Raw genomic sequence first — 127,649 nt, 5'->3', positions numbered from 1 at the left:
CCCACCAAGGATAAAGCCTTTCTTTCTCTTATCATGGAAGATGGCTCCCTATGTAAGACAAAAAACATCTGATTAGTATCACTTGTGAGCATGATTGAGTAATGTACCTGAGCCAAGTCCTCCAATGTGATACCCCAAAGGCAGAGCTGATACAGACAGAGATAAAAAGAACGTGATCAGTGAGATTAAGACAAGTGAAGGGGTAGAGACTCTAATTGGAGATGGTGGAAATAAGCAGGAGCCATAACTAAAGAGCAGCAAAGGACACAGTAGTAATACGGAAAAGAAAACCCAGACCTTGCTCTACTGACACTGTATGTTATGAAGATTGTGCATGTCTAAGAGAAGGGGGGTCACCACCTGGGAAATCCCTGGGTCTTTTTCCTATTGGAAAGCCTTCAGTCAGAGTAGTCAATGGTAGTGTATAAGACACCAGACACTCTAAAAACCGAGTGGGTCCTAAAATAGGTGGAGCTCACTAAGGTTCTCCCCTGGGAGTATGTTGCAATTCCATCACATTTTTAGGTGGAGAGATTTTTTTCCACTTCATTAATAGTATTATTATATTATTTCCAACTTTATGTAAAGATAATTTTCAACATTCATTTTTGTAAAATTTTGCATTTCAACTTTTTCTCTCTCCCTCCCTTCTCCTCCTCTCCCCAACACAGCAAGCATAGATGACATATGTATAATCATGTTAAACATATTTCCACATTAGTCACGTTGCAAAAGAAGAATCAGAACAAAAGGAAAAAGCCACGAGAAAGAAAAAACAAAAAACAAAGTAGAAATAGTATTCTTGGATCTGCACTCAGACTCCATAGTTCTTTCTCTGGGTGTGGTTAGCATTTTCTATCCTGTCTTTTGGATATTGGTCTTTTGGAATTGTCTTGGTTCATTGCATTGCTGAGAAGAGCTAAGTCTCTTATAGTTAATCATCACACAATGCTGCTATTGCTATATACAATGTTCTCCTAGTTCTGTTCACTTCACTCTGCATCAGTTCATGTAAGTCTTTGCAGGTTTTTCTGAAATCTGCCTGCTCGTCATTTCTTGTAACACAATAGTATTCCATATACCACAATTTGATCAGCTATTCCCCAATTGATGGGCATCTCTTCAATTTTCAATTCTTTGCTACCACAAAAAGAGATGCTATACATATTTTTGTACATATGGGTCCTTTTCCATTTTTATGACCTCTTTGGGATACAAGTAATATTGCTGGATCAAAGGGTATGCAGAGTTTTATCGCCCTTTGGGCACAGTTCCCAATTGCTCTCCAGAGGTGGAAGGATTAAAAAAAATTTCACTCTGTTTGCTTAAAAAATGCATACATTTTATGCTTTACTTCCTAAACTATCCTGCCCACCCATTCTTCCTTCTAAACTTCCTTCTGTTCTTGTCCATGATTTTTAAAAGATGTAACAATGTCCCCTTTTTATTTTTGGCATTATTATTGCTAACCCTGCCCCCTCCCCCCACCTTGAATTAAAAACTTAGAGGAAAAAAATACCCTTTTAAGAAATAAGCATAGTCAGGGGTGGCCAGGTGGCTCAGCGAGTAAGAGCACCGGCTCCAGTGTCGGGATGACCTAGATCAAATCCGGGCTCAGATACTCAGCACCACACCCAGAAATAACTGGCCGTGTAACCTTGAGCAAGTTACTTAACCCCGATTGCTTATTAATAAAAAATTTAAAAAAAGAAAAAAAAAGAAATAAGCATAGTCAAGCAAAATGAATCCACACAATGGCCCATGTCAAAAATCTAAGTCTGCACCACATATCCATCATCTCTTTATCAGAAGGAGCTTAACACGCTTCACCCTTTGTTCTTTGAAGACATGGTTGGCCATTCCCATTGATCAAAATTCAAGTTTTTTCTTTATGTTGCTGCTGACCATGCAAAAATTGTTCTCCCAGTTCTGCTTAGTTTGTTGGATCATTTCACGCTATTCAAGATTCTCTAAGATTATTTGTCATTTCATCCAGCACAATAACCATCCACCACATTCATACAGCCCTTCTCCAGTTTTGGAAAGATATAATGTAAGGCATCCCTGTGAATTCTGGTTCTTTGACTTCCTTCCTCTTAATCCCCCATTCAGGACCAGGAAGATTGTTTTGTTTGAGATTATTACCTCCTGGTATCATCCTCCCTCTGAATTTGTCTCTGTATTTTCAGCTCTCCTTTGTCCATTTCAACTCTCCTTTGACCAGTGTGAGGTTCATCTGAATGCCACTCTCTAGCCTTTCCCCCATATTTACATGTTCTTCTCACACACCCAGATTATGAGATAGCAAATTCTACACCCCTCCTCCTTCTTTATACACTAGTGTATTTCTCCTTTTGCCTTCCTTTCTCTTTCCTCACTTCAAACCTCAGAATAGAAGTAAGCTACCCTTAGGACTTCAGCCAAATTCCAAAATGGTACAATACTGTGGGATAAAAATGAGGAGTTAACACTATGTAGAGACACTATGTAGATTCTGAAGAGCTAGTCTCACTTTGGAATCCCATGCACCTAACTCGACAAGTTTTTCCCTGCAAGGAAAATTCTTTTCCTCCCTACTCAGCGAAGTCCAAAAAAACTGCCTGAATCATTTTCTCTCTCGCTTGGGATGGTCAGGTATACTTATCCAGTCCAGAACTGTTTAATGTACTTGGGATACCACAGGACACACGAAGCACCAGTTCCTTTATCTAAGTTCACTTTCTCAAGCCACCTCTGTGGTTTCAAGACAAACACAGCTTCTTCTCCCCATTCTCCAATCCATTGACCCAGAAACCCAGAGGTGGTTGTCTGAAGACAGAATCACTTCTTGTTACACCTCTTGTCCTCTTAACAGATGCCATGTTAGCCTCTCCTTGTAGAAGCTAATGAACAGCTGGAACCATTTGATATTGGCATCCTTGGCAGGAACACCACTTATTTCTTCTCCCTCACTGGAATGTTCACATGGCATCACCACACAGCTCCTTCCAATTGCTCAAATACACTTACCTTTTTAGATTTCTCTAGGCTCTCACTTTTGCATTTCAAAGTTCCTACTTAGCACTAGTCTTTTCATGAGAAATGATTGAAGTCTTCCTTCATTAAAGATCCAGTTCCTTTATGGGATTAATCCAACTTTTCAGAGCAAGTGATGCTTTCCAATACTGCATTCCAATATCTCCTCTCATTTGTAACAGACTCTGCCAAATCTTGTGATACTTTGATTGTAGTTCTTTGATACCTGAACTGTTTTTCCCCCCCCCAGATGCCTGCATTATCATTTTTTTGATATGGGAACTCCTATTTTGGGTATGGCTATAACAATCCTTGGACTTTTCTTTGTGAAGATCTTTTTAGGTGGTCATCAGTAGATTCTTGCACCTTTAATTTATTCTCTGGTTCTCAGGTCTGAGTAGTTTTCTTTTGTGACTGTGTGACAAAGATAGCATAAAGATCTTTGTAAGATGTTGTAGGAAAAGCTAGGCAAATTATATCTATACTATTACCCTGATGTATCAGTCTAGTAATCCTATCAAAAATAAAAAAAGAAATAAATTTAGTTTGGCATGAACTGTTCTTTATTAAAAGATATTAAATAAAAGTTTATTACTGAAGCTCACAGATAACTAAACTTACTTAGTAACTATTTACTTCAAAATTAATTAATTTAAATGCATCAAGTATTATGACAACTCTTCATTCACTTTCTCTAAGTTCCCATCAAGATTTTTTTTGTCTATTCATTCTTCAGTTTTCTTCTTATATGGTCATAATTAGGGCTATTACTTTCAACTGACACTGCTTTTTTTCATTTCTCATTACTTCATAATGGTCTTTTCATATTTCTTTATATTTCACATACTTGTTGATCTCAATGGCATTCTAGTACTTCATTAGATCAGTGTGCCTCAATTTATTTCATGCTAACTCATGTGATCATGAAGATATAGCCTTTTCTAGGTATAGCTGCTACCTCAGGTCAAAATGCCTCTTCCTTGGAGTCATTACTATGTAGACTTGGTGGGATGGAATTGTCTGCCTGTAGGTGGTCAGGAATTTCCAAGTGTTTGTGGCTTTTGACCTAGAAGGAACTTCTGTAGAGAAGTGGCAGCCACAAAGGCAAACATAAGTCAGGCAGGACTAATGTAGGGTCAGTACAGAGTACTGTCTGTAAGTTCTGAACTGTCTAAATGGAGAGCTCAGTAATGGCATGGAGGGTGCAACTGAAGAACAATGGGGGCCAAGAACAAGGCAGTGGAGATGTCCAGGTGTAGAAGGCTTTGGTAGGACTGGAGCAAGGGCCTAAGAGCAGAGATGATTGATATGGGATCGGGTGAGATGCATGAACTCAGTCCAAACACCTTCTATCCCAGGAGTAGGGGAGCTGTTTTGATCACTTCCCATTCTCTCCCTCTCTGAGTGTTGTAGGCAAGAGGTGAAAGCTATCTGCTCCCTTTTGACTGAAGGAATTCTTCCTTCAATAATCGTGTTTCATTTCTATGCTGTTTGAAATGGTTATATATTTAAAACAAAACAAAACAAAACCTAGATGGACATCTAACATAGTTTGTCTGACTACAAATTAGTAAAGTCCGTGTGACCTTGAGCAAGTTACTTAAACCCAACTGCCCTCCAAAAAGCAAAAAAAAAAAAAAAACAAAAACAAAAACAAATGAGTAAAGCAAGTTTATGAAAAGCCAAATATAACACGAGAGGAAATTTTTCCTAGTCTAGGCTGGGTGAGGGACAGAGTCATCAAGAGAGCATTTGTTATTAATATTAATTTTCCAGAATGCATTAATACATGTGCAGCTCACAAGCCAAATCTTTTGCTTTTGAACTTGGAGAGACAGAAAGACTTAAAAGAAAACTAAAAAGCCATGTAGTGGGGGGGGGGGATGGTGAAGTTTTTGCCTGAAGGCATCTTGGCACTGATCTGGCCCTGGCTGTTGTTAGCAACCCTCAGTGTTGACCTCTGGTACATACACTTATAATGTGGCCCCCTTCTTCCAAGTCTTAACCCATTCAAGGCACTCTCTACCTGAACCTAGGACTGAAGGAGGCATTCAGTAGTCATCCGTTTAATAATAGGTACTAGAATATTGCAAAGATCTAAAGTCAAGCTAACTGGCCTGTAGTTTATAGTTTACCCTTTGCAATGAGGAAACTGAGGATGTATAATGCTAGCCTACTCTTTAGCTTTTCTGTTCTTTCCCAGGCAGTTTTCATTCTCTTACTCCATGAACGCTTGTACGTTTGATATTCATCTGCCTTTGCCTGATTCATTTTCTGAGAACCTGTCTTAACTTTCTTTATTTTGGATATTCTCAGTGCTTCTGCTTCTAAGTAAGCTTTGAATTTTGCCCTTCTTAAAAAAAAAATGACTTTCCTGGAGCCTTTCCTTTGATTGTCTTTCAAGTTTACATTTTTCCTGTTTCTTTCAAGTTTTACAGCACTTGCATGTTGCTCATTCTTTAACTTTTTGGATAGTGTCCAATCCTAGGTTTGCAATAAAATTGGAAAAGAATGCAATAAATATTTTATTAATAAAAGGAGAACTACTCACCAAATGTGTTGCTTTTTTAAGAAAAAAAATCATATGGGACATAATGATAAAGTCACATTTTGCAAACCCAAGTCATATAGCAAATAACTAATAAAGCTGAAATATATAATTGTACATACTATCTTGAACCAAGAGCCTTAAATTCTTGAAGATCATGTCAGTGAAGCAGAAACTCTTACAGGTTTTATCTAGCTGGAAAGGTTGCACATTCTTATTATAAACTAGAGAATCATAAGCAAATGTGAACATTTGTATATACAGACAAGGTTAGAAACAGAGGCTTGTATATGCAACTGATTTCTTGAATATAGCTTGTTTTTATACATATATGTCTATATAGGCATCTATATACGTGTACATTACCTGTACAAAGTTACATTTAACTTGATAAAACCAACATTACCTTACTTATCTCTGTTCCGTTCTGAACTTCCTTCTGCTTTCTTGTATATTTTTAAAATGTCTCACTGATAAGAATTTTATTTCTTCCCTTGCCTTTTTTTTTTGCATGTCCCTACCTTCTCACCTCTCCCATAAGTATCTTCTAAGTCAAATAAAAACCTTCTCTAATAACAAAAAAGTATAGTTAAGTAAAACCATTTTGTTTTGTATTGATCTCATTTGAAGAAATACTTCACATGCTGCACGGAGAGTATGGTATCCTTCCAGAGAGGTGGAGTCTAGACTTGGCATGGGGAGCTATTTCAATTTCTTGAAGGGTGCAACTTAGTCAAAGTGCTTGCTCCTTTAGGAAGATTAATCTGATGAACATGGTTATTAATTAACATGATTAATTAGTAATCATCATAATCATAGCTCACATCTATACAGCAGCCCTTTCTAGTTTATAAAATATTTTTCTCGCAATAATCTTTTGAGGCAAGCGGCCCGCAAACACCATTCTACAAACAAGGAACCTTGGTATGAGAGAGGCCATACAAATCTACTCACTTATAAAGAATTTTTAGGTCCTTGTATAAGTAAGAGGTGAGGAAAGGTGACAATTTGACCATAGTTCTAGAACGCTGTAGAATTTTTTCTTTCATGATGGAGTTCTAGACTCTGGACAAGTAACCTAACCCTGGTTTACTTCAGTTCATCTGTAGAATGTAAAATTATTATATAGCACCTAGCTCCCAAGGTTGTTGTAAAGATCAAATGAGATCATAATTGTAAAGTACTTAGTACGGTACTAGTGCTTGGCACAAAGTCAGTGCTTTTATATAAATGTTAGCTATTATTATTACTTCACAGGTGAGGTAATTAAGTCCCAGAGAATGACCTGTTAATGGTCATACAGATAGCAACTGATCGTTTGAAGCAGTATTAGATCCCAAGTGTCTGGATTCCAAGCCCTGTTATCCATCATCATTATGTCATAATTGAAGCTTATGTCCCAGCAGATGATGTAGAGAAATTCTATAGAGAATTTGCTAAAGTAATAATTGCTGACATTTATATAGTGCAAATTTGGCCGATACAAGGAAAAATTTCCCAACAATTAGAGATATCCCTAAGTGGAATGGCTGGCTAGGGAGGTGGTAGGTTTTCCCTCTCTAAAGGTCTTCAGACAAAGGCTTGAAGCTTACCACTTGTTAGGCATGTTATAGAAGGACTTATTTAGGACGAGGTCAGCCCTATCCTCTGTAGTCCTTCCCAACCTTGAGATTCACAGGATTCTTTGAAAGGCCTTTTGAAGAGGAATATAAAACTCTCTCTCTATGTACATACACATATATGTAATACACACACAGAGTCCTTATCTTATAACGTAGCTCCAGGCACAATGCTCAATACATGTTGGTTGGCTAATTGGTTGAGCCCAGGATAAAACTCACATGAGTGTGGTATGTAAAATGATATATCACTGGATACTTTCTCAATCTGAGCCCTCAAGATCCAATCTATAGTCCCTGTAGAGAAATCTCTTTATATTTAATTCATTAGTATACAAACTTGTGTTAGTCTGTCCATCCATTCATATAGACAGTCAAGTATCTCATAAGAAGAACAGTTAATTTGAGTGAAGCAACAGGGTCATAATGGAAACTGAAGGGAATTCATATAGACAGAAAATCTCAGAGAATTCTCTTCTCATGGGAACTATGACTCTTGGTTTGACTCATGAAAGAGCTAAAATAACAGGTTATGGAACAGGTTCCCCAAAAAGCCTATCAACATTCTCATGTGGAGAAGAGGAAAAAGAACATAATCAGTTATTTGGAAAGCCAGGAGATGGAAATAGCAGTTCAGTGGAGAAGAGGGAAAGGGCAAAGCAGCAGAGGCAGCAACCCAGTCAATGGCTTCAGCAGGGGACGGCAGGAGACCTGCAGATGACATCAGCGGCTAGGCAGAGTATTAGGAAGCAGCAGCTTTGAAGTAAGAGATATTCCAAATGGGACTTGGTCCTAAGACAGAGAGTTGCTCCGGCTCTGTGTTTCCCTCTCAGTGGTAGAATGGGAATGTGTATGGGGATTTTCCTTATGTGAAACAGTGGAAAGAATGCAGAGCCTGAAGTTTGAGGATCTGCGTTTAAATCTTCCAAATCTGTCTGCCTGATCTTGGGCAAATTACTTAATTCACGTTGGTCTCAGTTTCCTCATCTGTAAAAGGAGGGTTGGACTAGATGACCTCTCAGGTCCCTTACAACATGATCTGTGAACTTATGAATTTATTCTACAATTCCATGCTTGGAACACACTCCTTCCTCACCTTTGCTTTAGAATTAATTTCCTTCTCAAACAACTTTCTATAGGGAACCTTTCCTAATCCTCTTAGCTGCTAGTGACCTTTTCCTCTCCAAATGCCTACTTGCATATGCTTTGTTTTCTCCACTAGAATGTTTGCCCCTTGAAGGCAGGGGTGATTTCACTTTTGTTTGTATCTCCAGGCTCCTGCCTGGCTCAAGAAGTTCCTTATGCTAAAGGAATCCCAATCCCTAGCTACCCACATTTTTGGGTTTATTTTAAGTTTGTAGATGAATTAATTTGTTATGTTGCTAGAAAGAAAATATCTTCATTCATAAGCAAACATTTCCCCTTGTATTTAAATACTGCTCTTGTATAAGTAGGCAAATAACAGTAACTTACATTTTATAGAAGGCTTTACCAAGAACTTTCTAATAAGCCTATGTAATAGGCTAGGCAAAAACAAGACTAAAACAGGCAGGGCTTTGTCCCAGTCACTGAAATTTAGACACAGAAATTCAAAATAAGGATTTTAAAAGATGGTACAATTTAAAAATGCGTCACATTTATGTTTTGACACCATTTGCACTCTTTTAGCAGTGGATAAACAAGTGAGCTTAGCACCCAGTCAGCAAAAATAATTAAAGTCGGAAGCTAGCCCACTGTGTGATTCTCTCTGGTCACTGGTATCCTAGGTGAGTTCCTTCCCACTGGCTCAGCCCTGCCTTCCCCACTCCTCCACCCCCGACCTTGGGCATCAGCCATATGATCTAAAGCCTGTGACCACAGCAATTCTATCCCGAGGTCTCTGTCTGCCACCACCCCCTCCCCTTACTCTATGGGCCAGCTTCCCAGGGTCATCCCCTACAGGAGGCCTTCTCTCAGGGTTTTTCCCCATGCCCGAAGTTCTCCCCTTCTGCTCCAGTGAATCTGTCTTAAGGCCTTTTTTTCGGTATTATTTTCACCTCATGAATTACAAAGTTGACGTGAGGGTGCCTTTCATGCCGCTTTCCTCAGGAGCCAAGATTGATAGTTACGGTCTTGTAGATAGGTAGTGAAATGGGTCTTTATATCCATTTTTGCAAATGTTGAAACTGAGGCTCAGGTTAAAGGACCAGTAAAGTCAGAGCAAGGATTTGAATCCAGGTTGACTCCAAATCCAGGGCTATTCCTACTAACACTAAATTGCCTAAAAAATCTTCTCAAAAGAGAGGCCCCCAAAATAACCTGGTAGCAAAAACTAGAAAAATATATTTTGTAAGAGAAAATAAAAATCTCACCAAAATCATAGGATTTGAAAGTTGAGAGTGATTTTAGAAATCATTTGGTCCAAAATCCCTTCATTATTTTATAGATAAGAAAACCGAGAGCCTAGAGAAACAGACAATATTTGTCAAGTCTTTAGCACACTGCTGGCAAACACTAGGTGTTTAATCTATGTTTATTTCTTTCCTTCTAGTTTGAGCTCTTCTACTCTATGACGTTGGGACTTTGGGGACACCCTCCACAGCCAGTAGCAAAGAAGAAAATACTATCGACAACAATAACAAAAATGTGCTTTAAAGCTTACAAAGTATTTCATAAGCAGCTCATTTTGTTAATGGAACCCTCTGCTATAGTGCTTGGTATGGTACTTACAGAAAACGCAACAAAAAAATATGTGGTTTGCTTGTCATCTTTTTTACTGCACAATTAAGGAAGTCAGAACCTATTTGGTGTGCAGAAGACGTGGGCCTGGTCTCAACTTTACTGCTAACCATGTCTCCTTGGGCAAATTACTCAACCTCTGGGGAACTCGGTTTCCTCATCTGTAAAGAGGGGGGAATGATCTCTACCTTTCTTCTTGTTCTAAAATATTAATTTAGTTATAGTAGAAGATGAAAAGGATATTCTTGAAAAAGAAAACAAAAGAGGATGACATTTACCTTATCCTTCCCCTTACTTCCCACTTCCTCTTCCCTGTGACCGCTGGTCTCCCTTATACAAATACTTCAAGTATATGCAGGAGGACTTAATATGATTGGAAAATGGCCCATTTTCGATGCTTCGCCATCGAAGTAGTCCATCCCATGGGCCATCCCTAGAAGCTTGGTAAGAACAACAAAGGAGTCAGGTGTAGTTCTAGCCCGAGTGATGCCGTTAACTACCTACAGAATCTTGGACAAGGCACGGAATCCCTGCGTCTTTTTTTTTTTTTTTACATGGGTAGTAGCCATTGCCAAGGAGGAAATTTTCTTGAGTGGGGGAAGATTCCAAAACCACAGCAGGAAGTGATAAGGCACACCTGCTGTCTCCGGCCAGGTCATTGGCACACCAAGCATATGGGGGGCTCAGAGTTGCCTTATAAACAGCAAGTGCAGATATTCTCTGGTCACGTGGAACTTTAGGGGCCTACTCTGACCACTTAGGACTAAAGCATTTGTTGTTCTGCCTCAGTAACCCTGAGATGTCAGTTCTTCACCCTCAGAGTGCGATTAGAAGGCATTTTTTATCACACAACACAAGATGTGTGTGTGTGTGTGTGTGTGTGTGTGTGTGTGTGTGTACATACACATATATACAAGGGGAAGTCAGCCAGTCCATAAACTGTGAGTGGCATTCGGGATACAAAGAAGGATAAAAGGCAGTTCTTGCCCTCAAGGAGTTCACAGTCAGAGGAGATTACATACAAACAATTGAGTACAAACTAGCTACATATAGGACAAAGTGGAAATAATTGACAGAGGCCTGTTCTTCACTCTCTTCCTCCCTTTGTAGCTGAGTGAGGAAGGTCTCCTCCTCGACAGGTGGGAGAAGGGATGCTGGCTGGTATTTACCAAGGCATGGCAGTGGTGGGTACAGGGCCATCTCCCCCATCACACTGGACTTGTTCTTTCTGTTCTGAGTTCCTCTTTGTGAATGACATTATCATGATTTCTTCAAGCCCTAGAATACTGCAGAGCGTTTCCACTAAGACCCAGGATCTTTTGTAAAGGATCAAAGTAAACAAATCAATTCCCGATAGTTCAGAATACCTAAAAAGTTAGTCTGTCAGCAGGCATATTTTGGGTAGTTTTTCAGATGAACTATGAGTGATTCTATCCATCTTCTCAGGGAAGCCTTCCTGGACTTCCTTAATTGTCCCTTTAAAATCACTTTGTAATTACTTTTATAACATTTGAATGCCAGGAGGGGCGGCCTAAAGGACAGACCCACAATGCAAGGAGTGACTTCTGAATGGCTGAGAGACCTCCGAACCCACGACATTGCACATAGCATGCATGAAGGAGATGTGGCTCCTGATTTGTGGAGCGACTTTGGATTCAGAGGAGAGACAAATGGAGTTTGAGTCCCTGTTCCCAGGGAAGAATGTAATGGATGTTTGCATTTGCAGCTGGGCAGGGACAGAAGAAATCTTAACTACTGGGATAATCAACTTAACAACAATCTCCATGATAGCCTGCCAGTTCACAGGGTCAGGTGGGCTAGAAAATGCTGGCCTTGAAAAGACGTTACTGGATGAGTTTATTAACTATTGTAGCTATTGCTTGGGAGTTCCTATTTCAGCTGATAATAAACAATTACAGGGCTTAAGAGTGAAAAGCAATTAGTCACAGCCTGGTTTTTCTGTCAGATGACAGAAATGAAAAATCGGATGAGAATAAACAAAATCTGATATGTAGCTTTCAGGTAAGTGTATTTTGTTTTGTTTTTAACACGGTGCTCTACTTTTGGGGTTAAGCTAAGGAGAAGTGTGGCAATGTTTGAGAGAACAGAGGAAATTCAGTTCTCCAGTTCTGAAGCAATTGGTTTAAATCTGCTGTCTGCAGATCCAAACAGTGATGTTTCTTAGTCTTTCAAACGAGATTGTTGGGGATTGGAGCGTTAATTTTCCTGGATCAACCCTACTATCATCTGGTAGCTCCAAGAAATCTAAAAGATGAATCCTCAAGCTCAGTATTGGGGAAAAAGTGTCTGTTCCTTTCTCTGTCCTGAGGGCTCTTTCCATCACTCTAATAATAAGCACACTTCCTTGAAAGAAAGCAAAATATGGAGCAGTTGGGCCTGGGCAATGATGGACATGATATTCCCTTAGCTCTGGTTAATGATTTGCACCTGCAAAGCATGTTTTATTAACGGAGGGAGGTGAATGCATTTTATACCCAATAATAAAGTTGAAGATTAACTGAAAGGAACAGGAGACCAGTGTGCTAAATAACATCACGATCATAATTGTGCATTAATCTTCCCAAGCTGACGTCCAAAATGAGCACCGAGAAAGGGGCTTAATTTCAGATCTGAATGGAATAGTAGTATTATGCCCCTAAAGTGATATACTATGGAGGGGCACTGCCTGAAAGAGCTGAGCAGTCAAAAACTGGAACCAAGGAAAAGATTGCCTTGGAACTTGAGGCATCCAAATCACAAAGGAGTGAAAATGAATTAAAATTGTTTTAATTGGGTCACTCACATCATCTAGCATACAGCTTGTTTGCAGAGAGTGGCAGCTATAGTGTGTAAGCTCTTTGGGTGGACAGTGCCTGGCATGCAGTAGGCGCTCAATAATTGCTTCTTGCCTTTAAGGGATGCCAGCAGCACCTTCCCTCCCAGATGATCTGGCTTTTACCCTGCCTGCACCATCTGCATGTCCACAGCTATTTGCAGGCCGGCGCCCCTGCGAGCTTGGGAGCAGACACTGTCCCTGGCCTGTCTCTGCACCCTCAGTGCTTCCCACCGGCATGCAGCAGGCGCTCAATAATTGCTTCTTGACTAGGTGTGGTGATCGGGGCCGCTGCAGCCGCTGAATGGGATCAAAGGAAGGATGGCTGCCACGGGGGCAGGTCACATGGGGGCTGCGCATTGACTTTCCCTGGCGGCTGGGGAGGGAGGGGAAGAAGAAGATGCGGGCTCTCTGTCAGGTAAGACGACACTTCCCACGGCCCATCGCAGCCGCGGCAGCATCTCTGGGCTGTGACCCATCCCGGGCTGGTGGGGAGGCCGAGGAGCCGGCCCCCAGCACGGCCCTTGCACCCCAGGCTCGCCTCGGAAGGGACTGCGGTAAACAGTTCGCAGTAAAAATGGATGGCGGGGTGATCTCAGCCCCGCCGCCCCCCTCCCTCCCCGGGCGCGCGTACACCCCGCAATGCTTGCAAACAACCGGAAGGTCGGCGTGTGTGCCAGTGTGTGTGGGGTTGGGGGGCGGGGGAACGCGCGGGGAGGCGGGGCCGGCCCTCTCCCCGGCGCGCAGGCGCCGCCCCGCCCCCCAGCAGCGCGCAGGCGCCGCCCCGCCCCCCGCCGAGTCGCGGGGGCGTGCCCGCTTCCCGCCAGCCCCTCCACGTCAATCAGCCCTCCTTCTCCCACACTCGGCACCTTGTTGTTAATCTCCATCCGCAGCTCGCGCGGGGTCGCCTGCTCTCTCCCCCCCTCCCCCCCCTCCCCCGGTCTGAGGGCTCGGAACGTGGGCGGCGTGTGAGCGAGTGGAAGGACCGGAAGGCAGCGGGAGCGAGCGGGCGAAGCTCAGCGCCGCCGGGCCCAGACCGGAGCCGCGGAGCCGCCTCCGCCAGCCTCTGGGAAGCGGGGCCGCCCCGCCGCGGCCTCCGCCTCGGTCCTCCCCACGGCCCGGCCCGGCCCGGCCCGGCCCCCCCGCGCCCCCCCCGGCCGGTGCCTGTCCCCGCCGGCGGGCTGCCTGCATGTCTTGGCTGCCCTCAGCCCCGCCGCCCCCGCCGTCCCCGCCGCCGCCGCCGCGCCGCCTCCCCCGCTTGCCCCGCCGCCGCCGCCGCTGCCGCCGCCCGGAGCCCGGCGCGCTGAATGCAGGTGAGGCGGGGGCGAGGGCGAGGGCGGTGCGGGGCTCGGGCTCCCGGCGGCGGCGGGTGGCGCGGGGCGCGGGAGGTGTGCGTGTGTGCGGGGGGGAGGGGCGGCCTGGGCCCGGCGGGGGCGTGTGCGTGTGGGAGGAGGGGGGGCCGAGGCTCCGCGAGTGTGCGTGGGTGTGTAAGGGAGGCGGTGGCTTGCCGTCTATTTACAGCCCCCTCCCCCCGCGTGCGTGCGGCCGAGTGTGTGGCGCGGGTGCGCAGGTACCTCTTGTCTCAGGTGCGGGCCGCGTCCGTCGTGGGGACTGTGCGCGCGTGTCTGTGGCCCCCGCGCGGGGGGCCCGGCGAGCAGGCCGGACCCCCCGCCCGCGGCGCGGCCTAACCGCCCGGGACCGCGCAGCGCGGCCCGCCGGGCGTGGGGGTCCCCTCCCGAAGGGGGGGGGGGGGGGGGGGGGGGGCTCCTCCGGGCGGAGCGCGGCGGGCGGGGGGTCGGGCCGCTCCCGGGCCTAGCGGCCTCCCTGGCCCCCTGCGGACCCCCCACGGGGGATGGGGAGGGTAGAGGAGCGTTCCTGTGCGCCGCCCCCTGGGTCCTCCCAGCAGCCCCTCCAGGGGGTCCTCCTGGTGCAGCTGGAAGTGTGGGGGAACTGAGGGGGCGCAAGGCTAAGGGACTTGGCCAGGGTCACCTAGCTCTGGCCAGTGCGCTCCCAGCCTCTCTTGCATTCTTAGATCATGGTGTTAAAACCTTCTGTCAGTTTTCATTTATCTGGTTGTGAAGTGGTAGAAATTTGGGGGGAAAACCCTCGTTCTCATGATTTAGTTGTAAAGTCATATTTGGCTTATCATGTATTTTTCTGTGATCGTAATTTTTTTTTAGAAGGCTTAGTGCGAATTCTTTAAGTATTGTTTTTAGTCTGTTTTAACGCTTTTTCCAGACAAACAACAAACATCTATGTTGAACATTTTATACTTTTGGAGCCCCAAAGTGGAAAAAATGTTGGCTACAGCTTAAAGCTATTGACTTTAAGACTCAGGGGTCCTTGAGACTCTTTCAAGACGTTTCACAATAACACTGAGGTGTTTATTAATACAAATAACCCACATAAACAATAGTGTTTTGTGGACAAGTTCCTTAATATTTAAGAGAGTAAAGAGGTCTTAAGAGAAAAACATTGGAAAACCGCTACCCTTCAGGTATTGGGCCTGAACCTGTGATTTCACCCACGTTGAAAATTCCCAGGGGAGGAAATTCCCTTTTACCAGTGCAGACCTCAGCACCTTATCTGCCGCTTATCCTTGGACTCCAGGGTCACAGATGTTCCCCTGGACAATGCTGCCTGATTCTGTTTTTACATGCCCATAACGTAAAAATGCAACAAGAAGGACCTTCGTGGTCATTGAGTCAGGAAGTCCTTCAGAGTTTTGGTTTGTATTGTATACCATCATTCAGTTGGGGAGGGCATGGATCGGACCAGGAATCACAAGACATGAGTTCAGATGTGGCCTCAGACACTTAGCAGCCCAGTGACCCTGGGAGAGGTCTCCTAAGCTGCTTTTGCCTCAGTTTCCTCACTTTAATGGGGATGACAGCAGGGTAGTTGCGGGGAGCTGCAAGGTGGCAGAGTAGATGGAGCACACTGGGCCTGGAGTCCAGAAGACTGATTTAACTGTATGACTAGCTTGTGTGCAAGTCACTACCCTGTTTGCCTCAGTTTCCTCATGTGTAAAATGAGCTGGATAAGGAAACGGCAAACCTCTCCAGTATCTTTGCCAAGAATACCCTAAATGGGGTCACGAAGAGTTGGACGAGACTGAAAAACAACCATACAACCCCAAAAGTTGGGTGATGCAAGTGAGATAACATTTGTAAAAAGTGCTTAGCACAGTCCCTGGCACAGTAACTAATAGATGCTTGTTCCTTTTCTCTTTCCTGCTCCCTTTTCCTCCCTAATCAGGAAGGCTCAAAGGGACTTGTACTTTTTGCTTATGTATACCATAAGGAATGATACGAACATTAATAGTTTTCTGTAAATTGTTAGAAGGGCTCAGTTGAATTAGCTGAATTTCAGGGATCTAATTATTTATTTGAGGTTTATTTTTTTTGAAGGGGGAAGTTTATCAATGTAGAGGGACTGTAAAGATATTATTGTATAAGTTGGAATTGACGGTGATTTCACAAGCCTAGGCCTTAGTAACATTAACATTGATATTTTTGTTAATCCAGTAACCATTGAAGTTTCAGCATACCATTTATGTATGCACATTCTGACAAGAGTACTGAAATGGCTTTGTTCATTATAAAATGCAACAGGCTTCTGTTAGTCTATGTAATTAAAAAAAAGCTGGAATACAGGGGTTAGATTCTGAATTGGGAATCCTTACTCAAAACCATTAATGACAAAGGTCTAACAATCATTAAATGAACAATTTTTTTTCATCTTATAATGAATTGCATATTAATACCAGTTATTAAGTAAGCTGTTTTCTGTAAACTTTTCCCCCTTCTATTTTTGGGTAGTACATTTCATTATATAGTCAATGTGAATCTGGAAGACAAATATTTAAATTTTGGGAAAGGGAAATTGCCTAAACTTTTGATGTTAGTGTTACTGAAGAACTTGGGGGCAACACAAAAAAGCAGCTATATGAGAAAGTTGTCTTACACTTTTGTTAAAAATAGGAGGCAGGGTGGTGTCGCAGAATGAGCACTGGATCAGTCCCTTAGAAAACTGGAATGCACTAGTTCTGAATTTTGCCATTGAACCAGCTGGGTCACCCTAGACAATCATTTAATCTCTCTGAGCTTTAGTTTCCTTTCCTAGAGAATGGGTATCCGCTTTATCTACCTCTCAGGGTTATTGTAAGGGTCAAATGGAGTCTCTCTAAAAATCATGTGGTTCAGCAGTTCTTATAGCACGATGAGGGGGGGTCCCCAAATATCTTACAAGGGGGTCTGAGGTCAAAACTATTCATAATGATACTAAAATATTTTAATTTGGAATATGTGTAACCCACATAAACAAAAGCTCTCCCAATATTTAAGAGGGTGAAGTGATTCTGAGACTGAAAAGTTTGAGAACTGCTGATCTAGACTAACCACTTTATTTTGTAGATGATGAAACAGGCCTAGAGAAGGTAAGTAACCAGGGTCCCAATAAGAGTGAGATTTGCACACTAGGCCCTCTGACTTCAAATCTTATTTTTCACTATGTCTTGTTTTTGAAGATACAGATACATTTGTAAAACAAAACAAAACCCCCCAATATTTAGTACTAGTCTTACTTACTTTACTTAGAATTGTTTTTCTGTGGCATTTTGCTCTCCAAAAAAATGAGTTTCTTTAGTTCTGAGAGTTTTCAAAGACATGGAGTGAAGTTCTTCCTTAGACATGTAAGTTATACTGAATTTTCAGTTGTATGTGCTGTCGGCTGTTTATTTTCTTGTAACAGAACCTAGGTAAGAGTATTCTTTGCAGTGTCCTGGACCCTGTCATCAGTTAAGAGTTTGAATTAAGGAAATTTAGAATTTCAAATGTAAGGGTCAAGAGTTATGTTGTGTGGTTTTTTTTTTTTCAGAGATCCTAAAGCTTACATTCTTTTTTTTCCTTTTTTTAATAATAGCATGAATCTTTTGAGAGTACAGTGTAAGGCCTCTCATGTTGGGTTGGCCTTTTCACTGTTGCTGTATGCTGCTGCTGCTCTAAAACAGAAACCTGTGGGCCTCATACTAGAAAGAATGATTTTTTAAAATTAGATAAAATATCACAAATAAACATTACTTTGACTTCTGTCTCTAGTCTCTCACTATCTCCTTCACCTCCTCTTCATTTACCAGATAGTATTTATATATAGCATTCTAGGATGGAAGACCAGGAGACTGCTAAAGTCTTGATAATAGTAATAAGGTGATGGCAGTACAGTTAGAAAAAGGGGAACAGATGGGAGAGAATTGAATCAGTTGGAATCTAGAGCTGGGAGCTTAGAAACTTGGTTGGGTTTTGCCCAGGGTCCCACAGCCAGATCTCAAGGCCAGTGCTTTCCTTTTTCATTTTCACCATACTGGCTTATAGCTTGAGTATTTCCGTAGTCTGTAGAATGGCACATATACATACACATGTATGGGCAGGAAGAGTATAGACTAAGATGAATCCCTAACTTCTCCAAGCACAACTCAGGGTGCCATGTTCTACACAAGGCCTTTTCTCATACCAATGCCATCTCTCTTCAGTGCTGGCTCCCTTGTGAATTTATTTAGTATAATTTTGTGTATACTTAAATTTGTCTGCATGCATGCTGTATTTCCCTTTCCCTTAGTCGAATGTAAGTTCTGAGGACAGTCTGGTACAGAATCAGAGGACCTGGGTTCATATACCAGTCAGTAAGCATTTTTTAAAATGCTTCCTATATGCCATGCACTGTGCCAAGTGCAGGGGAATTCAAAGAAAGCTAGAAGACAGTCCCTGCCTTCACGGAGCTCACAAACTAACAAAGCAGAAGAAACATAAAAACAACTGTGTACAAACGTGCTATATACAGGGTAAATAGAAAAAGAATGAAGTGGGGGAAGGTGCTAGAGGGGAGAGGAGTTGGTAGAAGCTTCCTGTAGAAGGTGGCATTTTAGCTGGGACTTGAAGGAAGCCAGGAAAGCCGGGAGGTGAAGATGAGGAAGGAAAGCAGCACTCCAGGCATGGGAGACAGCCAAAGAAAATGTCTAGAGCCAAGAGTCCATGTCTTAAGTAGTTAGGGTGATCTTTGACTTAGGAAAATAACTTTGGGCGAATCAAGGATGTCCTGGAGTGGGCCTGGGTTGGACTTGGGGCAGTTAGACCAAGCAGCTGGCTGTTGCAGCGGTCCATTTGTGAGGAGATGGGTCTGCACCAGAGTGGTGGCAGCAACAGGACAGAATGGGGCATATTCCAGAGGTATTGCAAAGGTGAAATCCATCGGTTTTGGCAAGCGATCAGACGGGGAGGGGGTGGGGAGAAATGAGAGAATGAGAAGTTGAGGATGGCGTTTAGGGTGTGAGCCTGAGTGACTGAGAGTAGTAGTTCTCTCTACAGTAATAGGGAAGTTTGGAAGGGGACAGATAACGGGTTCAGTTTTGGACATATATACAGGACCTCCAGTTGGAGATAACCAGTAGGTGGTGGGAGGTGTGAACCTGTGGGTCGGGAAATGAGGCTTCATAGATCTGGGAATCCTCACCATTAATGCTTGTGTGAGTCCATGGAAGCCAGTGAGATCACCAAATATAGTAGGATGGAAAGAGAAGAGAATAGGGTCTGGGACAAAAACTGTAATTAGTAGGCATAACCTGAACTGGTTCAGGAAGCCTGAACATAAGTGGTCAAGAGAACCAGGAGAGATTAGTATCCTCAAAAGAAGGGAATAGGTGGTGCCAGGCCCGAAATCAGGGAAGACATGTCTTTGAATTCAAATCTGGCCTTAGACACTTCCTACCTCTGTGATGCTGGGCAAGTCACTTAACCCTGCTTGTATCAGTTTCCTCATCTGTAAAATGAAGTGGAGAAGAAAATGGCAAACCACTCCAGTATCTTTGCCAAGAAAACATGGAATAGGGTCACAAAGAGTCAGATGCGACTGAACAACAACAGAAACTAGAAGAGGGTGATTTGACAGGTGTCAGACTGCAGAGAGTTCAAGAAGGAAGGATGAGGATTGAGAAAAGGCAATGTATTTGGCATTTATCACCTTACTCCTCTCAGCCTCCACTCCCTCAACTATTAGGAATTAACTAAATGATGAGTTCTTTTTGTAGTTCTAAATCTAAGGTTCTGTGATTTTTTTTTTTTTGTTCCTGCTTTTGAATCTCTGGCCCCTAGTACAGTGTGTTGCTTATGTAGGCATTTAAAAGATGTTTGTTCAGTTGAGCATTGTTGAAGAAGAAGATTGGTATAATCTGACAACTGTGTTTAATTATCATAGTTCAGTGACCTTTAATTAGGAAGTATAGAAGGTGAGAAAAGAAAACACATGGGAGGTAGTAATAAGTTCAAAATAACATAAGCTACTTACATAAATACAGAGGAGAAAACTAAAGGAGTGATTAGAGTGGGGATTGGGTTAGGCAAGGAAGGACTTATAAAGATGAGCTTTTAAGTCATGGTCATGAGTTGGACAGGAAAGGCAGAGGGCATGGAAGAAACATGGATGTATGGATGAAAAAAATTAGCTTGTTGCTGCAGAGGGCTAAATTAATATGGAGTAATTTAGGATGGTGAGCGGGGAGAACCTTTGCTGATGAATTTGATCAAACTTTTAGCTTCTTATGCTGGGGAAATCAATGAAAATGATCATTGAGGAACATCTGATTATAGATGAACTAGACACATAGAGAACTAGACAAGTTGTTAAAGCAATCCAGGTGAGGGGAGGTTGGTCCTAAGGATTTCGTTTTTGTTCTTTTAAAAAATTTTACCTAACCTATTCAATGCCATCCCAGTTAAATTGCTAAAAAATTATCTGAGTTAGAAAAGATCATAACAAAGCTCATTTGAAAGAACAAAAGGAAAAGAATTTTCAAAGAAACCAGGAAATTGAACAGTATCAGATCTTAAAGTGTATTATAAGGTGCGAGAGCATTGTTGAAGTATAAAAAGGATAATTTCAATTTTTTTTTTTTTGCTTTTTTGGAGGGCAATTGGGGTTAAGTAATTTGCCCAAGGTTACACGGCTAGTTTTTTTTTTGTGTGTGTGTGTGGGTGTTAAGTGTCTGAGGCTGGAACTGAACTCGAGTTCTCCTGCCTCTGGGGCCAGAGCTTTACTCACTGCGCCACCTAGCCGCCCTGATTTCAATTATTTGAAATGAAAAATTTGTTGTACACATCAGTGTAGCAAAGAATAGAAGGGATACAGAAAATTTGGAAAAAAACTTTCATGGACAATTGCATATAGGATGTGAATGTGTTGGAATACTTCTGTGATGGAGGAAATGTTGAGCTGGTAGATTTAGGAAAACATGGAAAGACTTGGACTTAATGAAGGAAGATGCCATCCACCTTCAGAGAAACAGGTCAGAAGTGGAAATGCATTGTACAGTCTTAGATATATGTGTGAGTGTATGTGTGTGTAGATATCTGTGTGTGTGTGTGTGTGTGTGTGTGTGTGTAGCCTTCTGGGGAGGAGGAGGAAGGGAAAAAATAAAGAACACAGCAGAGAAAAGAGAAGCTACAAGGAAGCAAAGAAAAACTGGGTAGATGAGAAAAAAACGTGTAGTATTATAACAGGTTTTTTTTTTTAATGGAAATTTTTTGTTTTATATTGAGTCCTCACGCTCTGCTGAGTACATGGAAACATCCTTTTTCTCATTTTGTATTTCAGTTTAAAATGAATAAAGATTTACTCCAACGAGAACAACAACAAATTCCTCTGCCTGCCCTACGGCCTCTCCATGTTAAAGCCTCAGTTCATTCCTGATGGGGAGCTAGGTGGTCTAGTGGACCGTTGTACTTTGAATCGGGAAAACCAGAGTTTAAACTCTTCTCATGTTAGTAGCCCATTGTGACTCTTGACAAATCATTTACACTCTCATGGTTTCAGGTTTTTCAATAGGGATAATAAAAGCACCTCATGGTAGATTTTGAGAATTAAATGATGATAAACATGCAAATCACATTGCAAACCTTAAAAATGCTACATTTTAGCTGTTATTACTGCGGGATGATATTCCTTGTGGGATGGCCTTTATTGAAAGCCCTCCATTGAAACAAAGAAGAGAAGGAATGGAGGAAACAAATATTTATTAAGTGCCTGCAGTATGCCAGGTAGCTGAGCATTACAGAAACATTTTCTCATTTGATCTTCACAGCAGTCAGACGGCTCTCCTGTTTTACAACCAAACAGGCTAAGTGACTTGTCCTGGGTTGCACTAGAGTCTCAGGCCTTATTTGAACTCAGGTCTTCTGAAGTCCAGACCTCTCCCCCCCCACTTTGTCCACTGGACCACATATTAGCCTCTAAAAAAAACTGTTGATAAAGCAACCATGTTTGATAATGTCACTAACATTCTGTACCTGTAGTCTCCAACTTTGCTATAGATGTAGGAGGAACATTTGTTTAGTGACTTTCTACTTCTCAGCCAGTACTGTATATGACTAGTTTAACCCTTTTAGTGGTGTTTTCATTTACTTTACTGAAGTCGCTTTTGGTCTTTATATTTCTAGTGCCTGGCTTTTTTTTTTTTTTAACTTCTGTAGTCACTTAGCAGATGTTTGTTGATTGATAAGATTGTTCTTTTGGTACTTCTTTACTATTTATCATAGCATAGATTTAGAGAAGAAAGCGACTTAGAGATACATAGGGTGGGTGGGTAGCCCCCTCATTTTACAGCTGAAGGATATCTCGGCATGTTTCTCAGCATTTTGTTACATATATAATATATATGGATATGGGTGTGTGTATGTATACACACAAAATCTTGTTGATGACCTCTGAGAAATACATCTTACAGAGGGATCACAAGGTCAGATATACAACAGTTTAGTGACTTGATTGGAATAATTTGAAATTTTTCAGAAAATTTGGATCAGTTCACAGATCTGCCAAAAATGCTCTTGATTTCTTACAGCCTCTCCAGATTTCATCTTTTAACATCTTTGCTGATTTGAGTGTGAGAGGAAACTTTAATCTTGATTTGCATTTTTAGTAATTTGGAGAACTTTCCATATGCTTGTGGATCATTCCCATGTTTTCTTTTGAAAATTCATCTCCTCTGACCACTCATCTGTTGGCAAAACGTTAGCTATAGAATTGGAGAGAAAGGAGCAATGCTATGGGAAAAATTAGTCATAGTGGGGAATTCTGTATTAAATTTAACATTTCAGAGTATTTCAGAGGACTATTTTCTCCTAATGTTCAAAGCTGTTTTTTATAAATTTTCTTAAGGCTTCTAACAATAAAATTTTCTTTGAATATCATTCTGCTAGCCAAGCTTAGGAAAGGAGATGCCAGTCTTTGTTTTTGTAAATTTTGTTTGAGACTTTAATTGTGTTTTGGAACTACACATTTATGTTCTGATTTCTAATGAATATTTTTTGATTTAGTTTCTTCTGACCATCGGGACAGAAGGTTCAGAGGCCAAAATAAATTTCTGATCAGTTAAGAATAGACTCGTTCAAGGCAAATTTGGAAAATGGGAGTGGGGTTCTTGGCATGATATGCACTTTCATAACCTTTTAGAATCATGGCTGCTTGAGGATTTCTTTCTTCTTTTTTTGCTTTTTGGAGGGGGGAATGCAGGGCAATTGGGGTGAATGAAGTGACTTGCCCAAGGTCGCACAGCTAGTAAGTGTTAAATGTTGGAGGCTGGATTTGAACTCAGATCCTCCTAATTGCAGGGCTGGTGCTCTATTCACCAAGCCACCTAGCCGCCCTGAGGATTTTTGTACAGATACTTATTTTGTTTGAAGGAGCTTAAATCAATTATTTAATTTGTATAAGCTTCACCCATCCTTCAGTAAAAAGAGAAAACTGATTGTTTTGTTTATACTAGCATAATTTTTTAGTTATATGAAGTTGGTGAAACATTATGGCCCTTTATTTTTCCTTCCTTAGAAAGATGGATGTTCACACTATTTTCTTTTTCCCAGGCACTGTGCTGAGTTTAGTCACCTCATTGCTTAAGTAAATAGTGTTTTATATATTACTTCTAAAAGAAGTAAGAAATCTTAGGTTAAAGACCAGTTTTGCTCATTTATATGAGAAGTGCTTGGGTTTAGTCATATATAATCAAAGTTAATCTCATCATATTATGACAGTTTAAAAAATTCATATGTTATCATGGACTACTAGAGACTTAGCTCTAATAGGACCTTCCTTTCTTCTACGTTTATTGAATGAGAGACACACTAGTATAAAAAAACAATAGTGAGCAACTATTAAGGGTGAGGCCCTAAGCTAGGTTGTCTGGGAGGGTTGAAGAATAAAAATTCAGTGCCTGTTGGTATAGTTGGAAGGAGTAAGATTATAGACCCAGTAGAAGACAGCTTTTATCACACAAATGTTAAATGAGTCAACAGTTGACTCAAGAATTCTGAGTTAGGAAGAGATTAATTTTCTACATTTTGGGGTCATTCCTTCTTGGGAGAAATGGTGGAAATTCAGTTGCTCGAGGAGATTTCCTTTTATTTATATCTCCTGTGCTAGGCATAGCAGAGATGCAGTAACTGCTTAATATATGATTCCTCAGGACTGAACATAAGTAGAATGGGGGTAGTGAGTTCTGTTGGAAGGGAATTGTTGTTAGGTGGAAGTTGGAGTAGATTTCCTTTGACCATTCTGGTTCTCAGATTTGTCATACATACATTCAAATCAGAGTGTTGTCTGATATTATGTCAAGACTTTATGGAAGAGGTAGGACTTGAGTTGCATTATGAAACACAGTGGTACAGTGTTAATATGATATTGCTCCTGCTTGCTCATCTTTCCTATTTCTTCTTATTGAGGCCCAAGGCAATCAGTGTGTTTTCTGATATCTGATTAGTAAGATATCTACATTAACCATAAATATCAATTAGCTCTGAGCCCCCAGTTTGTTAAATAAAAACCTTTTCCAATAAGTTTCCACTCATCTATACCAAATCCCTAGTTTCTTAAGCATTGAGGTTCTTGACTATACAATTTATCAGTGTAACAAACAATAAAACATACATAATTATAATACATCATCAACTATGAGAAAGATTTACAGCCAGACGACACCACTATCACTATTACTGTTGACTTTTCAATTCTGGATACACAGGTCCAGCTCTCTGGGGATGCCAATTAAAGTCAGTTCAATAAATTTCTTCATATTTCTTTGCAAAATAAGAGTTTCATGAAAGAACTTTTCATTCTTTCTGCCCTCTGTCTTCAAGCCAACATTGTTAAGTGTCTCTGGAAAGAAATTGCTAGTTTCTCAAGATTTTGTTCCCTTTTTAAAGATTCAGTAATAATATCTATTGCCTGTCTGAGATACTCTTGAAGGTGGTGTTACATTTTCTAATTATAGCCAAACATTTTAAGCTTCCTAAAAATGACTTGAGGTACATTAAATCAGCTTTAATATCATTTACAATAAACATTGCAATGTAAAGCATCATTTCACAGGATGCTTCAAGCAAAAAGAAAAACATCTTTGACAATGAAGATGGTGATAAGAATAATAATCCTGTAAGATTGAAACCGCCTTGGTACTCAGTTCTCCATCACTACCCTTTGCCCCTTCTAGTTGGAGGGTGGAGCCATGAACTCTGAAACTTTTCATTTAAGAAGGAGGCTCAGGGCTGGCACCTCCTTGTTTTCTAACTGGCTTCTCCACTTTGGACTTTCTCTGACTTGATGGCCCTGCATTGGGTGCTATCTGCCCTTTTCCGGCTTCCTTTGGTGTGTTGTCTTTAGATTGTAAGTGCCTGGAAGATAATTGGGACAGACTTTCTTTTTCATATTTGAATCCCTAGCACTTAGTACAGCGCCTAGCACACAGTAGGCACTTAATAATTGTTTATTGACTGTTGACTAAAATACACAAAGTATGAAGCAACATGTATCAGTAACCACTTTTCCTACATCATCATAATTTAGCCTAGTTATAGGTTGGTTGGTTGCACTTTTCTTTGATTCCTGTTGATTTTTTAAAACGAATACTTGGTTGGTTGGTATATATCAGTATTCTTTTAAAAGACATGTTATTTATTAAAAAGAAAATGGAAAATTCTTTCCTTCTTACCCTCTCCCTACCCATTGTGAAAGCAAAAAATGTGATATTATACATGTGAAATCATGCAAAACATTTCCATATTATCTATATTACCAAAAAAGGAAGAAAAAATAAAGTAAAAAAAATTATGCTTCCAGCTGCATTCAGACCCTGTCAATTCTTTCTCTGGAGGTGGATAGCATTTTTCATCATAAGTTTTTTGGATTTGTCTTGTAACGTATTGATGAGAATGCTTAAGTCATTCACAGTTGATCATCTTACAATATTGCTGGTACCGTGTACAATGTTTTCTGGTTTTGCTCACTCATTTTATATCGGTTCATATGTCTTCTCAGGTTTTTCTGAAACCATCTTGCTCATCATTTCCAGTAGCACAATATAGTATTCCATCACAATCATACACCGCAACTTGTTCAGCTATTCCTTAGTTGATGTACATCCTCTCAGTTGATCAGTGTCAGTATTTCTGAAATGAATAGCTTGTCTTCTTTTACCCTTGAGATACTACAAATGAAGTTTTACATGAAAGGTACTGCTTCAAGGTTCATCTTTCTCCTTTAATCTGAATTGGAGTTCTTAGAAAGGCCTAGACAGAATTATTAGGTCTCTACATATATATATATATATATGTATATGTTTATATATACACATATACATGTATGTGTGTGTGTCACACACACACAAGCAAATTGGACCCTAGCACCTTTGAACTGTAACGGTTTACTTTTGAACATGTCTTAATATTTCTTTGAGATTTAAATGACAGTGCATATCCCTCCCCTCCCCTTTTTATCTAACCATATGAATGTCTTGATTTCTAATATACCTTTGCAATTTCTTCACTTTTTAAAAAATTGTCATCAAATGTCTTAGTTTCTGTGTAAGTATTAAGTCATGTGAAAGGAAAAAAAACCACCCCAAAATGTAAAAAACAGTATTCTTTTATCTGCATTCAGACTCCATCAGTTCTTTGTCTGGATGTGGATAGCTTTTTTCATCCTGAGTCTTTTGGAATTGTCTTGAATCTTAGTATTGCTAAGAGCTAAGTCTATCATCACACCATGTCGTTACTGTGTCCAATATTTTCCTGGTTCTGTTTACTTTACTTTGTATTAATTCATATGTCTTTATGGGTTTTTCTGAAATCATTCCGCTCATCATTTCTTTTTTTTCTTTTTTTTGCCTTTTGGAGTGCAGTTGGGGTTAAGTAACTTGCCCAAGGTTACACGGCTAGTTTTTTTGTGTGGGTGTTAAGTGTCTGAGGCCGGAAACGAACTTGGGTCCTCCTGACTCCAGGCTGGCACTTTACTAACTGTGTCACCTAGCCACCCCCCCACCCCCCATCATTTCTTAAAGCACAATAGTATAGTATTCTTTACATTCATATGCCACAGCTTGTTCAACCATACCCCAATTGATGGGCGTCGTCTTGGTTTCTAATTCTTTGTCACTACAAAAAGAGCTGCTATAGATATTTTTGTACAAGTAGGTCCTTTTCCCTTTTTTAATGATCTCTTTTGAATACAGATCCAGTAGTGGTATTAACTGGATCAAAGGGGACACTTTGCTTTTTGGACATAGTTCCAAATTGCTCTCCAGAATGATTGGATCACTTCACAACTCAACCAACAGTGTATGGGTATCCCAGTTTTCCCACATTTTCTCCAACATTATTTTTCCCATCTGTCATATTTGCCATCCTCAGAGTTTTAATTTGCATTTCTCTAATCAGTAGTGATTTAGAGTATTTTTTCATATAATTATAGAGAGCTTTGGTTTCTTCATGTGAAAACTGCCTGTTCATATCCTTGGACCATTAATCAATTGGGAAATGATTTGTATTTTTATAAATTTGACTCGGTTCTTTATATATTTGAGAAATGAGACACTTCATGTAAAAATCGTTTCCCAATTTGCTGCTTTCCTTTTATTCTTGGTTGCACTGGTTTTGGAAAACATTTTTCAGTAAAATTCTGTCATTGTGCTTCAATTCTTGATAACTTGATCTTATACTTTTTTTTTCTTGATACTGGTTTCTTAGATGTATAAATTTCCTCTGGCTCACATTTCTAAACAGAAAATAGTTCTGCTTTGATTGAGTCTTGATGGTGGTCTTGTTAGTATATGGTCATCTGATTGTGTTTTTGTTTAATGTTTTAGGGGTCAGGGATGACATCCTGAGGAACCAGGGAATCTGTCCTGAGATTTCCAGGTTCCTTTTGTGATGCAGTAAGTTTATACTTGGTCCTTCTTACATGTGGTGGAATCTTATAATTTAAGCATATTTCTAAATTTTTCTACTAGTAATCCTACATACTAAATCTTCCACTTAAAAATGAATTCTCTCTAGGGAATGTTATTGTAGCTGTGTGAGCAAAAGAATGGTCAACCAGATCTGGGGATTGACAGAATCCTAATGGAATAGTTGATCTTAATCTGGTAGAGTCTTTTAATAGTCTTGTAAAGTCTTTGTCCTTAGAATCAGAATTTATTACCTTTTTTTCTTCTTCTTTGGCATTTTTATGCTTTTGATGATTTTTTTTTTCCTATTTGTCAATCCACTACCTTTATGACTTCTTCCCCCAAGTAGACGCCATCCCTTAATATACAGATTACAGTCAAATATACAGATTTCTGTAGAAATAAGGAAAAGAAATCAGACTACAGGCCACATCTGAGAATCCATATCCTGATTCTGTAGCTCAAGTTTATTACTTCTTTACTTAGTGGGGCAAAAATGCTTCACTCTCCATCATTGTTTAGCTACTGCTTATGTCAAAGTTCTGAGCTATGCTTTTTGTTTTTACCAAGTACTGGAAACAAAACTTGGGGAAAAATCCATGGAGAATTAGCTGAACAAATTGTGGCACATGAACACAATGCGATTGTATTTCTTTTTTTTTTTTTTCATTAACTGTATTTGATTTTATTATTTTTTAAATTTTCTTTTAAAATTAATTTGTTTGTTTCCTTTTAGTTTACAAGATTCAATTCCACAATTCCTTGAGTTTCACATTTTGTCCCCCTCCCTCCCCTTCCCCCCATGGCGACATATAGTCAAGTATAGGATCTGTAAATACCTTCACATTATACATTAGTCAGGTTATAGAGACGGATTGTATCAGATGGAATGAAAAATGGTAAAGAGGACATAAAACCAAACAAGAAAGGGAAAAAGATCAGTATTTTGCTTCCACCTCTATATAAACTCAGTTCTTTCTAGTTCTTTCTCTGGATGCACACAGTTCTCTCCATCATGAGTCTTTTGGGATTGACTCATATCACTACATTGCTGAGAAGAGTCCAGTCTATCAAAGCTGGTCATCACACATACATTGTGTCTGTAATTGTGTACAAATTTCTCCTGGTTCTGCTCTTCTCACTCAGCATCAGTTCGTATAAGCCTCTCCAGGTAAATATGAAGACCGTCTGCTCCTTGTTTCTTATAGCACAATAGTATTCCATAACACGCATATACCACAACTTGTTCAGCCATTCCCCAATTGATGGGCACCCCCTTAATTTCCAGTTCTTTGGCACCACAAAAAGAGCTGCTATAAACATTTTTGTACATATGGGTCTTCCTCCCACTTCTATGATCTCTTTGGGATATAACCCTAGGAGTGGTATTGCTGGGTTAAAGGATATGAGATTATTTTATAGCCCTTTGGGCATAATTCCAGATTGCTCTCCAGAAAGGCTGGATCAGTTTACAACTCCACCAGCAATGCATTAGTGCTACAATTTGCCCGCATCCTCTCCAGCATTTGTCATTTTCCTGTTTTGTCATCTTAGCCAATCTGACTGGTAAGATGTGGTACCTCAGGGTTGTTTTGATTTGCATTTCTCTAATCAGTAGTGATTTAGAGAATTTCTTCATGTGCTTAAAGATATCTTTAATTTCTTTCTCTGAAAGTTGCCTGTTCATATCCTTTGACCATTTATCAATTGGGGAATGATTTGTATTCTTTTTTTTTTTTTAAGCAATCGGGGTTAAGTAACTTGCTCAAGGTTACATGGCCAGGTGTTTCTGGGTGGGTGCTAAGTGTCTGAGCTCTAGATTCGATCCCCAGGTCATCCCAACACTGGAGCCGGTGCTCTTACTCACTGTGCCACTTGGCCGCCCCGAATGATTTGTATTCTTATAAATTTGACTCAATTCTCTGTATATTTTAGAAATGAGTCCTTTGTCAGAGACATAGCTTGTAAAAGATTTTTTCCCAATTTCCCACCTCCCTCTTAATCTTGGTTACATTGGCTTTGTTTGTACAGAAGCTTTTCAATTTCATGTAGTCAAAATTACCCATTTTACATTTTATAATGTTCTCTAATTCTTGTTTAGTCATAAAGTCTTTCCCTCTCCACAAATCTGACAGGTAAACTATTCCTTGTTTTCCGAGACTGCTTACGGTATCAGCCTTTATACCTAGATCATGCATCCATTTAGACTTGATTTTGGTATATAGTGTTAGATAGTGGTCTATGCCCAGTTTCTGCCATACTATATTCCAGTTTTCCCAGCAGTTTTTGTCAAATAGTGAGTTCTTATCCCAAAAACTAGGGTCTTGGGGTTTATCAAACAATAGATTACTATAGTCGTTGACTTCTGAATTTCCTGTGCCTAATCTATTCCATTGATCGACTCTTTTATTCCTCAGCCAGTACCAAGTAGTTTTGATGACTGTTGCTTTATAATACAGATTGAAATCTGGTATAGCTAGTCTACCTTCCCTAGCATTTCTTTTGATTAATTCCCTTGATATTCTGGACTGTTTATTCTTCCAAATAAATTTTGTTACTATTTTTTTCTACTTCTATAAAGTAGTTTTTTGGTAAATTAATTGGTATGGCACTAAATATATAATTTAATTTAGGTAAAATTGTCATTTTTATTATATTAGCTCAACCCAGCCACGAGCATTTGATATTTTTCCACTTTGTTAGATCTGACTTTATTTGTGTGAAAAGTGTTTTGTAGTTGTGGTCATATAGGTCCTGGGTTTGTTTTGGCAGGGAGATTCCCAAATATGTTATAATGTCTACAGTAACTTTAAATGGGATTCCTCTTTCTATCTCTTGCTGTTGAATTTCATTGGAAATATATAGGAACGCTGAGGATTTATGTGGGTTTATCTTATATCCTGCAACTTTGCCAAATTTATTTATTGTCTCAAGTAGTTTTTTACTTGATTCTCTAGGATTCTCTAAGTATATCATCATGTCATCTGCAAAGAGGGATAGCTTGGTCTCTTTTTTGCCTAATTTGATTCCTTTGATTTCTTTTTCTTCTCTAATTGAAACTGCTAACATTTCTAGTACCAGATTGAATAAGAGAGTATGTGATAGTGGACACCCTTGTTTCACCCCTGATCTTATGGGAAATGCTTCTAGCTTCTCCCCATTACATATAATACTTGCTTATGGCTTTAAATAGATGCTACCTTTTATTTTAAGGAAGGCTCCATTTATTCCTATACTTTCTAATGTTTTTAATGGGAGTGGATGTTGTATTTTGTCAAAAGCCTTTTCTGCATCTATTGAGATGATCATGTGGGTTCTGCTAGTTTTATTGTTGAGATGATCAATTATACTGATGGTTTTCCTAATATTAAACCATCCTTGCATTCCTGGAATAAATCCTGATCAAAGTGTATTTTTCTTGAGATAAGTTGCTGTAGTCTTTTTGCTAATATTTTATTTAGAATTTTTGCGTCTATATTCATGAGGGAGATTGGTCTATAATTTTCTTTCTCTTTTTTAAGTTTTATCTCTTCCTCATTTAGGTATCAGTACCATATTTGTGTCATGAAAAGAATTTGGTAGGACTCCTTCTTCACTAATTTTCCCAAATAGTTTGTAGAGTATTGGAATCAGTTGTTCTTTAAATATTTGATAGAATTCGCTAGTAAATCCATCTGGCCCTGGAGATTTTTTTCCTAGGGAGATGACTGATGGCTTGTTCGATTTCTTTTTCTGAGATGGGGTTATTTAAGTAATTAACTTCCTCTTTAGTTAATCTGGGCAACTTGTATTTTTGTAAATATTCATCCATTTTCCTAAGATTGTCAAATTTATGTGTATACAATTGGGAAAAATAATTCCTAATTATTGTTTTGATTTCCTCTTCATTGGAGGTAGATTCACCCTTTTCATTTTTGATACTCATAATTTGGTATTCTTTTTTTTTATCATATTGACTAAGGGTCTATCAGTTAATGTGATTGTATTTCACCAAAAGAAATGAGCAATGTAACAGTAGATTCAGAGAAATATGGAAAGGCTTACATGAACTGATACAGAGCGAAGTGAATAGAACCAGTACATGTCTGACTCTTTATATACAGGTCTATCCTATGTTCCTGACCTTTCAGATGAAAGGGTATATATAGTTTTAATTGACCTGACCTTTGGTATAGTTTTAAAATAGTTTTTTTAGAACCCTTGAAACCAATTCTTAGTGCTTTAAATAGTAAACTCATGCACCTATCCTCCACCAACTGCTCTAATTTTTTTTTTCCTTTTTTTTGAAGGGAAGAAGGTAGGGCAATTGGGGTTGTGACTTGCCCAAGGTCACACGGCTAGTTTTGTCTAAGTGTCTGAGGCCACTTTTGAACTCAGGTCCTCCTGACTCTAGGGCTGGTGCTCTATTCACTGTGCCACTTAGCTGCCCCGTGATTATTATTTCATCTTTTGTCATCTTTGCTAATAGGAGGAGTGTAAAATGGAACCCCAGAGTTTTTTTTTTTTTTTGATCTAATATGAAGCATTTTGGTTGATCAGTAATCTATTGAGGAATGACTCATCAATTTTTTGTGTATGACTCAGCTATTAGACCTTTGTTAGAAGCTTGTGGAAGATTTTTTTCTAAATGGTTTCCCTTGTAATTCTAATTGAATTTAATTTTCTTGAGCAGAAGCTTTTAAATTGTAATCTAAGTAGTTCATCTTGTCTTTTGATCATTTTTAATTCCCTATTTAGGTAAGGATTCTCCTCCTTCCTGCCATAGTTGTGCAAGATAGTGCTTTCTTTTACTTTTTAAGTGCTAAACACTTAGCTCATTTGACCCTTGGAGGTAGGTGCTATTCCATTTTACAGTTGAAGAAACCAAGGCAATCAGAGGTTAAGTGACTTGTCCAGCTCACACATCTAGAAAGTATTTAAGACAATAAATGTTTATTGATTGAAGTCCAAATTTGAACTGACTAATTCCAGGCCCAGATCTCTACTTCCTCAGTAGCTAGCTGCCATTGGTGCTTACATGGCACCAAGTCTTTGAGGCAAGAAGTCTATGACTTTTTATGAGTTAAACTTTCACTTTTTAGTTGACTGTCTCGGGTTCCATAGGTTAACCATTATATCATGTCTAAAGAGTGGTATTTTTTTGTTTCCTCTTTGACTATTTGTATTCCCTGGATTTCTTTTTATTTATTTAATGTGATAGCTTGTATTTCCAGAACTATTTAGTAATAGTGGTGAGTATGCAGTTTTTCAAACTCCGATCTTTTTGGATAGGCCTAGCATTTCTCCATTACAGATAATTCTGATTCTTGTTTTTTGATTAATAGGGGTTACCATTTTGAGGAAAGTTTGCTAGTGGCTTTTAGTTTATTTTAGAGACATTATCCTTATCTTGTCCAGGTTGCAAGTACAGTATAGGCCCTATTCTAGTCCTAATTGGCACAGAGAAGTTTTGACCACCGCTTTTTCAGCATTGCACCAATTGGCTACTGCAATTTTTAATGCCCAACTCAAGCAAAACATCAGCTTTAGTTTCTCCAGTAGCTGGGATCACAAGCATAAGCTACATGCCTTTTTTTTTTTAAAACATAAATGAGTGTTAAATATGTTTTTGTAGCCTCTTGGCTAATATAATTCAATATTTTTCCATTAATATTTATTAGATTTCTGTAGTTTTTTTTTTCTTCCTTATTTCTCCCTGTGGTTTATATGTCAGAACTGTATTTCAAGAATGTGTAAAGATCTTTCTGTATTTTTGCAAATCATTTTTGTATTATAAAAATTTGTTTTCATATTGTCTTGGTTTTAGTTTCACTCATCAACTCAGTAATTTTTAATAAATTTTAATGTATCTGTATATATTCCAAATCTCCTAGACTTAAACTCATCAATTTCTTACTATATAATTTATTAACAATATAACAAATACTAAACAAAGACATAAATAATAATTTACAGTACCCTATGAGAAAGGTCAGTGTCAGAGTTACTTGCAACCAGCACAGCTACTGCTTACTTTTCAATTCTGAAAATTGGGCCCACCATTCAGCTGTCTCAGGATTCAAATTAAAGCCTGCTTCTCTAGAATTTTCTTAATGTTTCTTTGTAATATGAGTTAAAACAGTTCTCTTAGGAAAGATGTTCTCTTTTTAACCACCACAGTGACAGTAGGGGCGGCCAGGTAGCACAGCAAGTAAGAGCACCGGTCCCAGTGTCGGGATGACCTGGGGATTGAATCCGGGCTCAGACACTTAGCACCCACCCAGAAACACCTGGCCGTGTAACCTTGAGCAAGTTACTTAACCCCGATTGCTTTTAAAAAAAAAAAAAGAATGACAGTATAAAAACAGCCAGTTTTTAAAGATTCTGTTCCTTCTTAAAGGTACATTAATAGCATCTCTGTTCAGCAGAGGCTATTAATAGAAAGAGGAAGTCGTTATTAAGTGCTTATTATGTACCCAAGTACTGTGCTAAGCTCTAGGTATAAAAATAAAAGAGGCACTGTCCAATCTCTGCCTTCTCTAATGTGAGAAGACCATCCATAAAGGGGAACTGGACTGGGAGGGGGGGTCACTGAAGGCAGAAGGTAGTAGTGTAGTAGGGGCCTGGAATCAAGGGATGGTATCGTGTCAGGGGGTTTGTAGGAATGAAATCCATGGAGTTAAATGGAGACTGAATCATGTGTGGAGATGTCTGGGAAGTATTGAAGCTTGTGTTTTTATCTTTTTTTAGATCTTCTGCCCCTGGCTTGGTTAAGGAATCTTTCTCCTATTCTTGGCAACCCTCCCTTATTTGTTTTCCTATTTAATGATTCCTATATGATGTAACCTTCGTACAATGTTTTTTAGAATTTATGGTGGCATATGGTGTAAGATGATGATCTATGCCTGCCTTTTGCCAAAATGACTTCCAGAGTCCCTAGAATTTATTGTGAAATAGGGAGTCCTTTACCAAGTAGTTTTATGTTCTGGGCTTGAATATTAGCTTCTTACTAAGCTATTGAGTTTGGTTATTTCTGATTTTTATTTAGTGTGTTCCAGTAATGAAGTTTTACATTTTAACCAGTACCAAATTATTTCTGATTATTGCTGTATAATATGGTTTGGTGCCTGGATATTTTATAGTACCACTTTATTTTTACTTCCCTTTCCCCCCCCTTCTGAGCCTAGAATTTTTGTTTCTCTGAATAAGTTTTCTTAAACTAACTATAAAAATAATATGGTTATTAGGATAGCATCAGATCTATAAATCAATCTGTTACATTAGCATTTTCATTTTAGTGTAATTTGTAGGTAATAGAAGCATTTGAGAAGACCTTAAAGAAGTTCAGTATTGGCTAATTAGTTGGGGAGAAAGAGAGAGAAGAGAGAGAAAGGGAGAGGGAGAGAGAGAGGGCATAATTTATAATAAAAATTTAAGATAAATGGTGTCCTGTTGCTGTATCAGAGGGTCCTGAAAAAATACTGGTGATGAGAGAGCATTGCATTTTCTTCTCATTTCTTGGCTGTCTGCTTAAAAGTCATTTGGTGGGTTCTTAAAGAAGATGTAGACTCCATTCCTTAAAATTGGGGCAGCAGTTACTATCAGCTCGGAATGAGAAGAAGCACATGTGGCTGTTGGCTTGAGACGTTGAGGGGTTCAAGTTTACAAAACAGGAAATTTGCTCCTCTGTGGACTCACAGTTGTTTGGTTGGCAGTTTGGTTAAGGATTGAAATCCAGAAAGAGCACATTAGTTTGCTTTGTTACTTTGGCTGGATGTCTAATTGTCAAAAAACTTGAGAATCCCTAATTAAAGATTTTTCCTGCCTCAGATAATGTTATTTCTTTTGGTAGTTAAACTGGGCAGCTATATTTCACAATTACTATTTTATGCCTTCAAATGAACTGAAACATCCTTTTGCTGTGGGCCAAACTTAGTTTATAGCTTTTTAAATTTCTTACATCTTTTCGTGCAATTATTGACCCTGTTTTTAGGAGGACAAATTTTTTTTTCCTATTTTTGGAGCAGGAAGGCAACCAATTGTCCAAGCTCACACAGCTAGTTAAGTGTCAAGTATCTGAGGTCTGATTTGAACTGAGGTCCTCCTGACTCCAGGACCAGTGCTCTGTTCACTGAGCCACCCAAGGACAAATTTTCTGCTCAACATATAGCATACCTTGTTTTTGGTAATTGAATGCATGTGTACAATGGTTAGTGTTTCAAGGTCTAATTCATACCTAAAAGTTAGTCAACTGAGTGTGATCAGCATTGGCTAATGCCCTTTTTTTTGAATTCATTTATAATTCGGTTTTTGGAACTCTCCAACCTTTTCTTGGATGGAGCTTTTCTCTGCTACTTTTCAGGTTTTAGTCTCTGCTCATTTACTAATGTTTATCTGGTATCCTTGTGTATTTTACTGAAATGGGAAAGCTTCTAGTTAGCATTTATATAACCCTTAAAGGTTTACAAAGCACTTTACATGCATTATGCCATTTGATCCTCACAAGCCTGTGAGTACAGATGAAACACCGAGGCTGAAAGAGGTTCACACAACTGAGGTCTTCCCAATCCCAAGTTAAACCTGCTATTCATAAACTGCCCATGTATGTTCCTAAGCACAGTAAATTCTGAGCTCTAGTTCTTTCACTTGATCTCAGTTCCCATTGATTCAATTCTCACCTCTGTGCAGATTCTCAAATAGATTTATACCTCCCCAACCTCTCTGCTGACCACCCATACTCTTGGATGTTTCCCATAGACATCTTAAACTCATCTTTCCCTGAGAGACACTTTGTCCTTCCTAACTTCTTGTTACTGTTGAACATACTGCCATCTTCCCAGTTATCCATTCTCATAACCTAGGTATGCCACCCTCAATTCTTTGCCTTACCTCATCCTTCCCACATATCTAATATTTTGCCAAGGGCTGCTATTTTATTTTTGTAGCATCACTTGCATAAACCCCTTTGTCTCCTGACATAGTCATCACCCTGGTGTAGGCTCTGATCACCTAATGTTTGGACTGCTGCAATGATCTGGTGGATTTGCAGCCACAAGTCTGCCCCTGTTTCAGTTCATTCACCATCTTCACTTTCCTTTTCACTTAACTCCAGTGGCTCTAGTATCAAATATGAAACCCTCTTTTTAGTGTTCAAAACCCTTCATGACCTACCTCTCTCCTCCTCCTCACCGTCCCAGTCTTCTGTATGTTATACCCCATATACCCCAGGCCTCCTTGCTGTTTCATGAACAAGAAGACTCTTCCCAACTTCTGGTCTCACTGGCTATTTCCCCTTACACTCCAATTAAGTGCTTCGTTATCTCCACCTCCTGGTTTTCTTCAAGTCACAGATAAAATCTACCTTCTATAGGAAGTCTTTCCTGATCCCTCTTAATTTGAGGTCTTTCCATCTGTTATTTCCCATTTATCCTGTATATAACTTGTTTGTACATAACTTCCTGCATGTTGTCTAACACTACTAGACTGAACTCTTTGAGGGCGGGGACTGTCTTTATATCCCTGGCACATAGTGATTGCTTAATAAATATTTATCAGTTGATTAAAACTAGTTTACAAAAATTCATTTTATTTACAGTTTATTTCATGTGTTTCTCTCTGGTCTGGGGCTTTTGTTTTTGGCAGTTTGATTTTGTTTTAGGCTAAAGGAAAGTATTTATGGCTATTTTAAGATTATTTGACCTCAGAATTGGTGTTCCTCAGCATAGCACTACAGGGTTAGGTTATTCTGGAGGTCTTAGATATAGAAAGTTCTTTGTATTTAGTATTTTTATTAATTTATTCATCAAGGAATAGGATTGTTGAATTTGTCACATTCGTTGTGATTTTTTTTAAAGTGTTAGTATTATATAATACATAGAAGAGGAACCAAGCAATGTTTGGAACCTTGTTTATGTGTTAAAATGGTTAAAATTCATTCTTAGACTTCCATACATGTGATAGTTCTACTTTTATAAGCAGAGTATAAAAATTGTATCTCAGTCTTTTTCTCCAAATTATATACAGCAAAGTTTTGAAGTTTAAAGGAGAGAAAAGAATTTAGAATGGTTATGGGAAATAGTTTTTCTCCCACTTAATATTTTACTTTTTCCAATTACATGTAAAGATCATATTCAACATCCATTTCTATGTGATTTTGAGTTTCAAATTTTTCTCCCTTCCCCCTCCCCAAGACAGCAAGCAATCTGATACAGGTTATACATGTGCAGTCATGTTAAACATATTTCCACATTAGTCATGTTGTGAAGGAAAAATCAGAACAAAAGGGGAAAATTATGAGAAAGAAAAAAAGGTGAAGATAGTATGCTTTGATTTGCATTCAGATGCCATACTTCTTTCTTCTTTTGGAATTGCTTTGAATCATTGCATTGCTGAGAAGGGCTAAATCTCTTATAGTTGAATCATCACAAAATGTTGCTGTCACGGTGTGCGGGGTTTTCTTGGTTCTGCTTATTACTTCACTCAGAGTCAGTTCATGAAAGTCTTTGCAGGTTTTTCTGAAATCTGCTTGCTCATCATTTCTTAAAACAAAGTAGTATTCCATATACTACGACTTGTTCAGCTATTCCTCAATTGATGGGCAACCCCTCAATTTCCAATTCTTTGCTACTACAAAAAGAGCTGCTATATTTTTGTACATGTGGGTCTTTTCCCCTTTTTTATGATCTCTTTGGGATACAGACCCTAGTAGTGGTATTACTGAATCAAAGGGTATGCACAATTTTATAGCCCTTTGGACATAGTTGCAGATTAGTCCCTAGAATGGTTGGATCAGTTCACAACTCCACCAACAATGCTTTCATGTTCGAATTCAGGGTATGTTTTTAAAAAGCACCTTAGTTTTCTCACAATTAAATTTTAATGCCTATTCCAGTTTTTCTAGTGGGTTTTATTTTTTACTGTCAATTAACTTTCATCCGTTGATTTTTGCACTAAACAATGACTTTTGCTCTTATGATCTGCGTTAATTCTACAGTTATTCTTGCAACTTGTCCCAGTGAGCTTTGAAAACATTTACTCTTGATTTAGTTTAGCGCAACAAAGATGTTTTCATTTCTGCTTGGTTGTAAGAAAATGGTTGTACTATAGTTTTTTGTTTTTTCTTTTTTGGAGGGGGGAATGCAGGGCAATTGGGGTTAAGTGACTTGCCCAAGTCTAGTAAGTGTTAAGGGTCTGAGGCTGGATTTGAACTCAGGTCCTCCTGACTCCAGTGCTCTAGTCACTGTGCCACCTAGCTGCCCCCTGTACTATAGGTTCTTGTTTGCTCACCATTAATACATACTATTTTCAGTTGGGGGAGAAAAGGTACCATTTGTCTAAAGTCTGTTCACTTGGCGGCAGTTGAGATGTTTGAGGAGGAAAATTTCATAAGATTTTGAATATCTTATTAGATTATGGTAAACACGAGAATAATTTTAACGTCCTTGCTCTAGTTTTTTCCACTTGAGCTGAGGCCTCTGTTTCTGTTACTGGATATACTACAAAGGGGGGGAGAAAGGCAGAATTTGAAAATGGAATTTATTTGAGCAGTCAGATGTGGCTGTGATTAGTGTTTTAGGATAAGTCATACGAAGATTTGCTTCCTCTTTTTTCCTATAAAAGTATTTTAACTCTTAGAAGTTTGTCTCAAAGACATGCCTACTTTTTGGGCAGCTCCATAAAAGCAATAGAAGTATAGAAAGAAAGAGAAACTGGCCTTGTGGTCTCCTGTCTGCTGGAAATGCTCGCTAGCATTCATTGCTGCTCTGAATTAGGCTTGAGTTGAACCAAGGTTCTTCACCTGCAGGAGATGCGTATCTTCTGTTTTCTATATGGCACCGTTTTTACCTTTTGGAACTTTTCCGAGTCCTCTTTAATCTTGGTGCCTTCCCATTAAGATTTTCTATTATGCATATTGTTGTATATATCTTGTTTGTACAAAGTAGTTACGTTCATGCCTTTCCTTCCATTCCTTGTGTTATGCACACTGGAGGCATTTATTCTAGCCTGTTGACTACTCTGATGGATTTCCTGGAAACTCCTACTGTCTCTCTTTGTGATTTCTAGCCTTGAAAAGTTCCTGGCTTACCACATTACCTTTGTAATGGGTTCATAATTTTGTAGGCTGTATATTTAATAATGTCAGGCAGAGATTCCCTCCCCTCCACCTTTAAAGTCAAGTTTATCAATATTCAAAAGGTATTTTTTCCAGGTTGTGAATCATGAATGTAAATCATGTAAACATCATCTTTTTCCCCCATTAGCTTTTTTTCTTTGTAGTACTTTTAATCACAGGTTTAGAAATGGAATTAAAGTTAGATTGCTATGTTTAGTCTGGAAAAGTGAAATTTAAAGGAATAGTTGGGAGGAATCAGCAAGTTATATATACTTGTTTCCTCTGCCAAGAAGGTCCCTGAGTCAGTGTTCTTGTGGACTGGAAGTGATAGAGGAAAAATCTTTATTCAGACTAAGGGGGAATTTTCACGCCCAAGGCGAAGATTTAGGGATACTCAGAAACAATGTCACTGCTCTGGTCGAATTCAGGAATGAGAGCTACATTTTTAGTAATGATTGAAAGACTATGGAGAAGGGGAAACACTGCAGGACTTGTGAAAAGCAAGGAAAGAAGGAAAGAAAATAATAGATTTAGTACCTTACAACTGACTAATAAACATTTAAGGAAAGGTAGCTGTGGTAAGTGGCTTTTGGTTTATTTCTGTAAAGTAGAAGGTGATATCTGCTTAGAGGGAAGAGGTGGTGGTGTCTTGAGGTGATTAGCAGTTGTTTCTAATTACTGATTTGTCCTTATAGTGAGTGTAATATCAGGGTTTAATAAACAAGTTATATTGCAGTGAGGGTCCATTTGTGTTTAGAATTAAAAAATTTGAAGCAAAATCTGTGGGTATAGTTTTATGTCTTTTTTTTAGAAACGCACCAAGAATAGGAACCAGAAGGTGGGTGTAATCTTGGTTTGGTGTTTAGCAAAACATGAGTCAAGAAATTCTTTGCAATGTAGAGTGTGGGGTTAAATGAAATAGGAAATAATATTTGATTTAAAAAAAAATCAACTTGTACAAGTGGTGGAGAGGCATTTGTTAGCTCATTGAGGGGAAAAGCCTGGAAGTTATAGGCATCTGTAATCAGCGTGACATGGCAACCACAAAAAATGAATATAACCTTGAATTGCATTGGAAGGGGAATAGCTTATTTATAGTCATGAAAAAATCATAAGTCACTAGTAATTGTTGTTCAGTCTGTTGTCGTGTTTGACTCTTCTGTGTCCCCATTTGTAGTTTTCTTGACAAAGATACTGGAGTGGTTTGCCATTTCCTTCTCCAAATTTCACAAATGAGGAAATTGAGGCCAACAAGGTCAAGTGACTTGCCCATGGTCACACAGCTCATAATGTGTCTGAGGGTGTGTTTGAATGCAGGAAGATGAGTCCTGATCCTATCCATTGTGCCACCCTAGATGTCCTATCACTAATAATTAGAGAAATGCAGATTTAAACAGTTTTCTAAGATACCACCTCACACCAATCATGATGACTAATATGACAGAAAAAGGAAATGAACATGCTTGAGGAAATTGGAAAGATTGGGGCACTACATTGTTGGTGTCCAGCTGTTCTGGAGAACAGTTTGGAACTATGCTCAAAGGGCTATAAAATTGTGCATGCCCTTTGACCCAGTAATACTACCACTAGGTCTGTACCCTAAAGAAAGTGAAGAAAAAGGAAAAGAACCTGTATCTACAAAAATACTTCTAGCAGCTCATTTTGCGATGACACAGAATTAATTGAGGGGATGCCATCAATTGGGGAATAGTTGAACAAGTTGTGATATAAGATTGTGATGAAATACTATTGTTATAAGAAATAACAGGGGGCCTGGTTTCAGGGAAAAAAAAAACCTGAAAGATTTATGTGAACTGATGCAAAGCAAAGTGGGTACAACAAGGAAAACATGGTTTAGTGTTCTGTTTAAATGCTATGATCCAAGATAATTCTGAAGGACTAATGCTGAAAAATGCTGTCTACTTCTAGAGAGAGAACTGAGGAACTCTGAGTGCAGATTAAAATATGTTTTCACTTTGTGTTTCATCATGCCGAATAAGGAAATCTTGTTTGCATGATTCCATATGTATAATTGATATATTGCTTACACTCTCAATGGAAGGGGGGTGGGGTGGGCCGGTGGGAGAGAATTCTGAACTCAAAATTAAAAAAAAAAAAGCTAAAAATTAACTTTAAAAAGAAAGGGAATAACTTTTCATAATAAGAAAATGATTAGTACTTATGTACTCTGTACTGGTCAACTTTTGTTCTGTTTTGAATAAATTCAGGCAGTTTTCATTTAATATATTTTTGAAATAGTGTCTCAGTCTTTTTTTGTAATCATTGTTTTTAGGGAGTCCAAGTAAGTAATCCTTAAATTTATCTCTCCTTGACTTGATTCCTGGTCCATTTCTCATTATAGCAAATATTTTCCATTTTCCGACCTCAGCCTTTGTGTTTTGTACTAGTATTTCTTGCTGTCTCATGGATGATTGATTTCTGTTTGGTCTATTCTAGTTTTGGGGATTCTATTATCTGGGTCAAGTTGACCACTTTCTAAATGACTTTTCCTTCCAATTCTTCTCTGTTTTAATTCCACTTTTAATCTTTTTTCTCCCAGTTATTTATATAGCTCCTGTGGAAAATACATGTTTTCCTTGAGTCTCTCCTGGCAGTTGTTATGAAATTAACATAACAAAATGAAATTTTGTTTATATATGACCAGATTTTCTCTGTGTCTCTCTTCCCTCTGCACCCCAGAGAGCCATTTCATATAACAAAGAATACTTTTAAGAGAAAAGAAAGGAAATAATTGACAGAACTGATTGATACATTGAAAATGTATGCAATATTCTACCTATTTGGAACTTTGAGGTGTCTTTTCACCTTTGCTATCATGCTTGCTCTTTGTAATTTGTTGACATTCACATATTTTGTACGTGTTTTTCATTATAGTGTTGTAATCATCTCTTCATGCTTCTGTATTGGTCTTATTCACTAGTTATATAGCACAGTAATCTTCTGGGGGAATTACTAGATTTACAGTAATTTTCAGTAGTGGTTGGTTTATTCACCTCTCCATCTTTAATTCCTGAATTGAAGCTTTCTTTGCACTAGGGGTGAGCCTGCTGTGCCCATTTGCTGGGCTGGGTGGAGGTGTTCTGCTTTTCTTAGTCTTGCCCAGGCTCACTTCATTTCCTGTACTGACCTATTTCCTGGGGTTAGGCCCCCTGAATATTTGAATTTTAGAGTGTTGTTACATTTTCTCTATGATTCACTGGTTCTTTTAGCAAATTTTGTTAATGAATTACAGCATAATACTAAAAAATAATTTAAAACCGGATTCTTTTAGGAACGCAGGTCTTACCGGAAAAGATTTAGGATTGGTTGTTAAAAAGACACAGTTCATCTTAGCTATTAACCCCAAACACCACAAACCAGCCAAAGGCTTTCTTGTCCAAGGGCTGTTACCTTTTCTAAGTTAGGAATGTGTGAAGATAGTGTCTGTTTGTAAGCTATAAGAACTGCATCGTATAGTGCTTAGCATGTGCCAGACACTGTTAAGAGGTAGACAGTTTAAGAATCTTAATGTCTTCAGGAGGGACAGGTAAATAAAACAAAACACCTCATTTAATTTTGTGAAAATTTAACATTATATAAATGTGGTGTGTAAGAAGAAGGGTATGCAGGTGTGGCAGAGGGAAGTGTGGTTGGAATGAACATCTTATGACTGCGCTGTTATATGTAATTCTCAGAAACACTCTATGTAAACTTGGCATTGCCTTTTTAAAACAAGCAATAAAATCTTATTGGATACAAAGGAAAGCAAATAACTGATGTAGAAATGAAAATATTTTGTCCAATTATATGCCAGTAAAAAAAATTAAATGAATTTTTGCAAATATAAAACAACTCAGGTTATCAGAACAGAATCTCAGAAAAAGACATTTAGAACAACCTAGGACTAGATGGGTTTGCAATTAAGTCCAATTTCATTAAAAATTTTGTAAAACCAAGGAAAGATAACATCCTGCTAATGTCCTTTGAGACAAATATGGCCCTAATACTTGAATCAGGGAGAGAGAAGCAAATGAATAGGTTTTTAAATGAATGTTGATAGAGGTTAATATTTACTAGTATAAATAAATAAAAATGACAATTATATTGATGAATTTTTAAAAAAAGCTTTTGTGAAAATTGGAATCTTAAAAGAACAAATGGACAAATGTATATATGTGGTGAGCAGTAATCTAGAAATCTACAGTGTGAAGCTTTCTAGTAAAATGTGGGTATTGTTATGTACAATAATTAGGAAGAATTCTAGAATATAAAATTGAGAATATTTTGCATAAACAGTGCAGTTAATTTGGAAGAGTTACATTAACCAGGGGGAAAATATTAGCAATAAATTTCTTTAATAAAGTCTTGATAACCAAGATAAAGGAAGTGAACCAGATATATAAGAACAAAAGCCATTTCCCAGTAGATAAATTTTATCATTTACCACAAGAAAAAGATGTCCAAAATTACTAATTGTAAGATAAATTAAAATAGCCCTTAGTTCCCATTCTGTTAAATTTGCAAAGATTAAAAAAAAAAGACAGTTACGGAATTTCTCAGTGGCCTAAAGGCCCACTGATGCAGAATAATTATTCTGAGAAAAGCAGTGAGTCTATCTCTTGAAGTTAACAAACTCCCCAACACTCTTTGGTCCAATGACAGCACCATTCCTAGATTTGTAGGGATCTATGTTAGATCACAAGTAGGGAAAAGGCCTTCTTGTATGGACTAAAAATTGCAGCAGCACTGTTTTTGTTGGGGGGAAAATACCTCATCAGCACAAGAGAGAAAACGGATCAAGGCAGATACTGGGCAGGGCACTAAACAAGCCTAGAAAACTAGCAGGTCATAATACCCTAATGAGCACAAAGGAATTGGAAAAATGGTGTGGAAGCTTATCAGTCAGGGAGGAGTTCAAGAAATTAATGGCATAAAGATGCTATTGAATAGTGTGGCACATTTATGATAGAAAGGATGTCAGAACCTGTGGCGAAGGGCACTGAAGACACTGAGCATGTTTAGCCTTAGGAAGGGAGATCGAAGGGTTATCTAACAATAACTATCCTTACCAGTTGTTTAGGCTGGAGGTCTGAGTGAGTAACAGTGGGGGGATGTTGCAGAGAGAAGAAATTAGTTTTGATTTTGGGGGGGAAAACTTCTGAATTTAGACATCTTGGGCTGTCCAGAGGTCAGAAAGGGTCTCCTTTCTTGGAGATCTTTAAGAAGAGACTGAATAACCATTGTTGGTTATGAGTTGAGGTGTTTCTTTTGTGTGAGGGCTGGAATAGATGACCTGAGAGCTTTCTTCCATATCTCTTTCTTTGATTCTGTGATGAGGAGGCAGTATGAAGCCTTTGAACCACGAGAAGAGTTCATAAACTTAAGACACTAGCACATCTTAACAGAAAACTACTCAAAAAGATTGGAGAACTCAGTCATGGCTGGATTATACTTATTACAAAGTAAATCTTGATTATTTGGGAGGAGAGTGGGATTATAGTAATAGTTCCCAGGTAAAAAGCACCAATGGAACACTGAAAATACAAAAAAGAAAAGAAAAGGAACTTCCAAAGGGGACCTAGACAATACTATTAGCAGTGCTGTGATACGGTTTTAAATAAAAACAAGCTATATGCAACACAGTTATATATGCGGTTCTTTTTCTGGTCTTTTTGAATAAGGAAATTTTCATTGGTATTATTGGTGGTTTTGATGAAATGGTACTGATTTTAAAATTTATAATAAAAACATGTAAAGCCTAGTGCATGAGTGTGGCTACCCTTTTACAGTTCCATCATTGCTAATCTAAGGAGTATGAAGTGTTTGACCTTAGAGGGATTTTCCTTTTCTTCTTTTTCACCTTACTGTGAAGAATTTTTTTTCCATATGGTTGATGAGTTTCCATATTTTTGGACCTTTTACTTATCAGGAGAGTGACTCATGTCACTGTGTATTTCAGGTGGCAGATTTGCTACACAGATTTTTACCTAATTGTTTTTTTTTTATATAGTACGTATAATTCTACATAATATTTATCTTATGGTGCATTTAAGCCTAATCTCTTCCAGGTGACTTTGCAACTTCCCCTTCCTCTTCCTCTTTTTTCAGATAGTAAATCCTCACCCTAGTCCTTGGTTTTATTAACACTATGCTATTGTTCTCAATGGCTTCTATGTCTGCTCCACTTACTAACAGTTCTACTTTTTTGTTGTTGTTGAGTCTTTTCAGTTGTGTCTGACTCTTTGACTCCATTTGGGGTTTCTTGGCAGACACTGGGTGGTTTCCCATTTTCTTCTCCAGCTCGTTTTACAGATGAGGAAACTGAGGCAAACAAGGTTAATTGACTTGCCCAGGGTAGGTAGTCAGTGTGTGAGGCTGAATTTGGGAAAGATGAGTCTCACGCCGTTAGACCCTGCCCTCTGTCCACTGCAGTGCTAGCTAGCTGCCCATATTCTTTTTTTTTTTTTTTAAACCAGTATCAAATCATTAGTAATACAATTTGAGATCTGGTGCTAATCCTTTCCTTTCTACCTTTCCCTATTATTTCCTTTGAGATTCACATATCTTCAAATAGTCCAGACTTGCTTTATAGGAACCAAGGGCAGAAGATGTGAAGTGACTTGCTGCAAGAAAGCAAGTGTGCAGCCCCAGAACCAGGACTCCTTGACTCTCGGGTCCTTTGGCTCTTGATGGCCAGGCCAGTGTACTTTATAACAGACCCTGCCGTGCTGTGCTCCTGCAAGCCTCATGTGGAAAGAGTAATGTTTGCAGTCGTGTTTTCACATAGTCATTGTGAGAAAAAAACATATTAAAGTCTTAAGCTGCTTCATGTTTGTTGCTTTTAGGATAAAATACATTTTCTTTTTAAAATCCATTACACTTGGGCTCTACTGTCCTTTTCCCCACTTTTCCCATTGTTCTTCTCAATACAGTCTGCTTTCTCACCAAGTGGGGCTACTTGCTGTCTCCAAAACTAGAGAGGATCCTGTGTTACTGGAAATTTATTATAATTAATCTGTTTTGTTGGTGCTGCTTTCTCACCCTGCTTTTTACTTGTATGTATGTTAAAACGTGTCCAGAGAAGACAAGCAACTTGAAGGGAGTGGCTGTTTTTACATTCTCATCCTTGAATCCCCACCAGGGTATAAGGTGTAGCTGCACCTTGCTTTATGGTACTACCGTGCATTTTGTCAGTTTAGCAAACAGCAAATGTTTGAAATCTGTGTTGCCATAGGTACTGGAATTGGTGTGTCTTTGAAAATAGATCTCTTTAATTTGGTGATGCTTATGTAGAATTTAGTATGCAAAACACTCAAAAGAGCTATGTGCTTTTATACTTCACAAAACATCTGAAAATTTTATCAATAACAACATTTAAAAAAATGTGGGGGTGGAAAATGAGTTTTCTTTACATGAAAAAGGTGGGTGGGTGGGGAAGTGAACAAGCTTTTTATGTGGCCCCTGGGATGCCAGCCAGGTATTATGCTTTACAGAGAGGCTGCAGCTGGTACACTGATGGCAGGTACAACTTGGTTTGGCATTTATCTATATTGGATGATGGGTTATAGTTGGAATAAGAGTTATAAGCCTACAAACAGATTGCTGTGAAACAAGATATGGGTCTGGAAAACTACCTCATTGGCCCTTTAAGAAAAAGGAAGGAAACTACTTTTTTACCTTGACTATTTCCAGGTTCCATTTTGACTGGATTACTACTGTTTGTTTTGATTAGTTGATAATATACAGGGGTTAATTCTGTTCCTGATAATTATGTCATTCCTACGGTCATTTTAGAGCAATTTAAAATTTACCAGTTCTAATACTACCATGTGGGATACTCTTTGTGAGCAGTTGCAGATTAGTGTTTTGTGTGTGTGTGTGTGTGTGTGTGTGTGTGTGTGTGTGTGTGTGTGTGTGTGTGTGAAAGAGAGAGAGATTTGTCTTCTGTTACATGTCTTTTGATGTGTTGGCTTTTCATTAGGACTGGGACTTTCAGGGGATTCATCTTCTTTGCCATTTTACCTGAAGCCTCTTTTTAAGTATTCATTCAATTTAGTTCATCAAATACTTGTACCAACTGTATTCAAGGCACTGCATTCGGTAGAAAATTAATAGAATGAAATACTTGCTTCCTTTAAGGAACTGCTTATGTTCTTTGTCTTGGAATTCGTGTGTAGCTGTTCATAAAGGTGGGGTTAGGAGATAGGTATTCCAGAAGGCTTCCAAATAGCAGGTGGCACATGATAGGAACATTGAGGAAAGGTAGAGCTTCTAAAAGGTGGAAATGTGTGAGGTTCCAAGGATGCACTCTGTAGGAGACAGAAAGGAGGGAGATGGAATGCCAGGGTTAGATGTTAAGCTCCAATCTGCCTGGAACAGAAAGTGTGTATAGGGGGAAGTAGTGTGAAGGAAGTCAGGAAAAATGATCTGGTGCCAGATTGTGGAATATAGGAAGACCTGGCAGTGCTTATGGCACCAGCATAAAACTGTCACCTCTGTGGTGGAACACTAGGGTTTTTTCTTTCTGATCCAGTTTCTGATTGATAGCTGCTGTCATCCCTTGGGATAGAGACTATCTTCCCTCCCGCTGTGAGTTTTTTGGTAAGCCTTTCACTCATTGGGTGAATTTTTGTTTTTTTGGGAACTAAATGTGTCCTCTGGCAGACCATTGTCAGTATCTCCTAAAATTCCTGGCTCTGTACCAGTAAAATTCTAGGGTAGCAAAGGCGTTGCACATGTCCTTGTATTTGAACTAATGGCATATCAAATGCATATATTCCTTTAAGGTTTTCCAAATGTTTGACATGTGATTTTTCTTCTAATTCTTTTTTTTGATAGGATATAAAAATCACTTCAGACAAAGAAGTTTCATTTCCTTTTTCTTTTGTTGGTACTTTGAGAAGAAAACCGTTTGTTTTATAGAATACATTGTAATAATTCCTTACCATCTTTCAGACTAACAGGGATGCCAAAAGAAAAATATGATCCCCCAGATCCTCGCAGAATTTATACCATCATGTCAGCAGAGGAGGTAGCCAACGGAAAGAAATCTCACTGGACAGAATTAGAAATCTCTGGTGAGTCAAATCTAAAGAATTAAAAAGCTCCCAAACATTGGCAATCAAAGAAATAACCGTATGTATTTATTCTCACATATTTGACCAGAGGGACTATTCAGTAGAAGTTTAACTCTGAAATGCATCTATTTTGCCTGGAATTGTCAGTCTCTACTTTATAATAAATAGCTTATCTGGCCATTTTTTGGAGTTGAAGTAAAAAATCTGAGCTAGAGCTGGCTATCTGGAATACTAGGGTGCCCAAGTACTGCTTTTTCATAGAACTTTTGAAATATTTTCGATTTTTATGAAAGAATTACTTGGATTTGTTCCTAAACCAAACTGTCTCACCCCTCTAGTAACTCAGTGTTAATATATGAAGTTGTAAAACGTACCACGAGCAGCTCTAGATCCTCAGGATCTAAGTAGTATAGTGAACTCTTTGTTTATTCAGCAATAAACCAAAACATAACATTTAATATCCTTAAGGGGTAGCAGAGAGTAAGTACAAATACCAGCCACCCATAGGTCACAGTTAAGTCACAATCTTATCAGTCCATACAGAGTACCCAAGTAAGGTTCTCTTTCATCTTGACTGGAGACTGGCTTCCAGACCCCATTGCTGACCGTTCCCAACTCTTGCTTGGATTCACGTGTAGACAGCTCTCTGCCCCAGTTCTGTGTCTCAGTCTGTGGGGACTTCTCCACTCCAAGCCCTTTGCAGTTTCTGTTTCTAGGAAGGCTAAACTTAACAGAGCTACAACAATATTTACATACATTTTCGGCAGGATCATCTCAATTCGCTTTCTGTCAGACAAAATAACACAAATAAGACAAGGTTTCTGTCTGAGAAATCAAACAAAAATCAGCATTAAAGGCCCGGGGCTTCTGTAACAGCAGTAAGAACAACAGAGGGTGCTTCTGTCTGACAAAGTAACACAAATCAAAAGTGCAAACTAATGTCAGCAACAACAGAGTGCTGACATCACAAACATTATCTCTTTTAGCTCTTAGAAAGTAACACAGGTTAATAAAGTGCCAAAGTCGTAAGCATTCCCCCTCTCAGTTCTGCTTGGTTACAGCTCTTTTCCTTCCTGTTGCACCCTTCCTGCAAGCTCTTCCCACCCTGGGCTCCACGTACTGGTGATAGGCCTGTTGAGGCCAGGGAAGGTCTCCATACTTCCTTAGGCCTATTAAGGACAACACAATACTGTTTCCAGTGAAGACATTTGATAAAGTCAAAGGCAAGGCCCAAAGGCACTTGAATAGCTAAAACAAGCAGCAAAGTGCTACTTTGCTTCCTAGTGCATTCACACTTTTTCACAAGTCTCCTGTCCCCTTCCTGCTGTTGCCACCAGCTGTGGCCTGGAGCACTACAGCAAGAAAAACGTTGGGCACCATCCCCAGGACGCCTTCTTTCAAAGTCTCTGTCTCTCAGAGACTTCTCTACCTATGAAAAATCATTGTGTAGCTTGTGTTTCCATTAATTATTTTGGGTTTTAAGTAGTCTGAAGTACATAGTATTAGCATCTTATTGCTTAGTGTGCCATGTTTTGGCACTGTAGGGTGATCAACCTTGTTCTCTGCATGTAGTCTCCATTTTGCCCTTCCAAGCATCTTTCCTGGTTTCCTTTTGTATTTCCCACTACTGTATCATCCAGCTTCAGCTTCCCTTTACATCCATTAAAATCTTACCCCATTCCTACCTTTTCCCTCAGTCATTTGCATTTTAACCAGAGATAAAAGCCTTAAAAAATGCCTTTCTAGTTTTCCTGAAATTCTAACAGAAAACTATGATTCACTCAAAATTGCACCAAAATCCGTTTTGACCAGAAAAAAGTTCAGACTTATCTCTTGCTCTGGAAATGAAAAAGTTAGATTTCAAAAATGTCCTGCACACCCTTTGCCATGAGGATTGTGTTGTAAGTAAAGTGGTGTATTGTGCCAGAGTCATTTAGGACAGTTCTGTCTCCTTACTTGTCAATTGTATGTTTCATTGCATGGTTAAATAGACTAGTGTGTTTAAGGGGGTTCAGAGTTTTTATAGTTCTGCAATCCACTGTGTGTCTCCACAACCTCACTTCCAAACATACATATTGGTCGTTTGGATGTTGTACCTAAAAATTTATTTATCTTTGAACATTTTGCTTTTTAGGTAGAGTGCGGAGCCTAAGTCCATCACTTTGGTCATTGACACACTTGACAGCTCTGCACCTAAATGACAATTACCTTACTCGCATTCCACCTGATATTGCCAAGCTTCATAATCTGGTTTACTTGGACCTGTCATCCAATAAACTCAGAAGTTTACCAGCAGAACTAGGAAACATGGTGTCTCTCAGGTGAGTAAACATACAGATATGATCTACTGGCTAAAAATGGGAATTCGTAAAATGGTAGGGGTATTATTCGTGAAAGAATAGCAAGAGGAAATATTGGATTTATTTTATAGTTAAATACATCTTTATTACATGGCCTGAATGCCTTATTGTATCTTAATCCAATATTCCAATTAAGTTTTGTTTCCACTGCTTCTTGCTTATTGGTGTGCGCACACACACACACACACACACACACATACACACACATACACACCCACACACCAATAAGCAAGAAGCAGTGGAACATATATATATATATATTTTGGAGGACAGGGCAATTGGGGTTAAGTGACTTGCCCGAGGTCACACGGCTAGTAAGTGTGTCAAGTGTCTGAGGCCACATTTGAACTCAGGTCCTCCTGACTCCAGGGCAGGTGCTCTATTTGCTGCACCACCTAGCTGCCCCCTTATTGGTGTACTTTTAAGATTTTCCTCATCTAAGAAAATTCTGCAAATAATTTTGATTCTAAGACACAATATATAAATCAACCCTGTGTGGAGACGTAAGAATTGAATTACTGATTTTAACTTTTTCAGTTATACTTGGGAAACAATAGAGTTTAAATGTTTAAAATTTTATTTGTTTGAAATGTGAAAAAATTACTCACTTTTAGAAAACCATGCTGTTACTGTTAAAAATTTTTGTTTGTCTCAAATTCTATAATAGGAATCCATAATTTCATTTTTCTTCTTTGAGATCTTATTTTATTTCTTATAATATAGAATTAAGTTGTTTATTTTGTTTCCTTAAAAGTCACAAATACTGTTTGTTTCTGTTAACAGGGAATTGCTTTTAAATAACAATCTGTTACGGGTTTTGCCTTATGAACTTGGTCGGCTCTTCCAGCTACAAACGTTAGGTTTGAAAGGTGAGTAGTTTCCGTTTTCCTTTTGAGTATTGGGGTTTTGTGTGTGTGGTGGGGGGAGCAGGTGTGGGGACTGGAAGATTGATGCTCTTGTGGTCAGGGCAAGCTTTTGGGTATGAAGTTGAGAATTTGTTTAGTTTCTCCTGTGGGATAAGTGGATTGTGCAGAGAGACTGATGGTTTTATCATGGGACCATTATTAATGTGTCTCACAACTTGTTTGAAAAATTTTCAGTTTTCTTTTCTAATTTCCTAATAGGATTATAAAATTTCCCTAGGTGATAAGTTCTTCATCGTGTCCAGTTTTTAAAGTTATTCACATTATAAATATTGCTTTTGTTGATAAAACTCAAAAGCTTTAATGAAAACACTCACATCAGATTTTGACAGAGTAGACAGATTGCACTAATTATGTGGTTGCAAGGGACAGACACATGAAGCTAAACTATACATGGGTTAGGCAGAGTTCCTAAGTAGATGATGCCTCATGCACGATTCACTAAGAACTCATTAGTTTGAAAAAATGTTTTTTAAAATTAGTTTTTCAAAATCATTAGGTCACTCTAAGGAGTAGAGTTTCATTAGATTTTTATATAAATCCTGTAATCTGGCTATTTTATAATAACCTAAATTAAATGACTAAGTTAAAAATGACTCTGGGAGAATAATTTTTCTCTTGCTTTGGAGCTAAATATTTCAAATGTCATTGTGAAAGAATAAAATTCAGTGCCTCTGAGGATTGAGATGATATGAATATTAGACCTGTCCTTGTAAATTTCCTTTTGGTTCAAAGACTGTTTTAGTCTCCAAGAGACAGTCCCATTAACTAATGATGTGAAATGAAGAAAAGCCCTCACAATGAAATAAAGTTGTTTGATGAGTGATATTGATGAATGCTTTGAAAATTGGCTAAAAGCAAGAATTACACAAGTCAATTATTTCTATGTGGTAAACTTTAGTCGGTAGCCATGTGGGGGCCCAGGTTCCAGTCTTATTGAAGCACTCTATACACCTGAGTATATTTCAGAAAAAGAAACACTTTTGAATGGCGAGAGCAATGTGTTGAAATTGAAACATCGGAATCTGAACCATGGCATTTGAAATGTAGATCTTGTACTATTATATATACTACTTTTAATAAAAATATAGTTCATTTCACTGAAGCACCTTGCTAGATTTTTGTTTAAAAACAAAACCCACACAAGTTTAATCATTCTTAAAATCTTCATTAAATATTAAGATTGGTATTTTAAAAATTCTGTTACACCTATCTCTCCCCTTGCCCAACTTACTTAGACCCTAAATTGTTTCTTCTTGAGTGTCAAACAAGGTGGCTGATAAATTACCCTTTGTGTCACTGCTAGGCATTATGATTGAGAATGAGTTTTTTGATCTCTAACACAGCATAATTCTGGAGTGCTATGCAAGGCCAAGTTAGGTTGTAAGTTCCTTAAATATAGATATACCTTTTTAAAGTTTTAAATACACGTTAACACTCCTTTTTAAAAATTTCCAAATTCCAAGTTTCAGGTCCTCTACTTCCTGTCCCTTCTCATTGAGAAGGCAAGCAATATAGCAATTATACAACATACCTAACTTGGTATGTTGTCTTTTGTGGGAAACATCTAAAGTCACTAAAAGTTCTCAGTTTTGGGGTCTGAAGAAAGATACCTAGAGTTTAAGGTAGGCAGATCAGAACCAGTTCTGTACCATTTATTCATTAACTCATGTTCACATATTGACCTTTATTAGTTCACCGAAGAAAGGATGGACATTGTTCAAAGCAGTAAATATGCAAACACATCTACTTCCCTCTTGTGGAGTGATGCCGGTAGGCTATCTAGGCTACGGGTATCACTAGGATACTTTCATGGAGGGTTTGACCAAGGCCATCCACAGAGAGGCAAGATTTGACCAATACTAGTAAGTTAGATAGAGGCCTGGTTGGAGTCTTAAGTCCAGTAATGGCATTTCTGGGTCACAGGGCTCTTCCCACTGATTCTCTTCTTTATCTTCAGATTTATCTCTTGTTCATTTTGTAGGAAAAGTGAATAATTACACCAGTGAATGATTTTTGTAATCTGCAGCCTGTTTCAGATTTCTCTTGTTGAATTTAAGCCATTTTGCCATGTTTTCAACTAACTTTTTAAATGTTAGAATTTTTAAGGGCAAATTTTCATTTTGTGACCCTCTTTTTTTTGGAGGGGGCAGGTGAGGCAATTAGAGTTAAGTGACTTGCCCAAGTGTAGCAGCAAGCACCCTGACATACCCAGGGTAGCTGCCAACACAGGTTCTTAGATCTGCAATTGGGGTTAAGTAACTTGCTCAAGGTTACACGGCCAGTTATTTTGTGTGGGTGTTAAGTATCTGAGGCCGAAACCAATCCTGGGTCTCCTGACTCTGGGGCTGGCGCTCTTACTCACTGCGCCACCTGGCCACTCCTTTAGATCTGCTTTTCTAAAGAAAAGCAACTCAAAATGGGTTAATAATCTTGCTTTAATTAATCAAACATATCATTTACCTAGTTCAGGGGAAAAAGTTAGCACCCTGAACTTCAGCGTATACAGACAAAAGCTACAAGCAGAAGTTATAGGAAGACAGAGAAACAGATCAGCAGACAGGCTTCCAACTGTCTTGACCATTACATCCATATCTAGTCAGTTACCTACCAACATCTGGGTTTTCAAAGCTGGGGGCCTCAACGGTTGCCTGGAGTCACGTCTGGTCAAATCACACAACACTTCTCAAAGTGAGCCCCAAAGCAAAGCCTCATATCAGGGATTATATAGCCTTCTCCTGGGTCAGAGAATGTCACAACCCTCTTGACTCATTTCCCAATCACAGAGCACCAAGGTTGGGCATTCCTGAAAACCAAGCCTCCTGCCACAGGCTCCAGGTGCACTTAAGCCTATCAAAGGGCCTAGGGGCAGGGAAGACCTTAAATTCCCATTCCTATAACACCAAGGTCACCAAGCTAGTGTCGAGTGGTTCCAGCACAAGTGGGCCATTCACTGCATCACCTAGCTGCCCCATAACCTTTTTTTAAACATGAGTTTTTATTGATATTTTTAGTTTTCCTACATCATCATAGTTATCAGTTATCCCCTTACCTCCCTTAGAGCCCTCCTACATGACAAACACCTTTTAGAGAGGGAGTCATCAGTACAACTGATAATACATTGAAAAACGTAGAAAAAAATGTAAAATTTTAGTAGGTATTGAATCAAAATGGGAAAAATTTTAAGCTTTTATTTGTGACCATTTTAATGAAATATTTTTCCTTTTGTTTTTACATGCTGATTATAAAGGATGTATAATGCAAAGGAATAAAGTTTAGACAATTGTTATTTGGCATTCTGTTGTTTAGCTTTCTCTTCTGTCTTTTCCAAGTTTTTATAAGTCATGCCATTATGTTCTTGCTCATTTGTTTCAGGCAATCCTTTATCACAGGATATTCTCAGCTTATACCAGGACCCAGATGGAACCCGAAAGCTCCTGAACTACATGCTTGACAATCTAGCAGGTGACTGAACCCTGTCTTTTCTGCCTATTCTTGGGTTTTATGAAGGTGCGGCCCTCTGGTTCTCTGCTGCATGTTCCTTTAACCTTTAAATCAAAGCATTCCATAAGCTTCTGTTCTTTAGTTCATTTATACCTCCTGCCATGGTCTCCCTCTTGAAGCAGCAGAACTGTTCCATCTCTCCAGCTAGAGGTCCTCTTGATGTGCAAGGCCGTGTTCAGCTTGGGGGCATGACAAAGTTGACGAGTGCTGATTCAGAGTCAGGAAGTCTTGGGTTCATATCCTCACTAACGGCAGCTCTTGTTGCCACCAGGCATCTATTCCGCCTTCATATCTACCCCTTGTCTGTGAACCTGTGATTCCTTGATCTTTTCAAGTTCTTCTGACACCTTGGCTATGGCATCAGTATTCTCTTATTCAGACCTGGAAGGCAAGCATATACGAATTCACTTATTAAGCTCTTAGTGTGTGCTGGGTATGGAACTCAGAACCAGGGGCATTAATGTATTTCCTGGCACAGCTCTCCCCCCCATGAGGTGATTTTGGTCATTTTCCAAATGGATTCCACATCAGTGCTATCTCACATTCGTTTCTCCTTCTCTGTTCACATGTTACCCACCTTAATTTTTTTTTTTGAAGCAATTGGGCTTAAATAACTTGTTCAAGGTTACACGGCCAGTTATTTCTGGGTGTGGTGCTAAATATCTGAGCCCGGATTCGATCCCCAGGTCATCCCGACATTGGGGCTGGTGCTCTTACTCGTTGTGCTACCTGGCCACCCCTAAGCAATTGGGGTTGAGTAATTTGTTCAAGGTTCCACGGTCAGGTGTTTCTGGGTGGGTGCTAAGTGTTTGAGCCCGGATTTGATCCCAGGTCATCCCGGCACTGGGGCCGGTGCTCTTACTTGCTGTGCTTCCTGGCCGCCCCCACCCATCTTAATTTTTGCATTAGTCTCATAACCAGTCATTTGCCTTTATGTTGTCCCCAATTCAGTTTTTTACTATTGTTGGTTCTGCTGTGACATGACAAATGTATTTTAAAGATGTAAATGTTAAAATGTAAGATTTTATCACAGCACTAGTCAAAGGAGAAATGGTGTTGGGGCACAACACTCAAATAAAAAGCAGTGACACAAAAAAAGATAGGCACATAATGAAAGCAGTAGGCAGTTTTATGTCTGCTAAATGGTATATAAATAAATATAAATACAGAAATATAGATAGAAATACAAAAACAGGTTTACTTAAAATGGAATGTGGAAAATCCCGTCGTGAGGGGGTGTATATGTGAATACAAAAGAGTTACATTTGGAGGCACATGACACAGGGAGTATAAAGCTTTTTAGTTAGTGATGGATTTAAATGAGTAGAACTAATAAAGCAGAGTTTTGCAATATGTGAATCTGTAGAAATAAAATCTGTTATGTCATGTATCAGTGTGGCCAGCTCTGGGCAGAGAACCAGTGGTTTTCCCCATACTTAACATATTGCTGCTTATTTTATTCCTGTGATGCTTTTATTTTTCTGCTGTGCGTGTGTGTGTGTGTGTGCGCGCACGCATGGACCAAGAAGCGTCTTGATTAAGTTAGTTTTGGTGAAGTGACTTGCTCAGGGTCACATAGCTAGTACATGTCTGAGACCAGATTTGAACTCTGGTCTTCCTGCCACCAGGCCTTGCAGTTTATCCACTACAGCACCTAGCTGCCCTGAATAGCAAATTAGAACATCACTACTGAGAAGGATGCCAAGGCTGCCAAAGTGTTATCCTTTAGGTCCTTAGCAGGTGCCTTCATCTTTGAAGAATTAATTGCCAAGCTTTTGTTCTTATAGTACCTTAGTTTTTGAATATTTTTCTCCCTCTACTGGACTGTGAATCAGGTATCTCTTGTATCTAGGAGAAGGACAAACAGTTTAGCAAAACTAAGCAGTTTATACGCTTTAACTGCCATTATATGTAGCATTTTATGCCTATGGTCCCTCACCTCTGCATCCCACTTATATTATGGTGTTATTTTTGTATATTCCCGGTAATTCTTTTCACTCTGTAGTCATACATGTCCAACTATATTTCTGAATTATTCACATTCATAATTTATTATGGTCCTGCAAAATATTATATTGTATTAGAATAGAGAAACCTAGAATGTTGGACTCTACAGTTAAATTGAATAGGAATAAATACAAAGTTTTATAGTTAAAAAAAAAATGACCTCCTGAGTGAGGATAAGGAGAGTGAAGCATTGGAGGTGGACTTTTAATCTAGTTCTTCACATAAACTCCTGTGATAGTGAACGTCTTCAAGTAGGACTTGGGGGTCCACATAGCTGGTATGTGGTAGTGCTGCAGAATCTTGTTCAGGCTTGGGTGTGCCAGAGGGCCTGTCCCTTTGAACTTTGATTCTCATCTTTTCATCTGGTTTGTGGCTTGTTGGAAACAGCCCTTTCCTGGAATCTTTTGGCTTTTTTTTCCTATCTTGTAGCCTTTTCTTCAAAATCTTTTATTCAGAAGATTGAACAAATCCTGTGTCCTCACTCTGTTTAGAGCACTGTAATTTTTAGATTAGTAGACTTAATTCTTAAAATTAGTTCCCTGAATTTCTCTAGTTATAAATTACATTTCACTTGCTGTTTGCTAGTGAATACCAGTGTGTTGGAATTCACTACATTAAAAATATTTTAAAGATGCCTTACAAGTTGTAAGGGCAAATATACTGTAGAGTCAATATGTGCTTTGTTGTATGAAGTTATCTTCATTGATGCCTCAAGTTCAAATGAGAAGATACAAAATATCTTTAAATGTTAGAAGGTATGTAAGGAAGTAATTATATGAATTTTAAAATACTCTTAGTATGTTAAAAGTCTCTGGGAAAAAAGTCATGATTCTTGGCAGTGAGGTGATGGATTCAGTGAAGGTGTTCAATTTAATGAATAGTTCTTGAAGACCTGTTACAAGGATGTGGTTCTCCCTTAGATTTGCCTCTTTTTAAAACCTCATTGTGTTTTGACGCCTAAACTTCAAAGTTACGTCTCTTCTATGGAAGTTGTGTTCAAGTAGGAAATGAGAATTGATTTGATCCTAAAGCTGTAATCGCATTAAAATGTGTGATATTAAAAATATCTCTATGTCCATCTATCTTTCAGTCCATCCAGAGCAGCTTCCTCCGAGGCCATGGATCACACTAAAAGAACGAGACCAAATTCTGCCCTCAGGTAAGGATTCTTATGTCTCTCTTCACCTTCTAGAAACACATGGAATTCTGCCTGGTCTCTGTGCCTTTTCTTTTTCTCTGGGCCTTTCATCAGCAGTCATACCTCAACTTCACTAACTTCGGCTTCTCATAACCAATGAATTCTCAAAAGAAAACGTCTTACTTTGTGCAGTTACCTTATCATGACTACCCACTTAGATAACTAGTGCAGAAATAATGCCAGTTAGATCGATAATAGAGATTGCACTGGTTTTTAAGAAAGTATTAGGGCAGCGAGGTGGCTCAGTAGATAAAGTGCTGGGCCTTTATTCAGGAAGACCTAGGTTCAAACCCTGCCTCAAACCCTGTGTGATGCTGTGTGAGTCATTTCCCCCTGTTTCCTCATCTATAAAATGAGCTAGAGAAGGAAATGGCAAACCATTCCAGTATCTTTGCCAGGAAAACCTCAAGAGGGGTCATGAAGAGTTGGACACAACTGAGAAAGGCCTGAAGAACAATTTTTTGGTATTTTCCTCAAAATATGAATTTGATTGTGAGCTGATGATTTGGCAGTAAAGCACTAGTTGGCTAAGCAACTTGAGGTTATGTTTTAATTTCTCTCTTTCTTGAGGTATTTTTGAGAGCATTGTAATTCCTAGCAACCACTTATCCTGGAGGTTGGGACTGATTTGATAATTGTGCTGCTTGCAATTAATTACCATTTTAAAGAAAAGCTTTAATAAGTACCATTTTTCCAAAGCTGTGGTGATTAGGACATAATTTTTGGTCTCGATGAGTACTTATGAGACATCTCATGCTACTATTTCAATGAATTATCTTTGTGGTATAGAGGACAGAGAGCAGGATTTGGAGTCAGGAAGACCTGAAATCACATTCTTTCTCAGACTTTTGCTGACTGTGTGACTCTACATGAGTAATAATTTTTCCTAGCCCTAAATTCCTTATCTACAAAATTGTATTAGCAGTAGCATCTATTTTTGAGGATTGAATGACCAAGGACTTGTATTTTAGTCCTATGTAGTGTTAGGTAGTATTAGTTTTATGTGTAGTTATTATGTAATCTTTTCTTATCAAAAGTTGGCTTTGTATGTAAGAGTGAAAGCATTCTCAGAAATGAGTAAATTTGGTAGGTGTTCTGAGGATGGAAACTTGATCATCCATTTAACCTTTTGCTCATTTCAGAAATGTTTTGCTTCTTAAAAACATAGCTGTGCCTTAACCTCGGGTATTAACACGGATTTACGTGTACGGTATTGTTAAAATTGATCATCAATGGGATTGTGTCAGTGTGAGCCCTGTATTATGGGGAGGGCAATTCCCAAAAATGCAGGTGCAGTAATGCTCTGGACCAAACACAGGGTCTGATGGTTTCCTAAAAAGCGCTTACATATTCTGAATTTAATGTATTTAACTTAGTATAGAAGCAAGTTCTTCCCTTCTTGTTTCTTCTTTTTTTTTTAAACATTGGAGGGAAACTTTTCTATTCCAAGGAGCTCTTTTTTGAGGTATTAGAATATTATGCACTGCAGGTTTCTTGGCCTGTGGAGGTCTTGAGCCACCTCTTTTTCATTAAGAATTAGAGCAGCGGTTACGACAATACTTGTTGACTTCAGAAATAATTATGTTCTTGATATTCCTGTTGAAGTGCTTGTAATAATTTGTTTTTATTCTGTGGCCATGTTCCTTAGTTAGACATAGACTTTTTGGATAAAGAATGAATGTGAATGTGTTCTATGAATGTGAAGAGTTTATTTATTGACACGAGATAGGTAAAGATTACCATTTGTTAATTGTTCCCTTTGTGTTGTACAATACACAATATGATATGCAATAAATAGTTATGGCTGAAGTTTAGGGCATTATGTATAACCATGGAATGGGGCTAAAAAGCCAACTGACCTTCTGAAGGATAAAATCCATCGTTGTCAAATGAGAGAGGTAGTCATCTAAGTGGTCTCTAAATCAGGAAGGTCAAGGGGTTTGGGTTTGCCAGCTAAAAGTCTAGTTAGACTTGAACTTGAATCAAGAACAGTGAAGTATGCCTTGTGTGAGTTGGCCTTGAGATATTCCTTTGATTTGGAATTAAGAACACGCTCCATCCTGGGAAACTGTAGGCATGCACCAGGATCTATGGTGGCTTTAAGATTAACCTGGTCAGTGGCTGATGCCTTTTCCTCTTCTACCTTGAACCACCACAGCTTCCAGGCCTAGAGTGGGGAAGACAGAGGTAAAAACTGAATTTGCCCGACTCCCATGAGTATCACATAAATAGTTGATTTTTAGTGTCATAGGTTTGGCTATAGTCCTTTTACTTTTCATGGAAATTAGAGTTTAACTTAGCAACCAGTCTTAGGAAATTAGTCTCAAGATTAGATCTTGTGTATTGAATAGTTTATATCCTGATTTCAGACCTCTAAAAGTTTATGGACTTACTCTTTAGTGTCTTCTACTGAAAGGGAGAGGGGAGAATTTGTGACTTTTGGATGAGAAAAAGACTTGTGAATTTCTGCAAAATTCATGCTTAAATTTACATGGGAAACTTTTGATAAGGAAATGAGTCATGGAAATACAATTTTATGGGGAATATTTAAACTACTTAAGCTTACAGAAATTTGATTATTCTGCCAAAAATAAAACGTGTTTTATTTAAGAAACGGCTGTAGTCTGAGCTTTGTTAGTCTAGTTCTAGAATAGTAGTAAAACAGGAGAATTCCAAAATTCCAGAATTCCAAACTTCTATAATTCAAGACTTTTTACAAAATCACCGCGTCCCATTAGTTTGCACAGTTAGGTTTTTATAGCATATTGGAACTGACAGAAAATCTTGTCTAGGCATTTCTCAGTTAACAGTGAAATTCTTGGTTTTTCCTTGGGGAATGAATTCTTGTACGTATATGTATGTGCTTAGTGTATGTACGTATATGTGCATCTACATTATATTTCTTCGACAAGCAAGCTGCCTAATTTTCTCCTTTTTGTCCCTTGTTTTTTCTCCTCTTTCTCCCTAGCATCATTCACGGTTATGTGCTATAATGTGCTATGTGATAAGTACGCCACCCGGCAGCTTTATGGCTACTGCCCATCCTGGGCATTAAACTGGGAGTACAGGAAAAAGGGAATTATGGAAGAGATTGTTAACTGGGATGCAGATATCATTAGTCTTCAGGTAACAGTAGAAATTATATTGTCTTTCACTTAAAGACAAACTGGTTAAAAAATTAGCTAAACTTCAGAACAAGTATGTTATGCCTAAAAGAAAACCATACGTAAAGGACTCCCCCCCCGTCCCCTTTTTAAACTAAGTGAACATTTTCATGCTAATACAAAATTTGACAGATCCCAGATAGACCCTTCAACTTTTCTTGATTGTATTTCACTTTGAGGCTGAGCTATTTGTCATAAATTTAAGCAGTTAAGTTTAGGAACAAATCATTGATGAATTTGACAAGACAGAAAATTATGAAGTACTTTATTAATATAAATGTGAATAATTAAAAGCAAGCTCATGTCTTAAAGTGGCACTTGGAGGAAAAGTGGAGTTTCTCTACAATTGTTCTCTTGCTTATGCTCTCCCTACTCCTTAATACTCTTTCAGCTGAGGTTTAGAATTTCCCTTGTTATGTCATACTTTGCAAAAGCAAATTTAATTGAAATAAAACTACATTGTTGTGCAGTGGTCTCTCTTTTGCTTGCTAGTTTCTGAACATTTTATAGTTAAAATAGTTATTTGTAGGTAATTTCTTGGTCAGGTTTTACCAGTAATTTAAAGAATATGTAAGGGGTTTGAAGATCATTAAAAAAAATCATCTACAGCCATAAATTCTCACATAAGTTCTTTTAAGAAAGACCATAAATGCTATATTTTAAGTCTGGGGAGTAAAAGGGCAATTTTAAGTTGCCATTATATTTTTAATATTTTTCCTTCGACTCCTCACCGTTCATGTGTTCACCTGGGACACAAGTATCACCGGCTAAAGCTGCATTTGAAAGTCAGATACTCTGAAAAGAACAGAGGCAGGGAAAAGCAAAATAAGCCATAGTTAAACGATGTGTTTCCAATAACAGAAGAGTCAGTCTTGAGAAACCCATTGATTTGAATGAGCATATAATTAGTAGAGATCATTTCTGATGTGTATTACCCATTAATCAAATCCTTCTCTTTTTTTCTAGCCATTTTAATTTCTAGAGGAAAGCATCTGTTCTATAGATGTCTAGGTTATTTTTAAAAACTTTCATTTAATAAGATGCAGTTTGGACAGGGCCTGGAGTCAGGATACAAGAGGACAGTCTGTATCTAGGGCCTGGTGGCAGCAAGACTTGAGCCAAAATCTTGCCTTCACTGCTACTTGTGTGACCCTGGGCAAGTCACTCAATCTTCTTACTTAGTTTAGTCATCTGTAAGATTTTCTTGGGTCAATGGGTGAGACTGGAAAATGAGAAATACTTATTCATAATTTTAAAAGATTTCTCCCTTTACCTGGAAATCTGTTATCCATTGAACACCTCCTGTGGCATTTGATTCTTTTTATTTTTTATGGCCATTTTTGAATACCTCAGATTTTAGTTGGTAAAAACATAGTAGTTGGTGCAGGGACCCTTCTTTATTTTAAATGAATCCTTCCTCATGGTCCTGAGCTCTGATAGCTGTTAGATTTTGCTCAGTGTCTTGTGGATGATGACTCTTCTTCTCTTTCCTTAGGAAGTGGAAACAGAGCAATATTTCACCCTCTTTCTGCCGGCATTAAAGGAGCGTGGATATGATGGATTTTTTTCTCCAAAATCACGTGCCAAAATCATGTCTGAGCAGGAGAGAAAACATGTGGACGGTTGTGCAATATTCTTCAAAACAGAAAAGTGAGTAAAAGGCATAAACCACAGTGACCCAAAGTTTCTCAATTCTCAGTGAAATCCCCAGGATAATAGAGAAGACTGTCAAGTCAGTGAAGCTCAGGAGGCCACCTGGGCTCTTCTGTGGCTTGCCTGCCTGCCCCAGGGGTCAGCAGTCATTGGGCCTTAGTTACCTTGGATGCTGGCAGTGAGGCTGGTGCTCAGAGTTCTGCAGGGCAGTGTCCTTGGCTGTATCCATCCTGGTGTGAGGGGAAGTCCTGGTTAAGCTTGTGGTGGTGGTTATGGGGAGTTCATAGAGTGCGAGTTTTGTATTTGAGCTGCTCCTGATCTTGGGGAGAGAACATAACAGGATGTGTACCCAAAGGAAGAGTGTTGTCTGTTAAAAACCAAAAATCCTCACATTTGCATAAGATGCACAAAAGTCTATGTTCACAATGATTCTGTGGTGCATTATTAGCCCATTTTACAGAGACCATTCCTCATGCAAGTAGAGAAAGGTGAAGATTCCATTTGTATCCTGATCACTCCTCCTGCTTCCAGCAGTCTTCCTCTGGGAGCAGTCTCTCGGAATAGACACTTTCACTCTGACTAAGCGCCTTCTACATATTAAGGAAAGACATGGGATGGACTGGAGGCTTGGAGGAGAGAAAGGAAGAATACAGATGGGTTTTTTTTTTTTTTTTGCCTTTTGGAGGGCAATTGGGGTTAAGTAACTTGCCCAAGGTTACATGGCTAGTATTTTTATGTGGGTGTTAAGCTTCTCAGGCCGGAACCGACTCCAGGGCCAGCGCTTTACTCACTGCGCCACCTAGCCGTCCCCAGATGGGTTTTTAAGGTCTAGCTCACTAGGGTCTCCGAACTCATTTGGGTCTCTTTCCCAGCCAACCTTATTTAAACGTGGTGTCTACTTCATTTGGACCGAGTTGTTTTACATGTTGTTACACTTTCCTTTTGTGCTATTTTGTCCGTTAGTGTCCTCAGTTTTCACCTTTTCTTTTTAAAGCCTTAGAGCATTGATTCTTAATTTGGTATCTATGATCTTACGTGTTACTTTATTTGTTATCTTAATATTGTTAGTTTATGTCCATTTCATTTTTAATTTCATGTGCTATTTTCACTTTTAATTCTCTATTTTAGATATTTAAAACCTTCGGAGGAGTTGTCTATAGACTTCCGCTCATGGCACGAAAAAAGTTAGCAGTCCCTTCTTTAGAGGCATGTACATAGCTCTTTACTCACCTCTTGTATTAGACTCTCCTGGTATCGCTTCTCCTGCTTCCTTGTAGCTCACATTTCTTTGCACCTGGATTGATTTCAGTGGGGAAGGTTTGTGTGGTGTTTGGCCTCTCTTGTGAATGAAGTCTCCCTGCCTTGGAGGGACCAAGACTTCTCTTGTGTTCTCCTGCACAGTACTCTACCCATCATGGGCCTTTAAGTGAGTGTTGAATAGAGTCTGATTTGGCCTTTGAAGGCCTGAAGGCCCTCCTGAATAAATTACCTTTGTCTGCAGAACTTGAATAGGAAAGGAACAGATATGGAAGCTCCTCAAGCCCTTGATTAGAAGCATACCTTGGTATTCATTAAGCTTAGAGGCCACTGAAAAAATGGTCATTGCTGTGTTTATCTTTGCTTCAGACCCTGATGTACCTGTTTGTGCTTCTCATGGGCAGAGTGTCTTAGAAGGAACTCTAGAGTTGAAGCTTTGAATTCTGACTCACTCTACTGCATGAGTTGGGCAAATCACTTAACCTCTGGGTCCCAGTTTCCTCATAGTTTAAATCACTGGGTTGTACTAAATGGTCTCTTAAGTACCTAACAGCTTTAAATCTAATTGTCCTATAATTTCCTCAGGCAAACCTTCTTCAAATCTCCCAACCCTCCCAAAATCCTATCCAAGCTCTGTACTGACATGCACCTTATAATCATTATCTCTCTTCTGGTCTTCACCACAACTCTGGGAGGTAGGCTATTCTCTCTGTTATAAAAGTTAGGGAAACTAAGGCAGACTGAGGTTGAGTGATGTGACCAGGTTCGAACAACTACTGAATATTTGAGATTTTCCTGACTCTAGGCTTCGTGTTCTATCTCCACTGCCCAGTAAGGTAATTCCACTGTCCTCATGATTTCCCTTCCCCCTGTGTTATGGGTGGAGGGAGGCAGGGGGTGATATATATGTGACTCCTCTCTTCTGAGCAAGGGGGCTGCACTGGTAAATGTGATGGATCTCTCATAAATGAGGAGTGCAGTACCAGTTCAGGAGTTGCTTTGATCCCCTTCAGAAATCACCCTCCTGCCTGGATTATAAACTTGGCTCTGATAAAACAATACCCCCCCACCCCACCCCCACGTGATCAGATCAGGATTTGTCTTATTAGGAAAATTCCTGGGGAAGGGAGCTCAGGGCCAGGGCTAATAGAATGCCTGTACCTTATATGTTAAGATTAACTCCTTTTAGTTCATCATTTTTCTGAGCTTGCCTCATTCAATAGGGCAACACTCTAAGCAAGATTTTTTTTTAACATAAGCCATCCTTGTAGAATTGACGATACTTTTCAAGTGATTGTGTACGTGGAGTAAAGGGGAGAAGGAAGGCCAGCATGATACTGAGATGGTGAAGTGGTATTAGTGGGAGGGCAGTGCTGTCCTTGTGGGTCAGTGAAGCATCGAGACGACAAGGATGGGCTTTGGAAAGAAAGACTTGTCAGTTCTGATTTAGACGTGTCTCTGTTGTTGAGTACACTATAAGTCAGTCCGGGTAAGAGGGTAATGTTCGTTGAGATAACACAATTTTGGATTAGGCAAAATTAGAATTTTAACAGCATTTTTGCTCTCCTGCCATCTAGTGAAAGATTTGTTTGCTAAAAGGAGAGCATCTGTTAAATTTCTTGACTTCTTTCTGATAATTTCATATTTGAATAGGTTAAGGAACTTCCTATTCTGGAATTCTGACCATTGAGGAAGAACTGGTTAGTAAAAGAAGCTTTTGTTCAGATAGTGGTCATTGTCTTGGATTTCATACAGACAGATAAATTCCCTTTAGCTTAGAAGTAGATTTTGCAAAATCAGACCACATTTAAACCCAGCTCCATACAGTAGTTATTAATGCTGACATTCTGACTATGATCTGAAATGTTAATCAGTTAACAAGCATTAAGCACCCATTGTATGCTTAATGCTGTTAGTTTTAGTTATAGAAATACTTTTCTCAAGAGATTTCTAAGAAAAGAATCTCTCCTCCTTCTCTCCCCCTCTGTCAAGCATAATGAAACAATAATCTTGATGAACCTCATTTTGCCAGGTGAGTACATTTGTGGGATGCCTGGTGTTAATTCATTTGTAGTCATCCTGTTGGCTTCATTTTGTATCAGTGGAGCTTCTCTGTTTGGGTCAAAAATACAGAAAACATTAACATTTTAAAAAGATTTAAAGAAAGTGTTTTGACTTCAACTTTGAAAAAGGACACTTACAGAAAATTAATGGAGAGGGAATATGTGTAATTTTTCAATCATAATGTCCCAATTTGGGGTTTTCTTCGCAAAGATGCTAGAGTGGTTTGCTCTTTCCTTCTCCGGCTCATTTTACAGATGAGGAATCAGGCATATGAAATTAAGTGACTTGCCCAGGGGCATATAGCTAGTAATTGCCTGAAAGCGGATTGGAACTCAGGCCTTCCTTACTCCTGACCTGGTACTCTGTCCACTGTGCCATCTACCTGCCCCCAGAGAGAATATAACTAGGAGTAAATACAGCGGAAAGAGACCCCTAATGGACGTCATTAGGGTAAAAAACATTCCCAGAATGGTCTGAGCCTTGCCTCTTAAAAAAGAAAAAAAACGAAGGACTACAAAGCCGCTGAAATTGTTGTTTAAAAAGCCACGTTTGGGAGCAGTAGAAGCGATTGCATGGAAGCTCCTTACTGAATTTTGTATTTTTCTCTTTGGTGCCTAACATCATGCCTCAGATACGGAAAATGTTTAATTGATGTTTGTTGAAGAAATACTCTGTTCAAAGACAGATGGTTAAATATCAATAGACAACACGCAGAAAGGAATCTTCCCCTGCTCCTAGTTTGCTTCTGTTTTGGATCAAAAGGAACGATGTTCACACTAGCGAGGGGGGCACTAGCCTCTGTGCAGGGCTGAATGCATTCTCTCCCAAGGTACTGAAAGCCTCCCGCATGCAGAATATAGTGACAGACTGTGTGTATACAAATAGATTGTCTGTAGTCACAGCCCCTGCTCTAAAGGAGCTTATTTGTGAAACCACCTTATAAATTAGGCAGAAATGTATATGAGTGGTCATATGAACAGTGATAAAAAAAAAAAAACAAGGAGGGAAAGAGCCCCTCTAGGTGTGAGATTAGGAATTGTTTATTGAAGAAAGTAGAACCCAAGCTTTGAAGAAAGGGAGGGAATTCATCATGGATTGAAAGTGGGGTGGGAGATAGGGTTAAAAAGACCATTCCAGACAAGAAGAGTTGTGGGAGAAAAGGAATGGATATGGGAGAGTGCTAACTGAGAACCAGTATATATCAAACGTATATAAAGAATTTTGTCAAGTCATGAGAATGAGTTGTTCCCCAATTGATAGCCTATTAAATATTTATATATAGGCTTGTGTCTTCAAGTGGTTCCATTTTTATGTAATATTGTATAGTAGGTATAGTTAAGGCAGATGTTCAAAGCTTTTGTAGGTGCTTGAAAAGTAAGAGGCCTCCTAATGAAAAATGACCCAATGACCAGATTAACCAACTTTCCAGTTAGATGTTACTCTCCAAAGTAGGGAATAAAGTATATGCCTCAGTTCAGTTGAGATACTTCATATAGGTATGCACCCAGCATTTTGGTCCCTTCTATGTAGTTATTATGCCTGTTGAGTTTTTCATTCTGTGAATGAGCACCATCATTGGCTGATCGAACAGGCAGCAGCATCACATTTTTACCTGTGGCCTCTTGGAAGGGCAAGGTCACAGGTATGCTGCCCCCTTCTCTGGTCAAGTCTGGTTCAACACCAAAAACTCTTTTCAGGGCTTTTCTCCCAGCCAGGTAATGAGAATGATTGAAGTCGGACACCCAGGGTTTTCCACCATGGCCCATGTATGCCTTGAACTTGTTGGGGCTCTTTAGCTCAGTAAACTTTGCATTCAAGTAACTTACAGCCTGTTTTTCGACAACCTCAGGTACTGTATCTGGTACCAGTCTTGTTGAGAACTTGCCAGTCACTTTCCTAGGAATCACAGTTTTAGCTCCTGTTCCAGAGGAGGCTCCTTCAATTCCATGAAGAGACAGGGATGGGTGTCTCCATCTGTGCATTAAGATTTTTTCCTTTGAGTCATGTAGAAGTGTCTTTGCTCCCACATCTTTTGCATATTCTTCCAAATCAAAGTCAAGTCTTTTCATATAGCAAGAGCTCCTCATCAGTAACAGGAGCCACTGCTTCATTAATACCAGGGATGAGAATGTGTCCCTTTCTGTCCACCAAGCAGCCCATCAGAGTCATGAGATCTTACATGGCTTCATGCACCGCACCACCATACACACCAGAAGGAAGGTCTTTGTCACAGCATTCCACCTCTGTAAAAAAGTAGCAAATTCCTCTGAGGTCATATGTAATACAGGGCTTCTTTTTCCCCAACCAGTGGTTGTCAGAAATAAAAATATAATCCACATCTTTGAAGAAAGTATCATCTTTCTTGGAGAAAATCAAGTCATCCAGGCCTTCAGAGCCAGATTCCTCCATGCCTTCTAGACAAAATTTGACATTGACAGGGATATCCTGATTTGTTGAAAAGCTTCCAGGGCATTTAGCCATCCAAGTACTGGTCCCTTGTCATCAGTTGCACCTCTTCCATACAGTTTTTCCATCTCTTTCTACCAATGTGAAGGGCTCACTGTCCCAGCCATCCTCCAGGGCTGCTGGCTGTACATCCAGATGTCCATAGATATACACAGTATTTTGGGGGGGGGATCTGAGCCCAGTTTTCCAAGTAAAATAGGAGGAAGAGGTCTTTCTGAGCCATCAGGGAGCTTTTCTTTCCCAATGTCTATCAGCTCAGTTGTGCCCCCTAGTAGTCTTATGTTTGCAGCTGCAACTTCCATCATTGGATTGATTTCTTCTCTTTTCTCTGGCCATGCAGAAATGTTCTGGATCGCCACCCATTAGTGTTTATCAATGTGACTAAATAAACAAGTTCAGTGAGGAGAGGCATTTTCTGACTGGATGAGATTCTGGAAACTCTGAGAAGAAAAGATTGTATCCAGTGTTTGAAATCTCCTTGTGTACCAGCAGAGTCACTTAAGCCTATCAAAGGGCCCAGGGGCAGGGAAGATCTTAGATTCCCATTCCCATAACAATTGATAAAACTGTTGGACAAAAACATAGTCTGGAAAGCTGAAAAGGAGATAATTTCGGCCAAGCTGTTGAAGACCTTGAATGATAAGTTAAAGTCTGTATTTTGTAGAGAGCTACTAAAGGTTTTTGAATAGATGGAATGGAGTAGCAGAGTGCTTTATTCATACACTTACATGGGCAGTGGCATGGAGGGGAGACTGGAATCAGGAAGACCAGTGTTTATTCCGGTAGTAATGAGGACCAAAACTTAGAGCAGTGATACCCTGAGAGACCTCCTGGTTAGCATTGAGAAGAGAGGGTGCACAAAATACTGAAACGGGGTAAATGTTCCAGTTTTCCCCAGTATGTTATCCAGTGGTGATTGATGTTTGTGAGCCTGCATCTGGGATGTATTCATTGGAAAACAATTCTTTCAAGCCAGTCTTATTGTTTACCTGTTCTATTAGTTGTTACATCATCAGACCATAGAACTGCAGAGTTGGAATTCATCTTTGTTTGCAGAACTTTGGAGACGCTCCCCTCATAGTTCTTGGGAATGACGTGCAGAAATATTGGGGAGAGGAGAACTACCCCTGACAACGTTTATATCAAATTTGTGTTCGTCGGCACAACTTTCCTTCCTGTTAATAATTGGGATCTATTAGATTATATGTAGGGGAGAATGTGAGTGTGTGCTAATTGTATACGAACAAAACAGCTCACCAAAAGAAGGAGATGTGAAACAAATGAGAATGCCGGAGAAATGAGGTACATAGTGCATCCCTCCCCCTGATAAAGGGGAGCAAGTTTGGGTGGCATAGTGAATGTCCTGTTTCTTGTTAGTTTTTCCTAACAAGGGATGATAAGTTTGCCCTGGATAAGGCATGAAGTGAGGATTGTCGAGCTCGGCTGCCTCTCATTTGCCCAGTATCTTTGATGCATCATCTGTGATTCTAATTTCACTGTGCACGCTATGCATGTGCAGAGTTTTCTGGTGATTTACTGGAGGTCTAATGTACTTGACCCATTTCTGTTCAACATTTTTATCAGTCATTAAAATGAAAGAAGTAGCTAATACATTGGGATAATTGAATCAAATTTTAAGAAGGAATAGCAAATTGTGCATCAGCACATATGAGGTTCCCCTGAGAAAATCGAGCTGTGGAAACCCTGGGTAGTGATGAAGATCTGTTTTCGTATTCAGAGGAAGATAATGTAACTAAAAAAGCCACTCCTTTTTCAATGAAGAGTGTCAAATGGTCCCAAGCACAAAGATTTCTTGGAAGAACTGAAAAAGAACTTTAAAAATCAAATAAGAGAGATTGAGGAAAAATTAGGGGGGAGGGGAGAAGAACAATCCAAGGAAATCAAGAAAATAATGAAAAGAATCAACCAACTAGAAATAAAGAGTATAAAAAACTGAAGGAAGAAAATAATTCCTTGAAAACTGTTATTGGGAGATTGAAAGGTAATAACATTCTAAGACACTAAGAAATAGTAAAACAAAATCAAAAGAATGAAAAAAGAGAAAGTGAGACATCTCATCAATGAAACGATTGATCTGGAGAACAGATTGAGGAGAAATATTATAAGAATAGTTGGAGTCCCTGAAAATAATGATTAAAACAGTAATTCTGAGAGGGAGGGAGAGAAAATTTGGAACTCAAAAACTTGTGGAACTGAATGTTGTAAACTAAAAGTGAATTTAAAAAATAATCGTATATTCCAGAAAACATAAATATTGGGTTGTTTTTTGCCTTGCTTTAGGTAGGTGAAGATAAGAATGCTTTTAAAAGGGGAGGTCTATGTTAAGAGTTGACTGAGAGATGCCATTTTTTTGAATGCCCACAAATTTAGAGCACTGTAGTGAGTGCTGTGGAAAACAGAAAGGTATCATGTGCAAGGGATCCTGCCCTGAAAATGCTTACGCTCTACGATAAAAACCAAAAAATACTTAACAAATGAGGGAGATGCCAAAGAGATAATTTGTTCTCGTTGTAATACCTTTGTGTGTTGGGATCACGGAGCATTTATCATGACTTTGCAGAAAACTTGTTTTTGAAGAGAAATTTTAGTAAGCTATATAGCCAGGTAAAATTTAATTTATAAGGCAAGAAATCTGATTTGTGAAACCATGAAATACACTCTCAGCGTAAAAGGGAAAGCTCATCCCTCTTATTGGTTGTAGGACAAGGCATCTACACGGCAGATCACATCCCTCCTTTGTGTTTGCTGAGCAGTAAAAGCAGTGCCCTGGCTCTTCTTGTGCACGTTTATGTGTCATCCCTAGAAGTGAACATTATAATTATACAAACCCCAGTATATTTGTGTTATAAAGACACGATGATGACCCAGATGACTTGCCATGGTGTGTCAAACCAGCCATAAGCAGTTTGCTGGAGGGAAGGAAAAGAGAGAAATGTGCATTCAGTGAGGCACTGAAGGAACATAGATGTTTTCCTCTCCTAAGGCACCCTCTGTCTCAGATGTTCATTTACCCATCTCTCAGTCTGGTGATATCTGTGGACCTCATCTTAAGATTTTATATATATATATATATATGTATTTATTTTTTGCTTTTTGGAGGGCAGTTGGGGTTAAGTGATTTGCCCAAGGTCACATGGCTTGTGTGTGAATGTGTGAGTGAAGTGTCTAGGCTGGATTTGAACTCGGGTCCTTCTGACTCTAGGGCCGGTGTTCTATTCGCTACGCCACCTAGACACCCCAAGATAATATTTTTAGATGCACATAATAAGATATGTAGGCTTCCAGAGGAAACCAGCTATACTGAAATTTAGTCAACACAATTGATGACCCTTGGTTGGGAATCTGTTGTATCCCTAAAGTCCTTTTCTCTGGAGTGGCTATGAGACTTGACATAGTTAATGCTTTCCTGGGGCACAGGTCATCTCAATGCCTTTTAAATGTGATTGTGCCTTTCAGATTTACGTTGGTGCAGAAACACACGGTGGAATTTAACCAGGTGGCCATGGCGAATTCTGATGGATCAGAAGCCATGCTGAACAGAGTCATGACGAAAGATAACATTGGCGTGGCTGTGGTTTTAGAGGTCCACAAAGAATTGTTTGGAGCCGGTAAGTACCCCTGGGGTTACTGGACTTCAGGGGGAACATCATCAACTTAAATTTCTTTTTGGTGATTTTGGTGACATTTTATGAAGGAGTAGAAGACTGGCTGACAAAATTGTGGTGGAGAGGTCCTTTAGTATGTCTTTCTAAAAGAGCCTTTGGAAATGGGAACTTTATTGATCAGACTGAATTCAGAAAACCTGAGGATTCCTTTTTCTAACTACATTAGCTTAGGTTTTTAAGTCTAACCCCATGTCTTCAACCTTCGTTTTTGGTGAGTCACTGTTTTGGTCTTTCCCTTACTATCCTTCTGAACCTAGTGCTCATTCAGAACTGGTTGCTTTTCTCTTTCTTCCTACTGATTTGTGCACTTTTTCATTTTTAACGATCGCTGGGAAAGGTTGAGCAGGAACAGAGAAAAGAGATGATTTTATATCAATCAGTTACTTTTGTTGTTCAGAAGTAGCAAATTGAAACGTCTCATGATCCTCCTTCTGACATTCGACTGTCTCTCAGCTTACCATTTGAGGGTTCAGACTTTGTTTGGAGTTATGTTTTTTTGTTATACCTGTTGACTGTACTTTATTCAAAATTCCATACTCACAAGTCCGTCATGGGTGTTTTAGTAAGGGATTACTGGACCTCTGGTCACTGCATTTAATGTTAGCCATTTCCACTGTAGTGGTTATATTCTCCTACTTTGGCTTTCTGTTCCGTACCAGTTGATATCAACCATATGTTTCTTTGACTCGATATTTGTTTTCTGGCACAAAGTGTTAGGCATTTGCTTTTATAGGCATTTGTTAGTAAGTAGGCAGGTCAAGCTCCCTTTCACTTTTTTAGGGCTCTGGATTTAGAGCTGTAATAGATAATAAATTATCTGGTTCAACCCCCTCCTTTTATAGGTAAGGACACTGAGTCCATGAGTCCAGCTAGGTCAGAACACTTAGACTCACATAGATGAGGGACCAAGCAAGGATTTGTCCTTTAGAGTCATGATTTATCTACCTTTTTCTGCACATACCAAACTATCTTTATCCCTTCTGATTCATTTTAGGTTTTTTTGCTTCTGCAAAAGGTACTGCCGTAGATGTTTGTTTTATGGGACTGTTTTTTTTCTCCCATTGACCTAGAGACCCCAGTGTTGGAGTTGTGGGTTCAAGGACACAAGCATGCTACATGGTGTTAGAGAAGAAAGAAAACCAAAAGTTCACTACTCTTTATTGTTGTATCATATGACTTGATGAACTTCAGTATCATTAGCCGTATGGCACAGCTTATATTCTCATCTTTTTCTTTTGTCACAGAATTTGTATTAAAATTTGCATTTTTTAAACCCTATTCAGATTATTAATGAGTTATGTGTGTACAAGGACTTTAAGGAGACCCTGTATATTGGGATTCTTACATATCTGTATATACACTTATATATATATGTGTGTGTGTATGTATGTATAGATATAATTTAAGCCAATAAAATGATATAAATACATTTGTCAATGGAGTTTTAAAATTGAAGATGAATGCTTTATCCCTCCATTTGTACAGTGGAATATATGGAACCTTTTTATTGTGGAGCGTTTATTCTTTTGCAGGCACAGTTTGGTATTTCATGACACAAGTAGATTAATAAACTATGATCCTTTGTAAACCTATATTCCAGATTAATTTATATATCCAGCCTGTGACTGTGGTTTCAGTGTATTGTATGATTGGAGGGATGTAGATTCTGTTACTTCTCAAAGTTAACTTTTGAATCTAAGATGCCATAAATAATAATTTAAGGAAAGCAATGTTCTGCTTTTGGTTTTCAGAGCATTATTTTCCTAAGCAAAATTCCCTGGCATTCAATAGATCTGATTTTTTAAAAATGCATTTTCCAACTTGAAGAAGTTAGGAAGAAATTACATAAACAGTTAATCAGAGGAGAGACATCCACTTCCAAAAGATTTTATTAGATGTTTTTGAGAGACAACCTTTGAATATCAGTGATTTAGTTACTGTATGATTAAATGTCCAATAGGGATTTTGACATTTTTGTTCTGTCTTTTTCTAACAATTGATTTTAGGTATGAAACCGATTCATGCTGTAGACAAACAGCTACTTATTGTGGCAAATGCCCATATGCATTGGGATCCAGAATATTCTGATGTGAAACTCATTCAAACTATGATGTTTGTCTCAGAAGTAAAAAATATCCTGGAGAAAGCCTCTAGTAGGCCTGGTAGCCCATCTACAGATCCTAATTCCATCCCGCTGGTGCTATGTGCGGATCTTAATTCATTGCCGGATTCAGGTATTTAAGAAATGTCTTACCTTTGCTTTAAATGTTACCTTTACTTTTTGTTGAAACAGATATAGGTATGTCTATATCTGGAGAAGGGGGAGTTTCATATTCCAGATCATTTAGCTTTCTGGAGTAATGTTAATAACTTTTGTGTATTTTTAAATCAGTGTTACTTTAGAAAATTTTGTGCTAGGGTAATAAAAATTTTTGTTCATTTTTAGTAAAGTAATTTAGAAGCCTTTAAATAGTTTGACTAGATTGTGTGAATATATCAATTATTTTTTAAAAAACATTTTCTAAAAATTTTAGTTTTTATCATTTGCTTTTAAAAGATTTTGAGTTCTAACTTTTCAACCCTCCTGAAGATAGCATGCAGTCTGGAATATATCATTTATTTTAAGAATTGAATTTTAAATGTAAAAATTTTAAACTTGAAAGTTTTGCTGAATAACATTATAATTGAAATTTATGTCTAGAATCACTGTTTATAACAGTACTTTGACATAAAAATAAATAATAAATAACAATATCACATAAATAAATAATAAATAACAATAATCACCCAATTATCTATTATTGTATATTTATGGAATGTTAGAGCCAAATACAGTACCAGTTCCCTTGTACCTCGAGTATTTTTTTTTTTTTTTTTAATTTTGGGGGTAGCTAGGTGGCGCCATGAATAGAGCACCTGCCCTGGAGTCAGGGGAACCTGAATTCTCAAATCCAGCCTCAGATACTTGACACTTACTAGCTGTGTGACCTTGGGGAAGTCATGTAACCACAATTGCCTTGCCTTTCCCCCTCAAAATTTTTTTTAATTTAATACTTTTTCTCCATTTACATGTAAAAATAATTTTTAACATTCTTTTTTTTATATTTTGAGTTCTAAGAAACTTAGTTTTTTAGGAACTTCCAAATTCTTTCACTACCCCGTATTGGGAAGGCAGGTGACATGTTCATCTAAAACATTTTTATCTTAGTAAAACATTTTCATATAAGTCATATTGTGGAAGAAAACACAGACCAAAACAAAGCATGCTGCGATCTGCCTTCAGGCCTCTCTGTTCTTTTTCTCTGGTGAAGGGCCGCATCTTTTCATCATAAGTCCTTAGGAATGGGCTTAGACAGGTGTGTTGCTGTCACCATGTCCACTGCGCTGTCAGTTTGTTTTGCATCGGCTCGTGTAAGGGCAGGCTTTTCTGAGAGCCTCCTGCTCACCTTTTCTCCATAGCACAGTGGAGTTCCGTCACAGTCTGTCCTGCCCTTGTTCACCCGTTCCCCAATTGATGGGGCGTCCCCTCAGTTTCCACTTCTTTGCCACCACTAAAAGAGCTGCTGTAAACAAAGTTGTACGTAACAGGTCCTTTTCCTTTTTTTTAATCTCTTTGGCATAGAGTCCTAGGAATGGTATTGCTAGGTCAGAAGACAACGGATGTTTTTATAGCCCTTTGGGCATAGCCCCGGGTTGTTCTCCAGGGTGGTTGAATTAGTTTACAGCTCCACCATCAGTGTTTTGATTTCTCCACATTCCCTCCCACATTTCAGCAGGAGAATGTATAAACCCATCTGTAGCTGCCTGTTTCCATGGATGTGGATTCTATGTCAGATTCAGAGTTAAAATAGTCATCTGTTTCCCCTAATTTTTGATTTTGGTGAGACCGTTCTTGTGTTCAGTCACCATCAAAGTTTAAAGTAAAAGATCTTTGATTCCAGTCATATCCTCCTAATGCTATTTTGAGTTCATATTCACCCCTCCCCCCCAATCTGGCTTTTTGGGAATATTAATAAATTGTTTCAGCCCATAATTTTTGTGGGAAATGTTGAGTTTTAGTTAATTTATAGTTTCTGAAACAGGTCTGGTCTATAAAATTGCCTGTATGATGGATGATTAAACACATGTTATGTTGCCGGCTAACCTGAGGTTAAAATAAATAAAGACTGGCTTCTCAACCTTCAACACAAAGACCCCATTCTTCCTTGCTGTAGAATTTTTTGAATAGATTATTTTTGGTCATATTCTATAGTTTTCATTTTACTCATGCAGGTGTTCAGTGACAGAATATATCTGAGGAAATTCAAACCTCAGAGAGTGTTATTCTCTGACAAGGTCATTTCTGGAAAACTCTGAAAACACTGGAATGGATGCTCAGTCATTTTGTTAGTCTAGTCCTGGAACCACTCCCGACCTGGGGACATTCCAAAAGTGTCTCCGGGTCTGCTCTCAGATAGACGCCTCCCCACCTCCATAGGCTCCCCAAACCCGTCTGAGCCAAGTGTCTTCATCGTGCTTCTTCTGAGGCCTGGCTGTGAGATACGCAGGCCCTTGTAAAAGGACAGAGAGGTGAGAAATGGCGCCTTCCTCTGTTCCTTCCCTCTGCAGGTGTCGTGGAGTACCTGAGCAGTGGAGGAGTGGCAGACAACCATAAGGATTTTAAGGAGTTGCGCTATAATGAGTGTCTCATGAACTTCAGCTGCAGCGGGAAAAACGGTGCCTCGGAAGGAAGGATCACGCACGGCTTCCAGCTCCAGAGCGCCTATGAAAATAACGTGATGCCTTACACGAATTATACCTTTGACTTCAAAGTGAGTGACAGTTCTGGGGGTTGGTATGCAATGCAGATTCTTTATTACAACAGTAAGCAAGTGTCCTGAAAGACAAGACTTTGCATTGCATCCTAAAACTTAACTTGGTGGACTTTGTTAGGCCAGATTACACGTGAGTCTGGCCAAAGATGCAGCTAAAATTGCAGTGGATGATTTGAAGCTTTCTTCTGAACTTTCAGTTTCTTGACATAGCCTCAGGAGTGCCTAGATATGGTCCTTTTCCATGTCCTGACAGAATTTCAGAGCCCACAGTTCCTGGCTCCCCAACTTGTCTCCCTCCTAGCACAACCCTTCTGCGGTCAGATTTGTTTAGATGAAAAGGACAACAGACATTTAAGAAAGATAGACTGGACTCAGCCGTTTTATATGGTTTCTCCTTCCTTGAAATGTCAGGTTTTTACTTCCTGATGATTTTTCAACTAAAACAAGATTGATGGCAGATTGTTTCAGATGTGATTTTTAGAATGTATTCATTCATTTGGGGGGACCCAATAAATAAAATGCTTATTTCCTTTAGACATATAAAAAAATCATAGCACGAATACTATTGTTGGATAATGAGCTTTTGTCATATATACATTGTTCCTTATCCTGTCCTGCCCTGAAATCTTGCCAGCATACTCCTAACTCCCAAGAGAAACTTAGAGAAACATTTCAGTCATGTTTTTCATTAGACCTGTAGCAGGCCTGCTGGGAAAGCCCTAATCTGGTAGGAATGGGTTAAAAACAAAGTGTAGGAAGAGTTAAGATAAATTTTAGCATACCGTGTTTCCCCAGTAATAAGACCTATCCCGAAAATAAGCCCTTCCCTTACTGTGTAAGATTCCTCTAAAATAAGCCCTCCCCCGAAAATAAGCCCTATTGAGATTGCTACTGTCGTGAAGGTGATCCCCTGCGCTACACGCTACATTACAGTACCCTCTGTATGCACCCCCCTCCCCCCCCGCGAAACGCACACCGCGCTCCGAGTTGCATCTAATCAGAGCTGCAGCAGTGAGCGCGTCATCCTGTTCTTCCCCAGTGATTTGCTTATTGAATAAAGGTACATTTTTTTGTTCACATTTACCTGTTTATTAAAATTGCTGTTAATGTTCATTAAAATAAGCCCTCCCCTGAAAATAAGCCCTCTGGTGCTTTTCTGTCCAAAAAATTAATAAGACAGTGTCTTATTATCGGGAAAACACGGTAGCAGTGTTGGAAAGTAGGAGAATGATTTTTGAATTGGGTCATGTAGAAGTCTCTCTTCATGTCTGCTTTTTAGCTATTTTATTATTTACCATTTGTTCTCCCATGCTCATAAGGATATCAAGTTCAAACCTGTCTTTATTCTTTCTTTGAACTTTTTAATCCCCCATGTTGGCGATCAACCATATGAAAGGGTCTGTCACAAAAACAGATTTTGACCCACAGTATATATATAGTTGAATGAATTAAGGAAAAAATTTTCCTTTTGGAGAAATTGTGGGTATTCATGAAAAGCTGTGCATTATTTTCAGATTATACAAAATACACTTTACTAGTCTGAAACCAGTCAATTAAGAAGCAAATTAAGCACCAAATAGGATCTCTATTGACAAGCAGCTAGTAAAGAGAAAACAAGATTCTGTCCTCCCCCAGTGAGATTGTGTGTGTAATTTGTCACCTTTCTTAGATTTTAAAAACCCTGAGCCTGAGCTTGTGTCAGTAAGCACAGCAGCCGCCTCTCCAACGTCCAGTTAAAATAGACAGGATTTCTGGTCTCTTGAGGTCCTGCTTGTGTTCTTCTCCACATTCAGGAGCGTTAGCAGCTATTGTAGAGTGAGGGCTTCTAGTGACAAGGTGGTTTTTACACTGAAGGTGTAGAGCTCCACATCTGCTGCTTTTGGTTTGAAGCTTGAGCAAGGTGATGCTTTGTTTATTTCTTAGGCTGGTACTCTTAACTCTCTCTTAATTCATCTCAAGATTGAGATTAAAGGGAAAATGTTGTCTATTTTGAAATTTCCCTCTGGATTCAGATTCCTGTTTTGAAGCAGACTTCAGAATTTAGATCTGGGAACAGCACTCCAACCCACTAGGCATTCTCTTCCAATCTTATTTTATAGATGGTTGGATTTTATGGGACCTTGTTTTAGAGGTAAACTGAATCTAGGGAGTTGAGCTAACTCAGGATCCCACAGGTGGTCTGATTCCAAATCCAGTGCCCTTTTATTTGTTTTCTGATGGCATCCTGCAAAGTAATGAGGTCAGATTTGGCCGCAGACAGGTACCAGCTGTGTGACCTTGGGCAAGTCACTTAACCCTGCTTGCCTCAGTTTCCTCATCTGTAAAATGAGCTGGAGAAGGAAAAGGCAAACCCCTCCAGTATCTTTGCCAAGAAAACCCCAAATGGGATCACAGACTTGGACATGACTAAAAATGACTGAAGAACAGCAAAACAGGATGCTTCTTTTTGCTAAAACGGTCACCCACCCCATTTCAGGCTAGTTCTTCATCCAGGTCTTAGAACTGCTCATTTTTACTGTGACACATGCCATATCTACAAGCTTCTTCTGGGCACCCAGTGAACACCTCCGAGGTAATTCATGTGTCTGAGAGCCAGCCACAGTCTGTGCCCACGTGCCGTGTCAGAACCAGCAGGTCCATCCTGTGCACATGGGGCTGTGACAGTATTCATAGCTGTTAAATCCAGAGGTTCTTGGATCCTTTGCTGTCATAGACATTGCAACTGCTTGCATAGATTGATTTCCTGAGCCAGGTTTGAGGAGGTCTGAAGAGACCTACCTATGTAACTTCTTAGGGAATTAAATCTATTACATAGTGTTGGTTAGACCTCACGTTTTTATTTTATGCATAACAAATATACACTCACAAAATTTCAAACACACATTTTCACAGTTGTGCCTTTCTGTGTTTTTTTAAACTTTGATTTGAAACAGCTTGATAAATGACTTCACCCTTTGCCGTGTGGTGAAGTGGTAAGACCCTGGATGGGATGTCAGCACTAGGGTTAAACCTCCATCTGTGTGACATTGGGCAGCTGACTCTCAGCCTCCCAGACCCTGTTTGGCCTTGTCTGTTTGGTAGGAGGGAGCTGTACTGGAGAGGCCCCTTCAGGTCTAGATCTATGATGCAGTTTACTTTTTTAGAATTAGAAATTATACATATTTCTTAGCTAGCAGCTTGTTCCTTTTTTTTTTTTTTTTTTTTGTTAATTTTTAAAAGCAAATGTACTAGTTTCTCTGGCCAGGCTCAGTAGGTGTGTGTACTTACGGTAACTATCTTGATATACCCAGTTTCTGAGGATGTTTGGACCAGGTATAAAGCTTTGTGGTTATAAATCTGGTGTTACTCTGCAAAAAAACATGGCTCCACAGATACCTGCCATAACTTTATACAGGTCCCATCAGAAAGCTCGAACCGTTTTTCAGCTCCTTATTATTTTAGATAATAGATGCCATAAGTTCCGTTTACTCTGTTAATAGTCCTTTAAGAAGTGTGTCTTATTTGTTTGTATCTTGCATGGTCTTAAAGCCTGTTCTTGTCTCCCTCCCCCAATCTCTTACAGGGTGTGATTGACTACATTTTCTATTCCAAGACTCATATGAACGTGCTTGGTGTCCTGGGGCCTTTAGATCCTCAGTGGCTGGTTGAGAACAACATCACTGGGTGTCCACACCCGCACATCCCTTCAGACCACTTCTCACTGTTAACACAACTTGAACTCCACCCTCCACTCCTGCCTCTCGTCAATGGTGTTCACTTGCCCAGCAGGAGGTAGTGGAGTCCGGCCCCGCCAAGGCGGGGATCTCTTGCTATGGACCTGTACAGTTGTAAATCAAAGTGTGTAGGAGTGAAGTATGGCCATCCTTAAGCTGCTTCTTCAGGCTCCTTTCATTCTGTGTTTGCTGTAAGATTGTGCACATTTTGGTGCATCTTGGTATCATTTGGCACTAGGGCTGGAACCAAAGTATTACTCCCTTTCCGTGTTTTTAATTTAGTGTGTTTTAAATATTGGGCCTGTTTCTTATTGAGAGAGTTAGCTTTGGTAGTAGAGAAATGATCAGTTGAAGGTCCAACAAGATCTATTTATTTTTCAAGACGCATTTTCTGCCTAATTATATAAAGTGAGCTATTCATCTTTTAAAATAAAATGTTTTCTTTTAATTACATTAAGAAAATTTAAAAATTGAACGGTTTATCTTGCAAGGAAATGCTTGTTCTCCTTTACTACAAACTGGCTTGCCTCTCCAGATCACTCTGCACATTAGATCATACATACACGAATACATCTGTGTGTGTGTACATATCTCTGTCTGTAACTGTAGATCTATACACACAAATACATGCTTTGAAGGTAAAGCGCTTAATCAGCAGTACAGTGTTTTGTTGGGCAAACATTCTTGCATTTTGGGAAGAACACAAACAAGACCTAGATTCCCTTACCAGTTACATATTTGTAGGTCTTAGGTTATTGGTGAGACCTTGAAGAGCTGTCTCTCCACCTTATACTGGGAAAACAGTGGGAAATACACATTGCCACATAGCTTGAAAATAAAATTTGATCTCTTTGAAGGCGGAGTGCATACTTCCTGTAGATGGCTGTTTTTGTCGAGTCCTATCCAGTTGTTTTCCTCTGCTTTGCTGCATAGTAGACCTTGAATAACAAAGTGTTGCCAGCTGATCTATAGGTCATCTCCCTGACACGGCCAGAGACCCCATGTTCCCGAGGACAAAGATGCAGTCACAGGAATGCTGGGTGTGTATGTACTAGTGAAGTAGCTGCCAGGTGACCGTGGGTTAAAGAAGGATTTGGGGAGGCTTACAGCAGGGAGTAGCCCAGTACCATTCCTTGGCTTATTTTTCCTGACCCTAGCTGCCAAATAGCCATCATCTGCTTGTGCTCCTTGTTTCTCTTCTCTGTCAGGGTTGAATCAAGAAGCTGCTGGTTCGTTCCCGACTGTTGATGCCCTTTAAATGTGTTATTTTATTTCCAGACGGGGCCAGTGCAAAAAAACCTGTGCCTCAGGAGGCAGTAAACATAATGCAATTTTCTGGGGGTGGGGGGGAAATTAGTTGGCTGCTTGATGTTAATTATGGCACAGTAATAGGAAAAGGTCGTGTCTGTGTTTTTAAGTTTTTCTTTATTCTGCTTTTTTGCTGCTATAGAGTTTCCTGAAATTTATATTTTAAACTTTTCATGCACTTTACTGTTTCTAGTCTCAAAATGTGATATTTTTATTAAACAAAAAAATTTCCATTATGTGAGTGAAACTTTAAAATAGCCTATATTTGTCTCTCCATATACAAACACGCAGGTCAAAATTTAAATTAATTAGTTTTAAATATATGCAATTTGTTTCTTCCAGATCTGATCTCTTAGGCTGTTTTATTAGTCTTAAAATGATGCATTTGCTTTGTTTTATGGTAAATTCATCCATAGTAAATTAATCAGGCTACATAAAATATTATTTCCCTGGTGGGTTTATTTTTATGGGAGGGAGGGTTGGTGGGATGATGTGATGTCATCTGTGGGATTGCATTGGATGGTTTTACTGAAGCCTAAACTCCCCTTTCAAAAGTGCCTAGGGATAGAGGCGTTGTCTGTCATCTATTAAAATTGGACATCATTGTAGTTGAGTGAAGTTTGATGTAAATAAAATATTATTTTAAAAATGTTACAGCACCAAAAAAAATATCCTTGTGATCACAGATTTTCCAGGTGTCCCTTCTTATATACCTCAAGCGTTCAACATCTTAGCCATGCAAGTGATTTGAGAGTAACTAAAGTATAGTACTGGAAAGTAGAATAGCATGAAAAACTTAATTTTGTGGACATTGCCTTTTTTAATCAGCTCCTGTATCTTGTACTTTGTTTTGGGTGGCTTTTCTGCTCGGGAGGTATGCACTAACAAAACATTTTCCTCCTTTCATATACGCATGTTAATTAGCAATGTGAGCAATATTTCCTACCATACTTCACTCCCAATATTTTTGAGATGTTTGTATAAAATGGAATTTATCGTTCACCTATGATTGTATATGAACCACAGAGGAGCCCATTTATTAATAATAAACTTTTTTAATAGTTAAATGTTATGGGGAAAATAATAAAAAAAAAACAACTGGGAAACATTGTAAACAGCTTAAGTTTATTTTGTGTATGACCGAGGCACTCTGTTGCAGGAAGGTGTGTAATTGGGTTCTCTCTGCTTCCAAATGCACTCATTCAAACCATTTGTTATCCTGTGTAATTTTTAACATGGTTTGAGTAGATGTGTAGCAACTCATGTTGAAATGGGTAAATTGTGTTATGTTTTTGGTGGCACACATGCCCTTGGGACCTGATATCTCAAGCTTCATGTGTATGGTTTCCCTTTAGCCCCCTCACTACCCCAAACCCACAAAAACCCCTGTTGTCCTAATAAGTTCCCTTTGTAAAAGGAGTAGTATCTGTTTTGAGCTACCTGTTCAGGTGATCAGAAATGCTGCTGTCCTCAGTGTTGTCTTACTAAAATAAAATGTAGGCCCTTTGGATCTTTGACAGTACCTAGTGTAAAAGAAGAGAATGACACATTGTGTATATTTTCTAGAAGTAAAATATACACTCTTACACTTTCCAGTTTTTTGAATAAATGAGCTTTATGCCATGGAGCTACATATCTTCTGGAGAGACGAAAAGTTGGGGCATTTTTAGTTTGTGATTATGCTTTTTTAAGTTGTCAGGTGTGACTTCCAAGTATATCTAACAGAACGCAGTGTTCTTTAAGACGATTTAAAGCAGTGTTTAGGAGAGGGAAAATCGTTACCATTTGCCATCATTGGTCATTCAAGAGCGTGTAGCATCACCTAATCTGTCGGGCGTCTTTGCCCACCTCATAGCTTTACTCATTGTAATGGGGAATATTGCAGCATCCTCAGGGCTGACATCTGAAAAAGGCTCAAGTCCTTATACTGCTCCTTGCTTGTTGACTTTGTTTTTAAAAAATGTGCCTGGTGTCAACTTTTAAGCAACAGCACTGCCTAAAAGCAAGCAGAGAAAAGAATCCCAACACCATTCTATATAGGCAACTTTTTAAAATTCGATAGAGAAAATCTGTTGAAGATTTACAATGTTTTATGTAAAAAAACAATTTTGTATGAAGTAGCTAAATATTTTCATTTCATTACTTTGATGTAAGGAGGGTGAGCATTTGATATCACACATTGAAGTCAGGTATGGCACAATGCGTTCTGAGACCAGCTCCTTCACCCCCTCTACCCAATTTGCCTTGTTCTAAGCTTCTCTTTTTAAAATTCCTTTCACAAGCAGATATTTAATTTTTACTTAATAAGCATCCTTTGTAAATGTTTTAGAAGCCACTGTGTGTTTGTGTTTTAGTTTTCAGAAATAATAAAGTTCCACTTCTGGGCCCCAACTCCTAAGAATCTTAAATCACAAAGAAACAAGGAATGGAAGATAATGAAGGCTCATATCACTTGGTTTCATAGTGGCTTTGTTAAGTAGGGGATGTGGAACATAAAACCGGAAAGCTTATAAATGTTCCTCATAAAAATCATATCTAGTAATTTCATGTTACTAGATGAGTAAAATTCCAAATCGACACTTCCAGGGTTGTTTCTGAAAGCACTAATACATTATATACACTTTGAAGAGTCAAATAGCTATGGAGGGAGACAAGTATAGAAAGCGGTAGATGGGACAGTGTTGATTGAATGCATAGAAAGTGATGCTAATCGAGTCACGCCTAATTGAAGGTCAACTTTTTGGTTTTGGGATTTTATTTTTTAAAGCAGTATAATTATACTGATATTTAGATGGTTTTTTTCTAAAGTCTGAACTGAGCAGAGTAGGCTGATTGAATAGCAGAGTCACAGTAATCAGTCTTGACAGTTTCTGATAGTTTGAATGTGTGAATACAACTGGAGCAAAGGGCTTTCAAATATTGAAATGACCTTAGTGAATGTTGACTTTCATAACAGATGTGAATTCTCACACATGCCTCCCTCTTTTTATCACCTTTCTGATAATTGAAGATACTATTTTTTTTTTCAGAGATAAGTTGGAAACTTATTAGATAGTTACATGATTTTATTCATCTTATTGGCATATCTGTCCCATATCTGACTAAATATGAATATAAAGAAAAAATCCTTCGTTTGTGAGACCTTCTTGTTGTTATTTAGAAAGTTCTAAAAACAGCATGATAAAGTGAAAACATAGGTTTCATTTGAAATTGATTTTTTTCTAGAGCTCTGAGCATCCAGTTTTTATAGTTAGAAATAATTAAATTGGTACATTTTTAAGTTGGTCCTGTCCAGAAACTTTAATCCGTTTTTAAAGGAATCTGTTTCAGAGGAATATTCTGCCTTTCAATTTGATTTGATAATGCTCATACTAAGGATTCTTTACTTGCCCCTCTGAACGTTTTGAGTTTCTAGAAATAAAAATATAGAGAAGGGGAGGGCAAAAGATCCCTTTTGGCCTGGCATGGTCACAATGAAAAACAATTTTTTTTTTACCCTTGTTTATGCCAACATACTATCTATGAGTAAATTATCTTGTTAAGTGGGTCTTTCAGGAGAATAGTAAAAAATGGGGATACTGAAAAGTCAAGCTTAGATGTAGGTGGTGGTTTCTTAAAATTCATTAGTAACTGTTGTTGGTCTCAATATAAGACTTCAATAAGCATGAACATGTACAAATAATCCTGTCAGTCACTGAACATTTCTGAGAGCAAAACCAGTTTCTTTTTCAAAGTTAATTACCGAGACCATTTGTGCCTAGCAAATTTTAGCAGCGTACATGACAAAAATACAAAAAGCACCTGAAATTGGAGGTGGAGGTTTTCATAAATGTAAAATTATCAGGTGGGAGTGGTTGGGGTATCAATTTATATCTTAGGAATCTTTAGCAATGGCAATGTGCCAAGTGATATGAGTTACATTGCGTGTAAACTTACAGAATTGTTCACAAGTTGGAATAGTTCCTGCTTCTAGCATTTTGTTGTTGGTGTTAAATAATTCCCAAGCTTTTAAAATGATAACCTGCTTTGCATCTCTGTGTTCTCTTTCTAAACGGTAAGAATCATGGTGGCCCTTTCTAAAAGTGACACTTGTTGCTTATTTTGCCTTTTAAATTTTTCATTAATAGCGTGGGTTTTTATTTCTTTCAAGCAATTAGTGTTGTTTTGTGCCACGTTTCCTTAATTTGTGATTTTCTGAATTTATAAGGTTGGCGGTGGTGATAATGTTAATAGCTTTGGCTTTGCTTTTTTACTCGGCAGTCTTGATATATTGTTATTAGTTTCAGTGTGTGAAACAGTGTCTGGTTTGTATTCACTGGAAACTTCACTATCCTTTCTCCTTGCTTTACTTATATTCCCTACCTGTGAAATCCCTAAGCAGCGCTTTGCTGGCTGGGGGGTGTCATGGTTTCAGCCCCTGTAGCCCTGCATCTGGACTCTCCCGCATTACTGCACACTGGGACCCAAGATTGCTCAGTGTTGTGAGCGGCAAATTCTTCAACACCAGCAGCACCAAGAAGTGCGCTATGGGCATTCGTACAGTTGTCCAAAGATTAGATTTCCCTAGGGATCATTGGTAGATTTTTGGAAGCAGTGAATTTTTTAAAAAAATTATTATTGTTTTGTTTCTACTTTTTTTTTTTTTTGGCATGAATGTGTTTTTTCTTGCTGAAAAGGCCAGGCACTGGAAAAACATAACCATGAATCAACTCTTTTCCTCCATTGTGATCTTTTCCAGTTCTTATCCAAAACAAAGTGCCAACAAATTGTCCTCCTGAAGCCAGCTGGCCTCTCCAACTTTCTTACCATTTGGTGTGAGAGGAAAGGGGACCTTTCTTTTTCATTGCCTAGCATTGAAGAATTCATGTTGTGCACAATTGAGTCATTTTTGTGGATTTTAAAGTGTTGTTTTGCTATGGGTAGCTAATGGTTGGAAAGCCAAGCACAGAAGTTTAGGAATGAGTAAGGTTTTCATTTGTTGTTAAAGTTTCAAAAGCACTTGCAGATTCTCCTGACGTAGTACTCTGAAAGAAGTTCTAAAGGATTTTAAAAGTTAACGCTTTAATTTTTAGGGAAAAGAAAAGGCCCAATTTGCCATAAAATGTTCCAGCAATCTGTTTTAAATGTTAGCTTTTCTTTAACAAAAAAAAGTGGAAAAGTGCCATTTATTTGTAACCTGTTAGTTTTCTCTGTTAAACAGAATGCTTCTGTGGAGTTACTTCAATTTCAGTACTTGGTGTCATCTCTGGAGGAACAGTGTTTCTACTTTTTTGTTGAACACTCAGACTAAATCACCAGCTGCTTTATTTTTCTATTTATTATGTTTATCCAGTTGATGAGGTCTTGAAACTGTTGACCATGCTGCTCAGCTAAGGTATTTTTCACAGTGGACACTGTACAACACGTGCGTACGAGAGGACACAGTTGGGTGTTGGTATTTTTTATTAATGTGAAAAATGACTAAACAAAGCAGTCCTGCCTTTTCAATCTCGTGGCAGCTCAGAAGGGAGGTGCTTATGAACCTTAACTACTATGTCAGATGACAAAAATACTTTTTTTTCCATTTTGGAGATTGGGTACTGCTCACACATGATGTATAGGGCTAAATATCTGCTTGTTTCCTTGCACCTGTGTACTTTGCCCTTCTGTCCCTGCCCTCTCCTCACCCTGTAGGCAATAAATGGCCATTTTGCAACTGCACACTCTGCGTCTTCATTTTTTTTTTTTGCTTCTCTGTTTCTGTGTTGGTCTTTATTCTACCTGTGTAGGCCATGATCCAGTCCTCTTAAAAAAAAATTCAAGTGGAAAGCTTGGGTAACTGCAGAAATTCTAGGTGTTGAAACAATGTCATGGTCAAAAATCTGTTTCTGAATGTGTTCCGGGACAGGGTCCAGGGCTGGGCAGTGGGGAGAGGGAAGGGACAATTCTAGGTGCCACATTAAGGATTATGCTCCATTTCAGGTAGGCATTTTTCTTACTGTATGGGCAAATCACATTGGTTATTTTTCAATAAGCTGTACGGGGTGCCTGGCAGTGTTTGATAAAATGCATTTGGAGTCTTGGAGACCTGGGGTCTAGTCCTGTATCAAGTGCTCGGCAAGCATGTGCCCCTCAATAAGTCACTTCAGCGTCCCTTATAAGGGGAAACTGCTCTGTTAGCTAATTTTGTGAATTGTCATAAGTTACTGTACTATGTGATGCTTTATTAAAGCGACAGAATAGTGATTGAGACAGATTACTAAATTATTTCTTGAAAAATCTCAACTCTGCAGGGTAGGAAATGAACTTTTGTTGCCACTCCCAGCACATAGTGGAACAGACAAGTTACACGGTTCTTTAAAAATAACATTGGGTAGGAGAAAATAAGGACCACGGACTATGAAAGTGCTAGTGCTGTAGCTGCCTGGCCTTAGACAAGAAGCCAGTCGGAGCCAGGAGCAGGTCCTAAGTGTGGGTTCCCTTACACAAGAGCTGTATCAGACATTTTGGGGGGGGTGTTACTGATGAGGGAGCACTTAGATAAGTTTAGGCCAAGCCCTTGCTTCCCAGACTTTTGGCTTAAACTCACAGCAAGCCATCACCCCAGAGATTTGAGTGTTTAAAGGGAGGATTACAGTGATGCCTTCATCATCCTGGGACCTTGGAAGGGAGTGGCCTCAACAAAGGCTGACCAATTTCTGTTTGCTTTCCTAACCTCAGAGTGCACTTTGGCAAACGTCTCCTTTTCCTCTTTCCTAGTATTCTTGTAACCATTCAGCCAAAAACCGCCCCTTCTGGTCTTCTCTGTACTTTCTAGAACCTTTCCTTGCTTTTTACTCTGGTCCCCATGATACAGTGGGAAGAACATTAGTTTCATCCTGATGCTTTCTGTTTAATGGTGAAGTCTGTGAGTGTCCTCATCTGTGAACAGGGGTCTCTTAGTTCTAGGTCTTTGATTTTATGATTTTTCATGGTTGTGCCTCTCACGGACGCTCCTGACTGAGAGGCTTAGCAACTTTCTCAACAACTGTTCTACTTTGAGGCAAAGGCAAACACCTCTTTTATACAGTATAAATGTACACCTTTCACCTTTCTAAACTAACTAGTTAAGAATCTGCCTGACCCACTAGACCAAAGCCCTGTCCTTAAGTAAACCCTTCAAATACCCTGTCCTGGTTTTTTAACCCTCACTTCCTTGGTTTACCTCTCACCATCTACTCTTCTTATCTTGGTCATTTAGTTACCTATCTTCCCCAATAAAGTGTGAGCTTTTTAAGGGTAGGGGCATAACAATCCCTTGCATGTAGTACACACACACACATTCTTAATGACCAAAAATAACTGCCACCTCCATGATTTTGAAACAGGAACTTCCTTTCTTAATAATCTCCCCATCCTTCCACCTTTCCAACTCCTAAATCTCACTGTTCTCACTACAATCATCAGTCTCTCCATCCCTTCCTGTTCTCTCAGGCTGTCCCCTTAGATCTTTATTTTCTTCATAGTCAACCCTATCGCCTGTAGTTACCAAGCTTTTGTTAAGCCCCTATGTGCCAGGCACCATGCCATCTGGTGAAGATATCATTTAAATCAAAGCAATAGAAGTAGGAAAATTGGTTGAACAGGTTAAGACTATGCACCTACCGCACTTGCCCCCTTCTACTGCAGCTGTCCATGCCTTGACAGTCTTTAGCGCTGTCCTGATCTGTTAACCACTGGAAGAAGTCATTCCATGTGCAGAATGGACTCTCAAAGAATTAGTGTTCTAAAACCCTAGCTAGAACCTTACTGCCGTTACTAGGCACAAAAACTCATTTCTTTGTTGACTTTCTGTCTCCCCTCTTCAGCAGTAATCTTAGACCTGCTTCTCTTCCAACGTCGCGGCAGAAGTCCTTCCCTCCCACTTTATTGAGAAACTAAAGACCATTCCCCTTCATTTTCTTCCTTAATGCTTATCGAATCCATATCAAAACCCTTCTGTCTTAATGTTCTCCATCTTTCCTCCTATTTCTGAGTAAGAGATAACTCTACTTTTTCCCCTAAGTTCTGTCCATTTTTCCTCCCAGTCTTGACCTCACAAAGCTCACACCTTTTCTGTGCCCTGTTCTCTTTCCCTTCCCTTAGCTCTTCCTTCTCCCTCCCTCTCCCCCTTCGGTCTCTCCAGTCCTCCCTGTCTGTTCTTCCCCCATTGCTCCCTCCTCAGTTTTACCTTATCCCTTCATCCCTCAAGCCACCATCCTAGGCCGGTCATCTTTTTTCACTGACAAACTCCTAGACTTAAAAAAAGAATTTGTAACATTTGTCCCTGTTTTCTCACCACACATTCACTTCACAGTTTCCTTTGGTTTTGCTATTTGATGGAAACTGCTTTCTCAGAATTACTAGTGTTCTCTAAGTTGGTGAATGTTAGGGCCTTTTCTCAGTACTCATTCTCAAGCAAGAGAACACTCACCTTGCTTAACCTCTGTGGTCCTACTTTCTTCTGGAACATCCTGTTTGAGTCCCTACTTAGCCGTATTTGCTGGATCTTGATGTATTTTGTTGTTACTTTCTCTTCACGCATTCATTACCTATTTTGTCTTCAGGTTTCATCTCTAGGTGACTCCTGAGGCCGTGTGTCTATATGCACATACATGTCTCTATATCTACATGTTATATGTATGTCCCCAGTTTGTCTCTTGAAATTTCATCATTCCTATTCATGTTTCTGAGAGATATTTTTGGATGTCCTTTAGGCATCTCAACCCCAACAAGGCCAAAACATTGTTCATGATTCCCAGGCTCTACCTTCCCCTCCCACACCCCAATCCTGCCCTTCCTGCACACTTCTTTTCTGTTAAAGGCACCAGTACTCTTATAGTCCCTGGGACTTCTTTGCTTGGAGTTTCTTCCATCATTACCCATGTTTTTATTTTATTTTGTTTAAATTCTACTTATTTTCAATGAAAACCTGCTGTCTCCCATCCCTATCCATCTCCATTGGGAAACAGAGGATAAGTTAACCCCCTTTACAAAAATGTGTAGTCAAGCAAAACAAATTGACCTCTTTGACTGAGTCCTGAATTCATTGCTGGTCATTTTTACTGATCAGAGTTCCTAGAGCCTCCAAACTTATTTTTCTATACAATGTTATTGTAGAAATTATCTTCCCCATTCTTCCCACACCACATTGATGCCCACATCAGTTCGTACAAGTGTTACTATGAAAACATCCTCTTCATTAATTCTTAGAGCCGAACAATATCGTCACACTCATACACCATAATTTGTTCTGACTTTTCCTGGCTAATGGGCACCTCCTCAATTTCCAAATCTCTCCCACCTCAAAAAGAGGTACTATGTTTGTTTACCTCCTTAGACTTTGTTTTGCTAAGGAATGATCTGTCCTTAATCCCCATTAATCTACCTTATTTCTTGTGTCTGTTTCTATTTTCTCTTCTTCCTTTATTAAGTGAAAGGTATTTTTGTAACTTTCTTTATGCCCGATGAGAGTGACATGATCATATGACATACCCTCCCCACACTTTTTTGTTTAGAATTCTAATCATGTAAAATAAGTTTTCTCATCTTCCTACCCCCTTCTGATTTCCTTTTCAGTCTTTTAAGATTATCAAAGTAGAAGAGAACCACTTTGCCCTCTGTCTAATTAGACTCTTCAGACTCGCTGATGAGTAGGGTCCCATGGGGATATATGATTGCTTTTTCATTTTTAACAAGTTTTTATTGATATATGTCTTATATATACACATATATGTATATATATACTATATATCTGTTGATATATTATATGAATAATAATATGTCTTATTATTCCATCATAGCTATGCCTCCCCACCTCAAAGAGCTATCCCATATAACAAACTTTTTTAAAGGGAAAATAAACATCAATACATCGAAAAAGTCTGAAAATGTGCCATGTGTAACACCTGTTGACCTCCCACCTCTGAAGGAGTAGGTTGGGTGTGTCTTCTCATATCTCCTTTATCATTTTGTTACATTCATTTAAAATTTTTTGGTGTGTAATTGTGCTTTCTGTTTATGTTGTTGTTATTATATTTATTGTTTTATTGGTTCTGCTTACTTCCCTCAGTCAATTCAGGTAGATTTTTCCATGCATCTCAGTATCTGTCCCACATATCATTTCTTACAGCACAAATATTCCATTATTTTAAAATGCTACAATTTCTTTAACCATTTCCCTCCATCAATAGACATCACAAAATGTGTTGCTATGGTTATATCGGTCCATACGGAAACTTTCTTCTTGTCGATGACTCCCTGGCTTATAAAGCCAGTAATCAAGCCTCCGGTTCCAAGGGCATTGACAGTTTAGCCCTTTAATTGTTTAATTCCAAATCGTTCTCCCAAATGGTTGTAGCATCGCACAACTCCACTAACAATGTAGTTGTGCGCCTGTCATTCCTTGACCCCTTCAACATTTGACTTACCATTTTTTGTCATTTTATGTGGTTGTGGGTACTTTGTAGTGCTTTTGGGAACTATCACCTCTTGTTAAATTATTTTTTCATATATTTTGAACATTTATCTATTAAGGTATGTATGTAAAGTAAGTATTATATATTGTTTTATTGGTTCTGCATGTGTGTATATATGCATGTATATCTGTATATGTTTGTACACATATGTTTTGTGTGTGTATGTGTATACAGAGAGAGAGAGAAAGAAAATGAAAATGTTGTCAAGCGTCTTAGGTTCCAAACCCTTATCAGAGAGATTTGATCCCATTTCACCACTTTTTATGAGACAGATGTAGTCCTAATACTTGAATCAGGAAAAGAGAAAGCAGAGAAGACAAACTATAGGCGAGTATCATTATTGAATATTGATTCAAATTTTAAACAGCGTTCTGTCAAACATACTACAGAGATTTATCCAAGAAATCATTATGAACAAATGAGGTTTGTTCATACCAGTCTTCCAGGGATGGTTTAACATTAGGAAACAATCGATATAATCATATTAAAATTAAAAACATTGAAGATCACATGATCATTTCGATAAATGCTGAAAAAAACCCTTTGACGGATATAGTATGTTTATGCTAAAAACCCTACATCTGTACAGAAGGATCCTGATGATTGCTCATGGTTACCTTTTTAAAAAGCTTTTTCTCATTCATTCTCCAATGCATTTACTACTTATAAGTGACAAAAATGCCCCCCTCAGTCTTCTTTGCTCAGTGTAGGCACCTTGGGTTGTAGTTAGGGAGAAAATAATGACTATAAAGAATTTCCAAGTGGGACCAATAACAAGAGAAAAATCCCCTCTCTCACAACTCGCACAGTGGGCCTTAAGAAAAGGTATTGTGTAGGGTGACTGGATTGGCAGGATTTTCCTGGTAGGGGCCAGTGTCCGAGGTCAAAGTGCTGGCTACCCTCCTGGTGAACTATCTATTACTCCCATATCCAGCACCTCTGCCTTTAGGTCTCCAGTCAATCTCCTCCTCGTCAGAAGAACGATGATAGCTCCTCCATAGTTGGACAAGCCCTTCCCAACCTAAGTCCAGAACAGAACGTGCCATTTGTTCTTTAAATCAAACATGGGACCTTTATATGTAAATAGATAAGTGGGTAGGCCGAGAGATGGAAAAAATGAGATTTTCACTGGAGGAAAACAAACTTATCACAGCTGCTGCTGCTACCTCATGATTGCCCAGGGTATTACCATGGCAACAGCTAGCTATGGCACCAGCCTCATGGCAACCGGGATGCCGCTTGATTGCCTTTCTCCATGACCCAAGAGGCCATTCTGCACCTAGACCCTGTGCTGTATTTTCAGTGTTAGGGCCAAGCCGGCATTTCGGAAAAGGTGACTCTGGGTCATTCTGATGTAGCAGATCCTACAGTTTTGGCCACTTACCTAGGCTCCGTTGACCAAATAATCCACCCTTACAGTCATGCTTCATCCAGGGCCCTGGGTTTTCCTGACCCGATTCCTCTATGTGTTTGCAGGACTGTAGATGAAAAGAATGTAGGACTGCTCTTCCTGGTTTACCTTTTAACATTTCTCTTGATTCTTGTGTTTGCATTTCAGAGTTTCTATGCAGTTCTGGTATTTTCATCCAGGATGCTTTGAAATCTATTATATTAAAGGTCCATTCTCCTCCCCTCCCTTCCCTCATATTTAGTTTTGCTGGATAAGTTATTCTTGGTTGTAAACCTAGATCCTTTGCTTTCTGGAATATTGTATTGCAATTCTCCATTCCTGTATACTGGTAGCTGCTAAATCATTTCTGATCCTGAATCACAAATGATCTAGTGTGCAATTGAAATCCTTCTTTCTGACTGCTGACAGTATTTTTTCCTTGACCTGAGAGGTCTGGATTTTGACTGTAACATTCTTGGGTCTAATGACAATTTGATCATAGTGTTTGAATTAATTTCCTTCTGGCTACTTCAGATATTTTTCCCCCCTCATTTGGGAGCTCTGACTTTGCACGGTAATTTTCCTGGGAGTTTTCATTTCTATTTCCACTTTTTTCCCCCCTCTGGTTCTAAGAGAGATGGGCAGTTTTTCTTGAAGTAGGATGTCTAATCCCTGCCTTTTTTTGGTCTTGGCTTTCAGGTTGTCCAATGATTCTTCATTTATTGCTTTTCAATCTGTTTTGCAGTTCCAGTTGTTTTTGCATTTTCTTCTATTTTACAGCCTCTTTGTTTTAATTTTTTTTCTCTTGGAGTCATTAACTAGATATCACAGTTGGATAGAGTGCTGGAACTGGAGTCAGGAAAACCTGAGTTCAAATCCAGCCTCAGAGACTTAGCTGTGTGACCCTGGACAAGTCCCTTAACCTTGTTTGCTCCAGTTTCTCCATTTGTAAAGTGAGCTGGAGAGAAGGAAATGGCAAGCCACTCCAGTGTCTTTGCCAAGAAAACCCCAGATGGTGTCACAGGGAGTCAGACATGACTGAAACAACTGTACGGCCCCAACAAAATTTTCCAGAGAGTTTGTTGCTTGGGTCAAGTTTCCTATCTCTTGGGCCAAGCTGTTAATTCCCTTTCGGGTCATTCTTCCATAACTCTTATTTCCTTTGTGTTTTTTTCTTCTTGTAGCTCCAATTTCATTCATAAAAAAATTTTTTTAACTCTTGTTCCTGTATCTCTTCCAGGAATTTTAGTGGAACTCATGCCCGTTTTTCTTTGATACTCTGCTTGTAGTTTGTGTCTTGAGTGCCGCTGTTACATTAGTAGCTTTTTATGTTGGAATTCTTTTCCCCTTGGTTCATTTTTCTAGCCTACTTCTTGATTTTGTATTTTACATCAGTACTGGGTTCTGTATGTATGGAGGCAATGTGTCAGTTGGTCCTGTGGCTGCTTTCTTGAGTGTTGTGTTCTAGGATCTTAAGGCTATAGAACTTGCAAGTTTTCATGTTCCCAAAGCGGTCTGATCCAACAAAGTCTGCCGCCCCTTGGTCCTAGTTCATGATCTGGGTTTTGGTCTGATCAAGAGGGCTGTGGGATTTCCCTGCTTATAGTTTGAGTAGGCTGTTCTTGGACTCAGCTGGCCACTATCCTCCAGCCAGAAAGCTCTACAGGTTCAAAGTGATAGCACCATGGGCTCCCCTTTTCTATGGGATATCTCCCCCATTGATACCCCACTCCATTCCTGGGGTCAGAGCCACCCCTTTGCTGCCTGCTGAACTTCACTCTTGCTCAGTCCCCATTTAGCACCAATGACTTCTCACTGTCTCCAGGTGAAGGTTTCACCTCCTCTCCCTCCCCTGCTACCCACAAGCTCTGAATCAGTAACCCATGACTGAGCAGGGAGCAGTCAAGCCACCAGCTGTCACTTATTCCTGTACCCAGCTCCTCTGTGCTATTTTGGGGGTCTCTTCTTCCATTGGCACCCGGCCTCTCCCTGGCCTGGAATGCAGCTGTTCCTGGCCAAATCCTGTCCCCTGTGTCTGCAGCTCCCTTCACCTCCCTTTACTGACCTAGGCTGGAGTAGAGTCCGCCATGATCTTTTTTTCCCTTGGATTTCCTATTCAGGATTCAGCCTGGTGTACTTTCCAGATCTGTGTGGAAAAAGTGCTTTGCTATATTTCTACTACTCTTGGATTTGGCCAAGTTTAGTCAGTGGTCCACAGTATATCCCACATCCCCAACTTTCCACTCAACAGCTACTGCTTCAGGTAGTAGTACAACAACTCTTTACCTGGACTAATATATCAATAACCTTCAAATTTATTTTCTTCTTTCCAGCCTCTATCCCCTTTCAAGGTATCTTGTATGCAAGTTGTCAAAAGAATGTTCCTAAATTATAGACCTGATTACATCTCCTCAAAAAATCTTAATTCCCCATTGCCCACCTAGTAAAATACGCACAGACAGAAATTTAAGTGCCTCCATAATCCCCACCCCATATATTCAGTCTGTTTCCTGGTACCCCTTCCACCATTTACCTTTTAATCAATCTGAATTACTCTTAATTCTTTCCCCTTCCTTAAGATGCCATTCCCTGCCTCCCTTCCCCCCAGTTCTTGGAATGTGCTCTCCCATTTCTGCCTCAGGTGCCAACTCTAAAGCCTTCCCTGATACCCCCAATATTAAAAATTTTCCTTGTGCTATAATTGCTGTCCACATTATATCCTATTTTACTTCTCCTTGACCACCCTCTCACCCCAACCCCAAATGTAAGTGCAATGACTATTTGGTTTGTCTTTTTATCAATAATAACTTTCAAATAGTATGATGAGTTGAATTGAGGGTCTCAGGTTAGAACAAAATGAATCTGAGATTAAAATACATCCGAGTGACCTAGAGATAAGTACACAGGGTGTGGGGTTTTTCACAAATGCCTTTTGAGGCTCTGAATTTCTATGGTACCAGGTCAACCCTGGGTAACACTATTTTAGATACTCTCTAATAAAGCTCATAACTTAATAAGAATTTCCTCTCTAACCTATACCCAGGGTAGCATGATACCATGGAAAGAGCACTTACTCTAAAGTATGTTGACCAGGGTTTAAATCTTTACTCTTGTTCTGTGTGACCTTGGGTGATTCACTTAACTTCCTTTGACTATATCTGTACAGTTGACAGTGGGGGGGGGGGGAGTGGGACTGGATCACCTCCGAGATTATTTCTGTTTCTAGATCTCTGATTTTAAGTAGCCATTTGGTCATTGAGATGGTGCAATGGATAAACCTGGTGTATTCAATGTTTAGTGTGTGACTCTTTGTGGATTTCAATGTTACCTGTCCTTTAAAAAAAAAAAACTCATCTACAAGTTTGACAAACATGCCATCCATAGCTTTGTCCAAGTTACTCATAATAATGTTAGGTATCATAGAACCAAATGGATCCCAGGACTGTACCACTGTAAATCTTTCAAGCTGACATTAAACCCTCAATGATAGTTCTGTGGGTATAGCTCAACTAGCGTTGAATCTACTCAACTGAACCCCTCTTTACCCTATATCTTATCTCCAACCAAAGCATGATAAACTTTGTCAAATGCTTTGCTAAAATTTAAGCTAACCTATATGCACATAGTTTCCTTGACCTTCCAGCCTAGTATGTAAAGAGACTGAAGATAGAGATTTCATTGAAATAGGGAGCACCCAAAGAAGAAACTCCCTGATTATACTCTCCAACTTTAGAGCGTTAGAAGGCTGCCTAGGGCCATGATGTGCCAGAGACTGGCTCCCAGCCTAATAATCCCATCCAAAACCAAAGTGAGGTCAGGTTGGTTTGACCAGCCCTATTAAGATGATGCCATGCTGGCCCTTTGTAGCTCGCTAATCATTCCTTTTTTATAATACATCCTAGGGTTTTAGAGGAATCAAAATCAAACTCGGTGTCAGAGCAACATTTGCCCTCTATGCTGGTAACACTTCACTCATTCAGTAGTGTCTCAGATGTCAATGAAAATGGCTTAATAATTGAGTCTAGGATATCCTAGGATATCATGTGATCAAAGGGGATGGAGCACTAAACATTTACTGATGCCCCCAGTATCTTTGTTTCTGTCTCTGTCTCCTCATTGACCATCTTTTTGCCAGATTTAATATGGACACTTTAGCTCTACTGCAGCTCAGAACTCTTGAGCTCAAGTGATTCACCAGCTTCAGTCTCTCTATTTAGTGATTACATGCACTGGCTATCTTTTCCCCTACCCCCTTTTAAAGGAAAGAGAATCATGCTCTAGAAATAGATCAATTATAGGTGAATCCACAAGACAAGAAAGCAAGATGTATCAAGGTAACAACATTCTAATCCCTAAGGCAATTATAGAGCACCCCTCCCTCAACAATCTGCTTAATTTGTCAGGGTGCCCACACTGACTCATAGGATTGTACTTTGGGACCCATGTAGGAATTACTCCCACATTCTATTGGAGCCCCACCCCGTTACAAGTATTCTGGGATCCCCTCCTATTACAGAGACTGTAAGGATCCCCCACCCATTTTTTTTTAAGCAATTGGGGTTAAGTAACTTGCTCAAGGTTACATGGCCAGTTATTTCTGGATGTAGTGCTAAGTGTCTGAGCCCGGATTTGATTCAGTTCATCCCGACTCTAGGGCCGGTGCTCTTACTCGCTGAGCCAACTGGCCACCCCTAAGCAATTGGGGTTAACTTGCTCAAGGTTACACGACCAGGTGTTTCTGGGTGGGTGCTAAGTGTCTGAGCCCGGGATTCGATCCCAGGTCATCCCAACACTGGAGCCGGTGCTCTTACTCGCTGTGCTACCTGGCCGCCCCCTCCCATTTTCAACCATCTGCAGACACTGACTCTGCCCATCAGTGTGAAGGGGGAAGAATTGGTGCAGAAATTGGTTTTCAGTTTCCTTCTGCCTGGGGTAGCTCAAGACTTAGACATTGTCCCACCCAATCTTGAACAAAGTGTTAGATTCGGGTTCAACTCAGCCAGAGAAGCAAAGGACAGATGAAACTGGGGCAGTGTGCATGACTATACCAGATCTGAAGAGAGGACTGACATCTAGAGGGTCCAAGTCCTAGGCTCTCAGAAGGAACCTAGAGTAGGGATCAAGGCTGTGGAAAAGTAAGTTCCCCACCATGAAAGAATGTTGGGGCAATGTTGTGGTCTAGTCCTGGGAATATGCCTTCCATTAATGGGGCAGGAGTCAGAACCATAAGTGAAAGAGTTGAATATAAAGAAAAAAGACTAAATTCAGCAGATTTAAGGAGGAATAAAATTCAGTTAAAACCTAGAGCTCAAGCAGATAATGCAGCAGAGAGGATACTAAAATTAGAACGATGTATAAGTACTTTGACCTCAAAAAGGTCACAAATTTCATTTAAAAATTTATGACAAATGAAAGTGAAATGAGAAAATTTTGGAATTTGAAAAGCATGGAACCATGAATAAATGTTTCAGAATAGTTCAAAAAATGTAAAGATTATCCATCAAGTAAATCCAAAGCAAGCTAATTTGAGAAAATCTTGAAAATTAGAGGAAAAATAAAATGGAAATCAAAAAGAGCATATAACTGATAGAACTAAAAGCTATTTCTGTGGAAAGAACTAACAAATTTGGTAAACCTTTCGTCATCTTGATTACAAAAGAAGTCAGGAAATCGAGTCTACTGGAATGCATTTTATTTTAGTCTGGGTCTTGTGACTTGAACCGGCCCAATATGATTATTCTTCTGGTTAGTTCTTCTGATCTCCCTAGTTTTCTTATGTTTCATTCCCCCGTTAGTTTTTCTATTCTCCTTTACAATTCAAAAAGTATTCTCCTTTGCAAAAAAAAAAAAAAAAGGAAATTGTTTTGCCTTTGTTATATGTTACCATGATGCCAGTCCTTGAAGCAGTTTTTAATATACCTTTTTTCTGAGGCATCTTTTGTGTCTTATGGTTTAAAAATCTTTTTATACCCTTAACTTTCTAGCCTGCTTATTCTTAGTGTTTTTGACTCACTGTATATGACTATGCCACATTTTAATATCCATCATCTGTTGTCTTCCCGTATTTTCATCTTCTTTGTCTTAAAAAAAAAATCTTGGGACAGCTAGGTGGCACAGTGAATAGAGCACTGGCCCTGGAGTCAGGAGGACCTGAGTTCAAATATGGCCTCAGACACTTAAAACAAAAACTAGCTTTGTGACCTTGGGCAAGTCACTTAACCCCAATTGTCCTACCAAAAAAAAAAAAGGCAAAAAGAAAATCTTAAGTTGATGAATTTCTTGTACATCCACGTCAGTGTCTTTACTTAGCTCCTTCACTTACTCCTTATCAGATTGGTGTGTGTGTGTGTGTGTGTGTTTTCTCAGAAGTTCATTTCTGATATCTTCCCATTACTTCAGGACTAAGTTCCACTGCAGAATTTTTTCTATCTAATTTAGGGACTAGATAATACAATTAGATGGAATAAGAAATGGTTAAATGGCTGCACTTAAAGATTAGTTCATATCAACTTGACAGGAGTTCTCCAATAGGAATAACTCAGATCATATAGGTTTTCCAAAATTTAAGGAATCCAACAACCTCCATTATTGTATTTCTGAAAACTTGACTGAGTTGGCTGCATTCTGAGTTTTCTTAGATCTGATGTCCCATGCTTTGCCTTTCCTATGGACCATGTGATCTTGGACCTTTGCCTCTGTGGTTTTGTTCATTCCAATCAACTTGATATCATTGATGTAGTTAACACCCTCAGGGAATGAGGTCTCTTTCAGATCTATGCCCAGTAGACCATGGCAATAGGAAAAAGACTTTAGGTAGCTCTGAGGAATGATGATTAAGATATATTAAGTGGTGAAAGAGTTGGTTTTTAATTACTTAAGATGGCTCAGGCACCTCCAAGGGTTTCTATCTTGCCTTTCACACAATTACAATTGATTGTCATATGAAGGCACTGCCTCCCAAGATTCTGTGATATCCATTCCATAATACACTCACCCTAATTGACCACAGCTGTGACCTAGGAGGGTGATCTTCAATCCACCACCATCTGATGGAGGATGTCCCCAGTAGAAATTGGTGTGCCCCAGCGAGCCTGTTGGAATGAAGAGTTCTTGCTATGATAGTCATCTTTTTGCCAGTGTCCAAAATCCTCATATATTTGGTCACTGGCCACCATGACTCAGACAGATGGCTGCTGACCTCCATCATGGTCTTACATTTAGAATGACCCAGTCTTAAGAGAAATCTTGCCCTTTTCTCTACTGGCATTCATTCTGAAAATTCCTCAAGTGTGGATACAGAAATTTGAGTGGCTCAGGATTGCCAGATGGGGTGGAATTGCCCAGTCTAGGTACAATTTTATTAACATACCCTAGACCATAGATTTTAATTTCATGTTTCAGGAGCCATACCAAGAGCTCTTTACTGGGAAGGTGTTATCTAGTGGTGTTGTAATAAATGTTTAACATATTGCTATATGAAAAAAAAGTATGTAGCACATTTTAAAGTTTAATTTATATGAACTTTTTCTCCTTCACTTTCTTAAATCTAGATGATCAATAAGACAAGCCCTACTTTGTAGCATATGCCCATTTCCAAGGTATAAATGCTCACACTGAAAATTTAACTAGCTCCAGCACCCCCCTGGCATCAGCCTCTTTCCTCTTAATGGGGTCTCTGGTGTTCTGCTTTATCTCACCCCCATTAAGGCCTTATTTGTGCAGATAGCTGCAGCAACTGTGCTAGTCTCCCAATTAAACCCTGTCTCCACCCACCCTCCCAGGGTACAGCCTGATGTCACTTATGTGAAGTTCTGTCCAGAAGGATGGATATAACTGGTTCCTGTGTCATCTCTATGGGAATTACGATTGTTATGCTCGAGGGTCCTTCATCACTGGGGAGAGTCCCCATTTCTCTTTCTCAATCTCCCTTCCCTTCTTTTTACTTACAGCTCTGATATCAGTGGAGTTCAACACATTTTCCAGAGAGACATCTGAATCAGAGACTGTATTGGCCACAGTTGGCCAGTCCCCATCCGCCTCAGCCCTGCCCTTTTTACTTGTACTGTTAGCTATTAAGTCTAAACCTTAACCTTTATTTTCAGAGCATAGTTCTTAAAGACCAAGCATAATGATGTTTATTTCTAATTGTTAAATGTGTGTTGATCATTTCCCCCCCCTCACATTGGCAACCCATAGCCAAAGCATGCTGGCCTGTCAGTACATTTATTCTTTGTGTCAGCCTCCTTGGATACCCAGTAGGTCAGTGGGGGTCTCCTCCTGGTTCCATTGAGAAGACTTAGTATATGCAGACAGAAATATGACAGTCTCATTGTACCTGACTTCTGCATCAGAACTCTTCTTACCTCTGCATTGTCCTTTCCCCAGCCATAAGGTCATACTGGACCAATCTTACCAGTTATGCCTGATACTTGGCTATCAACTCAATTCATGTTGAGCTGGTGGTTTGGCTGTGGACTGGAATGAAATGAAATGAAATGCTTTTAGAGCATATAACATTTAACAAAAGAAATACACTTAAGGATACCATGGAAAGAATACTCAGCAAAAATAGAGAGTTGGTTTGGTTGGATGTCACTCCCCATCCCCATTACATACCAGGGCATACCTGGTCTGAAGAGTGTGTTCCCTTGCATGACATGGGGAGGTCATTAATTCTGAAGAGTCTGGACTGCTTGTTGGCTGGCTGGCTTTTATGCCTTAAATGACAGTTCAAATCTTAATCCCCTAGCCCAGTCACATTTCACGGATTGTTTCACTTTTAAGCCTGGAGTTTATGTGGTGAATTTCTGATTGGTCAAGTACAAGAAAGAATGAATATTACAATGGGAGATTATATTAAAATGAAGGTCTTTGGGGCATGTGACTTGGGTCACCCAAGTCTTGGTCAAAGAGCTTTAACAATTTCTGTAGCACCTGTTTGATAAAAGGGAGAATCCATATTTTCCCAGACCCGAGTAAACATCATGAATAGGAATCCATCCATTAACCTAAACTTGGAATTTCTTTTGCTGTCTGATTAGATCTTGACCTGAATACATCTTTGAGGAAGATTTCCCACACTGGTTGATTTCTGGATGAGGAAATAGAAAAGGAGAAAACCCTTGGTTCTGATTCAATAATTATTAATACAAGAGAGAAATAATTATTTCTCACACTATCATGGCTCTTGACCTAATTAGTGCTAGCAGTGATGCTAATAGGAAACACAGAGTACTTTAAGGTTTCCAAAGTATGTTCAGCTGATGTAGTCCCCACAAGGTCAGGGGAAACAGCCTCCAAAAAGGTGGGATGGCATGTACTGAAAAGACCTTGTCCCCCAAAGTAAAGCCTGCTTATCAATCAGGACTTACTCCAGCCCTGCACGTATTTACATTGTCTAGCCTTGGCTATCCCCCATTATAGTCACATTATTGTTTCTCATTTGAATGTTGCAGCCACTCTCCAGTATTATTAAACCTGTTTTACCCATGGTGAAACTGAGTTACTTGGCTACTTAACCACATTGATAGTGTTTGAGGCAGGATTTGAACTCAAGTTTTCCCAGTACTGCATCCGCTATGCCATCGTTGCTTCCTAGTAACTGATGCCCCAACTGCATTCTCTATGTAAATGATTCCCAGATCTATATCCAGCCCTAATCTTTCTCCTGACCTCTAGTTTCACATCATCAACTCCAAGGTGCCTTGGAGGCACCTTGAATTGAGTGCCCCATAGACACAATTAACTCATCATTCCAAAACAAAATTTATGATTTTTCCTCCCAAACTCTTGAAATTCCCTCTATTGAGAGCACCACCATTCTCCTGGTCTCAGGTTCATTACCTCATAGTTATTCTTGACTCCTTCCTCCTTTCTACTCCCCATTCCCAATCAGTGACTAATAATGCTTCTCAATTCTCCCTCCACAAAAATCCCATCTTTCATTTCTTCCTTCTCTTCACTTATGGCCACTGTCATAGCTGAGGCTCTCATCCCCTCTTTCTATTACAGTCTATTATAACAGACTTCTAATTGGTCTGCCTTTCTCAAATCTCTTCCTTTGATAATCCACTCTCCACAGAACTGACAAGGTAATTTTCCTAAAGCACAAGGCTGACCATTTCACTTCCCTGCTCAAAAAACTCAAGTGGTTTTCCATCCCCTTTAGGATAAAATCTAAACTATTCATTTGGTAATTTAAATCCCTTCATGATCTGGTTCCAGATTGCCTTTCTAGGTCTATTGAACATTGTTGTTATTTATGCACTCTGCCTTCCAACTAATATCCCCCCATTCCTGCTCTTCATACCTGGGATCCCATGTCCTCTCTCTGTACCCTTGTGTTCACGGACTCCATGAGCTTGCTTCTCATTTCTTCCTCATAGAATCCCTAACTTCCTTCAAAGATGGGCCAAAGTACCATGTCTTATAAGAAGTCTTTCTTGCTAGTGTCTTCCCCACTCTTACATATAACATATGTATCTATCTACATATCTATACATATGTGTGTGTTTGTATATACACACCATATTTGCTTATATGTATAAGTGTTATTTTCCCTGATAGAGTTCCCTGAGGTCAGGGAATGATTCATTTTTATTTTTCTATCACCAGTACCAGGAGTATAGGTGCTTCAAATACTTATTGATTGATTGATTTCTGTTTCTTTTAATACTTCATCATGGTGTTTAGGGGTAGCTAGGCGGTACAGTGCTGGGTCTGGAGTCAGGAAGACTCATTTTCTTGAAATCTGGCTTCAGACATTAGAACCCATGGCAACTTAATGCCATTTACCTCAGTTCCCTCATGTGTAAAATGAGTTAGGGAAGGAAATGGCAAACCACTCCAATATCTTTGCCAAGATACTAGAGGTTGGCCAACCCTCAGTGGGGTCATGAAGAGTAGAAGTGACTGAAAATGACTGAATAGTAACAACAGATGATATATAGAGATTCAAGTGATTTTCTGGGTTTATCTTGAATTCTGCTACTTTACTCAAGATATTTATTTTACCATTATTTATTTGTTGTTGGCTTCCTTGGGTTTTATAAATATGCAGTCTTTTATCTTTGTAATTGCTAATAATTATCCCTTATGTATTCTCCTTAGTGGTTTCCTTTACATCATGCCCAATAGATATTCCCAGGAAAGTTCATGAACTCCCCCTCACCATTCAGAGCATCCCCACACATCCTCTGACTTCTTCCAGACTCAAGGATTAATATCGTGGTGATGACACGGAGGTCTACCTAAGTTAGAAGAGGCAGATTCTGGCTGGTCTCCTGAAGGTGTCTCTCACAAAGACACTACAAGATGCCAGTTAGGTGGTGGATGAAGGAAATGTCCTTTCCTACTCTAAACCCCTGCTACCTGTGTGGAGTGTGGATTCAACCAGCCAGTCTCATACAGGAGACCCTGACCATCTTTCATCTCCTGCGATTTTATTTTCCTCTAGCATTTGCCAGGACCATCAAATAATCCTGGATGGTCTGTATATGTCATCAAGAAGTTGCGAACAGTTGCAATTGCTGCAGGGTTGGGCCTGGGACAAGGGAAAACAGTGGCATTAGAGGAAGCCCTTGGAAAAGGTCCCATATGATGTGTGTTTGATTGGCTGTGATCACTGGAGATGTAATGTGAATGGGCTAATTAGCAGGCTTATATAAACTGTTTATGTTCCAAAAAGCTTAAATTTTGGCTTTTCGACTGATTGTATTAATAGTAATACATGACTAGATTCTGATTTAATAGTCCTGATTTTTAAAAATAACTGCACATTCTCTTTGTGGGAATAAAATACCTATTCTATACTTGACTCGTGTTTGTATGTTGGGCGCCATTTTTAGCCCATAACTACTTCTGTCATTAGCAATCCTATGTAAGTAGCAACTTTCCATAGAATAGCTGCAGTGGGGATGAAGACCCAACAAGTGGGGAAAATGGAGAACCTTCTCCTCTTGAGAAGTCAGGCCACACAAGAGCAATGAACCCAATGCCAACCTCGACGTCAGGTAAAGAAACAAGATTGGCACAGGTTGCTAGCATCTTTGGTTCCAGTTGATTGGGGTTTATCTCTGACCGCTGCGCCAGATTTTAATTTCTTTTTCATACCCTTATTCCTATTGCTATAATTTCTAAACCTTCTTAATTTTATGGTAAGTAGAAATGGTAAGAGTGAATATTCTTCTTTAACACCTGGTTTTTCATGGAAATGATTCAAATGTTTTCTCATTGTATATAATGGTAGGTTATGTCCAACATAAACTTATTATCATGGTGGTATGGGATATGTAAGTGATGCAGTGTTTTCCAGGTGCACTCAGGGATAACCACACCAACGTCTATCTCTTTCCACTGTGGCTGGTGCCTCTTTTTAATTCTCCCTCCCAGGCTCAAAGGCAGTCTAATGTGGATGTTCTGGATTATTTCTCGGTAAGTTACCAAAACTACCAAACCTTTGCAATTGTCTCACCTCTGGACCCACAGGGAAATCTATTTTCCTGTGTCCTAGTTTCCTCTCTTTTATTTTTTTTAATTTTTATTTTTTATTTATTTGTTTGTTTCCTCTCTTTTAAACTATGAATTTGTAGGTTTACACAAAACCCCTGTTAATGGATATGAAACTATACATAATACCACAAATGAACATTCAAAGGCTGTATGAACACATGAACATAAAAGGCTGTAGTTAGACTCATAACTAGTGTCTTCTCTTTCTCCCCTCTTACATTCTCTTCCCAGCCAGCCTCTGGAGGATTTCCAAAGAACTGAACTGAGATTTAAAATCCTAGGTGGAAATTTTCCTAGCAATGTATTCTGAGAAAAGTAGGGGAAAGAAAGAATGAATTACGTAACATTTGTGTGAGCCCTGTCAATATGAAAGATTGTTGGCACACATGAAACACTGATAGATATGTGATCCGAGATTTGATTCTCTAAGGGACATTATGATTTCTGCCTTTGAGAGGAACTAGAAGAGGGTGGTGGTAGACACTGTTGCTTCCTTAGCATGTCTCCAAGAGAAATGTTGGGATACAATTTTATCTTTCCACTATATCTCTAATATTTATTAAGGGTAGATATGTATAGTACTTTGTTGGGGAGGAGCACATGCTGCTTTCTCTGATTGTTTTCAAGAGGAGGGTGATGGCTTAATACCACTATCTTCTCTCCCTCCTACCAAATGATGGTTACACAATAGAAAACACATTTATTTAAGGAAAAGAATAAACAAGTAGGAATTGTTACACAGATCAGAACAGACAAAGAATACATAAAATTAAGACTCTCTTTAGCTGGGAGTAGGATAAAACATCTCAGTTTAATCAAGGAGAGAGGGAATAATCTCACTAAGGGGGGAGTCCACTCTCATCACTCTCTAGGGTTGTAAGCACCAAGTTAAGGGATATGCTGTGGGCTATCTTCCCTACATGCCTGTGGTTTTGGAGGCTCTCCTTACTTCTCTTAATTGGTCTCTTTCCAAGTCCTCCCAAAGGCTTTCCATAGTTTACCCTAGACAGATTCTCAGTATCAGGCTCTTCATTCTTTCAGCCTATTAGGAGTCATGTCTCCCTCCATTTAGAGTCCCACAGGGGCTTTTCCTTAGAAAAAACAACCCACCTTGTCTGGGTGAAAGTGAGTATTGAGACAAGATTAAAAATACATGAAAAAAAACCTTTAAAATATAAGTTTTCAATCAGCAAATATTTTATTTTCTCTTCCCACTTCACCTCCTACTTAAAAAAGAAAAGAAAATCCCTTGTAAAAAATATACACGTGACAGTGACTACCCTGGCCTCCAGAGCCTGAAGGTCAGCAATGGTACATTTTACCTCTCTTAGACACCCAGGGAATTCACCTCATCATTTCTCATCTAGCTGCTCTTCTGGTCTTAATGATCTCCAGAAACTCATCATTCTTCTAGATGAAATCAACTCTGAAACTCATACCTCCTTAGCACTCCTCCCTCATTTGGGTTAGAGAGGGTAGAGGGAAGATGGTAGACCTTGGAGAGCTCCTCCCTTTAAGGAGGGACCTAGAACATTCACCTTATCATTTACTAAGCAGTTGCTGTCCTGGGCTTCATGGTTTCCTGAGACTCAGCATCCCTGCAGAGTGAAATCAGCTCTGTAATGCACACCTCCTTCAATCACTTCCCACGCTGGCTTCTTGCCTTCATAATGACTGATCCCTGGAGCTGGGTACCATCCCCTCCCCCTCCCCGTCAGCTTCTTTTTACTGTTTTCTCCCCACATGAGATTATAATCTTCTTGAGGACAGGAACTGTCTTATGCTTTTCTTTGTTCCCTGAGTGATTAGCACAAAGTCATCACTTAATAAATATTTTTTGACTCTATTTTTTCAGATGAAGGAACTGAGGCTCAGACAGGAAATGAGTCCCCCAAGGTCACATGAAGCATGTAGAAGAGCTGGGATCTGAACCCAGGTCCCCTGACTCCACAGCCAGTGGTCTTTCCACCACTCCCATGTTAGCCTGGGTAAAGAACTATTCATGTCACTCAGAGTTTGTTCCCTTGAATCAGGAGAACTGGCATCTATCCTTCCTTTCAAATTGTGTTTGAACATTAGTAAGAAAAAATCAAAGTTCTGCTTTTGATTTCAGAAAGGACAAGTCCAATGTTCTTTCCATTATGCAACAGTTTTCTCATTGTGGGAAGCAATGTGGTAGATTCCTTAACTGGAATCCAGGTCTTTTATGTATGTAATCTAGGAAAATTAATTTATTATGCAAGAGTCTTCACAAACAACCCACAAAGAAAAGATTATATAATATAAATTCATGGTGGATTGAGTACACCGTGTATATGTGTGTGTATAATTTGTAGTAGACCTAGTCCACCCCTTATAAATCTTGCAGGTGTATTGGTTATTGGTAAGTCACAACCCTGTTTACCTCAGTTTCCTCGTCTATAAAATGAGAAATGGCAAATCCACTCTAGTATCTTTGCCAAGAAACCCCCAAATGGGGTCACAAAGAGTTGGACGTGACTGAAAAGCAGCTAAACATATGTCTTGGTAGATTAGTTCTCAAATAGTTCATGTATTTTATAGTTATTTTGAATGATTTAAAAAAAATAATTTCTTCCTGAGTTTTGTGAAAATTGCATAGAAATGCTAATGAATCTTGTGGATTTACTTTGTGTCAGTATTCTGTAATAAAACTTCTGTCTCCATTAGTTCATTCTTTGAGGTTTTTAAAATAAATTGTGATGTCACTTGTGAGTAAGGTTAATTTTGTCTCATTGTCTTTGCTTCACTTTCCAGTGATTTTATTAGTAACCTCATTTTTGCTTTTGAATTGACAATCATGCACATTCACAGCTATGTGCAGTAGAGAAAATCAGGAGAGGATTCTGGGAAGATGGCGGAGTAGGTCAGGAAATTTCAAGCTCTCAAGATTTTCACCCACAAAAGAGATAAACTAGTGCCTCTGAGTGAACACAGAGCCATGAAAACAAATAAGAGTAGGGGCAAAACTGGGGTCTTCTTGGGACAATTGGAGAAGACTTGAAGAAAAACCCCAGGAAGAGATTTCCTCCCTGTGAAGAGTAAACACCCCCAGCCTAGGATCCAATTTAACCACAAGTGGCCAGCCCCTGGCTGGCTGAGCTGGGAGGCTGACTCTTCCCCAGCCACAGAAACTTTTACCCTCTGGTTAGTGAGGGGAGTCTGAGCCTGGGAAGACAGAGGGAACCTCTGCTGACTAGGAACACCAGACCCAGCTGGGCTGTGGAGAGCAGTGGGGTGAGAAGGAACCAGCACATGCCTTGGGGAGGGGACAGAGAGGGCACTCTGCTGGCTGTGGACACTTACAGGAGGCTGGAGGTCAAAGTCAAAGGGGAGAGGTGAAGAGGATCAGGCCAGAGGCACCATGCCCCATCCCCCAAGACTAAAGGTGATTATAAAAACTAAATTGTTACCAAAAGAAAAAGAATAGGCAAAGGAGAAAGAGTCCAACCACAGAAAGCTATTATGGGAATAGAGATGACCAGTGTTCATCTTCACAGGAGGCGACTGAAACAAAGAAACCCTCTTCTACCCCAAAGACTACTATTGCCAAATGATCACCCATCCAAAAAGAATTCATTGAAGAACTTAAAAAAAAAACTTCAAAAATCAAATGAGAGAGACTGAGGAATCATTAAAAAGAAAAGTAAGAATGATGCAAAAAAAAGAAGGTTATGACAAGAAAGTCAATTAATTAGAAAAGGAGATCCAGAATCTTAAGGAAGAAAATGACTCTTTGAAAATCAGAATTGGGCAAGGAGAGGCCAGCAAAGCTATAAGAGATAAATAAATAAATAAATAAATAAAAACCCAAAATATAAAGAATGAAAAAATAAAAGAGAATGTGAAACATCTCATAAGAAACACAACGGATCTAGAGAACAGATCAAGAAGAGGAAACATAAGAATAATTGGACTACCTGAAAGTTCTGATCAGAAAAAGAATCTTGATACAATAATACAAGAAAAAATTAAAGAAAATTGTTCTGAAGCATTAGAATAAGAGGGGAAAGTAGAAATAGAAGAAATTCACCCATTACCACCTGAAAGATATCCTATGATGAAAACTCACAGAAATATTATAGTTAAGTTCTGAAACCCCCAGATCAAGGACAAGATATTATGAGTAACAAGAAAAAAAAAACAATTTGCATATGACAATACCGCAATTAGAATCACTCAAGACCTAGCTTTTGAGACACTAAAAGATAGCTGGTCTTGGAACACTATATATGAAAGGGCAAAAGAACTGGGCCTCTGGCTGAAAATGTCATACCCAACAAAAAAGCATAATTCTGAATGAAAAAAAAATGGACATTTGATCAACTGTTGGACTTTCAGGACCCTGTTAAAAAAACAAACAAACCAACAACCCTGAACTCAATAGAAGATTTGACATATAAGAGCCAAGAGAATATAAGGTACGTAACAAGGACCAATTACAAGGGACTAAATAAAGATGGAATGTTTCCCTTTTATTTATTGAAAATGTAAAACCTATGTCTAAAATTGTTGCTGGTGATTAGGTAGCTTGTAAGAAAGATTGGGGTAGACCTGAGTATGATATAACTTCAAAAAGTAAAACCATTCGAGAACAGCTAAAAGAGTCATTATCTTATACAAATGAGGTGTAAGAGGAAAAAACCAATACAGAGGAATTAAATAGGGGAGGGGGCTGTTAGTTCTGGAAACCTACTTTCATTGGGAATGGGTTTAAGAGGGGAAAATCCATATACATCTAGAAAAGTATAAGTCTTCTAAATTTAGAAAGAAATAAAATTAATGGGATAGGGAGGGAGGGAGAGGACAAAGGAGGGACTTCAGAGAGGAGGGTGAGGAAATAGGTTAAAAGGGGAATACAGAAGGGTGTTTAGATTTAGGGGAATGGGAGGTTAAGGGAGGGATTGCTGGAGTGGGAATAGGTTAAGTAATAGGAAGGCAAGGTAGCAGGTAGGAGAGATAGGAAAAGATGTGCAAACATAAAAACAAGATTAGGAGTAGAATCTCTTAGGGAAAGTATATGTTTATATGTGTATGTATGTATGTGCATATATGTGTATGTGATTATATAGCCATACTCAATTGTAGCTTTGGGGTGGTGGGTAGGGAGGAGGTAGGAGGAAAAAAAGAACAAAGTAAAAAGTGTACAGCGGAGAACAAAAGAAAACCTACAAGGAAGCAAAGAAAAGATGGACAGCTTTCAATATAACACACAGTATTTAACATGTAGACTTTCTTGAAATAAGTTATTGCTAGTATTCTGAATCCTTCCCTATGTTCTGCTGTGCACATGACATGCTTTTTTCTTTTTTCTTTGATATTTAAGTTTATAATATTTCTTTTTCTTTTCTTATTATGTATTTAAGTTTTCATGTTCATCTAAAATTTAAAAAAAAATGTGGGAAGAAAAAAAAAAGAAAAACTCCAGCAAAGTCAGTGGCAATGAATAAGCTCCCAAGTTGTGACACTCACAGTTTCCAAGCTTGAAGGGTGGCTTGACATAATTGACCAGCTAGTTAGAGACATCATGGCTGCTGATCCAATCATTGATTACAGCCTCAAGGTTAAATGAAAACTTGACTCTTCTATGCTCCTGTATCCTGAGACCCTTATAGATTTCAAACAGTGCATGAAGCAGATTTCCCTGGTGGATTATTTTGAGCTGTTGTGTCCTTCATGGTCTCCAATACCCTCCACCAGTTGTGAAGAACAGAGTGTTGGAGATGATGTTGAGACCTTGCCAGTTTCAGCATCTTCTGACAGCAGCAACTAAAGTCCCAGGAACATCTCCCTTAGTCTTCAGAGGGTGGTCAAAGTAGAGAAGTTTACAGCACTACAATATAGTACACCACCTTCACACCACCGTCTGACTCAGTAGAAGGTAAGATTCAGGTTAAAATATATTTTAGCTTTAAAAATTATATTTGTTATACCTAATTTTATGGTACTGTAAATTTCACATCTTATGAAAAGTAAATCTTGTCTGAAATCAACATGTGTGTGTGTGTGTGTGGTGTTTTTTTATGGAGATATTGGCAGAAAAGGACACAGAGCTCTAGGGAATTACTAGCAAGGAAAAATGTTTTGCATGTTACCAATTTTATTTTGTACACTGTGTTTTAGGGGTTATTTTATAGTTACTTTGTTAGGAAAAGTTCATAGTATCAGAATTAATTTTTCTTATAAAGAATTGTATGTAGAAAAGTGTATTTTCAGCAATCTCTAGTGAAAGATTATCGTTATTGGTGGTTGTGAAAACTAACCCCCTATTTCCCATAGGTTCTAAGTATCACCTTTGTGTTGATGACTTTTGTTCTGTTTTTTTTTTTTTTTAGGAAACTTATCCCCATGAAAATTGAGGATTAACTGTACTCTTAAATTTGTTCTGTCACATCACTAATGAGCATTTCTGGAACTGTGTCAAATAGCACTGGGAAGAAGAGGAATTCCCTCTTTGTCCTAGACAATCTTCTGATATTTATCCATTGGAGATAATATGAGCATTTTTATTTAGACAGACGCTTTTGATTGTATTAAATAAGGACCTGCTTTTTAGGGTCATTAATATAAATGAGTGCTATTATTTTGTTAGGAGCTTCTAATGTATTTTTAGACATACTCATACAATTTTTATTGTTTTTGTTTTTTGGCCAGGTTTTTTTTTTTGTCATGAACCAACTTCAAAAACAATCAGAATTATTCAGAAAGGCAATCAAAGAATGAATTGAAAACATTTAAAAAAAAAGCATAGCTAGACATTTGAAGGCAGAGATCAACAAATCTCAGGACAGGAGAATGTTTTGAATAAAAGTCAGAGACATTGTCCAAAACACTAGATACTTTGGAAAAAAGAGAACATTATAATTAGAACACAGTATATAAATAGCAACAAAGATCACAGAGCATTCAGTATACATAGAAAATAATTTTGGCAAAATTCAGCATTAATTTATGATAAAAACCCTAAAAAAACATTGGCATGGAAGGGTCTTTTGTTTAGTATAATCAGAAGCACATCTCTAAATCTGATATGAATTCAACTTGGCTATAATTTTAGATTTTCCTCTTTTTCTTGATGTTCATTAATGATTTATTGATTTTTATAGTCTTTAGAATAAACTTGGTTTGGGGAAGCTAGGTGGTGCAGTGAATAGAGCACCAGCCCTGGAGTCAGGAGGACCTGAGTTCAAATCCAGCCTCAGACACTTAACCACAAAAACTAGCCATGTGACTTTGGGCAACTCACTTAATCCCAACTGCCCTCCAAAAAAAAAATAATAAACTTAGTTTGAAACAATACATCCTACAATCTTTTTTTTTAAATTCTCTCTTTTTTTCAGATTTCTTCCTTTACACTTGTTTTAGAATTGTTACATTATTTTACATTTAAAAAAAATCACAGTTAATTGATCTTATCTTTTTATATTCTGTTGTTTTCTATATTTTATTTTATAGTTTTTTATATTTTGCTAGTTTTCAGATTCAAATTTTCCTTTGGAGATTGCTTTAGATAAACATTCTCCTGTTATTCTCTTTATTTTTATATGCTAATAGAATTCAGCTTCTACTTTGCCCTCAGTTGTCTGCACTACAGCATTCTATCTCTAGGAATTGAAAACCTTTTGTCTCTTTTCTCTCAAATGTTGAACAATCTTTTCTTGACCTTCCTATTCCTCTTTTCCCTGCCTAAGAGGGATTATTCTCTGTTATCTCTCACCAATAATATCGATTTACTAATGAAAAAATTTATTTTTACTTCTGATATATTAATTTATTTTTTTCTTCTTTTTCCTGATCCTTCAATTCTCCATTATCTTTTGGTCCTTAGATCCTTTAGCTAAATGATGCACTTCGTTTTCTTAATATTTTTCATATTTTATCCATCCATCCATCTATATCGCTATCTCTTTATCTATTGAGAGAGGAAGAGAGGGAGCGAGTAAGAGAAACAGAGAGAGAGAGAGAGCCTTCTACTCCCATATTAACAACTTAGGGGCATGAAAACATATTTCCTCTTGATTCACATCTAGCTGAACACATTTAACTTTCAAATTTTTAGTTGGTTTTCATGTTGGATATTCGAATTGGTGGAACTGACTCAGAAAGATGTGGTGTTAGTTTAGATTCCATATTGTAATGAAATGAGACACTTGTAAGTCACATTAGCAGTTAATAAAAAGAGGTTTCCTTAGTCATAGCACAGAAAAAGATCCAGTAAGGATGCCTCAATGTTTAGCTTAGGCAGAGATGTCCTACCTCACCTCCATAAGGAAACTCATCTGGTCAACAGTCAGTTAACAGCCATTTATGTAGTGCCAGGCACAGGGCTAAGCACTGGGGATACAAGACAAGCAATGTAGTTTAGAATTACTTGGATGGCCTTAGAGTATCCACCGAGTCTGAAAGACCCTGGCTTCATGTGAATGGGCCTTTTTACACCCTTATATGACCAGGAAGCCATTTCAGTATGATCAGAGACCACCAGGAAGCTGCAACAATGGAGATATGTCTTGTACCTTGGCCTCCTGGGTCAACCAAGTCTTTGGGCCAGTTTTAAGAAAAGAACCAGCCCAACCAATCCTTCATTATTTCTTGTAACACAATAGTATTCTATCACATGCGTAAATCATAACTTGTTCAGCTATTCCCCAACTGATGTATGTCCCCATACTTTCCAAATCTTTGCCACCACAAATAGAGCTGTATAAATATTTTTGTGCATGTGCATCCTTTCCCTCTTTCTTTGATCTCTTTGGGCTATAAACTTATTAGCAGCATCACTGGATAAAAGGATATGCTATGCACAGTTTAATGACTTTTTGGGCATAGTTCCAAATTGCTTTTAGAATGACTGGACCAGTTCACAGCTTTCCCAACAGTACATTAAAGTATCTGATACTCCACAGATCCTCTAGCATTTGACATTTTCCCTTTTTTGTCAACTTTACCATTCTTACAGCTATGAGGCAGGACCTCAAATTGTTTTAATGTGTATTGCTCTAATTATTAGTGTTTTAGGGCATTCTTTCACAAAGCTATTGATAGTTTGGATAGCTGGCTATTCATATCCTTTGTCCATTTCTCGACTGGAGAATGACTCATTTTAAATTTGACTCAGTCCCCTATGTATCTTAGAAATAAGACTTTTATCAGAGAAATTTGCTTACAAAGATTCCCTCCGCTCCCCCAGCTTCCTGCTTTTCTTCTAATTTTAGCTACTTTGATTTTGTTTATGCAAAACCCATTATGTAATCATCATCCATTTTACTTCCTGCTGACCTCTCCAACTGTGACTCCCATTTGTACCAACATGACCTCCCACTGTGCATGAGATTTCTACCCGCTATGCCGCAGGTTTGATCTCCAGTCTCAGGGGGAAAGAGAAGTGACCTTCCTCTCACTATAAGCTTTCCATCTTCTTCCAAGTGTGTCTACTGAGGGTCCAGTCAACTTCTATCATTGCCTACTCAACTTCTTCCTGGGCAACTTCCAGCTGCCAGCCTGATCTTCTGCCTCCCCTAATGTGGAGCCTCCAGTGTGAAGACAAGCTACCTTCTCTCTGATCTCAGGCTTTCTATGTCCTACTGAACCAACCCCCTGAGGGAAAATGAAGAGGCAAGTCATTGAGTGATGGGATTTCCATCTCTTGTTTAATCTCCAGCCTTCAGAGGGGAGAGAAGTGAAAGGGCCCTTTTCATCTTACGTCTTGTGTTGTACTTGTCTTCTGTCTGATCTCCAGTCTCCTCTGGAAATAGGAGCAGCATTTTCTACCCAGTGATAAATATTCTTATATCTGATCATCCTAGTGATTCTAAACCCCTGTATTTCATCATCCATTCCCCATCCCCATTCTCCATCCCACTTCCTTATTCTTCCTTCACCTTCCTGCTCTCCAATCCCATCCAAACTCTGTTCATTGTGCACTCTAGAATACCTATTCCATAGGCAACAAACTTCCCTTCATCCTAAATCTTTTCTTCTCCCATTCCTTTGATCTTCCAGCAATCACTGAGACCTGGCTCTTCCTGATGGCACAGACTACCTGACCACCTTTTCCAGTCTTAGAAGTAGTTTTATTCATTCCCCTTGTTACTTCCAGGTTCTTCCCTCATCTCCATCATTCTCTTCTTTTAAGGGTCATGCAATCCATATCTACCACTCAATCAAAATCCTGCTAGCTATTGTTTATAGACCTCCAGGTCACTCCCTTTCCTTTCTCAAGAAGTCCATTACCTGGCTCACTATTTTTCTCTTTTCCCCAACTCCTACCCTCTCACTAGGGGACTTCTACATATGTGTTACTCTCCTTCAAATACCCTAACCCCTCAGTTCTTTCATCTACTCACTTCCCATGAGCCACCACACCTCAGCCTCATGCAAAGATATGCATACTCTTCATCTTGCCAACAACCATAAATGTACTACCTCCATATTCAAGAATTCTGAAATACCCTTATCTGACCATAAACTATTGGTTTTTCATCTTCAACTAGTCTTGTTCATTAGTTTTTTAAAAATTTCATTTTTTGGGTATACCTTTCCACAAAGAATTTCTCTCACTTTCTTCATTATCCATCCTCTCTCTACTCTAGACCCTCATTCTCTGATTCATGACCCCTATACTTATTTAGACTTTCTTTTTTTCTTTGTATTCCTCATGCAATGAAAGCTTCCTAAGGGATCCATTCTAGGCTCTCCACTCTGTCCTTGCCTTGTCCACTTGTCCTTTGCTCTGTCTGTGATTTTCCCTTTTCCATTGTGTCTCACCTCAAAATAATTCCAATTATTGCAGGTATCAGGATACTATGCCATGATAAGGCCCTCCCCCAGCATGCCCCTGATTATACAGCCAACCATTGATCCATATCCTTCCCTGGTTACTTTTTTTCTCCCATTTGTCTCAAAATCTTCTCCATGGGTCCATGCTGTCCAACTCTCCCAGGAATTTCAACTTCTCTCTTCCTAATGTAGGATGCATAGAGTTTTTAAACCCTAAATCCCCCAGGCCACATCCAGTACAAAGTCCTCATCTCCTTTCATAGGCCATCTCTCCCATCTCTTCATCTATAGGAGCATTCATCAGTGGAACCCCCTCCCAGCACCAAAGCAAGGCCTTCTTTCTTCCTTACCTAGCTGCCCCAGGCTCTTCTCTTTCTGAAACCAAGGGGTCACCTTTCTCATTTATAGCCTTTGATTTGACTCTGGCACATCACATAAATATATTTTTTCCATTTTCCTGTTCCCTTCCCCCTTTCATGTACCCTCCCAGAATCAATGAATCACCTGTAGGCAGTGTGTCATGAGATTCTGTCCATAATGTCCCATGCCCCTGTTATCTCCACTAAACTTCCAGCTTTACCCTTATCTCCTTGTGTACATTTAGAAAGAAGTTTCTCAGTGTTCTCTTTATATTCACTTTGTTGCTGTGGCTGTCCTTGCCTACTGCATTTATTTATTCACTCCTCCTGTATTTCTGTTGTTTGGGGTGTTCAAGATACAATTAACTCCTTCAGTTCCAGTTTTCTTTCTAAGAATGTTTCAAATGCCTCTTTATTACTCAGTACCCATCTTTTTTCGCATGTGATTAAGCTCAGATAGTCAGGGTTGGTCACCACTGAGTTCCCTTGCTCTTCAGAACACATTATTCCATTCCCTTCTGCATTTTATGGTAGGTGCAGAATAGTCTTGCATTATTCGAATTTGCTTTCCTTTGTATTTGAAGGTCTTTCTCCTGATCTCTTGCAGGACTTATTTCTGAACTGAATTGTTTAATTTAGCCACTATGTGTCTTAAAGTTTGAAGCCTTGAGTTTAGTTGTTTTTCTGGAGGTGATATGTTGTTGCTTTTGATTGGTATTCATTTTCTATATTCAGAAGTTCTGGGAAATTCTCTTCTATTACTTCCCGCCTTATGATGTTAAGATTTTTTGTCCTGTTTTGCTTTCTGGCAGACCTATGATCAATAGATTGTCTCCATGCATCCCATATTTAGGATCAGTATGTTTTGATTGCATAATGAGTATATTTTTATGGTTTTTTTTTTGCTTCTTCTAGATTGTTCTTCATTTCTGTATATGTGCATTCACAATCTATTGTTCTTACTCTTGTTTCTTTGGTGAGACTTGCCATCAAAGATTCCAGGTGTTGTTTTTTTTAATTGTTGTTGATTTTTGGCTGTTGCAGTCCATAAATTTTAGTCTTATAATTCTCATTTCTCTTTTGAACCACTTAGGAGCAGCATATTGTGGTTCCACGTTCTGATCATTTTCCTTTGTTTGTGCTATTTCTTCATAGATGTTTGAACAGTTTACTAGATTTGGAGGCCTTATTTCTTTCTTTTTTTTTTCTTTTTGGAGGGCAATTGGGGTTAAGTGACTTGCCCAAGGTCACATGGCTAGTTTTTGTGTTAAGTGTCTGAGGCCGAATTTGAACTCAGGTCCTCCTGACTCCAGGGCTGGTGCTCTATTCACTGCGCCACCTAGCTGCCCCAGCCATATTTCTTTCTGTTATTAATGTTTTTCCCGTCAATTTATCTTATGTTTAAGGTCTTTGAATTTTCTTTTTCCCCAGATCTTTGGTAATTTTGGTCTTTTCTTTTCTCCCTGATTTTCCCCTATTCACTTTCTGACTATGTCCCCTCTGATGGTTCCTTCCTTGGAGGCCAGATCTCAAAGACTCTGAGCCTCCTTATATGTTGTGCATGAATTCAAGCGACTTGGGCAGTAAGAAGTGGTCACAACTGGAAGGTGTGCTTTTTCCCTCAGGCTTAGAGGACCAATGCCCACCCCATCCCACAGGGTGTCCTGTCCTGGTATCTTGTCTTGCTCCCTCTCTTCCTCAAATCTCTGGCCCAGAACAGGCAGTTTATAGCTTTTCAGTGCTAATGCTTCAGGGATATCTGCCATAGCAGGAGCTCAAAGTCTGCAATCTGAAGCTGGGGTTTCTATGGCAATGAAAACAGAGAGGGATGAGTGGGTGAGGGGTTAGGTTTTGTCAAGAGACTGTGTGTAGGGCCCTTGGTTCTACTGGTATGACTGCCTCATAGGGGAGGGGAGGTCAGTGAACTTAGCTTCAGTCCTTGGGTTTTGTTTGATGGATTTTTTTTAAACCTTTTGGATTCATGGGTGTCCTACACCATAGAGATAGCTGAGGTTACTTTATCTTTGGTGCATAATTTCTATTCTTTTTATATCTATTTACTTTTAGTTTTCAACATCTGTTCCACTATCTCTTGATTTTTAAATTTTTTCCCCTTCCCTCTCCTTCCCCCTGCCCCCTATAATGGGATGTAATCAAATATAGGTTCTACAAATACCTTCATGTTGAACATTAGCCATTTTGTAAAAAAGGACCATAATCAAAGGGTTTACAATGAGAAAGAAGGGACAAAACAAAACAAAACACGAACGAGAGAGAGCAAGTGGTTTGCTTCATTCTGCATTCAGACTCTGCTTTCTCTGGGTGAGGATATCCCTTTCCTCCTAGTTGTCTTCTAACCTTGTATTGCTGAGAGAAGCCCAGTCTATCAAAGTCAGTCATCACAGTAATTGTGTACAAAGTTCCCCTGGTTCTGCTCTCCTCACTCAGCATCACTTTATATGCATCTCTCCAGGTTATTTTGAAGTCTGTCTGCTCCTCATTTCTTATAGCACAATAGTATTCCATTACATTCATATACCACAACTTGTTCAGCCATTCCCCCATTGATGGGCATCCCCTTGACTTCCAATTCTTTGCCACCACAAAAAGAGCTGCTATGAATATTTTTGTACATATGGGTCCTTTTCCCACTTCTGTGATCTCTTTGGGATATAACCCTAGAGTTGGTATTGCTGGGTCAAAGGGTATTTCTGTTTTTAAAGACATTTGAGCAGTCAGGGGTATCAAAGAGCATATCTAGTCTTCTATCTTATTGCTCGTATGACCGCACTTCATGTTTATTGACTGTCTATTGCTTGGTCATTAACTCTTCCCTTTTCAATGGATACAAAATGAAGTGAGCAGAACCAGGATAACATTAAGCACAATAACAACAATATTGTCCAATGATCAACTACGATAGTCTTAGCTCCTCTCAGCAATACAGTGACCCAAGACAATTCCAAAGGACTCATGATGAAAAATGCTATCCACCCCCAGAGAAAGAGCTGAGGGAGTCTGCATGTTGATCAAAACATAGCTTTTCACTTTTGTTATTTGTGTGTGTGTGTGTGTGTGTGTTTTGGTCTGTGCCTTCTTTCATAACCTTTTTGATATAAAAATGTTTTTATGATCCCACATGTATAACCTGTATCAAATTGATGTCAAATTGTTTACTGTCTCAGGGAAGGGGGAAGGAAGGAAAAAAGGGCAGGTGAGAATTTGGAACTTAATATTTTTTAAAAAAATCTATGTTAAAAATAATTTTTACGTGTAATTAGGAAAAAATAAAATATTTTAAAAACCCCACCTCTTCCTCTTTCCATCAGTCTGACAGGTACTTTCTTCCATTCTCCTCTAATTTGCTTTCAATGTCACCCTTCATGTCTAAATCATGTACCCATTTGGAGCTTGTCTTGGTATGTGGTGTGGGGTATTGTTCTATGCCTTGTTTCCATCATATTTCTTTCTGTTTTTCCAACATTTTTTGTTGAGTGAATTTTTGCCCCAATAGTTTTTGCCCCAAACACTTGGCTATGGTGCTTGTTTGTGTCTTTTTTTGTACCTGATCTGTTTCACTGATTATCCCCTCTCTTATCTAGTATCAAATTATTTTGATGATTACAGCTTTGTAGTAAAGCACTATCTTCTTCAACTATAAAATAAGATTGCACTTGAGTGCCTTTGAAGCTTAGAGGAAATAAAATCTGTTTTTAAACTACAGACTCAACATTTTAGAGCCAGTTAATTTAATGAATGTCTATGTGGCTTTGGAGAATAGGTCTCAGGGCAGAGGTGGGAAGGTGGCTTACCACCACCTCAGGTGGAGAATTCTGGAGGGTAAATCAAACCAGGAACGATACACTGATGATGAATCATGCTTCCTTCTTCTTGACAAAGAGGTGACTGACTTGAAGTATAGAAAGAGACATGTTTCAGATGTTAAAATGTTTGAAAAAAATGTGTATTTGTTTTGATTATAATGGTATAATTTATTTACTTGATTTCACTTGTCTCTGAAAACATTTTCCCTTTATATAAAAACTACAGTTTATTGTGATGGCGTGTCTACAGATTAAGGACAAAGGGAGGATGCCAACAAATACTTTGGTTTACACTTAACAAAATTAGGTCAGAGAATTGAACCTTTGTTCACAATTCCAGGGACTCTTATCTGAGGGCAGGCTAATTGTGAGAAGAGCTTATGGTGATGTTTATTAATAATTTTATTAGTTCCTTAATAGCAGAGAGAACCATTTTACCCCAGGGCCAAAACAAATCCTTGTTATAATAAGAGGCAAGTACTTGGGTGCCTCAGGGAAAAACTACGGCCTTTGACATGAAGGTCAAGGCTGCCCACAGGGAGGATAGGTAAGTCCTAGAAGAATGGCCACTTTTTCTTGGCAGTTCAGTCTTGGAGTTAAACTTCTAATGAAGACAGAATAAAGAAAGACTCCATGTTTCTTATTTTGTTTCCAAACCTTGCCTTATAGCAGCTAGGGATAACATAGGCATTTTTTTCAGTCAAATTAAAGCTGACAAGCATTTATTATTATGTTATAATCATATTATTTATATTATATGTAGTATATTTATGTTATCATATATTATATAATCATATGTAATTTATTATTTATTGACACCTACTATGTGCCAGGTACCATGCTAAGCTCTGGGGGTACAACGAAAAGCAAAAAGCAGTCTTGTTGCCCGGGATTTCACAGTCAAAAGGGTGAGACAGCATGCAAACAACTATGTACAAAAGTTACGTGTAGGATAAATTGGAGGTAACCACAGAGAGAAGGTTCTAGTTTTAAGAGGGATCAGGAAAGGCTTTTTGTAGAAATTGGATTTTATTTTGGACTTGAAAGAAATCAGGGAAGGCAGAAGATGGAGATGAGGAGGGAGAGCATTCCATGCAGGGGGACAGCCAGTGATAATGCCCAGAGTCAGGAGATGGAGTGTCTTAAGCAAGGAATGGCATGTACGCCAGTGTCCCCAGATCTCAGAGTACAGGGATAGAAGAAGACTGGAGGTAGCCAGTTCATGAAGGATATCATATTAGATTACGAAAGTAGCAGGGAGTTTACTGAATGGGAGGGAGAGACATTGTCAGACCTGCACTTTAGGAAAATCACTTTTGGTAGCTGAGTGGAATTGAGACTACAGAGACCAGAGACTTGAAATAGGAAAATCAACCAGCCAGCTATTCAGCTATTGCAATAGTTCAGGTGCAGGAGGTGATGAGGGGTGGGGGGTGAAGTGGGGGGGGCGGTGTCAGTAGAGAGAAGAGGGCCTATACAAGACATATTACAAAGGTAGAATCAACAGTACTTAGCAACTGATTGGATGTGGGGGCTGAGAGACTCGAATGAGGAATCAGAGCTGGCATCTAGGGAGCCTGGATGATCTGGAGGATGGTGTATCCTCACTGAAGATAAGAAAGTTAAGAAGAAGGGAAGTCTTGGGGAGTGGAGATAAAGAATTCATTTTTTGGTTGGTTGTCTTTTATTTTCCATTAACTTAATTTCTAAATTTCTACTTACCTTTTACTGTACTCAGAAAGCCATCCGTTTTAACAAAGAATAAAAAAGACAGAGAGAAAAAAAGTTCAGAAAACTATTCATATCAACCAAGTCTGACGGGGTGTGTGGTATTCCATACCCATAGTCCTCTATATTTGAAGATGGGAAGAAATGTATTTCCTCAATTCTTCCTCAGTGCCAAACTTTATTATTATAATTACAAAGCATGAAATTTACATGACAATTTTCTTATATATTTGAAAAGAATAACAAGTTATATATAGTAGAATTACAGTTTCATGTACAATCATCTTTTTTATGGTACACTTGTTTTATTCCATAAATTAAAAGAAATTAAATGCAATTTCTTCAACTTTGAAAAGAAAAAAAAATTGCAAAGGATTCAGCTTTTTAAAAAAATTCATCCTTGATACTTGCATTGTTGCAATCACTGTATAAACTGAGTTCTTCACTTTGTATCCATTCATGTAATGAGATCCTGAATACTTCACTCATCATTTCTCTGGGTGCAGTATTATTGTTATTGTTATTATTACAGTTCATGTAGTCATTCCCCAAATGATGGCCATCTCTTGTTTACAGTTTTTTTTTCTTCTACAAAAATTGCTGCTAAAAATACTTTTGTTATCAATCTTTTAAACTCCCTACTTTGGAAGTGTACCTACCCAGAGTCTAGGCTGCGTGACAATGCCACTTTTTGGATGCTACGCACAGGCTTCTGGGAGGTTTATTCCAAGAAGAATTTCCTTCAAGTGGGCACAGGTTTTTTCAGCCCCAAACATTGTGGGGATATTGATATTGTGCACATAAATGTGTGCCATCGAACTCTTCTGCCTTTGGGTTTTCAAATTTTTTTTTAATCCATCCTCCTGCATAACTATGAAGGTAACTGTTTTTCAGCCAGGTAGGGAATAGAGAATATATGCAGTCTGGCTAGTAAATACTTTATACGTACTTCATAGTAAATTGAATTAATAATTTATCCCTATCAGCAGATCCAGGAAGGATGGGGTTAAATGTCCAGCAGCCTGGTAGGGATGCATTTGGGTAAGCATCCACGGAAGCTTTAACTGGGTTCATATATGTTCTATATATGGAAGACAGCTGGTCTGCTGGGATATTCAAAGTCAAAAGGTTAACAAATTTTCCTTGGTGACTGACACTGGTATCAACTTTGTTGCCTTCAAGAAAAGGAAAAGAAAAGACAGCTGGTGCTGAGGTGCTATTTAAAGGACCATTTGAAGCTGTGCTTTGTCCAGCAATAGAGCATAGATACATGAGGACCTACGTGGGAGGGGAGACAGGGAGAAGAAAGTGAAGATTTTGGGACAGTAGCTGCTTTTGTCTCCTCCTTGTGTCAAAAAGACAAAAGCCACAATCATCCTGTAAACAGCTAGGTGGCATGGTGGGTAAGCACTGGGCATGGAGTCAGGCAGGAGTTAAAGCTTGGAGCTGGAGCTCCAAGACTGGAGGAGTTAAAAATCTTACTGGCTTAACCTCAGTTTCCTCATCTGTAAAATGGGAAGAATAATAGTACCTGCCTCCCTGGGTTGTTGTGAAGATTAAATGACACATTTGTAAGGTACTTGGCCCAGTGCCTGGCACATGGTAAGCAGGTGGTTAATAAATGCTTGTTTGCTTCCTGTGTTCCCATTCCACCTGAGGCACTAGAATGTGAATCCAAGTTGGGGCAGTCTGTATGGCGCCCTCAAGGAAGCTCCATAAGTAGTAATTAAGCATCTAGTTTGAGTTTGTCACACTGAATTAAAAGTGAAAGAAGACAATATTGTTGTCACACCAGAGTCCTCTAATAAAAAGCCAAACCCTCCTTTTTCAGTTGGGGAAACGGAGACTTAGAAATAACCAAAATCATATTAATAGTGGGGTGGGGAGGGGGAAAGTCTGGACTAGAACCCAGGTCTTCAAGTACTATCCTGAAATTCTTCTCTTTTATCTTAAAGACGCTAAAGAGATTTCTCCAAGACAGTGGCCATCATAGGAAACACATGGTTCTTCCGCCCTTCCCCTTTGACTTTAAGTACATTAAAGGGTGTCTTTGGTCATCCAATGATGGCTGTAGCCGATTTGATCTGATACCAACTGTATAAAGAGAAGGTACTTCTCCTTCAGTAACACCAGAGGGCAATATTGTTACACTTTCAGGTTGAAGCTTTACTCCTATGTGGGCTTTCTGGAAGGCTTTTGTGAGCCATAGATGGAATGAATAATCCTAAAGGCTTAGGGATGGAAAGTAATGGAGTGTTTTAGACAGCTGTGCTCCAGCATGTAAAGGAGAGAGGAAGGCGGAGACTAGATAAGCCCTGGAACGGCTCCCAGTTAGATGCTGTTACTGTGGTCAGCAGGTGTGGGTGTCATGCTAGACATCGATATAACAATCCCGCCGACCATCTTTGTGTGGAAAATCCACCAAAGCAAGGGAGAGGAATCTGCTTCTAACTTAGCAGGGGAATTTTACACCAGGCATCTTGCCCTGCCAGTGAACTGGGCTGTGTGTGCCACACAACCTTGAAATGCCTGTTAGGATTTTTAGCATGACTAAAAACTATAAGCCACTTGGCAAAAAGCTAGGATCACACCAGTAGATATCAGTTTCTGTCACTGCCAATGAACCACAAAATGACAGCTTGTACCATAATACAGCAGGGGGATTCAAGGAACCCAAGTGACTACCTCTCCTTCCCCCTCTTTGCATGGACCTGTGTGTTACCAGGCAGATAATGATGCACGTTTCCAAAACATTTTTCTCTCACCTCATTTTGAGGCAGGCAGTACAAGGTTTATGGACTGAGATTCTTCCTTGTATCTTTGATCTTCTGAATGTGAATCTTGAGAGTTCCTTCACTGTTACCAATCTCAACCCATTCACAGTTTCTCACTTTATGTAATTCTTTTCTCTATCCTTCTATAAACCCTTGATTGAGGATCCACCCAATGTCCTGAAGACCTTCCTTGAAGGCTTTTAAAAAAATATATTTCATAGATGTCAGAGTAACATTTGGTTCATCTAAGCCATTCCCTCTCTACACAGGATCGTGACCAGCCCACCTTCTCTGGTCATATATGTTCTTTATAGTATCCATTCAACCTGAAAAGTGGTTCTGCAGTCAGGAAGACCCCGCTACACGTCTCCCCTTTGATAGATCTGGCTGCAAGCCTCCCCTCTGATAGACCCAACTGCAAGCCTCCCCTCTGATAGACCCGGCTGCAAGCCTCCCCTCTGATAGACCCGGCTGCAAGCCTCCCCTCTGATAGACCCGGCTGCAAGCCTCCC

At 39.1% G+C, this 127,649-nt stretch overlaps 1 protein-coding gene and 1 pseudogene across 2 annotated transcripts; one reads left to right on the top strand and one right to left on the bottom strand.

Moving 5' to 3' along the window:
• Window positions 1-13,989: 13,989 nt before the first annotated feature.
• CNOT6L (CCR4-NOT transcription complex subunit 6 like) lies at window positions 13,990-88,980 on the top strand. 2 transcript variants are annotated; one of them, XM_069092664.1, is made up of 12 exons: window positions 13,990-14,046; window positions 49,042-49,163; window positions 51,298-51,484; window positions 52,307-52,392; window positions 55,822-55,911; window positions 59,048-59,116; window positions 62,124-62,281; window positions 63,815-63,969; window positions 73,237-73,388; window positions 75,452-75,679; window positions 78,054-78,256; window positions 81,822-88,980. In XM_069092664.1, the coding sequence occupies exons 2-12, from the start codon at window positions 49,052-49,054 to the stop codon at window positions 82,032-82,034; spliced, it is 1,653 nt and encodes a 550-aa protein (XP_068948765.1). In that variant the 5' UTR covers window positions 13,990-14,046; window positions 49,042-49,051; the 3' UTR covers window positions 82,035-88,980. The 2 variants fall into 2 exon arrangements, with proteins under 2 accessions (XP_068948765.1, XP_068948775.1); XM_069092674.1 differs by lacking the exon at window positions 13,990-14,046 and having other exon boundaries at window positions 49,039-49,163; window positions 51,302-51,484.
• LOC138164770 (cytosolic non-specific dipeptidase pseudogene) lies at window positions 64,509-72,001 on the bottom strand (annotated as a pseudogene).
• Window positions 88,981-127,649: the final 38,669 nt, after the last annotated feature.

Source organism: Petaurus breviceps, unplaced genomic scaffold (assembly GCF_028583685.1).
Source record: "Petaurus breviceps papuanus isolate PSGF00001 unplaced genomic scaffold, PetGlider_PUasm1.0 126, whole genome shotgun sequence".
NCBI classification, from domain to species: domain Eukaryota; kingdom Metazoa; phylum Chordata; class Mammalia; order Diprotodontia; family Petauridae; genus Petaurus; species Petaurus breviceps.
The sequence above is the reverse complement of the archived record's forward strand: the minus strand, read 5'-3'. Positions and strand labels throughout refer to the sequence as shown.

Excerpts from the sequence above, each read along its gene's own strand:
- CNOT6L (XM_069092664.1), top strand. The coding sequence starts at position 49,052 with ATGCCAAAAGAAAAATATGATCCCCCAGATCCTCGCAGAATTTATACC. Across the intron at positions 52,393-55,821 it reads ACAAACGTTAGGTTTGAAAG|GCAATCCTTTATCACAGGAT; the intron begins GTGAGTAGTTTC and ends CATTTGTTTCAG. Across the intron at positions 55,912-59,047 it reads CATGCTTGACAATCTAGCAG|TCCATCCAGAGCAGCTTCCT; the intron begins GTGACTGAACCC and ends TCTATCTTTCAG.